The sequence below is a fragment of the Pristis pectinata genome, chromosome 11 (assembly GCF_009764475.1).
Source record: "Pristis pectinata isolate sPriPec2 chromosome 11, sPriPec2.1.pri, whole genome shotgun sequence".
NCBI lineage: Eukaryota > Metazoa > Chordata > Chondrichthyes > Rhinopristiformes > Pristidae > Pristis > Pristis pectinata.
The window spans coordinates 12,603,678-12,747,856 of NC_067415.1; the positions used below are offsets into that span (position 1 = coordinate 12,603,678).

At 42.0% G+C, this 144,179-nt stretch overlaps 1 protein-coding gene across 2 annotated transcripts; it reads right to left on the bottom strand.

Annotated features, from left to right (window-relative positions):
* Window positions 1–39,470: 39,470 nt before the first annotated feature.
* On the bottom strand, window positions 39,471–93,910 carry LOC127576153 (SH2 domain-containing protein 1A-like). 2 transcript variants are annotated; one of them, XM_052026542.1, is made up of 4 exons: window positions 93,679–93,910; window positions 84,119–84,179; window positions 65,352–65,487; window positions 39,471–39,911 (listed from the first exon to the last, which is right to left on the bottom strand). In XM_052026542.1, exons 1-4 carry the CDS (start codon window positions 93,810–93,812, stop codon window positions 39,868–39,870), a joined length of 375 nt encoding a protein of 124 aa, XP_051882502.1. In that variant the 5' UTR covers window positions 93,813–93,910; the 3' UTR covers window positions 39,471–39,867. The 2 variants fall into 2 exon arrangements, with proteins under 2 accessions (XP_051882502.1, XP_051882501.1); XM_052026541.1 differs by having other exon boundaries at window positions 65,343–65,487.
* Between the last annotated feature and the right edge of the window lie 50,269 nt (window positions 93,911–144,179).

Genomic DNA, 144,179 nt, shown 5'->3' on the forward strand with positions numbered 1-144,179 from the left:
TGACGCTAATGGTGGAGAGAGAGAAACAGGGGATGCACAAGAGGCCTAAACTGGAATAACAAGCTTATTAGTACATAATGACCCAGAGAAGGCTCCTGCTTCGATGCCTGAGGTCATTATTGCATCTGGCCACTATAAAATTCAACCTATAGTCCAGTATCTTGTCATCTTGTCATTGGGCTGGCTGTTCTATTGTGGTACCACTTTAATCAGAGATACTTCACACCTTATTATTCATAGGTGAAGGTGTGCCCTTCCAAAATGTATAAGAATCACTTCAAAATGTTTCTGAGACCCTGTTAAAAAGCCTTTTCATTCTTATCTTTCTTTGTTCTTCAAAATAAAATGGCTCAGATAGTTACAGCATTCAGATCTTGAGTATCATCCTTGTAAAAGTCATAAAGTGGTACAGCACAAGAGTTTTGTGTTTAATGCTACCAATATTTGGTTTTATAATAAATATAAGATTAAAATTTATTCATCCCGGTGACTGGGAGAAGTACCTTGGCACTAGGAATGATCCTTGGATTGGATGTTGGTCAGGTGAATGGATTAGTAAACTCAAGTGATGGAGTCAAAACCTTTTCAGTCTGAGGCTTGAGCCAGCTGATCGAATTAAAACCTACTTCGTCCCTCATTTTTACTATTCACTGGTCTTAAATGAAGCCTCTAAAAAATAATCTAATTAAATTAGATGAGAGTATTGGGCCCTCTTGATTGGTAAGGGGGTTAAGTGTTAAGATAAGACAAGACAAGACAAGACAAGATTTCTTTCCTAGTCACATGTACATTACAGGGAGAAGGCAGGAGAATGGGTTTGAAATAAAAAATCAGTCATGACTGAATGCCAGAGCAGACTTGATGGGCCAAATGGCCTAATTCTGCTCCTATATCTTATGTTCTTATGGTCCTTCGGCCCACCATGCACTGCTGTCCTTTTTGCCCATCCACATCATTTGTCCACACCAGGACTATATCCCTCCACCCCTTACCTATTTAAGTATCTGTCCATATGCCTCTTCAACAGAGTAATTGCATCTGATTCCACAACCTCCTCTGGAACCGTGTTCCTGATATCAACCACTTTCCATGTAAAAAACCTTATGTAGTTTGGCAATAAGAATGAGAAGCCCTATCAAGATCATAAGGCAGCTTGCCTGACAAAATCAACATTTTATATTAATTTATGAGATGTGTGCTTTATAAACGAGGCCAGCATTTATTGACCCCACTCCCACCTCTATTCCTCTATTTTGAACTGAGGCTGGCAAGTCCACTGCAGGTAAAATTCATCTTATTTATTTATTTATCTGCCTTCACACATCCGAAGCTAAGCAATAGCATTTCTAGCGATCAGATTCAACAGAGCACTGTGTTCAATCTATTTAAGTATTTAAGTGTCTGTTCCAGTGCAGGTAATATGAGTCACTAGCGACATTTAAACTGTAATTTCCAAGTCCCAGATCTAGACCACCTTGTAATCACTTCCTATATTCTTTGTGCAGTGAGTTCCTGTGATAGTGCTTTCAGATGCCCCACAAAATGGATCTTGTTGTCAATGAGGCTCTTGTGTTGATGGAAGGTCACCGCTGCAGAGGGCACCTGCCTTATTATAAAGGTACCTGAAAAGTATCTTCACAATCTTATTATCTTATCAATGTAATGACCAATTATTCCTACCTGTGTTTACTCAATGGTTTTAGTGACCTCATTTTCAGTAGCTACTTTTATCATCTTCAATGTGATTATCCTAATGGGAGTTCCTTTCTTTTTTGGCTGCATCTCTTGTAGCTTTAAAGCCACTTACACATATCCTGTACTTGATGCTGCTCCATGTCATGGGGCATTTAACACAATATAGATCTGATAGTTGGACAAAGGCTCAACGCACCTGAAACTCTTGACCTTGATGGCAGTGTCCTTGACTCCATCCCACCTGCTGCCTGGTTCAGTCTCGCTGCCAGTTCAGGTCGACAAAAAGCCATATGTCAAATTAAAAGCATCAGGGCCTCGGAAACAGATGGAATCCCTGACAAAGTTCTAAAGGTTGGGAGAGGAAATTCAGACTTAATTCACAGCCTCACACCCCACCCTTTGGGAAAAGGAGGTTGTGCTGGGGACAGAGACGCCATGAATCATGAAGGAAGATTAATCTGACAGTGGCAACTACAAAGTCACATCAAGTGTTTTCCTCATCCATTCCCTCCCAATGGTTGAAGAGTTGCTTGCTGATTCGTCTATCCAGTGGTACAATGAACATTCCCTGGAGAAATGCAGGGAATGGAACTAAACACTGTCCTATTGAAGTATTTTGTTTTCACCTTACAAAAGCCTTTGGCTGTGTCTACCAAGAACGATGGAGTATCCTTCTCAATTGTTATTGCCCTCAGAAATTCATCTCTGCCACATGAGTCATAAAACCATAGTGTCATAGAGCACAGAAAAGGTCCATTTGGCCCAATGAGTCTGAGCTGACCATGAAGTGCTCATTTATTCATCATTCCCTATTACACTCAAGTCCTATCCATTCACAAACACACGAGGGGCAATTTACAAAGGACAACTAAACTACCAACGCTTACATCTTTGTGATTGGGAGTAAACCAAAGAACCCAGAGGAAACCGACATGGTCACAAGGAGAACATGCAATCTCTGTGCAGACCGCATCAGAGGTCAGGATTGAACCTGGGTTACTGGAGTTGTGAGGCAACATCTCTACCACCTCACTGTGCTGCCCTGTATATGATGTCATAAAAGATATGATTCTTACCAATCGGTTCATGACAGTGCAGGCTGGGGTCAACAAGGCTGCATCATCGCCCCAACACTTTTCTCAGTCTTTCCCACCACAAATTGTACCTCACCGACAACAAAAGCTTTCCATGGGAGTAGCGTTAACTTACAGGACAAGTGAGAAATTGTTCAACCTATGTCACCTCCACTCTCTGACCAAGGTCACCGCAACCCCACTCATCAAACTGCTGAATGCAGATAGTGCTTGTGAATGCACATATTCAGAGCAATAGAGTCATAGAGGCATACAGCACGGAAACAGGCCCTTCGGCCCAACTTGTCCAAGCCGATCAAGGTGCCCACCTAAGCTCGTCCTATTTGCCCGTGTTTGGCCCATATCCCTCTAAACCTTTCCTATCCATATGTCTTTTAAACATCATTATTGTACCTACCTCAACTACTTTCCCTGGCAGCTCGTTCCATGTACGCACCATCCTCTGTGTGAAGTAGCTGTCCCTTTTAAATCTTTCACCTCTCACCTTCAACCTATGCCCTCGAGTTTTTGGTTCCCTGTCCCTGGGAAAAAGATAATGTGCATTCTCTCTATCTATGTCCCTCATGATTTTATACACCTCTATTAAGTCACCCCTCAGTCTCTCACGTTCCAAGGTAACAAGTCCAAGCCTGTCCAACCTCTCCTTATAACTCAGGCCCTCAAGTCCTGGCAATGTTCTTGTAAATCTTCTTTGCTGAGAAGCTGAGAGGCTGACCTCCAAGTCATTATTGACTTATTCCGGGAAGCGTACAATATCCGGTTTCCTCCCACATTGCAAAGACGTACGGGTAGGTTAATTTGGGTTTAAAATGGGCGGCGTGGACTCGTTGGGCCGGAAGGGCCTGTTACCACGTTGTAAATAAAATTTATCTCATTTATCTAATAATACATGAAACAAAGGCTTTCTACCAGCCTGACCCAACCCCCTGCACAACAGAACCCACCAATAATAGATGTTCACACAAATCTTTGGTGAAGTAAGTTCTCTCTGGGGCTGAATGCCCATATCCAGCACTGACTAGCAGTAAGTTAAGATAAGATAAGATAAAATATTTATTTGTTAGTCATATGTACATCGAAACACGCAGTGAAATGCATCTTTTTTTTGCGTTACTGAAAATGTGCTGGGGGCAGCCCACAAGTGTCGCCACGCTTCCGGTGCCAACATAGCATGCCCACAACTTCCTAACCTGCACATCTTTGGAATGTGGGAGGAAACCGGATCACCTGGAGGAAACCCACACAGACACGGGGAGAACGTACAAACTCCTTACAGACAGTGGCAGGAATTGAACCCGGGTCACTGGTGCTGTAATAGTGCTACGCTAACCGCTACACTACTGTGTCTGCCCTGGAAACCATAGCCCTAACTAACTTTGGGAAAGTGAAGAGCTGCACTGATGGTGCAAGTACTGTCTTTCTGAGGTAGGATCTGAGACATGTCACTGAGTCACTATAGAAGGGACTATTTCCTGAATCTCAACCTGATTACAAAAGATAGAAACCAAGTTTATTCCTCTGCTCTGACATTTCTCACCTTAATGAGTGCAAAATGCCTCCCAGCAAAACAGAAAGAATCAATTGCATCTGGCTTATGACTTACGATGGATAAAGTTCATGCCATGCTCATCAATCACATAAAGTTGAAAGGGAAAAACTGCAGATGCTGGAAATCTGAAATAAAAACAGAAAATGCTGGAAATATGCAGCAGGTCGGGCAGCATCTGTGGATGGAGTTAACCTTTTAGCTCATTAGCTTTCATCAAAAGAAAACAGCAAAAATAGAGCAGGACACGGATTTGTGTCACAGTCTCTGTTGTTCCCGATTCTCTGTTATTAAACTGTAACTCAGACTCCAATGTCCTTGGGCAGACAGACAATATTAAGCATGGATATCGACAAGTATCCGGAAGTATCTCACTGAAGATCTTGCATTGAAACACCTGGAACCTACATGTTGGATATCAACTAAATTTTAAAAAATACTTGTCTACTGGTATTGGTATTGGTATAAAGACCCCACCCACCCGGGACATTCTCTCTTCTCTCCTCTTCCATCGGGTAGAAGATACAGGAGCCTGAGGGCACGTACCACCAGACTTAAGGGCAGCTTCTACCCCACTGTGATAAGACTATTGAACAGTTCCCTTATACAATGAGATGGACTATGACCTATGACCTCATGATCTACCTTGTTGTGACCTCGCACCTTATTGCACTGCACTTTCTCTGTAGCTGTGACACTTTACTCTGTACTGTTATTGTTTTTTTTTGCCTGTACTACATCAATGAACTCTGTACTAACTTGATGTAACTGCACTGTGTAATGAATTGACCTGTAAGATCGGTTTGTAAGACAAGTTTTTCACTGTACCTCGGTACAAGTGACAATAATAAACCAATACCAATATTGGTATCGGTATTCCACGGTAAGTAATAATTTTAATCACTTTATAAATGCCAAGCAACTTCACTGGCGCTGAAACTTTACTGCTGCGTGTGGAGACTTGGCCCTTCCTTTTTTAAAATATTGTCAGGGATTTTAAAACATCAAGACATTTTCAAACTTTTCTTTCGGTCCCTTTCGTTTCTTGCTTGTTATGTCATCTATCTTTCACTCTCTTTATTTCATTTTCTGTTCGCAGCTTGGCTTCGAATTAAATACCATAACTTGGACTTCCTGGTTCTAACCTTGCACCTGCATTAATAATTCTTCGTTGAGTGGTTAAGGAGATGTTCGGACTGTTCATGCAGATCCAAGATCCTGTTTCCCTCCTCTACCCAACTCCCCCCCATAGAGGACACTGCACAGCAAGTCCCATTGCAAAACCTAACCAAAAGTGTGTGTAAACCTAAAGACCAGACTGCACCATCACTCACCACTGATGGTACAATTCAGTCCACTGCACAAATATGGACGAAGTGTGCCTTATCAGCTCTTGAAGTTGCATAGGTGCTTGCAATCCTAATGCATGTTATATTCAGTCTCCTTCATAGGCAGGTGCTGAGGATCTAGGAAGACTTGCTTCCACTCCAGTTCTGTGAGTTCTGAGGTGATTGATGAGGCCAGTGTGGGAACCATTTCACAGATGGTGCCTGATAGAGTGCGTGCATGGGCAGTTTGTGTGGTATTGCGTTCCTTCCACCATTTACGCTGGGATTCTGTGTACCCCTGAAGCATGGACTTGAGGTTCTCAATGTCATCCTGAGAACTGCTTCTGAAAATGGTTTTATTATTGTCACATGTACCAATTGCGTTGCATGTCATCTATACAGATTATTTCATCACATCACATTATTTCATCACATCAGTGCATTGAGGTAGTACAGGGGAAAAGCAATAGCAGAATGCAGAATATAGTGTTATAATTACAGAGAAAATCCAGTGCAAGGAGACAATAAGCTGCAAGGCCATGATGAGGTAAACTGTGAGGCCAAGAGTCCACCTTTTTGTACGAGAGGTCCATTCAATAGTCTTATAACAGTGGATAGAAGCTGTCCCTTAGCCTGGTGGTATGCGCTTTCAGGCTTTTGTATCTTCTGCCTGACGGGAGAGGAGAAAAGAGAGAATGTCCAGGATGACTGGGGTCTTTGATTATACTGGCTGCTTTACTGAGGCAACAAGAAATGTAGACAAAGTCCATGGAGGGGAGTCTGGTTTCCATGATGTGCTGAGTTCTGTCCACAACTCTCTGCAGTTTCTTGCAGTCTTGGGCAGAGGATAGGATGTTTTCTATGGTGCATCTATTAAAATTGGTGAGGGTCAAGGAGAACATGCTGAATTTTCTTAGCTTCCTGAGGAAGTAGAAATGCTACTGTGTCTTCTTAGCCATGGCATCTACGTGCTTGGACAAGCTATTGGTGATGTTCACTCCTAGGAACCTGAAGCTTCCCCACTTTGAGTAGTCATGGATCAGCTATTCTCAAGAATCAGTGGGGATGTTGCATCTTTTCAAGCACATCTTTTTAAGGACAGTCTTGAATCTTTTCCTCTTCCAGCCATCTTCCCGGAACAAATATATTGCCTGTTTTGGGAGTCTGGAGTTGGATGTGCAAAATGCCTTCACCTCAGCAATGTCGTCAACCTGAAGGTATCTGCTGAGAACATTAGCCTGAGAGACGATTGCAGTGGTGGTTCTCTTATCCTTCCAGTGAATTGGAGGATTTTGCGGAGACAGCATTGGTGGTATCTTTTCAACGCATTGAAGTGTCTGCTTGTTGTGAGAAATCCACATGGCTGTCACATGACAGTAACGACACTGACCCCCGCTGACCGGAGGACAGCATTGCTCCTCTGATCGGAAGTGATACTACTGTCAATCAAGGTGCGGCTCCACCTACCCCTCAGGTGTGGGAGTACCTTTTGCCTCTGAACTTGCCTGACCATTGGCTGTGGCAGGAACCTTTGTCTTTGACCCGCCCCCACACCATTGGCTCGTTTAAATCACAACAGTGAGGCTCCACCCAGCCTCCTAGTGCCATAAAAAGGGCTGCATCCCCTAGCCCTTCCTCTTTTGACTACCCCAGGAGTAGTGAGACAATGCTGCAGAGATCATTGGTAAGAGTACATCACCACATGGTCAGGGAGCTTTTCACTCAGGGTCAGGGAGTGTTAAGAGCCAATGCTAGTGTGGGATGGGCATTGAAGTGTTATATCCTGAAGTTGTACATTGTTACTGTGTGCTTGTGTGTATTAGTGTGTGTGTGTGTGTGTGTGTGAGTGTATCCTAAACTAGTTGCGATCCCCTCTTATGTTCATGGTATCCTGTGCGTGAGTGAACGTGTGTCTGTTCCCATCCATTCTGTTCTGCATTTGTCTTTGTGATTAAACTAGTTTTGGTCTATAAAGCTCGTGTCCAGAGTACTTGATCCTTAAGGCAAAAAAGAACAATTTCACACAACACTGCTGTGGATAGTTCAGCTCACAGAAGTACATAGAAGGGAAGGGATCACTGGTGCCACGTAGACCACAACTTTTGTGCCAGTTCTGATGTCTTGATAACCATGTTTCTTGAATCAACCAAAGGTAGTTTTAGAGCAGTAAAGGTGATGGCAAGATTCATGCAAAAAGTGAGCTGCTGGAGGAACTCAGGGGTCAGGCAGTATCTGTGGAGGGAAATGGACAAGACCCTTCAACTGGACTGAATGAGTAAAGGGATATAGACAGTATAAGGAGGTGAGGGGGACCGATGGAGCAAGATCTGGCAAGCGATAGGTGGATCCAGGTGAGGAGGGCTGATAGGCAGATGGAGTCAGGTGGGGGGACGGAAAGGTGAAAATAGCGATAGAGGCCAGGAGGTGAGAGGTGGAGGCAACAAAGGGCTGCAGATGGCGGAATCTGATGGGAAAGGAAAGGAACCAAATAAGGGAGGTGGGGTGAGCCAATGGGAACAGTAGGGGGAGGGGACCCAGTGGGAGGAGTGTGTGGGGTGATGGGAAGATGGTGCAGGTGGGGAAGGGGAAAGAAAATGGGTGATGGGGGCTGGGGATGGGGGTTTGGAAAGGAAGCTGTATGAAGGGCCTGGTGAATTTGATCATTGATGTCTGCCTTCCATCAGAAATGGCTCTTGTGAGAAGTAGTCCAGACTTTCCAAGATCTTGCCATGAACCTTATTGTCAGAGGACAGTGTTGTACAGCAGAAGCAGGTTGGTAGAGGAATTTTGTCCTGCGGATGTTGAATCAAAGGTCCATCCTCTCATGCTCGTGAGTGGAAGAGTCAACTGTGGCATGGAGATTGGCCTCCAAACATCTGCATACTGCATTCTCAGTCCTGCATACTGCAGCTCGATTTCTGAGGTCCGGGAGTGTAGTCTCCAGAGCTTGAACAGTTACCCACAGCTCTGAAGATTAGATCAACTCCCATCGGAAATTTGTTGGAGAAGTGGTGCAGAATTGCGACAAGAAAGATTGAAAGAAGTGTTGGGCCAATGATGTAGCCTCGTTTGAAACTGATCTTCACCGAGGTTGGCTCTGTTGTAGATTCATGGTCTATTGAGAACAAGGCTTGCATGCCAAGATGCCAAGATGAAGGAAAAATGAGATGGGGATGTATTTCTATGAACAGCCAAATTTAAGAAGCATTCTCCACAGTTCTTCCTAGCTGATTGTGTCAAAGACTTTAGTTAGGTCATGAAAAGTCATTTTTGGTAGTTGGTTCTGATCCCTGCATTTCTATTGGTTAAGTTAAGATCACATTCACTGTGCCTCTAAGATGGACAGACTTCTCACTGCAATTCCAGGAGCTGATTGGTTAAGGAAGTGCTAGCCCTGTTCCCATGGATACAAGGCCCTGTTTCCCTGTGCCTCTCCACAGCAAGAACCATAGCAAAACCTCACCAAAAATCAGTGTGTGTGTAAACCTAATGACCAGCTGGCACCATTGCTTGCCGCTGGTGATAAAACTTAATCCTCTATATGTGCTTAATCAATACTTAAAGTTTCATATGTGTTTAGCAATCTTAGCTCATGTTTTATTCAGCATTCAATATACCAGAATGAAATGCATACGGTTGGGGAGAACACAAAGGAATTGAATTAGCCTCAAAGGGCAAGAGAAATTGGATTGTGGCTGTTTTGTGGCATGATCCAGGTTTAGTGTTCAGCTAACGAGGTATGATCACGGAAACAGTGATTCATTTGCATCATACCATTGAGCTACAGGCACCAGTCACAACCCCATACACGGCCCAATGGCCATTTAGAGTGGAACTTCACTTAAGAACACATTCAGACCAATCATTTCCCCAATCAACCTTGAAGTCACCCTTAATAGAAGACTTTTCCTGCATCTCTCAACTTTACAAGCCAGCGAAAGGCTTCATTCTGTTTGTTAAACGGTCTCTCCCAGCTGCTGAATTCTCTGTTTTACATCTCTGTGCATTTCTCTATTTAAGTTCCTGGTAACTGACATTTCGTGAATTTTCTTTTCATTTCTCCTGAGTGTCAACTGCGCTGAGACGCAAAGAACTATCACTCCTCATCTCTGAGGAGTGCCCAGGTTAAGGAGAAGACTTAACAATGCACTAGAACTACCACAATATCCAATAGCCGTTCTTCTCATGGAAATATATATATTATTCATACACTTGAGTATTTTATGCAAATGCACCGTAATTGCTTTCATGAACTAAAGACAACCAACCTGATGCCACAACAGGGGGTGGGGGACGGTTATCTCAAAGGCCTGAATTATAGTTAGAATGGACCAATTATTCCAAGAAAATTCCTTTTATGTTACCCTCAATTAAGTTTGCTCTGAAATTCTTCCTCTCTGCTACTTTAAATTGTGTAGATGTCAGTAATGCAGATCAAAGGAAAGATGCTGCATTCGGCAAATGATAGATAACAGGATTTTAAATAATAAATTGTCACACTGATGATAATCTGAGAGTCTGCAATCAAGACTTATCACTGGGCTTCAGTAACACTATAAAGTTATGTGTCAATGGGGAGAGGAAGACGAAATCCTATAATGTATATTTTAAGGAGTTTACTGAAACTTTAAAGCATGCAAAATAAATATGCAAATTAAAATGTTACACTAGGTAGTATATAGGGTTTACTATCTCCTCCTAAAGTACTGATCCTCTCAAATGTTCTGCTCAGATATTGAGTACATTACCCCCACTGATCTATGCAAGGTTGAAATTGTGATATTAGCAGGTAATTTGTTTTAAATGTGGTTGGACCTTTGTCAGGATAACAGAGTGAGGAATCTCACAAAAGACACAAGGCACATTGGTTTCCAATACCACACAGGGCAAACTAAAACAGGTTTAAGGCAATGGGTCTGAATGCATCTTGTATTGTTGGTCAACTTCCAACTCCATTCAATGATCCAAATGTCCATAACTCAGCTTGAACCCTGTCATTTACGACAGGTGCCTCTGTGAAACCAATCCCAATATAGGTTGGCAATGAGATTCCAGGCAAACCAGTCTTGGAAACAAAAATTCTATCTTGCAACAAGAAAATTGAAAGCTTAATGACAAAATGAAAGTGTAATGAAAGGTAACAGTGCTAGAAACAAAGCAACTTTGACTGAAAATTTGTAACTGCAAGTTTGTGGGAAATCCCAAAAAGAAAACAATTGCAGATGCTGGAAATCTGAAATAAAAAACAAAGGCCTGGTGGAAATATTCAGCAGGTCAGGCAGCATTTCTGGGAAAGGAAACGGCAATAACATTTCAGGTTGATGCCTTTCCATTCAAATTTGAAAAGCTAGAAATGGAACATGTTTTAAATCGCAGGCAGAGGGTGGATGCTTGGAGAGAGCAGAGGGAACATCAGAATCAGAATCAGATTTATTATCACGGACTTATATGATGTGAAATTTGTTGTTTTGTGGCAGCAGTACAGTGAAATGATATAAAATTACTATAAATTACAAAATAAATAAATAGTGCAAAAAAGGGAATAACAAAGTAGTGTTCATGGGTTCATGGACCGTTCAGAAATCTAATGGCGGAGGGGAAGAAGCTGTTCCTGAATCGCTGAGTGTGGGTCTTCAGGCTCCTGTACTTCCTCCCCGATGGTAGTATCGAGAAGAGGCCACATCCCTGGTGGTGAGGGAACATTTGTGATAGGGTGGGCGAAAAGAGAAACAGAATGATATAAGTGTTGGCTGAAAGAGGCTGGTGAAGGCTTGTTAATCACAGGTGATCTATCTGGAGGAGGTCTAACTAGAAGATGAGTGAGGGCAAGGGAAAGGACAGAAGTCAGGGAGAAGAGCACAGTCAGAACTGTCCCCATTCACGAATGATGCAAGGTCATCAATATGAAATATTAATCCTGTTTCTCTTTAACTCATTAAGTTACCTGATCTGCTGAGTATTTCCAACACTTTCTGCTTCTACTTGCTGAAATTCTGTTCCATTCAGAAGCTCAAAAATAATGTAATATAGAAAAAAAACACAACACATTGTCCTTCTTAATTGTACTGCTGGCTATCCTGTTAGAATCCAATCCACTTCCTCTTGCCTCTGAAACCTTTTGCCAATTTTTTGACATTTTGCTTCTCTGAGAAGAACTATCAAGGCAGATGCTAAGCAGCTGGTCCCTCTTGTTAGAAAGTCTAGAACTCACTAGGATAAGCGATAAGCTACTTAGTACTGAGATGAGGAGATATTTCATTACACAGTTGATATCACTGGGCCTGTACTCGATGGAGTTCAGAAGGATGAAGGGGGATCTCATTGAAACCTACAGAATACTGAAAGGTCTGCATGGAGTGGACGTGGAGAGGATGTTTTTATTAGTAGCAGAGTCTAGGAATCTAAGGGCACAGCCTCAGAATAAAGGGACATCCCTTTAGAACTGAGATGAGGAGGAATTTCTTCCTCCTTGATTGATATATTCTTGATTGGTAATGGGGTTAAGGGTTGAAAAGTTATGGGGAGAAGGCAGGAGAATGGAGTCGAGAAAAAAAATCAGCCTTGATTGAATGACAGAGCAGACACAATGGGCCAAATGATCTAATTCTGCTCCTATATCTTATGTCCTTGTTTTTGTCCATTACTCAGGCATTCTACAAGTCACACACTCTCCTAGCTTGGAAATATGCTGCCATTTCTTCATTGATGTTGGGTTAAAATCCTGGGATTCCCTAGCCAACAGTTCTGTCACCTCAGCAGTTCAAGAATTCACCTCACACACTGTCTCAAGAGTGAGTGGGGTTGAGCATTAAATGCCGGTCTTATCAACCGTGCTTGCACCCAATGTTTGAATCAAAGGGTTCCCCTGGCAATGAAGTGAATAGAATTTGTTTTCTTTATCCAAGATTATGTAGCCCTTCTCTCAAAGTTGTAGGATTTCATCCCCATGGACCAGCAACCTGGACTGGGCAGGTTAAAAGAAAATCCAGAGAGGAGATTCTTGGGTGGGAATTTGGATCACAATTATTCCTCTAAACCTTTGATTATTATGGAAGATAAAGGCAAGATGAAGAAAAGACAGACCAACTAGAAATACAAAAGATCTCAATAAGCCAGCTTTCACCTGCTGCTTCTATGATAGAAGCGTACGGAGGAGTACACCATTTGGCCCACTGAATCAATGCTAGCTCCTTTAAAGAGCAATTCAATTGGTTCCACTCCCTTGTTCTCCTTGTATCCCCATGTTTTTTTCTCCATGTAGCTTTTGATTTCTAGTGCTGAATCCAAGCCACCATCCCAATAAAAATTCTTAATCCTAACTATGATATTATGTTGTGTTATGCAATTGCATTAGTAAGTTTTTTACACAGAGAGTGGTGGGTGCATGGAACGCACTGCCAGCAGAGGTTGTGGGGGCAGATACATCAGGGACATTTAAGAGACTCTTAGATAGACACATGAATGATAGAGAAATGGAGGGCTATGTGGGAGGGAAGGGTTAGATAGATCTTAGAGCAGGATAAAATGTTGTCACAACATTGTGGGCCAAAGGGCCTGTACTGTGCTGTAATGTTCTATGTTCTATGTTCTAAAATCAATAAAGAAGCATTTACTTTTATTTCAAATGGCAAGTTACCAAGGCAGTAATGGAAAAGGAGCATGCAGCTCTCCTTCACTGCCCCTCTTACCTTCCACCCCACCTCCCTCATTCATTCCAATAACCTTTACCGGAGGATCACCTGATAAATCGGGATTAGTCTAACACCAAAATCAGGCAGGGACCCTGATATCCAAACTATTCATACCCCTCAGCCACTCTGCTGAAAGGCTGAAGTAAGAGGTGACTGACAGATGCAGGATGTAAAAGGCTTTCTTATTCTGTTTCCAGAAGCTATTTTAAACATGAGGTCAATTGTCTTGGAGCGATGTAATTCTCATCCCAAAATACTGAGGCAGAAAACCCAAAATGCAGTCACATTTGTTAGAAGTAAATCAGCCTGGAAACTTGGCAGGATAAACAGGAGCTGCTTCAGAGAAGATTCTTGGGAAATAGTCATCCATTTTCCATCCCTTACTCTTTGCCCTTGAGAAGACAGTTGAGAATGTCTCTGTAATCACTTAGGTGACTTGCTCAGGAGGAGAGTTTGGAGTCAACCATGCTGGTACCATTCTGGAGTCACATGTAGGACAAACCAGTGGATGGTTTTCCATCCTCAGAGGGCCTTGGTGAACCAGGTAGGTTTTTAGGGCAATTAAGTAGTTTTATGGTCACCCTCATCAATACTATCTTTTACTAAGTTTAAGTTACTTAATTAACTGAATTTAAATTCACTCACTTCTGAGATAGGATTTGAACATGTCTCCAAATTACTATGGAGACACAGGAGACTGCAGAATCAAACAACATGCTGAAGGAACTTAGCGGGTCGGGCGGCATCTGTGGGAGGAAAGGAATTGTTGACGTTTCAAGGCGAATCCCTGCATCAGGACTTCAGAGGCTGCTCAGCCAGATTGTCTCCAGGTTTACTAGTCCAGTGATGTTAACACTATATTTATTGTTCGTGTATGGTCGGTGTGCAGTCATACTCTGGAGGTTTGGAGGATGGATTATTGGAGGTATTGAAGTGGAGGTAGATACATTTTTGAATGATCAGGGAATTGAGGGCTATGGGGAACTGGCACAGAAGAGGTGTTGAGGCCTGGGACAGATCAGCCATGATCATATTGAATGATGAGATGGGCTTAAGGGGCCAGGTGGCCTACTTCTGCTCCTATCTCATTGTGTTCTTGCACATATTATTGATAATATTAGTGAGTGATAATTTTGCCTGCTGTTTATTTCCAAAAACAAAGCTTGTTTTAAAGTCCCTGGAAGCACTAGACAATATTTTAAGCAAAGTACTTGCAACCTCAAGGTAATGGATAAAAATCTTGCCTCACACCCTATAAAGCAAGCATGAAGAAGAGCATGGCTGGTGCCTCAAGGGTTAATTTCCACCAGCTCTGCTTACACTGCCTAAAGTGCCTTGTCCTTCCCCTGTGTCACATGTGGCCTAATGGTATAAATAAGTCTACAGGGAGCATCCTGGGCCACTAATGAAACGTTACCTTCCAAATTATGTCTAAAATGGATATCACAATTAAGAGAAGAAGGAATTTTCACCCCATCAATCTGCTCACACAATATTTTACTTTTGGGCTGTGAGTCCTGTAGCGACGGCTGTTATTAATAAAACTATGTGCGGAGCAAAAAAAACAATTAATATTTTTATATGGTGCACTTACAGAGTGATAGGGATTTGCTGGTGAAGTGTTTTAGAGTGCTGTCCCTTTACCTCTGGGAACCAAGTTCAAACTCGCTCTCCTTTTGCTCTGGCAGCTGTTAGTGGACCTAAGTGAAATAAATTTAGACATTCATAAATCGGTTCCCAGTGGACATGAGTTCACAGCGCAGAACTGCCCTCAAATTTGTAGCAGTTGGCATCTCTTCAGCATTCTCAGAATGCGAAAATAAACAGGAATGGTGTGGAAATATGATGGAAGCTACAGGTGAAGCGGAGGCTGCTCATCTGAGGCCAGAGTCTAGCCCAAGACTCAGGGCAGCCAAGTACAGCAGCTGTGACCTTCGTTTAAAGGAAGTAGTTCTACTGCTGTACATTGCTGCATTTCAATGTGTTAAGCACAAAGGAAGCCAAGCGCAGCTGTAAGTGGAAGCCGAAAACGATTAGGCTCCTGACCTTCAGACTCAGTTGCCCATATGGCAATTTGAAGTTCATCATCTGTTTGCCATGAATTGGGGTCTGAATGATGGAGGGGACCACAGGAGGGAGTTGAGATCAGGGCCTGCCTTGTCAGGCTGGTAGCTTTACTACACCACAGTCTGGCATCTCAAGCTCCAGGAATGAATTAGGATGAGCCAGAAATTGGGCTCCACTTGGGAGTAAAAACCAAGCTTATTTTCTTTACCGTTATTTTATTTCCTGAATCTTATGAGGATAGGTTGAGTGAGCTAGGGCTTTTCTCTTTGGAGAGAAGGAGGATGAGAGGTGACTTGATAGAGGTGTACAAGATGATAAGAGGCATAGATCGAGTGGACAGTCAGAGACTTCTACCCAGGGTGACAATGGCTAACACGAGGGGACATAATTTTAAAGTGATTGGAGGAAGGTATAAGGGGGATGTCAGGGGTAAGTTTTTTACACAGAGAGTGGTGGGTGGGTGGAACACACTGCCTGCAGAGGTTCTGGGGGCAGATGCATTAGGGACATTCAAGAGACTCTTAGATAGCCACATGAATGATAGAAAAATAGGGGGCTATGTGGGAGGGGAGTGTTAGAGGGGAGGGATCTTAGAGCAGGATAAAATGTCAGCACAACATTGTGGGCTGAAGGGCCTGTACTGTGCTGTAATGTTCTATGTTCTATCTATGTTCCATGAATCATGAGAAAATAGATCGAGAAAACATTGAGGTGGAGAGGGTGGTGCATCAGCAATCTGTGAACAACTTTGAATCACCCACCTTCTGGCTTCCCCTGGATGAGTGGGGAGTTATGATGGCAATGTGAAGATCTGCTGTTGAAACACCAGGTCCAGTCAGCTAAGTAGACGTGTTTTCCTGCTGCCTCATCAAAATGCTTATGCTGGAACTGCAAATTTCTAATTCTTCAATCAACAAAAATGGGCATAAAGCAGTTTTCTGAATACTTAATTTCAATTTTGGATTTACGTTGGATTGGAATTACAATATGCAACATTTTAGGAACAAATTAATCCCCTATGTAAGCAAAAGTCCAGGACTGGGATTTGTTTTAATCGAGTCAGAGGTACTTGACGTGAATGTATTTGATCCATGTTCATTACTAAGGCATCACCATGCAATCCAAACCCACGCAGTACCAAGCTTCCATTTCTCCTTTAAGCCATTAAAATGTTTGCAAAGGCAATAAATAGCTGGTCCACACACTGCCACACATTTACACCTTTCAAGTACTTCACTGAGGTTTCAAGGTTGTAGAATAAGCAGCTCCCTGTCACAAGCAGTACGTTTTTATTGGCAAAGTACCAGTAAAAATACTTGATATTTCAGTGCTATCATTTAAATAAAGCAGGTTGATGCCTCCATTAAATAGTCAGGAATTTAGATGATCGTAATCAATTGAAGAACTGAAACCTACAAAACTATGGATGAAGAATTTGGAAATGGGATCAACAGGGAATTGTCCTATACTTACTTGCAGAGCCTGTGCAAGGATTTTTCCTGCTACCTAGATCCATCCACTCCTTCTCCTGCCACATGCCAATATCAAATCTTCCTTGTCCTTTTCGTAGCAGTAGCGTGTTTACCTTACCTGAGTCCTTCAGTCTCTCCCTCTTTGGATTATACTAAGCCCTCATTATTCATGAGACAGAGAGAGAGAGACGTGGACTTCCTGTGGATAACAAAAAAATGCGCTAAGACCACTGGCAATGAACCCTCCAGAGATACAACAACCCCTGTGTGAGTAAATTTCAATAAGCTGAAAAATACAAGCACTCAGGTCACTGGCTCTGGCTACACATACAGCCCACATTCCAGACCCTGGATCTGGTCACACACTTGGCTCATATTCCAAATACTGACTCCAGACACATATTCCAGACCCATCTCATGAGTCTCATTCCTGCTCTTGGTGCCCCTGGAAAAATTTGGAAGCGACTCCTGGGGCCAACTTGGCAAGTGCACAGATCTATGAATAGTAAGTCAATGAGGACACAATGTACTACTCAACTTCTACCAATTGTTCGCCAACAAGTCTCCAGTTCTTTAGGACCCTGTCCCATTACAACTACAACTATTCCTTCCTGCAACACATCAGTCTACTGTCTATCTTCCCTCCCCTCTGTATTCACCATTTCTTCCTCTCCCTCACCCCTGTACAAAGCATCTGAGGGTTGCATCATTAACACCAAATGCTTTTCAGACCATTTTCTCTGAAAAACTTCTTCACTGGAATATTTTCAGTATTACATTGGTCACAAATGTTGTCACCCAGTAATTACACTGTAGAAACAGTCCAATAAATCATAGAATCTACAACCTTAGTAACTTCATCTCTACAAGTCGGTGAAGATATTATTGGTTTATTGGTTTATTTATTGGTTTATTATTGTCACTTGTATCGAGGTACAGTGAAAAACTTGTCTTACAAACCGATCTTACAGGTCAATTCATTACACAGTGAAATTACATTAAGTTTGTACAGAGTTCATTTGACGTAGTACAGGTTAAAAAAGAAATAACAGTACAGAGTAAAGTGTCACAGCTACAGAGAAAGTGCAGTGCAATAAGGTGCAAGGTCACAACAAGGTAGATCATGAGGTCAGAGTCCATCTCATTGTATAAGGGGACTGTTCAATAGTCTTATCACTGTGGGGTAGAAGCTGTCCTTAAGTCTGGTGGTACGTGCCCTCAGGCTCCTGTATCTTCTACCCGATGGAAGAGGAGAGAAGAGAGAATGTCCCGGGTGGGTGGGGTCTTTGATTATGCTGGCTGCTTCACCAAGACAATGAGAGGCAAAGACAGAGTCCAACGAGGGGAGACTGGTGTCCATAATGCGCTGGGCTGTGTCCACAACTCTCTGCAGCTTCTTGCGGTCTTGGGCAGAGCAGTTGCCATACCAAGCCGTGATACATCCTGATAGGATGCTTTCTATGGTGCATCGGTAAAAGTTGGTGAGAGTCAAAGGGGACAAACCAAATTTCTTTAGCCTCCTGAGGAAGTAGAGGTGCTGGTGAGCTTTCTTGGCCATGACATCCACGTGGTTCGTCCAGGACAGGTTGTTGGTGATGTTCACTCCCAGGAACCTGAAGTTGTCAACCCTCTTCAACCACTGCAGAAATTCGCTGAATGATTGAAATTTAAAACACTGTCAGAGGCCATTCAGCCCATGCTGGCCATGAATGAACTTTTGATTGATCCCATTTCCGAGTTCTTCATCCATAATTTTGTAGGTTTCAACTCTTCAAATGTACATCCAGGTGCTCAGGGTTTCTGCCTCCAACCTTGCATGTTTGGAGTCCTAGACTACCGCCACTTGTCAAGTGACAAAATCTCCTCTGCTTCTTCTCCCTTCTAGTTATCTACCAATCAACTTAACTTGATTCCCTTCTCTGCCAAGGGAAACAGATCATTCTTATTCAATATCTCCAGGCTTCTCTTGATCTTATACACTGCAACCAAATCTCCTCTCAGTACTCTCTCTTCCACAGAAAACAACCCCAGCCAAGTCAGTCTGACTTCACTTATTTCAGGAGCTCAGTGACTCTCCCGTTACTGGTGAGCAAACTGGGTCAACCATGACAATTACACTTGATTGACAGGCATAGAAATTGTTGCAACATTCACAGTTTCATACAAACTCTTGCCATGTTTGTCAGCAGTAGATAGCTCAATCAGAGGGACAGAAAGAGAGTCTTGTTGCAAAGCTGCTATTTTTATTCTTTTTTTTTATTATTTTATTTTTATTCTGTAGACCCAGAGGATAAAGTCTCAGTATCTCCCATATTCACTCTCTGATCTACTGGAAATAGTCACTCACGTGTTATCAAAAACACAATTATTAATGAAATTGCTTACAATGTACAAAATGGACAGAAATTTCCTTCACTAAACACTGCCACAGGAGAGCAGTTACTCACATTTCACAATCCATAAAGAGGTGAAAGTACTTAAGGAACAATTATTGTCCAAGGAGCAACATTACATACATTACAGTGGTGCATACAGCCACATCAGTAACACCAGTACGTGAGGTACTGGGCAGGTGAGGATGGTTAAAAACTTCAGATTTTTAGTTGCACTCCTAACATGAACAACTTTCAAATCTTTGTTGCAAGTAATGGTCTTTTAAGCACTGATTCACAAGCAGACAAGGGTTAGTACAACCATTAACTGCAGATTTTCAGGTCTTTAGTACAGTGCAAGTACAACAAAAGAATGGTGTTAATACGTAGATAGCATCTCCATCTAGTGGTCATTGGTGTCCAGCCAATATAATGAACACCATACAGCACTGACTGCTTTGTAACAAGGAACTGAAAGCAAAAGGACCGATCTTATTTTGTGAAATCAGATTGTACTTTTCATTTACCTGCATGATTTTATGTCAGAGTCAAAGGCAGCACGGTTTCATGCAACAGAAATCCCATCTCACAAATCTGATTGAGCTTTTTGAGGAAGTAATTTAAAAAATTGATAAAAGCATGGTGGTAGACATGGTATACATCGACTTTAGCAAGGCTTTTGATTAGGTTCCACATGCTAGGCTAGTTCGGAAGGTTAAAACACATGGGATCTGAGGTGTGTTGGCAAACTGGATCCAAAATTGGCTTGGTGATAGGAGACAAGAGGGCAGTGGTGGAGGGTTGTGGAAGTGTGTAACCAGTGGTGCACTGCAGGGATCAGTGCTGGGACCCTGGTTGTTTGTTTATATAGAAATGACTTGAATGAGAATGTAGGTGATCCGATTAGTAAGTTTGTTAATGATATGGAAATTGGTGGAGTCTTAGCAAAGAAGGCTGTCTAAGGATACAGAAGGACATAGATCATCAGGAAAGTTGAGCTGACTGCTGACTGATGGAATTAATCCAGAGAAGTGTGAGGTAATGCATTTTGAGACTTCAAACTTTGGCAGGGCATATACAGCAAATGGCAGAGACCTTTGGAGTATTAATGTATAGAGAGATCTTAGGCTGAAAGTTTATAGCTCCCTGGAAATGGCAACACAGATGGATGGGGTAGTGAAGAAGGTATTTGGCATCCTTGCCTTCAAAGGCCAAGGCATTGAGTATAAGAGTTGGGACATTATGTTGCAACTGTGCAAATTATTGATTAAACCGCATGAGAGTATTGTGTACGGTTCTGTTTGCCTCACTACAGGAAGGATGTGGTAGCATTAGAAAGTGTGCAGAGTAGATTCAGCAAGATGTTGCTGGAATGGAGGTCTTTAGCTACAAGGAGAGACTGGATAGGCTGGGTTTGTTCTCACTGGAATCTAGGAGGCTGAATGATGACCTTATAGAGGTTTATAAGATTATAAGGGGCAAGGATAAAATAGATAGATTCTTTTTCCCAGATTAGCGGAATCTAAAACTAGAAGCCATAGATTTAAGGTGACAGGGGAGACATTTAGGGTACAAATTTTTCCTACAGAGGGTGGTTGCTATCTGGAACGAGCTGCTGGAGGAGGTGATAGAGGCAAATAAGATTACAATTTAAAAGGCATTCAGATAGGTACTTGGATAAGAAAGCAGTATCAGGATACTGGCCTAATGCAGGAAAATGGTACATACGTGGAAGGGATCGCAGTCGACATGGACAATTTGGGCTGAAGAATCTGTTTCCATGCTGTAGACTCTTTGATACTATGACTCAATGACTCAAAACTGTGTTAGTGGGTTACATTTAATATCTGAAATGTGGTTGTCATTTAGATCACCAGACTGTTGCAGAAAAATCTCTGACAATGAGATGGTTACACTTCTTATCACATAGTCAGTCCTAGCTGACCTGTGTGCATTAATTCACTTCGTGGTTAAAAATGTGTTCACGAGAAGATGACTGAGAAGTTCTAGCTTTGAAGGTCCCCGGCCCAGCTGGAAGTGTGGTGGAATGGAACTCTCTCCCCACACTGGAGGCTGTAGTAGATTAAATTCAATGGAGAAAGTGCTAAACAACTCACACAATGCTCAGAACTCCAGAAGCCATGCCTGTTTATTGTGTTGTCCACTCTCAACTGAATTACAGCTGCAGGAACAGACCATGTGACTACTCTGTCATAACATCCACATTGTGCTGGTGCCACAGGGAGGACATCAACTGCATCCTTCCTTACAAGGCAGACATTCTAACTTAGGGTTAGAAAATAAATGTTTTGGAGGCTGGCTGCTCCTTCACAACCTGACAACCATGTCCTTTTGGGATCCGTTAGGATTAAGGCTTTGAGACCTTCCAAAATTGAGACACTTTTGGAAGGTCTCAAAATTGCACAGGCCAGCTCTCAGACTTTCAAGGACTGAGTGCAGGAACTTCCCCAACACAACTTCTTTGTGTGCTGTCCAACTGACTAACATGTAAAGGGTCCAAAAGATGCAGAGTATCTGGGTATGAATGATTTGAACTCACATTCTGGCTCACAGAAATTTCACTTTGCACCTTCCCCAGCCTCTGGAATCTCGAGGCCTTTAGGTGACTGACCTTGAGGAGAACTTATTGAATTATTCTGCTGTCACAGTTTGGAGATTTTGGTACAAAATTGTTTTTTCAAACTTTCTTAACATCTCCTCTGAAATTCCAAGTGGAATTTACAAGCTATCTGCCTGGTAACTAGTGCTCCTGATGAAGTTTTCCTGAAGAAACAATGGGAAGATTTTGCAAAAGTACTGAATCTCTTGTTGCTGAAGCATTATGCTCATTTTGGGGACTGACTCCTTGTTGCCTTTTGGAGGGAGCTGGATCAGAGTAGAGATTCCATCATATAGGAGCTAAGTAGTTTCACAGGTAACGTCTGGACAGCATGATTTCCTGGCCTGGTTTCAATGGCCTGAGGTGGATAAGGAGGAGTTATCCAGAATATTCTTATCTTCACCACATATATGTTTTTCTCCAGAAGGGAGGGGGTGCAGGAGGGTGCAAAATGTCTGGTCATGATACTTGGGCATGAGGCAGGTTTGAAGGACCATTTGGTCTGTTTTTGTTATTCATACATGGAATATGGGTGTCAAGACCAGTATTCATCACCTCATTGCTAATTCCCTTGAGGGGATGGTGGTGAGCCACCTTCTTGAACTGCTACAGTCCTTGTGGTGAAGGTCCCCCACATTGTTTGGGGTAGGGAGTTCCTGGATGTTCACCCAGCTACACTGAGGGAATGGCCAAAATCAGGACTGCGGTATATTTATATGAGTGTGACCTGATCAAAGAATTAAGCGTATGCCTGCAATCTAAGAGCCTCAAATAAACCAGGTACATCTTTATAGCTTTCCACGTTTTCTGCATATTATTCTGCACATTCTTCACTTTGTGGATGCTCTGTAACTCCTGTTGGTGGTACTTGTCTGTGAACCACTGTCTCGGAGGTACTGTTTTTATAGGGTCCTCAAGAGCTTGATCTTCTTGTGGCCACTGCCTCTGTGGCAACAGTGATTTGTGGAGATAACAGAGCAGATCAGGTGGTGATCGGTACAACACTCAAAGGGTGCCTGTCATAACACAGGTGATATGCACAACCTTGTTGTCTCCCTCAGACAATGGCATAATCTAACAGGAGCCACTTCTTGGATCAGGAGTGTCCTCATGAGATCTCTTGTGAAACAGGGTGTTTCATTCTGACAAGACCTACTCCAAGCATTTGTCAAGGAGGAGGACCTCCTTGGAGTTAGCTTTCCCTACTCATCTTGCACATTACTGCACCAGCAAGCTACAAAATGTACAGACACTACACTGACGATGAGGAGGGATCAGAAAACAACGTCATTGAGCCATTGTACACTTATGGTGGTGAGATGAGTTATAGTATCTTCAACCTGCAGACTGGAGTTGATGGGACTTCACAAGATATCTTTATATGTCACATGTACATCGAAACACCCAGTGAAATGCACCTTTTGCGTAGAGTGTTCTGGGGGAAGCCCGCAAGTGTCGCCACGCTTCCGGCACCAACATAGCATGCCCGCAATTTCAGCTTAGACTCGAGCACGGGAGAATTAATGTGTTTGAAATTTTCAAATAAAGTCTTAAAGCAGGAATGGTTCAAGATACTAATGCTACCCTATTCAGCTACATTAGCTGCTATGATCAGTCATTCAGCACAGAAACAGGCCCTTCAGCCTACTGAGTCCACTGCAACCCTTAAGTACCCACCTACACTCATCCTGCAACAATCCCATCTTTTATATCTCCCGACATTCCCCAGATCCAGCCACTCATCCACAGGCGAGGGGTTGTTTTCAGTGGCCAATTAACCTACCAATCCGCATGTCTTTGGAATGTGGGAGGAAGCAGGGGCGTCCGGATAGCTAATGTTGTTTTTTTATTTAAGAAAGGCAGCAAGGATAATCCAGATAACTACAGGCCAAGGAACCTTATGTCAGTAATAGGGAAATTATTGGAGAAAATCCTAAGGGATAGGATGTATGTACATTTGGAAAGGCGAGGCTGATTAGGGGTACTCAGCATGGTTTTATGTGGGGGAAATCCTGTCTTGCTAATTTCATTGAGTTTTTTGAGGAGGTAAATAAGAACATTGATGAAGGCAGGGTTGTAGATGTTGCCTCCATGGACTTTAGTAAGGCGTTTGACAAGGTTCCACATGGTAGGCTGGCCCAGAAGGTCAAGGCACATGAGATCTAAGGTGAAGTGGCTAATAGGATCTAAAATTGGTTTGATGATAGGAGGCAGAGTGTAGTGGTAGAAGAATGCTTTTCTGATTGGAAGTATGTGACAAGTGATGCACCACAGAAACTGGTGCTAGGACGTTTATTGCTTGTGACATATATTAACAACTTGGATGTGAATGTTGTAGATACGATTGGTAAGTTTGAAGATGACATGAAATTTGATGGTCTCTTGGAGGGTGGGAAATACGGCTGGCACTGCAGCAGGATATAGATCAGATGGAAAGTTGGATAGAACGTTGGCAGATGGAATTTAATCCCAACAAAGGCAAGGTGAAGTCAAATAGGGGTTGGACAAATACAATAAATGTTAGGGCAGTAAGGAATGTTGCTGAACAGAGGGATCTTGTGGTTCAAATCCATAGTTCCCTGAAAGTCACAACATAGGTAGATAGGGAGGTTAAGAAGGCATATGTCATGTTTGCCTTCATAGGTTGGGGCATAGAATATAAAATTCCTGCCACTGTCTGTAAGGAGTTTGTATGTTCTCCCCGTGTGTCTGTATGGGTTTCCTCCAGGTGATCCGGTTTCCTCCCACATTCCAAAAAGACGTACAGGTTAGGAGCTGTGGGCATGCTATGTTGGTGCCGGAAGAGTGGCGACACTTGCGGGCTGCCCCCAGAACATTCTCAGTAATGCAAAAAGACACACTTCGCTGTGTGTTTTGATGTACATTTGACTAATAAATAAATCTCTTAATGTTGCAGCTGCTACCGCGATGCGAGAATAAAGACACAAGTCTGAAAGCTGTGGAACAAGACTGATTTATTTACCCACCTTGCGCAGGCCTTTTAAGTGGCGCGGTTCCCACTCTCCAAAAACAGAAATGACGTACGCACTACGTCATCAAAACTTTGCACAGGCGCGGGTTCTCCCCCGTCACTCGGGGAAGGCGAAGGCCCAGCGCCATCTTGGGCCTCGCCGCTCCGACGACGAGCGCCCTGACCACCGAGCCGGTTCACTTGCGCGGACAGTGAGTCGCCACATCAATATCTTAAAAGTTGGGATGTATGTGGCAACTTTACCAAACGCAGAGTATTGTATACAGTTCTGGTCACCACACTACAGGAAGGATGTGGTAGCATTAGAAAGACTACAGAAGAGATTCACCAGGATGTTGCCAGGAATGGATGATTTTAGTTACAAGTAGAGATTGGATTGACTATGTTTGTTCTCTCTGGAGCGTAGGAGGCTGAAGAGTCACCTTCCAGAGGTTTATAAGATTATAAGGGACATAGATAGGGTAACTAACTCAATGGTCTACAACACCCAGGGGAAACCCAGGTGGTCATAGGGAGAACACGCAAACAGACAGTGCTGGAAGTCGGGACTGAACCCAGATCACTGGATCTGTGAAGCAGCAGTTCTACTAGCTGTGCTATTGTGCCACCCAAAAACACAGGAGACCCTAATGAAGAATGAATGAGAATGGTTTTCAGAGCAAACATTATCATTGAAATTGATGGCAAGGGCAAAATGATGGCCACTCAAAATGAAGCCATAGGAGAATGTGAAAAATCAAGCATATTCCCAGTGAATGGATAAATATACACACCATTTTAGTGAACCTGTTGGTGCTGAGCAAGACATAAGATGTTTTATTTACCGACGGTTCCTTGAGAAGAAAGGAGGTGAAAGATTACCATGGACAGATAGGAATACATGTTTGGGCTTACTATCAGATATGTCATGATCCTATTGAATGGAGTTGCAGGTCTGAGAGGTATCCTACTCTAGTTCCTAACTTGCATGTTTTTTTTATGTTCATATAATGAAGTATTAAGAGAGTTTGCAGGATCACTTTAATCCAGCACGCTCAAAGGTTGCAGAATTTTACAAATTCAGGACCAGGGACCACAACCAGACACGACCATTAGCGACGTAGAGCGGTGATAAAGGATTTGTTTTGTGACGTTGTAGTTTCGGAATCTTCCTGAAGTCTGTGCTGTGTGACAATTTAATGTGCAGGTGACTAAATTCGATCCAATTTATTGAAAACGCAAGGGTTTAACCTTTGAGCATGCATGTAAGGTAGTCTCATCAATTGAGGCTGGTTCTAAAATTGCCAAAGAATTTTGGCCAGTGCATAACATCAGTATCAATGCAGTGCATGATCACATGGTAGTAGTCAGGCAAGATCTCTGACTGAATCACTTGGCACGAAAAACGATTCAGACGGGAAATACGGCAAACAGTACAAGGATCACCGACTTAGATGTGCAGTCTGGAAGAGTAAAATCCTTTAATTCTAAAACAATTGAGCACACAGCCTAAGAGTGCAAGGCTAGGCCCAAGGTAGCAAGCTAGAACAATCTTAGAAGTATACACTAACCAGAGAAAACCACGGAAAAGAGGCTTGTGTAACAAGAACATGATTGCGCTGGAGAGTGTACAGAGGTGATTCACTCGGATGTTGGCTCGGTCTGAGGATTTTAGTTATGGGGTGCGATTGAATAGACTGGGCACATTTTCCCTGGTGTGAAGGAAAATGGGGGTGGGGTGGGGGTGACCTTATAAAAGTAATTAAGATTATGAGAGGCATAGATAGGATAGATAGTCAAAATCTTTTTCCCATGGTAGGGGTATCAAAAACAAGAGGGCATAGGTTTAAAGTGAGAGGAAGTAGTTTAAAGGGGATCTGAGGTACAAGCTTTCTACAAAGATTGGCAGAATTTCTGGACTATTGGATGTTACTCCCATTAATACACCAACACACTTTTAATTGACTCTACTTTGAAGTTAGACGGTAGTACAATAAATTTTCCAGTGAACCAGATGAGTTGAAAGGCAGGGTGGGAAACAAAACTCATGGAGTGCAGGAACCAGGGCCCCAGTGAGTTCAAAAGGAGCACAAGAAATAGAACCATGTGAGCCAGATGCTGATCCATCGAGATTTCCAAACATTAGGGGAGTGGATGATTGGAATTTTGCTTTATTTTGGATCCAGTTTGCCAAAATAATCTTGGACACCACATGCCCTAACCTCCTGGACCAGTCTAAGGAAAGACCTTGTCAAAAGCCTTACTAAAGTCCAAGACCTGGGACTCAACACCTCCCTCTGAAATTGGATCCTTGACTTTCTGACCAACAGACCACAATCAGTGAGGATAGGCACCAATACCTCCAGCATGATTATTCTCAACACTGGTGCCCCACAAGGCTGCATCCTCAGCTCTCTTCTTGACTCCCTATACACTCATGACTGTGTGGCCAGATTCTGCTCTCACTCCATCTACAAGTTTGCAGATGATACCACCGTAGTGGGCCGTATCTCAAATAACAATGAGTCAGAGTACGGGAAGGTGAAATGGTGTCATGACAACAACCTTTCCCTCAAGGTCAGCAAGCAAAAGAGCTGGTGATTGACTTCAGGAAAGGGGGCAGTGTACATGCACCTGTCTACATCAGTGTTGCTGAGGTTGAGGGGGTTGAGACCTTTAAGTTCCTTGGAGTGAACATCACCAATAGCCTGTCCTGGTCCAACCACGTAGATGCCATGGCCAAGAAAGCACGCCAGCGCCTCTACTTCCTCAGGAGGCTAAAGAAATTTGGCATGTCCCCTTTGACACTCGCCAACTTTTATCGATGCACCATAGAAAGCATCTTATCTGATGCATCATGGCTTGGTATGGCAACTGCACTGCCCGGGACCGCAAGAAACTGCAGAGAGTTGTGGATACAGTCCAGCACATCACGGAAACCAGCATCCCCTCCATGGACTCTGTCTTTACCTCTCACTGCCTTGGTGAAGAAGCCAGCATAATCAAAGACCCCACCCACCCGGGTCATTCTCTCTTCTCCCCTCTCCCATCAGGCAGAAGATACAGGAGCCTGAGGGCACATGCCACCAGGCTTAAGGACAGCTTCTACCCCACTGTGTTAAGACTATTGAATGGTTCCCTTATACGATGAGATGGACTCTGACCTGATGATCCACCTTGTTGTGACCTTGCACCTTATTGTCTACCTGCACTGCACTTCCTCTGTGGCTGTGACACTTTATTCTGTATTCTGTTATCATTTTTACTATCTCAGTGCACTGTGTAATGAATTGCTCTGTACGAACGGTCTGCAAGACAAGTTTTTCACTGTACCTCGGTACAAGTGACAATATAAACCAATACCAATACCAATAAAGTCCATGTATCTCACATCTACCACCTTGTCTTCATCGATTTTCTTAGCAATCTCCTCAAAAAACACAATCAGATTTGTGAGACAGGACTTCCCATGCATAAAACTATGCTGACTCCCCCTAATCAGTCCCTGCCTTGGATCCTTTACGATCCAAGTGATCGTAAATCCTATCTCTGAGAATTTTTTTCCAGTAGTTTCCCTACCACTCATGTAGGGCCCACTAGTCTGTAGTTTCCTGGCTTATTTCTACTGCCATTCTTGAATATGGGAAAAACGTTAGCTACCCTCCAGTCTTCAGGTATCTCACCCATGGCTAGAGTGATGCCAAAATCTCTGTTAGAGCCTCAGCAATCCCTTCCCTTGCTTCCCACAACACCCCAGGATGGATTTCATCAGGCCCTGGGGATTTGTCCACCTTAATGCGCATCAATACCTCTAAACTTCACCTTCCTGATAAACACATGTTCCAAACTATTAGCGTACACCTTCTCTAACTCCCCACCTTCTCCACACTTCTCCCTGGTGAATACTGACGCCAAGTATTCATTCACAACACCACACAGGTTCCCCAGCTCCACACAAAGACTTCTCTTTTGGTCCCTACTCTTTCCCTATCTATCCTCTTGATCCTATTATATTTACAGAAGGTTTTCGAATTCTCTTTAATTCTGTTGGCCAAGGCCTTTTCATGTCCCCCTTTTGCCCTCCTAACCACTTTCTTAAGATCGCTCCTATATCCACTATAAACTTCAAAGGTCTCATATGACAACAAGTTCCAATACCTGACATACACTTACTTCTTTTTCCTGGTCAAACCCCCAATTTCCCTCAATTTTCAAGATTGCTGAACAAAAATGCTGAAACAAATGTCACGAACCAGCAACAAAAGAAACACACTGAGCATGATTTAGTGTTAAAAACTATTTTATTAATCACTACTTATGATAATATGAAAAATGAAAGTAAAAATGTTAGTATGTTAGAATTCAAAAATGTTAAACCTTGAACGTTAACCCCAAACCTAAACTCTTCGTGTGTGTGTGACAAAGTCCAAAACTCCCAGTTCTGGAATGGTTCTTAAAGTTCAGTTCCGCAAGCCATAAGGTGAAACATGAGCAAGGGCTTCTTCAACAACCACCATTGTCTGAAGATAAGACGTAGATGTAGAAAAACAGAGAGAGAGTAAATACGAAATCCAAATGTTCCACGATGGAACCCAAGCGACACTTCAGTGTTTACTCGGTAGTGACTTCCTCACCCCGAAAAGCATCCGAATCGTGGTCGTCCACACACAAATACCTGTTTCCTTCTACAGGTCAGCAACAAAGTGAACTCCACCGGATTACTTCCAACTTCCATACATGGATTTCAGTGGCAGACACAGTTATTGTTTCTCATCCATCGATAGAGAAAACTAGCAGGCTGGTGTCTCTCTCCCTTCTCTCTCTCTCTTCTTCTTCTTCTTCTTCAACAACGTCATTACGTCCTTAATCTTCTATTGACGTAAGCACGCCCCACACACACATACACACACACTCTCTACCTTAAAGGGACTTTCACTGAGTCCGTAACACAAATATATGAAGTACAATATAGACCTTACAAGTCCTTTAACAGTGGTAGGGGTATGAAGGTTGACAAAGTAGGATCCAGGATTGAAGCAAATGTATGAGGATACTCTGAGTGCCTGCACTGATTCAGATGCATGTTTGGATGACAATATAAAGCATTTCCATCAGAAATGTAAAAAATTATCCAAAAAGCAGATTTGAATATTCCAAAACATTCCAACGGGAAATGAAGACATCATCACATGGGGAATATAAGTTTCAGAGTGGCACTGCAGGTAATTCAGCTGTCTCACAGCTCCAATGACCCTGGTCTGATTATGACCTGTGGTGCTATCTGCATGAAGTTTACAGGTTCTCCCCGTGACTGTATGGGTTTCCTCTCGGTGCTCCAGTTTCTTCCCACGTCCCATAGACATGCTGATAGCAGGCGAATTGGCCCCTGTAAGTTGGCCCAAGTGCAGATAACTCATAGGAGAATCATTGAAGATAATGTTAACATGTGTGAGAGAATAGGTTACAGGGAAATAAGTAAGGGGAGCTTCTGAGAGCCAACGTATACTCAGTGGGGAAACTGGCCTCATTCTATGTCATAAAAGAATATGAGATAAACCTTTGCTTCAAAGTACTGAAATTACAGCTTAAATGACTCACTGGCTGCTTGTACCATATCAAGAGATCATTGTTTCAGATATATTATAGTGGTGTAGTTTTTATTGCTTGTAACAAGATCACATTATCAGCAATTGCATGCTTTCAAACTCTTCCAATTTTGTTAGAGGATGAAAAACTACAATAATAAATGAATATTTTCCTGTATTTTTGTCCAGTGGAGGAATATTGTGCTCATTCAATGAATCACAAAGAAATAATCGCTGCACTTCACAATCATTCATTGTCCAAGACACATTTGCAGAATTTTTTGAAAGATAAACTACTGCATAAATCCAAGTCTTAAACATAAGGAAGTCTTAAAGCTAAGTACAAAGTCTTAAAGCTAAGTACAAAGTCTAAATGGATCATCATCCCTACTTAATCCATTAGGCTACTAAAAACCATGCACACAGTCAAATCAACCCTGTGATTAAATCAACATGTGAAAACAAGTGGACATGTGTAAGCATTTTGGTTGTAAGTTTATTGCCTTTTCTAATCTGATAAACCATATGAGGTTTGGCCAGACAATTGCAGAGGATCACATTGACCTTAATTGACCCATTTACTACTGGTTCAGATTCTCTCTTCCTTCTGAGTAAAATTAGCATCTTCTCAAACTACTCAAACCCCATCTCCTCTAATGATGTGCGGTGAGCTAAAGGACTTCATTGTCACAAAAGTTAAGAGCATAGGTCTGCTGCCTCTTCACTTCCCACCCCAGGCCATGAGGCCAAACTTTTACCAGTGCTTCCCCCCACCTCTCCAGCACATGCCCTGAACTCATTCTGCTCCCATTTTCCATTAAGCGGTCCCAAGCTCACCAGGCAGCATAAAGGAAACTACAGACCTATTAGTCTGACGTCAGTGGTGGGAAAGTTATTGGAATCTATCCTCAAGGATGGGGTTACGGAATACCTAGAGGCGCAAGGCAAGATAGGTCCTAGCCAATGTGGTTTTGTGAAGGGAAGATCCTGCCTGACCAATCTATTGGAGTTTTTTGAAGAAATCACAGGTAGGGTGGATAAGGGAGAGGTGGTAGATGTTGTGTATTTAGACTTTCAAAAGGCCTTTGATAAGGTGCCTCACAAGAGACTGATTAATAAGATGAGAGGTCATGGAATTACGGGTAGGATAACAGAATGGGTGGAGCATTGGCTGGTTGGCAGGAAGCAAAGGGTGGAAATAAAAGGATCTAGTTCTGGTTGGCTACCAGTTACTAGTGGTGTGCCACAGGGGTCGATGTTGGGGCCGCTCCTTTTTACCTTGTACATTAACGATTTGGATGATGGAATAAATGGTTTCGTGGCTAAGTTTGTGGATGACACCAAGGTAGGTGGAGGAGTAGGGAGTATTGAGGAGATAGGAAGGTTGCAGAGAGACCTAGACAGTTTAGGAGAATGGGCAAGGAAATGGCAGATGAGATTCAATGTTGAGAAATGTGCAGTTGTACACTTTGGAAGCAGAAATAAGCGGGCAGATTATTATCTAGAAGGAGAGAAAATTCAAAGTACGGAAGTACAAAGGGACTTGGGGGTACTCGTGCAGGAAACCTTAAAGGTTAACCACCAGGTCGGATCGGTGGTAAAGAAAGCGAATGCTATGTTGGCATTCATTTCGAGAGGTATAGTGTATAAAAGTAAGAAAGTGTTGATGAGGCTCTACGGGGCACTAGTGAGGCCTCATTTGGAATACTGTGTGCAGTTTTGGGCCCCACATCTTGGGAAGGAAGTGCTGACATTGGAGAGCGTTCAGAGGAGATTTACGAGGATGATTCCAGGAATGAAAGGGCTTACGTATGATGAGCGTTTGTCGGCTCTTGGACTGTACTCACTGGAGTACAGAAGAATGAGAGGGGACCTCATAGCGACATTTAAAATGTTGATAGGAAAGGACAGAGTAGATGTGGCTAGGCTGTTTCCCTTGGTGGGTGAGGCAAGGACCAGAGGGCACAATCTTAGAATTTGAGGGAACAGTTTCAAAACAGAGATGAGGAGAAATTTCTTTAGCCAGAGATGGTGAATTTGTAAAACTCCTTGCCACGTACAGCAGTGGAGGCCAGATCAGTGGGGGCGTTCAAGGAGGAGATAGATAGATATCTAAATAGTCAGGGTATCAAGGGATATGGGGTTAAGGCCAGATATTGGGATTAGAATAGGTTTTTTTTCTCTCCCCGCCCCCCCCCCCATTCCCCATATCTCATTTCTTTTTTTCCCTTTTCCTTGGAGCAGACTCGATGGGCCGAATGGCCTGCTTCTGCTCCCTTGTCTTGTGATCTTGTGATCTTGCCCAGAAGACACACCCATTCACTCAACATTATTCCCATTACATTCCTTACCACCTGACTTCCCTTCTTGTCTCTTGTGTTAACTGATATTATTAATGACATATTGTTGTGTTACATCATTGTTAAATGTTATTGTAGAACGTTGCATTGTGTATTGTATTGTAACATGTAGAACATGTTATTGTATTGTGTTCAGTTCTGGTCGCCTCATTATAGGAAGGAAGTGGAAGCTTTAGAGAGGGTGCAGAGGAGATTTACCAGGATGCTGTCTGGATTGGAGAGCATGTCTAATGAGGATAGGTTGAGTGAGCTAGGGAGAGAAGGAGGATGAGAGGTGATTTGATAGAGGTCTACTTGATAGAAAAATATGGGGTTATGTGGGAGGGAAGGGTTGGATAGAGCTTAGAGCAGGATAAAATATCGGCACAACATTGTGGGCCGAAGGGCCTGTACCATGCTGTAGTGTTCTATGTACAAGATGATAAGAGGCATAAATTGAGTGGATAGTCAGAGACTTTTTCCCAAGGTGAAAATGGCTAATACAAGGGGGCATAATTTTATGGTGATTGGAGGAAGGTATAAGGGGGATGTCAGAGGCTTGTTTTTTTTTACATAGAAAGTGGTGGGTGTGTGGAACACACTGCCAGCAGAGGTTGTGGGGGCAGATACATTAGGGACATTTAAGAGACTCTTAGACACATGAATGATAGAGAAATGGAGGGCTATGTGGGAGGAAAGGGTTAGATAGATCTTAGAGAAGGATAAAATTTCCATAGAACCATAGAACCATAGAACAATACAGCACAATACAGGCCCTTCGGCCCACCATGTTGTGCCGACCTTCAAACCACTCCTAAGACTATCTAACCCCTTCCTCCCACATATCCCTCTAACTTAAATTCCTCCATATGCTTATCTAACAATCTCTTGAACTTGACCAATGTATCAGCCTCCACCACCACCCCAGGCAGTGCATTCCATGCACCAACCACTCTCTGGGTGAAAAACCTCCCTCTGACATCTCCCTTGAACTTCCCACCCATTACCTTAAAGCCATGCCCTCTTGTATTGAGCATTGGTGCCCTGGGAAAGAGACGCTGGCTGTCCACTCTATCCATTCCTCTTAATATTTTTGTATACCTCTATCATGTCTCCCCTCATCCTCCTTCTCTCCAAAGAGTAAAGTCCTAGCTCCTTTAGTCTCTCCTCATAATCCATATTCTCTAATCCAGGCAGCATCCTGGTAAATCTCCTCTGCACCCTTTCCAATGCTTCCACATCCTTCCTATAATGAGGCGACCAGAACTGGATACAGTACTCCAAGTGTGGTCTAACCAGAGTTTTGTAGAGCTGCATCATTACTTCGCGGCTCTTAAACTCGATCCCACGACTTATGAAAGCTAACATCCCATAAGCTTTCTTAACTACCCTATCCACCTTTGTGGCAACTTTCAGTGACCTGTGGATATGAATACAGGGTAAATAGCAGAATCCTGCTATTTACCCTGTATTCCACCTTGGAGTTTGTCCTTCCAAAGTGTACCACCTCACACTTCTCCAGATTGAACTCCATCTGCCACTTGTCAGCCCAGCTCTGCATCCTATCAATATCCCTCTGTAAGCTTCGATAGCCCTCCACATTATCCACAACACCACCGATCTTTGTGTCATCTGCAAACTTGCTAACCCACCCTTCCACCCCCTCATCTAAGTCATTAATAAATATCACAAAAAGTAGAGGTCCCAGAACCGATCCTTGTGGGATACCACTAGTCACAGCCCTCCAATCTGAATGCACTGCCTCCACCACAACCCCCTGCTTTCTACAGGCAAGCCAATTCTGAATCCACACAGCCAAGCCTCCCTGGATCCCATGCCCTCTGACCTTCTGAAGAAGCCTACCATGCAGAACCTTGTCAAACGCCTTACTAAAATCCATGTAGACCACATCCACTGCACTACCCTCATCAATCTTCCTGGTCACCTCCTCAAAGAACCCTATCAGGCTAGTGAGGCAAGATTTTCCCTTCACAAAGCCATGCTGGCTGTCCCTAATCAGTCCATGATTCTCTAAATGATCATAGGTCCTATCTCTTGGAATCATTTCTAGCAGCTTACCCACCACAGACGTAAGGCTCACCGGTCTGTAATTGCCTGGACTATCCCTACTACCTTTTTTGAATAAGGGGACAACATTCACCACCTTCCAATCGTCTGGTACCATCCCTGTGGACAACGAGGACTCAAAGATCCTAGCCAACGGTTCGGCAATCTCCTCCCTCACCTCACGAAGCAGCCTGGGGAATATTCCGTCAGGCCCTGGGGACTTATCTGTCCTAATATTTTCTAACAGCTCCAACACATCCTCTCTCTTGATATCTACATACTCCAGAACATTACCCTTACCAACACTGTCCTCAGTGTCATCAAGACCCCTCTCCTTGGTGAATACTGAAGAGAACTATTCATTGAGAACCTCACCCACTTCCACAGCTTCCAGGCACAGCTTCCCACCTTTGTCTTTAATCGGACCTACCTTTACTCTAGCCATCCTTCTGCTCTTCACGTACGAGTAAAAAGCCTTGGGATTCTCCTTAACCCTACTCGCCAAAGCCTTTTGATATCCCCTTCTCACTCTCCTCAGCCCCTTCTTAAGTTCCCTCCTTGCTACTCTATGTTCCTCACGAGCCCTGTCTGATCCTTGCTGCTTACACCTTATGTATGCTGCCTTCTTCTTCCTAACTAATTTTTCTACCTCTCTTGTCACCCACGGTTCCTTCACCCTGCCATTCCTTCTCTGCGTCACCAGGACAAATTTATCCCTAACATCCTGCAAGAGGTCCCTGAACATCGACCACATCTCTATAGTACATTTCCCTTCAAAAATGTTGCCACAACATCGTGGTCCAAAGGGCCTGTACTGTGCTGAAATGTTCTATGTTCTAGAATACTGTCTATTTCCCCTTTAAAAACACTGTGATGTTTGGAACATGTGCAGTACTTGTGTGCATGTGTCATAGCTGAGGTGAGACAATAAAGACGCAGCCTTGTCTCCATTTCACTGAGTGGCATTGTGAGTGTTTGATCACTAAATCACGTCTGTTTACAGTGCCTTCCTCAGGTGGTGTCCCACTCTCCTTCAAATTTATCATCATCATTGTTTGATTTGAAAATCCTTCAGTCCTTGCAAATGATTCCCCAATCTGCAATCTCTCTTTTCTCTCCAAAGTCCTTGAATGCTCCGCTACTTTGTAAATTCCGTAGTCAAATCTTTTGTGGAACTCTGCGTCCTATCCGACCAGGATTACCAAAGTATCCCACATTACCAAAGTGACCCTTACCAAAAATCACAAATGACATTGTGTCCACAGCTAAGGTAATCCATCCATTGCACTGGAGTGTGTGTCAGTGAAGGTGTTTCTGCTTTGTTTTCTGGAGTGGGATGTGAATCCAGAACCTCCTGATTGCTGCCAACAGATCCACTGCTGACACCAAAAGACTCTCACCTCAGCTACGACACATGCACACAAGGTACTTCACATGGTCCAAACTAGTCACAGTGTTTTTAAAGGGGAAATAGACAGTGTTCTACAATAACATTTAACAATGATGTAACACAACAATATGTCATTAATAATATCAGTTAACACAGGGGACATCTTCCTCCTGTTCTTCCAACTCTCACCCCAGCCCCCATCACCCTGTTTCTTTCCCCCCCTCCACCCACTCCATCTGCCCATCGCCCACACACTCCTCCCACTGGGTCCCCTCCTCCCCACGGTTCCCATCTGCCCTCCCCAACTCCCTCACTTGATTCCATGCTCCACCTTCCTCCCTAATCAGATTCCATCATCCTCAGCCCTTTGTTGCCTCGCGGCTTTTGTCACTACTTCTCCTCCATCTGCCTATCACCCCTCCTCACCTAGATCCACCTATCACTAGACAGCTCTTGCTCCATCCCTTCCCTCTATCTTTTTATACTGGCTATCTCCCCTCCCTCTTTAGTCCTGATGAAGGGTCTCGACCCGAAACGTCGTCCATTTCCATCCATAGGTGCTGCCTGACCCGCTGAGTTCCCCCAGCATCTTGTGTGTTTCTTCAGATTCCAGCATCTGCAGTCTCTTGTGTCTCTTAAAACATCTTCCCGGCTTCCACCTCCTCTGCTGGCAGAGTTCCAGTCAGAATCAGACTCCACATACAAAGTTTTCTCCTCACATTTCCCCTGTATCGGGTGTAGCGGTTAGCGTAAAGCTATTACAACGCCAGTGACCCGGGTTCAATTCTGGCCGCTGTCTGTAAGGAGTTTGTACATTCTCCCTGTGCCTGTGTGGGTTTCCTCCGGGTGCTCCGGTTTCCTCCCACATTCCAAAGACGTACGGGTTAGGAAGTTGTGGGCATGCTATGTTGGCGTTGGAAGCGTGGCGACACTTGCGGGCTGCCCCCAGAATATTCTACGCAAAAGATGCATTTCACTGTGTGTTTCGATGTACATGTGACTAATAAAGATATCTTATCTTTTACCTTATCTTTAGCCCTTTACTTGAACCTGTGCCTGCTGATCCATGTACCATTTGCTAATGGGAATACCTTCACTTTACTTACCCATCATGATCTTAAACGCCACTACCAAATCTCCCCTTAAACCTCATTTCTTCAAAAAGAACCATCCCAGCTTCTCCAGATAAACTTTGTAGTTGAAATCCCTCATACCCAGAAACATTCTGGTAAACATTTGCTGCACATTTTCTTGGACCTTCATATCCTTCCTAAAGTACGGTGACCAGAAATGGATGCAATGATCAATGTTTCATACAGGTTCAACATAACCACCTTGATGGGGGACAAAAGTTTTCCTCTTGTTCATACGAGTTTAATTCATTGGGCTCTGATAGACTCAGAAACATCTGAGTGATTTGCACGGTTTAGTAACAGTTCCTGGGTCCAGTGATATCTTAAGCAAAGTCACGGGATTCCTGCCACCGTCATTTGAAAGTGAATCGGGCTGTTTGAAAGTGAAGCTGATGCTGATTTTTCTTTTAATTAAACATAGTATACCCTCCCAACCGCGGAGGAAGAACAAGGGATGGGCAGGTAATCTCGGGATAATCATTGTAATTAGGGCTTTATTTTTACCTAGTTTGCAGCTTTCGCACTAGGGCAACTGGGTTTGGAAATCCAGCAGTGAAGTGGAGCAAGTACAGTATTTAGAGAAAGGTAAGTGACTTTTCAGGAATGCTTATGGGCCAAGAGGTAGAAGACTAAATCCCATATAGTCCCCACATCACAAATCCCAACAGCTCCTCACCATACAAAGCTGCTTGGAATGAGGATTGGACTAATCCCAGCATAATAAACCTCTGAATTCTGGGGCTGAACTGTCTCTCAGATCAAGCAATCACACCTAAATTTAAGATAAGATTGAGATAAGATTTCTTCACTAGTCAAATATACATTGAAACACACAGTGAAATGCATCTTTTTGCATGGAGTGTTCTGGGGGCAGCCCGCAAATGTTGCCACACTTCCAGCACCAACAAAGCATGCCCACAACTTCCTAACCCGTACGTCTTTGGAATGTGGGAGGAAACTGGAGCACCCAGAGGAAACCCACGCACTCACAAGGAGAATGTACAAACTCCTTACAGACAGCAGCCGGAATTGAACCCGGGTCGCTGGCGCTGTAATAATGTTATGCCAACCGCTACACTACTGTGCCTGCCCTGTACTTGCTCACAGACTTGCTATTGAACAGTTCCCTAGTACAATAAGATGGATTCTTGACCTCACAATCTACCTCATTATGACCTTGCACCTTATTGTCTACCTGCGCTGCACTTTCTCTGTAGTTGTGACACTTTAATCTGCATTCTGTGCTGTTTTACTTTGTACTACCTCAATGCACTGTATAATGAATTGATCTGCAATGGTATGGATACACAAGATAAATTTTTCACTGTACCTCGATACAAGTGCCAATTATAAACCAATTCCAATTCCACAGAATATGGAACATAGAACAGTCTAGCACAGGTAGAAGCACTTCAGCCTAAATTGCCTCTGCTGAACAAAATGTCAAATTAAACTAATCCTTTCTGCCTGCACGTGATCCATAACCCTCTATTCCCTGAATATTCATGTGTTCATCTAAATGCCGCTTAAATACCATTGTCATATCTGCTTCTACCACCAACTTTTGGCAACGCGTTCCAGGCACCTACCCATTCTCTGTGTAAAAAACTTGCTACACATGTCCCCCTTAAACTTTCCCCCCTCAACTTAAAGCTGTGCCCTCTAGTATTTGACACTTCTACCCCGGGGAAAGGATTCTGACTGTCTAGGGATGTTTCTGGACTACTTCTCATCCAATTGGACACCAGCTCTTTCAGTCAGACAGGAAACATCAGAGCCAAAACACTTTAGACACATTCCAAAAACCTAGACTGACGGGTTGAGAAACTGACCCTTTATCGTCCCTACCCACCTAAATGAACTGGCCCTGTTAATAGCCAGGCTGTTATCGTCATTATCTTGCCTTACGGAAACATTGTTTTTGCCTTGACCACTGATGATGATGATTAATAACACATTTCAAAAATTTAGTTACACATCAGTCTTGTTAAACTTAGGAATTCCCTCCCTCCCACCCCCAAAAAGAGTGCAAGGTCATAAAATTTCAATATTTTATTTAAATCTTACTCAAAGACGACTTTTCATCCCAGAGACCAAATATCTGGAAGATAGAATGTAGAATATAGTTTCTACGTACAAGTTATCTCCATTCAGTGTAGCTAGAACCAGCCTGCCCCCCTGAACCAATTGGACAGCTTTTCCAAACAGCCAACACAGTACAATGGGCCAAATGGTCTCCTTCTGTGTTGCATCTTTCTTGGAATAAAATAGGCAAGAAGAGACTACAATAGGTTATTTTCCATTAGTAAATTCTACAGCTTGTAAAGATCAAGGTATCATATTATTTACAGCAAATGGATTTTCACATTTTCATGGATGCAGAACATTTAAAGGAATAAGTAATTTGGAAATACAACATTTGAACAGAATAATATATTTCTTTCCAAGATAATCCTTCATAATACTCTGGAGACTCTTCTGCTATACTCTGGCTGTGTCATATGCCAAGCATTTCCATGTACTCTCGTTCTTCCTGCAAATCTACAAGAAAAGGAAAGTATTAGAATTACATAAGGCAATGGTTTAAAGATTTAAACATGACTAGCTTTGACTGATGGGGAAAAAGTGTTTGCACTCACTTGTAGGAATCGGTAACCTGAGAACTTAGATTTAAGTTAATTGCCAAAAAATCTGAGCTGAGATGAGGAGATTTTTGTTTGTTATGTAGCAGTTGTTTGGAATTCTCCAAGGAATTAGACATATAGTTGAAGAGGGAAAAGATGCAGAGCTCTGGGGAAAGAGCAGGGGCATGGGGCTAATTGTACTGCACTCTCAAAGTGCTGCACAGATCTGATGGGCCAAATGGTCTCCTTCTGTCCTAGAAAATATCACAAACCATTGAGCATAAGCAGGGGTTACTATTCACACTTCTAAATTCTAAAGCCATTCATTTAAATGTTTTAACTTTTTCTACAAATTGCAAATGCATTTTCAGAGCTGTCTATACAGGAAGCAAGATGTGAAGACCTTGAAAGTTCAGTTAATGATCAAATGAGCAAACTCTTTAAGTTTTATTTCTTCCTTTGCTGGATTTTATTTCCTACAATGAAAATAAAAAAGTAGGACAGAGTATTGTTCAGGTAAGTTTAACACCCATGCATTGAAGGTGAAAATCACATCCATTGCCTTTGCTTGGGAATCTATCCATGTGTCCAGTGAAGTTAATTTGCTGCTTTGTGAATAGTTGTTGTTGAACACTGACTACAGAACAGGAAATTTCATTAGTGGTCTATTTGCATCTCACCACATCCACTTGGATGCTTACTGAGCACAAGATTCATTACTGTAAAATGTTCTTTTTTCTTTATGACTTTTTCCAGCAACGTCTTGTTCTGCTACCATTAAATTATCTGCTTTTGCTTGCTGTCATTTATCGACCGAGTCAGTAAAAGCATAAATGTCATTGTGGAAAGAAAGATTCCACTAATATTTCCCAAACTTGCCATTCAGAAGGACCAGAAAGGGAATCCCATCACTTTCCCACTCCTCTCCAAGGCACACTCTATCATCTCCCACAATGTGGTAGCCTATGTATTGAAGAAGGCACTTGGTATGCTGGCCTTCATCAGTCGGGGCATTGAATAAAGGAGTTGGGACATTACATTGCAGTTGTACAAGATGTTGGTGAGAATGCACTTGGAGTATTGTGTACAGTTTTGGTCACCCTGTTATTGAAAAGAGTCATTAAACTGGAAAGAGTACAAAGAAGATTTAGGAGATTTAGGAACTCAAAGGTCTAAGTTATAGGGAGAGGTTGGATAGACTAGGACTTTATTCCTTGGAATATAGGATACTGAGAGGTGTATAAAATCATGAGGGGGATAGATAGGGTGAATGCACACAGTCTTTTTCCTAGGGAACGGAAACCAAAAACTAGAGGGCATAGATTTAAGGTGAGAGGAGAAAGATTTAAAAGGGTCCTGAGGAGCAACTTCTTCACATGGAGGGTGGTGAGTATATGGAACAAGCTGCCAGAGAAAGTAGTTGAGGAGGTACAATAAGAATATTTAAAAGACATTTAGATGAGTACATGCTTTGGAAAGGTTTAGAGGGATATGGGCCAAATGTGAGCAAAATGAATTAGCTTTGGTGGGCACCTTGGTCAACGTGGACAAGTTGGTCCAAAGGGCCTGTTTCCGTACCGTACTGCTGTATTACTCTCTGACTCTATGACAATATTCTGCCATTCCTTCACCTTGGCTGCTGGTGTCTTGCAACAAAATACCTAACTGCACTGAGAAAGTACCAATAGTTGCAATTAAGGATAACCAATCAATGCTGTACTCGCTACAGATACGTATAACCGGTGAAGGAACTTCCAGACAAAATGTTAGCCACTTTTGTCCATTTGCCTTTTGTTTGACCTGCTGTGCATTTTCAGATTTTTTTTTCCGCGAGGAATATTATCCTTCCTTTTCCTGTTAGAGGTAATATTGGAAAAATATTATATGTAGAAAGGGGGTTGGAAGATGGAAATAACCCTCAGATCACAGTTCTCCACTGTTGGGAGTTCTCACACTGATACAATTCATAATAAAAAATGAAAATCGATATGATAGAAAAATATCAACAAATTAAATTCATCTGATGGACACTGACTGAAGCACAGTGTAGGCATCCTAACAAATACAAATTAAATATAATTTAATTGATTCTCTGTTCAAAAACATGAAATTTATAAGTTATCTGGCAATTATTAAAAACAAAACAAGGCAAGCAAACAACACAACTGCAAGGTGTCTTGATATGTGAACTTAAATTGAGGACCAATTGAATTTATTTTATTTATTCTTAAGGGCCAGAGCTTGAATCTTGGAGTAATAAAGAGAACAGCTTTTGAGCTAAATCTATCAGATAGATTAGTACGAGTTGATAAGGTTTGTGGAATAAACTGAAGGACATTTTTCTGAAACAGCCCAATCAATCAGAGAACCAGTCTGCACCTGTTTGACAAGGGCTCCAATGCATACCAATTTATGAATGATCTTATAGAGCACTTGCACATTATATACTGGAAAGTACTTGCAGGTAAAATCACCTCAGTCAAACAGTATGCACTTGTGATCTGAAAGTGTGCAGCTTTACTTGCTTTGTACTATTCATTCACAGAACGTGGGGTTTGCTGGTAAGCCTGGGATTTATCGCCCATCCTTTATCACCTTTGAAAATGCATATTCTTCCAACTTAATAATCTAACAACTTTGCCTCAGTTGTACACTTACATCACTTATTTAGAAAGCTGTAGTGTTGAATCTCTTGCCAGGGGTTTGAGCTCATTGGCACATGTAGTATCAGAAACTTTCCAATAGAGTCTGTTAAAAAAATAATGGCACAGAATTTCCTAGTATTCTGGCCCACATTCCTTCCATCCAGCATAGATAAACTTCCCACACCTCATTTCTAGATGTGTGTAATCCCCATAAAGAACCTCACTGTCACAGAGAGATAGTACCTGAGATCAGGGTCAAATCCGGGTCCCTGGAGCTGTGAGGCATCAGCACTAACTGCTGCACTACAGTGCTCCTGATACTGGAGGGACAGGGAGTTCCTCCTGATACTGGAGTCCCTTACTCCTTTGTTTGAGGAACACCTCTGTACTTAAGGAAGAAAGGAATGGGACTGAATGAAGTACCAGTGGTGAAGATGTTGCTGGGTCTTGAGGACCTGAGTTATAGGGAAAGGTTGAATAGGTTCGGACTTTATTCCCTGGAGCACAGGAGAATGAGGGGAGATCTTATAGAGGTATACAAAATTATGAGGGGTATCGATAGGGTAAATCCATGCAGGCTTTTTCCCTTCAGGTTGGGTGAGACTAGAACTAGAGGACATAGGTTTAGGGTGAAAGGTGAAATATTTAAGGGGAATCTGAGGGAAACTTCTTCACTCAGAGGGTGGTGCAAGTGTGGAATGAGTTGCCAGTGGAAGTGATAGACGTGGGTTCAATTATAACATTTAAGAGAAGTTTGGATAGGTACATGGATGGGAGGGGCTTGGAGGGATATGGTCTGGATGCAAGTAGATGGGACTAGGCAGAAGATCAGGTGGCACGGACTAGATGGGCCGAAGGGTCTGTTTCTGTGCTGTGGTACTCCATGATTCTATGTGTGAGAAGTATAGGCCAGTGAGCAGAATGCCTGCTTCTGTGTTAGACATTCTGTGTGACCCCCTACCACAAAGTTCCTTCAGGGAAAACTGTCCTGTTATGAGAGTTAACTGTTTGTGGTATGCAGGTGAGAGAAAGCAACAAGAGAAAAAGATGTTTCTACGTTTTGCATATTTAAAGTACAACCTGCTGCAAGATCTTTTACATCTACGTGAGACAGCATTTCAGACCTCAGTTAGACAGCTCCTCCAAAAGACAGCACCTCCATCAGTGAGTGTGTGTAGATTTATGTACTCAAGTTTTTGGAGTGGGTCACAGTGAAACCTACTGGTATTGAAAGACAAGGCAATATGATGTAGGACTGCGGGAAAGAAAACAAGCTTTTTACTGGCAGTTAAGCAGCCAGCATAATCAAAGACCCCCCCCCACCCGGGACATTCTCTCTTCTCTCCTCTTCCATCGGGTAGAAGATACAGGAGACTGAAGGCACGTACCACCAGACTTAAGGACAGCTTCTACCCCACTCTGATAAGACTATTGAAAGGTTCCCTTACACAATGAGATGGACTATGACCTCACGATCTACCTTGTTGTGACCTCGCACCTTATTGCACTGCACTTTCTCTGTAGCTGCAACACTTTGTACTGTTATTGTTTTTACCTGTACTACCTCAATGCACTCTGTACTGACTCAGTGTAACTGTACTGTGCAATGAATTGACCTGTATGATCGGTTTGTAAGACAAGCTTTTCACTGTACCTCGGTACAAGTGACAATAATAATCCAATACCAATACCAATACCAAATTAGAGAGGGCTTTTTTTAAATTTCAGATCATGAGATAAGATGACAGGGCACAGATTATCTTGGAGGTGATGCAACGTAGATTCACCAGTGTTATTCCAGGGATGTGGGAGCTAAACTGTGAAGGGAGATTGATTAGGATGGGCCTACACTTACTGGAGTTTTATAAGAATGAGAGGTTGTCTCATTGAAACATGGACATTGTTAGAAAGGTGAACAGGATAGACAGAGAGATTGTGTTTCCTCAGGGTGGAGAATCTTCAGATCACCTTGTAATCTCCAATAGTCATCTTCACTGCCCACTACACCACCAATTTTGGTGCTGTCTGCAAACTTACTGACCATGTAACAACATTGTAATCCAAGCGATCCCCTAGTATGATAAGGATGGACTCTTGACCTCATGATCTACCTTGTTGTGACCTTGCACCTTATTGTCTGCCTGCACTGTACTTTCTCTGTAACTGTAACACTTTATTCTGTTATTGTTTTCCCTTGTACTACCTCAATGCATTGATGTGATGAAATTATCTGTATGGATGGTATGCAAAAAAGTTTTTCACTGTACCTCAGTACATGTGACAATAATAAACCAATTTACCAAATCGTTAATATAGATGACAAACAACAGTGGACCCAGTGCCGATCCCTGTGACACACCGCTGGTTACAGGTCTCCAATCTGAGTAACAACCCTCAACTAACACCCTCTGCCTCTTCTACCAAGCCAATTTTGTACCTAATTGCCCAGCTCACCCTATATTCCATGTAATCTAACATTCCAGACCAGCCTATCATATGGGACCTTGTCAAAAGCCTTACTAAAGTCCCAGTATACCACATTTACCTCCCTGCCCTTGTCAATCCTCGGGGTAATGAGTTTTTGGCATTCTCTACTTCCAGGTGTTAAGCATGCTCAGTCTTTATACTCAAGGCTGAGAGTGATAAATCTTTGGACACAAGGGAATGTGGGAATCACGCCATTACATGGGTATTGAATGGTAGAGGAGCACCAAGGTGCCAGATGGCTTAATCCCGGTACTATTTCTTATGTCCTTGCATGTGTAAGGAATAAGAATGGTGTTCTGACAAAAATAATTGGCGATAGCTGTTGGCAAATGGATTGCAAAAAAAATGTATCTTCTAAAATTGAATGAAAACTGATTTCTTTTAAACCTGTCAAACTATTGCAGTGAGCACTGAGGAATGAGTTTTAAAATAAGTTTATAAATTAAGAGTAATTCCATCTGCAAAAGCATGGGTTAGCCTGGAAGGTTCATATGAGCAAGGAATTTTATTGCACCCTGGTGTATATGACAATAAACTAATCTGATCTAAACTAATCTAAGGAAACCTATTGAAACTACAAAAGTGATTAATATTTAACAGGTTGCTGATGGATAGATTCAGTCCTCAAGGGCATTGCAAACATACAAGGATGCTAAGAATTGAACCAATAAAGTGACCAAGAACAGCAATACACAAAACAAGCAACACTACCATGAGCTGAATGGCCATGCTGTAAACAACATTGAAGCAGTGACCTCAGGTAACAATATTATAACAATCTCAACAGGGAAAGTACCAGTCTCAGGTAGTATAGAGGCAACCTAGGAGGCATAATGGCAACCAATCAATTCCAGAGAGGATACCATATGTCTCATGGAGGATACCTCCTGTCTCAGAAAGGGTATTTTATCTCTTGGACCCCATCTTTTCTGCTTTGGTTGAGTACTGATGCATTTAATCTCTGTGGCCTCAATCCGCAGTTTGCCAATTCTCAATTCCATCAGCTGAGGAGAGAACATCTATTTTTTAATGAAATTTATTGAAGGCTCTGAAATAAATCTGTTTCTGTGCAATGTCTGAGTATGAGTGGGGCTTCAATGTCCTTTGAACAAGCAGCAGATAAAGATTGCTATTCAGATGGTACAACCAGTGTAGTTTCATTTCAGATCATAAGAGAACAGGATGCTTTGGGGTTATTGTGTGCACCAATTTCAGGCAAGTTTGCTCTGGTGAGGCATAAATGGTCGGCTTGCTGCTGTTCTGATCTCCACTTCTGCATGTATTTGATCAACGAAGGAAAAAACAGCCCTCCCTTTAATTCTTTGTTAATATTAAAAGCCACTCCCTGCAGATGGTATTTGAAGGCAAGTAGACCATGCATGACTGACATAAGGGTGCACTCATAATCTCTGCAATAAACCATCTCCTCATGAAACTTATCGCCATCACTACATCACTGTTGTATCGACAACACTGTGAGTGCACCTTTAAAGCACAGACTGTGGAGGATAGGAACAATTCTGGCTATGATCTTTCCAGGGACATGTTGACTTTGATCAATGCCCAAAGCCTTAGAACTTGCTACCAAGAGGTTCACATGTGAAAATGGGCTCCTTAGCATTCCTGTGTTCTACGACAAGCCAACACCAGGTATGGAAGAAATTGGAAAAACTAAACAGCATAGCAATAATAAGCAGCAGTTGTGTCAACCAAGGCTGAATTCATAGCGTTAAGTCAGAAGGTTGTGAGTTCGCATCCTACACCTGGGACTTTAGCTCTAATATCAAGGCTGACAATACAGTGCTTAACCAAAGATGCACAGTTAGAGGTGCCATCTTTTGGTTTAAACTGAGGCCTTGTCTGCTTCCTCAGCTGGGTGTAAAAAATCCCACAGCACCATTTCAAGGAAGAAAAGGGGGATTTGTCCATGGTGCTCTGGTCAGGATTTCTCCATAAATTCATGATAGAAATCAGACGATCTGATCTTTATCCTGTTTGTGGGAGGTTGCTACGTGCATATTTTCTGCCACACCTCCTCAAGTGCAACCGTGACTACATCTAATTAAAAGTACTTTAATTGCTCCCGGTTTTTTCCATGGTGCTATGCAAATAGAACATATAAAAGATAGAACAGTACAGCTCAGGAACAGGCTCTTCAGCCCACGATGTTGTGCTGAACTAATGGAACTAGTAACTAAATGCCTAACTAAATTCATCCCTTCTGCCAACACAATGTCCATATCCCTCCATTCTCTGCATGTTCACGTGCCTATTAAAGAGCCTCTTAAACACCTCTATTGTATTTGCCTCCACTACTACCCTTGGCAGCGCATGTGTAAAAAACTTGCCCTGTACATCTCCTTTGAATTTACCCCCTCACCCTAAATGCATGCCCTCTGGTATTAGACATTTCGACCCTGGGAAAAAGATACTGGCTGTCTACTCCAGCTATGCCTCTAATAATGTTATAAACTTCCATCAGGTCTCCCCTCAGCCTCTGTCACTCCAGAGAACACAACTCAAATTTGTCCAACCTCTCCTTATAGCACATGCCCTCTAATCCAGGCAGCATCCTTGTAAATCTCTTCTGCACCCTCTTCAGTCTCTACATCCTTCCTATAATGGGGTGACCAGAATTGAATGCAATACTCCAGATGCAGCCTAACCTGTTAAGGGTCCTGCCATTAACTGTGTACTGTCCCTTTACATTTGATCCAAAGTGCAACACTTCACACTTGGTTGGATCAAACTCCATCTGCCATTTCTCTGCCCATATCTGCAACTGATCTATATCCCACTGTATCCTTTGGCAATATTCTACACTATCCACAATGCCACCAATCTTTGTATTGTCTGCAAACTTACTAACCCACCCATCCACGTTTTCATCCAGGTCATTTATAAATATCACAAACAACAGAGGTCCCAGTATAGATCCCTGTGAAACACCAATAGTCACGGACCTCCAGCCAGAATAAGTCCCATTGACCACTACCCTCTTTGGGCAAGCCACTTCTGAATCTAAACAGCCAAGTCACCATGGATCCCATGCATCTTAATCTTCTGGATGAGCCTACCATGAGGGACCTTGTCAAACGTGCAACCTTTTTTTTCATTTCAAGGAAAACTGAGTGAGAATTTACAAAGCAAGAATAAATCATGGCCATTCAAGTTATTAGACAATTAAGTCAACACACATTTTGTTACCATGTTGAACCTGAGGTAGACTGGCTGATGGAACCTGAAGTAGAGGGGCTAGAAGTGTTTAAAATTATGACAAGCATAGATAAGGTGGACGGTAACAATCTTTTCCCCAGGGTAGAGGGGTCCATAACTAGGCAGCATAGGTTTAGGATGAGGGGGGAAACCGTGTCTGTGTGGGTTTCCTCCCTGATGCTCCGGTTTCCTCCCACATTCCAAAGACATACAGGTTAGGAAGTTATGGGCATGCTATGTTGGTGCCGGAAGTATGGCAACACTTGCAGGCTACCCCCAGAACACTCTACGCAAAAGATGCATTTCACTGTGTGTTTTGATGTACATGTGACTAATAAAGATATCTTATCTTAACAAAAGGGGCCTGAGGGGCAACTTTTTGATGCAGAGGGTGGTGAGTATATGGAACAAGCTGGCAGAGGAAGTGGTTGAGGCAGGTACAATAGTATCAGCTAACACTTGGATAGGTACATGGAGGGGTGGGGCTTGGAGGGATATGGGCCAAATGCAGGAAATTGGGACTAATTGGGAGGGCACTGTGGTCGGTATGGACTGGTTGGGCTGAAGGGCCTGTATCCGTGCTGTATTGCTCTATGTCTCTATGACTCTCCCTACATTAACAAGGCTGGCAGGCTGTACTGACACCATGCAATTTGTGACATTTGTGTAGTTCCCCTTCTCATCGTAGAACCTGAGGTCTGTGGACATGCAAGCAGTCAGAACAGAACAGCTGTATGACCATGTGTGTGTGAGCGAGAGAGAGAGAGAGAGAGAGAGAGAGAGAGAGAGATGGATGCAGAGACTCGGGTGCCTGACCTCCAATGGCTTTTGATTATCTACAGAACCTGCTGTCATCCTAATGAGTTTTGTTTGAGAAATATTGACATATAGGAGGTGTTTGTCTACATATGGAATATGTTTAATTTGGTTCAATGGTAGAAAGCATATGCTGAGAAGATTGTAAAGTTCTTATTTCCTCAGCTAAAATATGAACCTTCTCCCTCTTCTTAAGCAGTTCCTCGGGATGGAGGATGACTTGCTTCCACTGATTTTGAGGGATTCTGGGGTAGCTGATGAGGACGATGTGGGAAGTGCAGACTATCCCAGAGATGAGGCAGGAGATGACTAACAGGACAATTGGGTAGATTCTGAGGTAATCCGGTCCTTCCACTATTTATACAGGGCTTCCATGTGCTCCCGATGCATGGTCCCGAGGTTCTCAACACCATCCTGAATGTTCCTTCATCACTTTGAGCACATCAGGAAGAAGGCATGCCAGTGCTTCTACTTTCTTAGAAGCTTAAGGAGATTTGGCATCTCACCAAATGCTCTAATAAACTTCTACTGATACACTGTTGAAAGTATCCTGCAGTTGTCTCACAACCTGGTACGACAATTCCAATGCACAGGAACACAAGAGGCTGCAGAGAGTAGTGGACATAGCCCGGTCCATCATGGGCACAGCCTCCCCCACCATTGACATCGTCTACAGGAAGTGCTGCCTCAGGAGGGTAGCATCTATCATCAAGGATCCGTACCATCTGGGTCATGCCCTCTTCTCACATGCAGGAGGTACAGAAGCCTGAAGTCCCACACTCACCAGGTTCTTGCACCACCATAGACCTGTCTCTGATTGTGTTTCTTTTTGCTTTAATGTCTTGATTTGCCCAGGTTTTTTTTACACTGTATGGTATAAGTTATGAATAATTTATGAATATTTATGTTCTGTGTGTTGTCTGAATCTACGTGTCTGTGATGGTGCTACAAGCAAGATTTTCATTGTACATGTAAAACACCATACTCGTGCACATGACAATAAACTCGACTTGACTTGACTCCTTGAATCTTTTCCTCTGTCTGCCTTGTAATTTCTTCCCCTGAGAGAGCACAGAATGGTTTGTGTGTTTGGGAGTGTAGTGTCAGGCATTTGAACAACATTAGCCTGCATAATGGAGCTGACTGAAACAAAGTCCTCAACACTGGTAAAGCTGGCCTGGGAGAGGAACTGACCATTGGTTCATTTATTCTTGGTGTGAATTTGGGAATATTGCACCATTTTCACACCTAAAATATTATTGAAGTAACCTGAAGACCCACACTCAATGATTCAGAAACAGCTCCTTCCCCTCTGCCATCAGATTTCTGAACAGTCCCTGAACTCATGAACACTACCTCATTATTCCTTTTTCTGCACTATTTATTTATTTCTGTAATTTATAGTAATTTTATGCATTTGCACTGTACTGGTGCCTCAAAACAACAAATTCCACATCATATAAGTCGGTGATAATAAACCTGATTCTGATTCAATATAATTGAGGAAAGCCAGAGCTTGGGTGGCACAATGACAGAGCTAGTGGAGATGCTGCCTCACAGCTCCAATGACCCAGGTTCGATCTTGACCATGGGTGCTGTCTGTGTGGAATTTGAATGTTCTCTCTGTGAACATGTGGATTTTCCTTGGTGGCTCCAGTTTCCTCTCATGTGCAAAGGAAGAGCTGGGTGATAGGTTAATTGACTACTGTAAATTGCTCCTAGAGTGTAGGCAAGTGGTAGAATCTGGAGAGAGCTGAAGGGATGTGGAGGAAAATATAATGAGATTATTGCAGGATTAGTGTAAGTGACAAACTTCATGGGCGGAAGTTCCTGTTTCCGTGCTATATGACTAGAACTACTGAAACTTGATCATCCGGAATATAATAGTGCAACTGTGAGTTTGTAACATTAAAAAACTACACCGTACAGCTGATACCAATAAAGGGGAAGGGGGAAGAGAGCTGAAGTATTGTTTTCTCAAGCCAAGAGAGGAAGGGAGTGTGAAACCTGTGTTAGATCAAAGGGTTGTTTGTGGCAGTGGGAATTTACTGTAAAATTAGGACCTGTCGGTCACAGAGATACCGGATCCGGAGAAAGGGTGACCTGGTCTTTCACTGGCAGGTGTTGGAGGTGGACCACTGAAACAGGGTCTGAGGTGAGCACAGTGAACTGATCATTAATGAATGGGAGTCAGGTGTCATTGGCTGATTGATTTCTGAAATGGGTGTGAATATATATACAGGGTTCAGCTCTTGGAAAAGGAAGCAAAGAGAGAGTGAAGGATATCCTAGTGTCAGATATTACATTAAGATTACTGTAATTTCTCAACCTCAAGCACAGGTATTTCACTTGAGAATAAGAAATTCTAGTTTGTTGTCATGTATAATAAAAATTCCTCATCAGGCAGTGGCCATCACAATACTGGCCCGCCATAATGGTAGAGAGTAGGAGAAAACTCCAGTTCTACAATAAATAAACACATGTACAAGACCTGAGCTGAAATCCTTGTGTTGACATAAATTGCACTGAACTGTGGGCAGGCACGGTAGTGTAGTGGTTAGCATGACGCTATTACAGCACCAGCGACTCAGTTTCAATTCCTACCACTGTCTGTAAGGAGTTCGTACGTTCTCCCCGCGTCTGTGTGGGTTTCCTCCTGGTGCTCCGGTTTCCTCCCACATTCCAAAGACGTACGGGTTAGGAAGTTGTAGGCATGCTATGTTGGCACCAGAAGCATGGCGACACTTGTGGGCTGCCCCCAGAACACTCTACTCAAAAGATGCATTTCACTGTGTGTTTCGATGTACATGTAACTAATAAAGATACCTTATTATCTTAGCTGCACAGAAAGAGGTGTTAATCTTTTGGATTAAGTGGAGGGCCTTTCTGTTCCCTCAAGAGAATGTAAAAAAAAAATCCTATGGTACTATTTCAAGGAAGAGCCTCTGATTCAGAAGACTGTGGGGAGTTCAAGTCCCAGTCCAGAGACTTGAAAACAGAAATCCATGTTGGCATGCCTGAGGGAGTGTTGCCTTCCGGATAAGATGTTGAACTGTGGCCCAGTGTGTTCTCCCAGGTAAAAGATCCCACGCCAATAATTCAAATAAGAGATGGAGAGTTATTCCCAGAATTCCTGCCCAGTTTTAATCCCTTGCTCACCATCATCAAAATAGATCATCTGATCATTACTATTGTGTTATTTGAGAGAGCTTGCTATGTTCAAAGTACCTACTGTGTTTCCTACCTTAGAACACTGATGTCAGAATCAGAATCAGATTCATTATCACTGACTTATATGACGTGAAATTTGTTGTTTTGCGGCAGCAGTAAAGTACAAAGACATGAAATTACAATAAATTACAAAGTAAATAAAGAAGAATAGCGAGGTAGTGTTCATGGGTTTATGGACCGTTCAGAAATCTGATGGTGGAGGGGAAGAAGCTGTTCCTAAATCGTTGAGTGTGGGTCTTCAGGCTCCCATTGGCTATAAAGCTCTGGAATATTTTGAAAGGTGGTATATAAATCCAATAGGAACTGTTAAAGGGCAGAAGGATAATTAAGTCGTGGCCAGCTCCTAGAAGAACGATCTCATCAATCCACTTTCCTGCTGTTTCCCTATAAACCCTGCAAATTATTTTCCCTCAAGTGGCCATCCAATTGCCTTTTGAAGGCACCACCCTAACAGACCGTGAGTTTCAGATTATAACCATATTCTGCATAGAAATAAAAATCTGATTTTTAACCAGTTAGTTGCCAGCATCCACTGCATCATGATCCAAACACTTGAGCCTTGATTTAAGCAGATTATTTTTTATTTCATTTTCTGAACAGTCTTTAGGCAACATACAACACATAGTGCAGCCCTATTCTAACTAAAGCCTTCTTTTTCCCCTCGTCTATTTCTGAGTTTAACCCTGTGGAGCAGGCACACTATCTCATAGTAATGGATATGTGAGAAAGACTCATGATGGCTTTGAGAGTCCCAATAAATAAACCTACTTGACAGTGCAAGAGATATACATTCATGTACAAGCAAAGTGCAAAACAAAGAAAAGCAATAATAACACCAGATAACAAGGATAAAAGGCTTACTGAGCACAAACATCCTGTTATCTGGTGCTACTATTACCAGACATTGACAGACAATCTGATAACTACAGCAAGTTTTATTAGACAAACAGGCTGGAGCACAAATCACTTCCAGTAACCCTGCCACCCCATCACGTGCACTTTTAGTCCCTACAAAAACTACCAAGTCAGTAAACTGATTTTTACAACAGGTGAACCATATAAAATGAGTGTGAACAAGCAATTCAGCTGAGAATGGGATATGAGTCCCACCACACAGCCTCAACTTTACTGTGACTTCATTTGCGAGAACAATCACTTGCAGTTCTTCCAACTCTTTTATTTCTCCACCCAAATAAAGATTTATCATAAATCTATATGCATGGTTCCCTTGAACCCTTTACCAACCAAGAAGCTATCAATCTCTGCCTTAAATACACCCAAGGACTTGGCCTTTAATTAAGGGAATATCCCTAAATATCAGAAAACAGGAAACAGCTACCCCAGGGAGGGTATATTGCAAAGAGTTACATTTAATTTACACCACAGGAATGAGCCTGTCAGCCCATGTACTCTCTGCTCCACAAGTGCCCCTATCTCTCATCCCATCAGCATTTCCCTTAAATTCTTACTTGCTCATCTACATATCCAATTCCTCCTTAAATGCATCACTAATCCAGTTTAGCAAATCCTAGCAGCAGAAAACTATATTTAAAAAAGTCCAGTAAGGCACGTCTTTTTTTTTCAGCAACAAACAAACTGCTGGAGGAACTCAGCAGGTCGAGCAGCATCTGTGGGAGGAAAAGAATTGTCAACGTTTCAGATCGAAGCCCTGCATCAGGACATCTTTTTTTCACTCTTGCAATGAGGTTATGTACAGGTGAGAATCCAGGGCCAATTACATCACAAACATAAGACTATAAAATAAGATATAGGAGCGAAATTAGGCCATTCAACCCATCGAGTCTGCTCCACCATTCAATCATGGCTGATATTTTTCTCAACCCCATTCTCCTGCCTTCTCCCCATAACCCTTGAACCCTTTACCAATCAAGAACCTATCAATCTCTGCCTTAAATACACCCAAGGACTTGGCCTCCACAGCCATCCGTGGCAATGAATTCCACAGATTCACCACCCTCTGGCTGCAGAAATTCCTCCTCATCTCAGTTTTAAAGGGATATCCCTTTATTCTGAGGCTGTGACCTTGGATCCCAGACTCCCCAACTAGTGGAAACATCCTCTCCATGTCCACTCTATCCAGGCCTTTCAGTATTCAGTAGGTTTCAATGAGATCGTCCTTATCCTTTTGAACTCCATCGAGTACAGGCCCAGAGATATCAAATGTTCCTCATAGGTTAAGTCTTTCATTCCTGGGATCATTCTTGTGAGCAGATCTCAATCTGATGCGATGCCTGAGACCTTCAAGGAGTACTCCCCAGTACTGAAATTAAGCAAGTAAAATGCTCTCTGATAACAGTAAAGGAATTCCATGCCATGATTTGAATACTCTCAGGAGATATGAAGAACTATTAAGATGAGGCTTCACATAAGACCAAATCCCCCCCTGCAGAATTTGGGAGGAAAGTTTCTCACACTGACAGTGGTTGATATCTGGAACTCACTACCAGAGGGAGTGGAAGAATCAAATAATCATTGAAGGGACCTCTCATATGCTAAAGGATAAACTCTTGAACTCCTTATCTCCCAGTCTATGTCACTGTGGCCGTTGCACTTTGTTTGTCTACCTGTACTCCACTTCCTCTGTAACTGCAACACTATGTTCTGCACTCTTTTTTACTACCTTGATGTTATTATTATGCAATGATTTGTCTGGATGGCATGCACATGTGACAATAATAAAACCAATACCAATATGTTTCAGAGACATTTAGACAGGCACACAAATAGGCAAGGCATAGACAGATATGGACCTAATGCAGGCAAATGGAATTAGTGTAAATGGGAGAAAAAAGGTCAGCATGGACATGATGGGCTGAAGGGCCCATTTCTGTGCTATACAACTCTATTAAGTCATATATTGGTATTGTAAGTTGGTGGCAATCTCACACCAACATGCTGGAGTGTTACGGACTCAGTGAAAGTCCCTTTAAGATAGAGAGTGTGTGTGTATGTGTGTGTGGGGCGTGCTTACGTCAATAGAAGATAAAGGACGTAATGACGTTGTTGAAGAAGTAAGAAGAAGAAGGAGAGAGAGAGAGAGAAGGGAGAGAGACACCAGCCTGCTTGTTTTCTCTATCGATGGATGAGAAACAATAACTGTGTTTGCCACTGAAATCCATGTATGGAAGTTGGAAGTAATCCGGTGGAGTTCACTTTGTTGCTGACCTGTAGAAGGAAACAGGTATTTGTGTGTGGACGACCACGGTTCGGATGCTTTTCGGGGTGAGGAAGTCACTACCGAGTAAACACTGGAGTGTCGTTTGGGTTCCATCGTGGAACATTTGGATTTCATATGTACTCTCTCTATGTTTTTCTACATCTACATCTTATCTTCAGACAACGGTGGTTGTTGAAGAAGCCCTTGCTCATGTTTCACCTTATGGCTTGCGGAACTGAACTTTAAGAACCATTCAGGAACTGGGAGTTTTGGACTTTGTCACACACACACACGAAAAGTTTAGTTTTGGGGTTAACATACTAACATTTTTTTTTTAACTTTTATTTTACGTATTATCATAAGTAGTGATTAATAAAATAGTTTTTAACACTGAATCATGCTCAGTGTGTTTCTTTTGTTGCTGGTTTGTGACAGGAGTGTCTGTGTAGGTATGTGACATCGGAATGCACTATTGAGCTGCCACTAATATGCACTATGAGCTGCTTCATATCAATGTAAAACCATGATATTACTGCAAACAAAGATGACATAAGAGACTGCAGATGCTGGAATCTAGAACATAAACTGAACACTAGAAGAACTCAGTGGGTCAAGCAGCATCTGTGAAGGTAAAAGGTATAAGTCAATGTTTCAGGTCGAGACTCTGCTTCAGGACTGAGAGGGAAGAGGAAAGATTGCCAGTTTATAACAGTACATGGGGGGGTGGGATAGAGGCTGATAGGTGATAGGTGGAACCAGATGAGGAGGGGGTGATGGACAGGTGGAACCTGTTGGGATGGGCCATGATATTACTGCATCCTTAGATGCAAAGAGAACAGCATGGGTTTGTGCCAGAGACTTAAACTGCCCACTCTTTCAGTTTCCACTGTGTGAGGAGGGATACAAAGATCGCTCAAGTTTGCCACAAGATGACAATGCTTCCCCAACCACTCTACTCACTAACTTGAAACCTGTCTGTAAACTGTACTAATAATACCATACCACTTGTAGCCAACGTAGGTGCCTGCAGTGTTGGTCAATGAGTTGGAGGTGGGCTGCGGTTTATAACTTAAACTTAACTGCAGTGACTGAAGGATAATTACACCACATACAGAGAGCTTTCAGCACAGGGGAAAGTTTGATTAAACTGAGCTCTTTTCTCTGGGCTGAAGAGCAACACAAAAGATTACTTTAAGATTATTGATGGATTTAATAAGCTTCATGCAAGGAAGGTGCTTCCACTTGAAGGGAAGAATGAAACCAAGACTCCATAACTGTGCCCACTATCACTAATAAAGGAAGTTATAAATTCATTAAAAGATTTTTTACCCAGAGATTGGTAAGATTATAAAAAATAAATAGAAGTAGGCCATTTGGCCCCAGGGTCAATGTAGATTGCTCTTTTACTGTAATGTCACTTCCTGCAATAACCACATATCCCTTGATTCCCTTGATGTGTATAAGTCTATCAATTTCTATCTCAAACAACTAATGTAGATTGTAAACAGCTAGTACTGATGCCTGTGCACCCCACTAGTCACAGCTTCCCAACTGAGAGTCATAGAATCACAGAACTGTACAGCATGGAAACAGGCCCTTCAGCCCAACTTGTCCGTGCCGACCAATTTGCCTAACTGAGCTAGTCCCATTTTCCCGAGTTTGGCCTAAATCCCTCTGAACCTTTCCTATCCAATTTACCTGTCTAAATGTGTTTTAAATGTCATTGTTATATCCGCCTCTACCACTTCCTCTGGCATATACATCTTCCATATACATACCAACCTCTGTGTGAAAAAGTTACCCCTCAGGTCCCTTTGAAATCTTTCCCCTCTTACTTAAACCTATGCCCTCTAGTTTTGGACTCATCTACCAAGGGAAAAAGATTGTGGCTATTCACCTTATCTATGCCCCTCATGATTTTATAAACCTCTATAACATCACCCCTCAGCCTCCTATGCTCCACGGGAAAATGTTCCAGTCTATCCAGCCCCTCCTTATACCCCAACCCTCCAATCCCGTTAACATCCTCATAAATCTTTTTTGCACCCTTTCCAGTTTAATGACATCCTTGAAAATTATCTGTTTTCTGCCCATTAACCAATGGTCAGTCCATGTTTGTATATCACCCCAATACGCGTGCTCTAATTTTGTTTAATAACCTCTTGTGTGGCATCTAATCAAAGGTCTTCTGAAAGTCTAAATGCACCATGCCAACTGATTTGCCCTTTTCTATTCTGCTGGTAACAACCTCAAAAAATTCCCAAGGATTTCTCAAACCTGATTTTCCTTTTATAAATTCACGTTAACTCTGCTCAATCCTACTTTCAAAATGCCCGGTTAATAATAGATTCCAGCATTTTGCTACCCCTGACGTCAGGCTAACTGGTCTATAGTTCCCTGTTTTCTCTCTCCCTTCAGCACCAGTGTTACATTTATAATGTAGATTGAGAAAGCAGAACTTGCTAACACAAGAAAAAGTAGAGGTGAATAACATTGATATGTTTAAGAGGAAGTTAAATACATGAAGGAGAAGAAACAAAAGGATGAGGAGATACAGTCAGAGAATTAGGACAGGAGGGGGCTTCACACTGAACTGTAGAACTGATAACCTGGGTCGTTTGGATATAGCTGTAGGAAATGGATCACAGTTACTTACAGTACAGCAGTCTCCAGGCACACTTGATTGGTGGAATTACCCAATCATCCTTTTTCTGACCTAGAATAAAGCCTCACTAAAGTCTTAAACAAATTCATTAGCAACTGCAGTAAATAATGCTAACCCAACACTCCTTCACTTGCACCACCATGTCTTACACTAGTTACCGCAGACACATGCTATTGTCACCAAACTGACAGCTGTCAGAACATTTGTCTTTCTTCTTTTTCATGTGGGCGCCACTGCAGACACACCCCGCAGAGCCTAGCAAGACTTCAAACTCAAGGCTTCACCATGCACCTTACTGCCTGATGCTAAGCAGTCAACAGCCACTGCATGTCTTCCTTCCAGTTCAAAATAAGTGGGTCAAATTTGGAAAATATAAACACAGGAACTCACGTAAACTATATACAGCAGCCTTTCAAGCCTGTTCTGCCATTCAAGGTGAGCTATGACCCTTCTCCCTTTATTCATTACACCTTTTAACAGCAGGAGTGTACAAGAGATGGCCCACTAAAAAGAGAAACAGTCAACAGGCTGCCAAATATTTTCTTCACTCCAAGCAATAAACAGATTTAAGGAGTAATTTCAAAAGAGTTTTTCGATTTGAGTTGTCCTTTTCAAATTCAGCAAGGACTCAATGGAAATGGGTTGCAACAATACTACACTTATCAAAAATTTCCACAAAGTGATGTGGACTTTAGCAATAACTAACAGTCAACAGACAAAGAAATGTGACAGCAATAATGTTATCTTAACATATCACCATCAATTCAAGAAATCTCCAGGACAGCTCCTCACAGATTCAAAACAAAACTTGAGCAATATTAGAAATGCTCAAATGAAATTTCTATTGCAAGCTTACTGATCATTTTAAACTCCTCTGCAGCACATAGGTCAGTTCATCCCTAATGTCCATGTTAGTGCATTGCAACATGCCTGCTTATCTGGAACTGGAAGGAAAGTGTGCAGTGGCTGTTGACTCTAAGCATCAGGCACTGAGGCTGACTTCACTGTTGAACACAAATATCATGAGCTGAGGGTGTTCTTTGCATCCAGCCTCTCAGCTTTATATCAGGGATTAAATGCAAATATCTAGTGCAGCTCCATCCTTTTGAATGGATCCCCAAACCTGGCTCAAATGTGTTATTTTTCAAATTTTTCTTTATTTACTTAATCTTACTGTTTTTAATTAATTTCCAACACTTAAATATGTTCTTAAGGACATTCGTTATACTTTTTTTATTTTTTGTTAATGCTTTGTTGATTATTTAAGTCCTCTTGAATAGAGTTTAATAGTCATTGATTAAAGGCATTTGACAGCAGTGAGTTGTCAGAAGGCTATCAGGGCAGTCTGGGGGGGGGGTGGGGAGAAGCCTCAGTATCCTCCACCTGAAGCATAGTCACTGCTCCACTGCAGCAGCCAAGCCTTAGACTCACAGGTCTGCAAGCAGCAACTGCAGCCACTGGAATAGGGGAGACAAACACAGGTGGCCAAATATTCCAGGTGAGAAAGTACATATCACCAGCCTCAAGGACAGCTTCTATCTCACTACTGAATGGTCCCCTAGTACGATAAGATGGACTCTTGACCTCACAATCTACCTCATGGCCTTGCACCTTATTATCTGCCTGCACTGCCCTTTCTCTGTAACTGTAACACTTTATTCTGCATTCTGTTACTGTGTTTACCTTGTACTACCTCAATGCACTGATGTAATGAAACAATCTGTATGGATGGCATGCAAAACAAAGTTTTTCATTGTACCTTGGTACATGTGACAATAATAAACCAACTTACCAATTTATCAATGGTCTTTCAATGGTTATTATAACTTCCTTCATTTTTGTACTCAACCATTTTATTTATTAATCTTAGGATTTATTTATTGAACTCAAGGAGGAGACTTGGTTGCCTGATGCTTGAATGAAGCAGGGCCTCAAGACATTGCTGTTGATTGCAAACCAATATCATTCGTTAATGGGATAAGTCAGTTTAAGCAAGTAAGTGGGGAGAGGTACACCTAAGATTGGGATGCTTCTTTGACACAATAATCCTGCAAGCCAATATCATAACATACAGATCTTTTTAAACAGCTTGTTCTACATGTCAGTTGTATTCAGTGACTTGTACATGTGAATATTGAGGTTTTTCTGCATCCCTTTGTGATTTTACTATGGTCAAAAGTCACAGAAAGAAACTGTACAATTATATTAATGAGCATGCGGCAAAGAGAGTGAGCGACTTCCAACTACCCTATCACAACATTACAGACTCACTTTATGTCCTAAAGGCTCATATCAAATGAAAGGAAAATACAATGTGTCATTACACAGTCTGACATTTGATTTCTTCTGTGGCCATTATTTTGCTTTTGCTTCCTTTTGAACGTTTTATTCTTGTGTTCATCAAAGTGTAAAATATCAATGATCAGAGTAAACTTCTTATCTCCTTTCAATATACAGCCTCAGAATCAAGAGCAATTAGACCAAACACCACTAGGATATAAAAAAAGTGGAGAAGAGGCAAAGAGATAAATCAAGGATGATTTCAAACAAGCTTGGCTTTTCGCTATCTATAAATTTTGGAAAAGGAAGTCCTATAAGTTATGTGATACACCAATCCCTCATCTGACCAATATACCTTATGTGCATCCAAAACATTTTTCCTTGCCCTAGGATTCCTGGGATTGTAAGAGTGGTTTTTATTGTCCATGGAGGAGATCAGGACCAAATTACGTGTGGATTTGTGGTTAGAAGTGGAAGGTAGTTTCACTATGCTTGTGAGATCAGTCTTACCATGGGCACAACTTCTAGTAGCTTTATACCTGGATTAACCAGCTGACAATACAAAGCCTGAGGTGACTCACTGAATTCAGGCAACTAGTAAGTTAGGGTGGCATTTTGCCAACTGTCTTGACAGGTCCAAGTATCAAGCTGGAGGCTGATATCCATTATATAACTGATGAGTGAACTAAGGTCAAGGAATTGAGAACTTGTACTCAAACATCCAGAGGAGCAATGGTGCTGCTGAAACCAAGCACCCCTCAGTGATGGGCCAATTGTTGGATGCAAATTGGGGGGCAGAGGCAATGCACCAACATAATTTGAGTTTTATGGCCTTTGCTAGGTGTGTAGGAGTTCCTGCCATTTCCTGAAACTTTGAGGCCTGTGTTTACCATCTATGATGCTTGTGAAGGTGTTGATAGCCACCTTTCTAAAGTGGCTCAGTACTCACAATGAAGGGGTGCCGCACAATGCTATTGGGTAGGAAATTCAGAATTCAGGCAATATATTTCCAAGTGAGGGTGGTGTGTTATTTGGTGGAAAATCTGCACGTCGTAGTGTTCCCATGCATCCGCTGCCTTTTACCTTCTTGGTAGAAGAATTCGCAGGTTCAAGAGGTGCTGTCAATGTACTTTGCTGCAGTGCACCCTGTAGATGGTGAACACTGCAACACAGCACAACAGCAATGGCAAGAGTGAATATTCAGGATAGTGGATGAGGTGGCAATCAATTGGGCTGCTTTGTCCTGGATGGTGTTGAGCTTGTTGAGTATTATTAGGGCACTACTCATCCAGGGAAGTGAGGAGAAATCATCACCCTTCTGACATGTCTTATAAATTGGTAAATTGGTTTATTATTGTCACATGTACCACGGAACAGTGAAGAACTTTGTTTTGCATGCCATCCATACAGATCATTCATTACGTCGGTACATCAAGGTAGTACAAGGGAAAATAGAGAAAGTGCAGAGCAGGCAGACAATAAGGTGCAAGGCCATAATGAGGGAGATCGTGAGGTCAAGAGTCCATCTTATCATACTAGGGGACTGTTCAATAGTCTTATAACAGCAGATCGAAGCTGTCCTTGAGCCTGGTGGCATGTGCTTACAGGCTTTGGTATCTTCTGCCTGATGGGCAGGGGGAGAAGAGAGAATGCCGGGGTGGGTGAAGTTTTTGATTATGTTGGCTGCTTTACTAAGGCAGTGAGAAGTGTAGACATAGTCCATGGAAGATAGGCTGGTTTCTGTGATGTGCTGAGCTGTGTCCACAACTCTCTGCAGTTTCTTGCTGTCTCAAGCAGACCAGTTGCCATACCAAGCTGTGATGCATCGGGATAGGATGCTTTCTATGGTGCATCGATAAAAATTGGTGAGGGTCAAAGAGGACATGCCAAATTTCTTTAGCCTCCTGAGGAAGTAGAGGCGCTGGTGAGCTTTCTTGGCCATGGCTTTCCATATTCCATACCTGCATGCATGGAATTCATCTGATATTCAATCAAGTACAGAGGAGATGGTACCTTGTCTAAGATGCTACCTTTCATTTTTTTTTAGTAACAACTATTTATAGACGTTCAGAGGTCTTGGCCAAAGCTTTCACTGGAACCAACACCACTAAAAATTGATCATTTTATCAATTATCTCATAGCACTTATGGGACTTTACAGTGTACAAGACTGTTGTCTGGATAACGACAATAACTGCACCACAAAAGGGATGGATTAAATGTGAACTTTGCAAGATGTGATGAGCTACCTGTTACAAAGCCATAGATAGAGGAATAGTTTGATGACATCAATTGTTTGCAGTAGAGATATGAGTATCTTACTTTGATAATAGTTGACAGACATTGTTACCTTTCCCACTTGTACAGCCACTTCCTTTGCAACCTACACTGCATACTTAGAACTGTTCCATGTGTTTGCCTTCAAATTATATATGTAATGCATCATTGTTGAGAAAACAACAGATGATATAGAGTTTGTTTTGAATCATACTTCCATTGAATACTATACTGGCCATCCGTGAGTAATGAATGGGTTCTGTTTTTACAGACGTCCATATGTCCATTTTCTCCGTAAGTTAGAAAATACACAGTACAGTAACCATACCTCCACAGTATTGCAATGATTGGCATCAAAAGTACACAAGGTTGATCAAAAAGAACAATTACTTGAATGGAGAGAGAGAGAGAGGAAACTAGCTCTGCCGATCGTAGGAAGGAATGTGTGTACATACATCGGACTTTTGAATTTAATATTATGGGAGCTGGTTCATATGTAGGGGTGTCCATAAGTTGGGTGTTCATAACCATAAGACCATAAGGTATAGGAGCAGAATTGTCGAAGTTCCAGGTGGAAGCCCTACATCAGGACATCTTTTTTTCACTCTTGCAATGAGGTTATGTACAGGTGAGAATCCAGGGCCAATTACATCACAAACATAAGACTATAAGATAAGATATAGGAGCAGAATTAGGCCATTCAGCCTATCGAGTCTGCTCCACCATTCAATCATGGCTGATTTTTTTTCAACCCCATTCTCCTGCCTTCTCCCCGTAACCCTTAACCCCCCTTCCAATCAAAAACCCATCAATCTCTGCCTTAAATACACCCAAGGACTTGGCCTCCACAACTCTCTGTGGCAAGGAATTCTACAGATTCACCACTCTCTGGCTGAAGAAATTCCTCCTCACCTCAGTTTTAAAGGGACATTGCTTTACCCAAAGACGATGTGTATGTATTCCCATAATGCCATAAATAAAGAGCACAGAAAGCAACGCAATTTCAGTGAGGTTTTTATATAAACTATTTCAAGAAGGCAATTAAGAGTCAGTTATGCTGGTGAGCCTGGAGTTGGATATGGGCCAGATCAGGTAAGGATGGATCAGGATGTCTCCTTATCCTGAACAATAATGGGAACCCATGGGAATTTTACAATGCCCATGTCATTTTGTGACTACGGATAGTAGATTTTCAATTCAAGACTTATTTAATTAACAGAATTTAAATTCCCCATCTACCAGGGTGAGATTTAAACTCTTCTCTCTGCATCGGCACAGTGGTGTGGAAAGTGATGCTGCAGCTCCAGCGACTGAGATTCGATCCTGATCTTGGGTGCTGCCTGTGTAAAGTTTGCACACTGATCTAGTGGGCTTCCCCCAGCTGCGTCGGTTTGCTCCCACATCCCAAAGGCAAGCTGGTAGGTTAATTGGCAAATGTAAATTTCCCCTAGTATAGGTGAGTGGCAGGAGAACTGTGGTTGATGGACACGTGAAAGATAATGGGTAACAGGGATGATGGAATCTGATAGGAGAGGAAGGTGGAGCATGGAACCAAATTATGAAGGTGGGGAGGGCAGATGGGAACAGTGGGGGGGAAGGGGACCCTGAGGGAGGAGTGTGTGGGTGACGGGCAGATGGAGGGGGCGGAGGAGGGGAAAGAACCAGGGTGATGGGGGCTGGGGTGGGTGTAGGAGGAACTGGGTAGATCAGAAGGAGAGAGAAAATGGACAGAGGGGAAGCAGGTTACCTGAAATTCAATATTCATGCCATTAGGTTGTGCACTATCAAGGCAGAATATGAGGTGCTGTTCCTCTAGTTTATGGTTGGCCTTACGCTGGCTGTGCAGGAGGCTGAGGACAGACAGGTCGGAATGGGAATGGGGAGGGGAATTAAAATGGCTTGTAACCAGGAGCTCCAGACGGCCTTGGCGGACCGAGCACAGGTGCTCGGCAAAGCGGTCACCTACTCTGCACTTGGTCTCTCTGATGTAGAAGAGGCCACAGCAAGAGCACCAAATGCAATAGACAAGGATGAATTTCTGAATCACCTGAAAGGGCTGTTTAGGACCTTGGATGGCGGTGAGGGAGGAAGAGCAGGGGAAGGTGTTATACCTCTTACGGTTGCAGGGAGAAGTGCCCGGGAAGGATGGGTGGGGAAGGATGAGTGAACCAGGGAGCCACAGAGAGAGTGGTTCCTGCGGAAAGAAGGAAGAGATGGGGAGGGGAAGATGTGGCTGGTGGTGGGATCACAGTGTAACTGAAATGTCAAAGAATCTACATTGCCCAATCTCACTGTTTAAATTAAATTGAAGCATTCTACCTCTATTTGCTATGGTACTCAAACTCATTTCAAGGAAGGTTTATCTTAAAGGCATATTTTAGGGTAATTACTAATTGATGTCCTCCATGGAAATATGGTCAAAAATTTCAGAAGTACATCAGCACCACATAAATATTTTCAATGATGTTCTCAAAGGTGGTCAGAGTCACTAGCTCACCAAAACAAAGCACTGCTTTATATAAAAAGGCTCATATTATCTTAGACAGACACTTACAGATCTCACCTTCATTTTGGTTTTGGATTTTATTTGTTTTAACTGGATGTAGCAAAGGCACAACCAATCCTTGGCCTGGTTTCTCATACGTTACAAGGAGTTTTTCTATGCTGCTGAAATAACGAGGAACAACGCCCTTCAGTGTCTGTTGCATGAAAGAACAAAATGAAAAGAAGTTAGCTTCTGACATCTGATCATTCAGGTTGAGACAGTCAGTGTGATTATGTTTATCATGTTAGCTGTTAATCACACAAAGCCTGATACATCCTAAATCAATGACCAATGCCGCCCCCTCCCTCTGCCACTTACTCTATTCTCCCCACTATCCTTTTTCTTTTATGATGCAAATTAAAACCTACCTTTATGAGTCACAGAGAGGCGCTTTAGCCCACAGAGTCCAAACTGACCATCGAGCAGCTATTTACATCGGCCCTATTTTTATTGTCCCCTGATTCCCATCAGCTCCCCCAGATTCTACGTCTCACCCACACACTAAGGGCAATTTACAGTAGCCAGTACCCTCACGTCTTTGGATGTAGGAAGAAACTGGAGCACACAAAGGAAACCCACGTGGTCACAAGAAGAAAGTGTGCACTCCGCACAGACAGCACCCGATGTCAGGATTGAACCCAGGACACTGGAGTTGTGAGGCAGCAGCTCTACTAGGTGCTTCACTGTGCTGCCCTTTGACCAGGATACCAATACTAGAATCTTCGTTTGTGGCTTGGCCAGACCTTATTCATTACAACTCTTGAGAAGCACTTCAGCTTATTCTACTATATCAAAGTTACAGAAATGTTTGAGACACAACAGACTGCAGATGCTGGAAATCTGGAGCAATACACAAGATGTTGGAGGAACTTTTTAGTAGGTCAGGCAGCATCAATGGAGGGAAATGGACAGCCAACGTTTTGGGTCAAAACCCTTCTTCAATGTTATATAAATGTTTGTTGCTTTGTTCAAAACTCCCAATATTAATCAGTGTGTATGAAAATGTAGCAGGAACATGCAACATTCCCAAACAGGAAAATCATCTGGATTACTCTGATCTTCAGAAATCCTACTCGTAACTCAATTCAGAACCTGAATTTCACCATTTCAAGTTAGGCTTAGACATGTAATATCTGTTTGATCAACATTATTGCAAGCTATTTGAAATTCAAGGAATTTTTTTTCCCTGTACATTTTGATCCCTTTCCATACAAGACAAATTCTGTTCCTTTCACCTATTCTTTGGCTCATTCTCCTCCTGCAGTGATTTTGGCCATGCACTCTCTTGGCAGAAGATCTGCTTCTTGGGAATAGCCATGAAGAGATTTAAGGATCAGTGGGGAACAACCCTGAATCCCTTTCTTCGAGACAAGGTTATGAATTAGTTAGGTTACAGAGCTTGGCTAAATTGCATATAAAAATAGTAAATGCTGGAAACACTCAGCAGGTCAGGCAACATCTGTGGAAAGACAAGCAGTTAATGTTTCAGGTCTGGCACCTGAGTTGCTAATTCACAATTCATATTTGGGACTGTGATGAGAAGGAAGTGGTTCTAGCAGTGTCATTAAAGTTATTGAAGTAAGGCCAAGCAGTGCAGTTTTGAGTCGGATCGAAAAGTATCTTTGCCCACCTCACTGCTACAGTGCTACACCTCAATGCCTCAACCAGAATTAAAGGTCACATTGATACCAGATACCCTATTTAGTCTACCTTATGGTAAATAGAGACTGCATTTATTGCACACCTCTAGTTGCCCTTCAACAGAGGTATCAGTCAAGAGTCATCCCGATTGGTGAGTCTGTGTCACAAGAATTCAGTAAAGGGGGAAAAAATGCTAGAATCTGTTATAAAAGGTGCAATGCCAGAACAGATGGAAAGCTTTAACAGGACAGAACAAGGTCAGCAGGGGGCTATGAAGGGAAATGATGCTCAACAAAGCTTCTGGAGCTTTTGAGTGTGTAACTGGTTGAATAGATAAGGTAGAGCCAGTGGATGTGGTATATTTGGACTTCCAGAGGCTTTTTATAGTTCCACATAAGAGGTTAGTGTGCAAAATTAAAACACCTGGAATTAGAGATAATAAAACAGCATGGACTGAGAATTGATTGACAAACAGGAAGCAGGGAGTAGGAATAAACAGGTCTTTATTCTGGGTGCTACAAGGATTAATGCCTGGGCCCCAGCTATTCACATTGTACGTATATAAGTGATTTAAATGAAGAAACTAAATGCAATTTCTCTACATATACAGATGACACAAAGCTGGGGGGGGGGGGGAAGTATGTGAACTGTGAGGAGAATGCAGAATGCAATTGATTTAAACCATTTGGGTGAGAGGGCAAATGCATGACAAATGCAATTTAACGAAGTTATTCAATTTGGTGGCAAAAAACAGAAAGATAGATTATTATCTGAATGCTGAAAGATTGGGAAAAGGGAAGATGTAACGAGATCTGGGGTGTTCTTGTACATAGAGAACATAGAACATAGAACATTACAGCACAGTACAGGACCTTCAGCCCACGATGTTGTGTCGACATTTTATCCTGCATTAATATCTATCTAACCCCTCCCTCCCACATAGCTCTCCATTTTTCTATCATTCGTGTGGCTCTCTAAGAGTCTCTTAAATGTCCCTAATGTATCTGCCCCCACAACCTCTGCTGGCAGTGCATTCCACACACCCACCACTCTCTGTGTAAAAAAACTTACCTCTGACATCCCCCCATACCTTCCTCCAATCACCTTAAAATTATGCCCCCTCATGTTAGCCATCAGTCCCTGAAAGCAAGCATTCAGGTGCAGCAAGTATTTAGGAAGGCAAATGGTATGTTGGCCTTCATTGAACATATATTTGAGTACAGGAGTAATAATGCCTTGCTGCAGGGTCTTGGTGAGATCCCAACTAGAATTTTAAGTTTTGATCTCCTTATCTGAGGAAGTAAAAGCAAAGACAGTGTACTAAAATAATTCCTGGAATGGCAGGACTGAAATATGAGGAGAACTTGGGTAGGTTAGGCCTATGTTCATTGGAGCGTAGAAGAATGAGTGAGATAAGATAAGATACCTTTATTAATCACATGTACATCGAAACACACAGTGAAATGCATCTTTTGCGTAAAGTGTTCTAGGGGCAGATTCCATTGAAACCTGTAAAATTCCAACAGAACTAGCCAGAGTAGGATATGGGGTTTGCCATCCAAGATCAGGAGAAATTTCTTCATGTAGAGGTTGGTAAACCTGTGGAATACTCTACCACAGAAGAAAATGGAGATCAGCTCATTAAATATAATCAAGAAGGAGGTAGATATATTCCATAATGAAAAAGAGATTGAGGGGCTGGGGGCAAGTGGGTATGGAGTACTGAAGTGAATGACCAGCCAGGATCATGTTGAATGGTAAAGCAGGCATGAAAAGCTATTTCCTATGTTTCTATGTTTCTAGGTAATCCAGCGGATTTCCTTGCATTAGTGAAGCAGATGTTTCTTTTCCAACAATCCAATAGTTTCATGGATTGTCATTACCAGGAATAGATTTTTTCTTTAGATTGTGGATTTATTTACTATGGTCACTCTTCTTTTTCTTCTCCTTAGGCAGTCCCTTGGGAATGAAGAGGACTTGCTTTGTCTCTAGTTCTGTGAGGTTCTGAGGTGGCTGATGAGGCCAACGTGGAAACAAGGAGTGCCAGATATGGTGGAAGCTACCATGGTGTGATTTGAACTCATGGTTCTCAAGTGGTGGCCCAAAATTCTTGCTGCTATTCCAGTAACTCAACCATTACACCACTGCTTGTTATAAGAATGGATATATGGAGATCAGGTTTGCTACACTAACAGCTGTTACTCAAATCAATCACTGCAGTTTCCTTAGCATATTTATGGTATCATGCTTTATGATTGTCAGCTTGTCCAAAAACTCAGCATGCTTGTGGATTTCACCCAATCATTTGACTGACACCCCATCCAATCAGATTACATTCTTGACACATAACCTGAGCAACTTTATTCAGGCGATCCAAATGGCAGCAGGAATTCACATTTCACCAGACCGATCACAACTACCTCCTTCCAGTTACATCAAGTTTCTTTTCTGAGCCAACAAAATGTTCGAAGGAGACTCAAAGACAGATCAGTGTGTCTGGTGTGGGCTGAGTGTTTAGACCAGCTATTTTTCTTATCCTCAATGAGAAAGACCACTCCTGTGTTTAAAAGGAAACCCTTGTCTCATTGTATTTTCATGACAATGAAATTGAAGTATCTGGCATTAAATACATTAGCTGTTTATGGATATGTGCATAGAGGGCATATATATTATATGGATGTTTATGTATATAGAGAATATATTTATTCAACTGCAGGATACAGGCTTTGCTGGCTGGGCCAGACTTTATTGTCCATCACTAAATGCCTCTGAAGAGCTTGCTAGTTCATTTTAGAGGCAGCTAATTAATAATTAGCTTATTATTGTCACATGTACCAAGGTACAGTGAAGAGCTTTGTTTTGCATGCCATCCATACAGATCATTTCATCATATCAGTACATTGAGGTAATACAAAGGAAAAGCAATCACAGAAAGCAGAATAAAGTGTTACAGTTGCAGGGAAAGTACAGTGCAGGCAGACAATTAGGTACAAGGTCATGATGAGGTAGATTGTGAGGTAAAGAGTCCATCTTATCATACAAGAGGTCCTTTCAATAGTCTTATAACAGCAGGATAGAAGCTGTCCTTGAGCCTGGTGGTATGTGCTTTCAGCTTTTGTATCCTCTGCCTGATGGAAGAGGGGAGAAGAGAGAATGTCTGGGGTGGGAGGGGTCTTTGATTATGATGGCTACCTTACCAAGGCAGTGAGAAGTGTAGACAGAGTCCATGGAGGGGAGGCTGGTTTCCATGATGTACTGAGCCGTGTCCACAACTCTCTGCAGTTTTTTGCGGTCTCAGGCAGAGCAGTTGCCGTACCAAGCCGTGATTTATCCAGATAGGATGCTTTCTATGGTACATCAATAAAAATTGGTGAGGGTCAAAAGGGATTTGCCGAATTTCCTTAGCCTCCTGAGGAAGTAGAGGCGCTGATGCGCTTTCTTGGCCATAGTGCCTACGTGGTTGGACCAGAACTAAGAGCCAACCACACTGTTGTGGGTCTGATGTATAGGTCAGATTAGAGAATCCTGGTTGATCTCCTGGTACTAATGAACCAGGTTGGTTTTTACAACAGTAGTCACTATGCTAAAACTAGCTTTTCTTTTAGGCTCCAGTTTAATTAAATAACTGAATTTAAATGTCCTCCTTGTCAATGGTGGGATTAATACTCACGTCTCTCTATCAATAGTCCAGGTCTCCATTATTTACCCAGTCACATAAACTACCAAAACTTGGAATTTGGTTTAATCGTGTGTTTAAAGCTTTCATTTCCTTTTTACTTGTAGGTAGCTTGTGGTTTTGTACTGAATATAGAAACAATGAAGCAATTAAAATCAGTTCATTCCTGGATTGCTTCTGCCTTTGATTCATTAGGGTACCACTTAGCTGACACTGTGTAACTGTTTGCTGAAACTACAAGATGTTTAAGATTAGCTTCTCTTGACTTATTTTCAAGACTACATTGTGTGAAACAAGCCAAGACAGTCTTGTGGAAAGAGCAGAGGCAATAGAGCTAAAATAAAAAATAATTGGCATTTGTGGTCTTGAACGAATTAAATCCCTCATGGCCTCATGTTCACAAAACACTTGTGCTAGAGTGAATTAACTCTGACAGTGTTCGTGAGAAGTGGCCAATAAAGATCTTTGCCTGGAAATTCATCCTTGTACAGAATGTAAAATATTGTTCCATCAGCTTGTTGTATTCTGTTTTTCACAGAGTGCTTTCCCATCAATTCAGCGGCTGCAAGACACTTTGATAGTTATTAAGATTTTGTAAAGTTTTTGAGTATCTTTCAGGTCCTTAGGTTTTAAAGATGTTTTAAAACTGCTTAGAGGTCTTCAATAGTTTTTAATTTTGAATGGGCTCAATCATATTTCGAATTTCATACTTTCACAGAACATAAAAGGAGGACATTCAGCCCATCAAGTCTATGCTGGCTCTCAGAGCAATCCCATCAATCCCTCTGCCCCACTTATTTCCCTGTAATCTATTGCCTCTCACATGCCCATTAATTTGCCCCTGCTTCTTCTCCCACTCAGCTACACTAGGAGTAATTTACAGTGGCCAATGAACTACAGATTCTCAGCTCATGTTCACTGTGGTCCAACTTTTTGTGGCCACAGGGCTCCCAATGTGCTCGAGGTCTTGCTGCCATGGCCATCCACGAGTGGCAACTCATTCTTAGGCTGTGGAACCTGATGACCTTCTGAAAGCTAGTACTGATAAAGGCCTTTTGCACTTTATACAGCCTATTTAAACCATAGACAATAGCTGCCTAGTCATTAGCACAGTCTGGCCCATTGCTTTTGAATATCTGATGCATTCATAATGATACAGGAGCTTGAAAGCCTGGACGACCAGACAGCTTCTTCCCCACTACTATCAGACTTCTGAACCAGTCACCTCTTTCACATCCCTTTCCTGGTGGTGCTGCCACATTCTCGGACTCTTAATTCTACCTCTTCCATTATTGTCACTTTAGCATTTCTTTTTGTACTACTTCAGATTGCATTACTATACTTTGCACCATTCTGTTGTTTTGCACTTGTCATTGTATTTATTGAATTTATTATTACCATGTTTCCTGTTTACCCTGTGAACTTCATGTGAACACAGAATTTCATTGCACCCTGGTGTATATAACAATAAACTAATCTGAATATGAATAATAACTTGCCGCGTACAAATGCTCTTCCTGGTGTTGCCTTCGGTTCTTTTGCCAATTAGCTTAAAGCTGCTCTATATTAGGAACTGTAGTGAAGGGATGGAGGGAGTTGCTGATGACGATGGAAATGTATCACTGTTGAGAGGATTCATTTTTTAAGCTAATGCAAGAAACAGATGCCTGGCTCATGCACTGCTTTGTGCGAGGCATTCATCACTCGCATTGCGTGCCTTAGAAGTAAACACAACTGGCAAAAAAAGAAATACAAACCCATTGAGTACTGACAAAGAAAAAAAACAAAATGCCCTCAACACCTGGTTTTCCTGACCTCAAATGGCAGAAAGGGTTAAGGAAGGATATCTGAGGTGGTATAAATAGAGACGACACATTATGGTTGGGGCACTGGGGGCGGAACTGTATCATATGCACCAAAGTAGCCCCGTGATATTAATAAATCTTTGCAAATAAACCATTACTCACCGTGTCACACCTGGGGTATAAACTTGTGTTACGATTCGAGAAAGCATCAGTTCTTTCTCATGCATGGTAATGAATGTTGTCATCTATGTAATATTGCAAGTGCATAGTTGATGAAAAACAGGTGCAATCCAGTTATTATGTGCCTCAAAGAGTGATAGCTCAGTCATCTGGGTCAAAGATGCTTGATTCTCTGAAGCAGCTGCTTAGAATATGCGCTCTATGTGGAAGAACAGTAATCCCCCCCTCTCCTGCCCTCCCCTTCATTGATGTACAGATGCTTTAGTGCCATCCCATGCTCCCAAAGGCAAGGCCACTGGACAGTCGCCAACTCAACAACCCTTGGAAAGAAGTTGGGAGAAATGGCTGGTAAGATTTCAGCCTGGATTCCTGATGCAGCAACAACCACTTCTAGATTCTGTAAAGACTGGTTGAAAGTCTGTTTTGAAGCCTTCTATGGCATCAAGTCCCAACCTCTATTTTTTTTTAAATTTGGCCCCTCAAACCTGGCCTACCACTCAATAGGATCACAGCTGATCTGTCCTAGATCTCATCTCTTCTGTGTCAGTTCCCTACAGCCCTCAATCCCTTGATCTTTCAAAAATGTATCTACCTCCACCTTGTACTTCTAATGATCTAGCTTTAATCCTCTGGGGTAAAGAATTGCAGAGATTAACGACCCTCTGCAAAAAGAAATTTCTAAGCACCTTAGTTTTAAATAACCGCCCCTTTTTTTGTAACTTGAAGTACTTTTGGGAACTAATAACTGTTTTAATGTAGGAGACACAGCAGCCAGATCACACTGCAAAAGCCCCTGGCCACATTTAGGCGGGTGTATTTGTCAGCTGCTCAGCTGATGCAAACCTTTTCCAGTGGTGGTTAGACTTGAAGAGAACTGCATACTCAGCACAATGAAGTGGAACCATTACCGCAAAGAGCCTATATGCAATATGTTAACAATCATGCCATGTAAAAGCAGCAGCATGGGATTTAGCTTTGGGTGTTCAAAACAATGAACCTGATTCTGTGGTAATAAATGTGAAACTGTCCGCACGTGTGGGATTTTTGCAGCTGCTGAGCTTAACACAAAAATCTGGAAGTTGTCTGAACTTCTCCAATGTAATCAGTTTAATTGATCGAAACCTAGAAACTTGTCTCACTAGAAAGTGTAGCCCGTCTAACAAAGGGTCTTCAACCAAAAACATTGCCTCTGTTTCTCTTTCCATAGATGCTGTCTGACCTGTTGAGCTTGCCAGCAGTTTTTGTTTTTGTTTCAGATTTCCTGCATCTGCAGTTTTTTTTGAGTTTAAAGCTTAAAACTACCCTGAAAGATTTTATTGCATGATTTTAGTAACTTAGCTAGTTCTAATTACTTTGAAGCAAACTTTCTAGCCTAATAAAAACAATTTTGTACATATGGACTGTGATTGGTCAAGATAAATATTTTAAGATATAGTTTTTTATCGTATGTATATGGTTTACTTATGATATTTTAGGCTCTACCCTAAACATATTTGTATATTGCAATCTTTATTTAGCACTTCGGCTAATTTTTTTTAATAATTAGAAATTGTGTTTTATTGTTTCTCATTTGCTATGGAGTTTAAGAAGCTTTTAGACACATGAATATGCAGGGAATGGAGGGATATGGATCATGTACAGGCAGAAGAGACTAAGTTTAATTTGGCATAGTGTTCTGCACAGGCATCGTGGGCTGAAAGGCCTGTTCCTGTGCTGTACTGCCCTATATCCTATATTCTTTGTACTATGTTCTATCTGTGGGACATCTTTAGCCAGCTGATAACATCACAGTTGCTGGATGATACATACAGGCGCCTGAGAGAAACCAGCATCAGCAAAGAGGGTGCCCGCTCATAGAGTTTGCCTGATCTGTTGGGGCAGTTTTCTTCAGCGTCAGTTCCAATACTGTTGCCTCAGCACTCATCCGGTGTATGTTCATTGGCCAAACATTGGCAAAGTAAAAACCATCACAATTCTCTTTCAAAACCTCACAAAGAGTGCAGATGCTGCTCCAAGCATACAAAATGTGCTCATTGCTGTTTCAACAGAGGCACGGATCAGAGAGGTCGAGATTTTCTTCTCCAACTGAGATCCCTCAACTGAGTTGCTTTCTGGGCCTTTCACCTGGTGGTCAGCATGTAAATCCTGTAGCTACAGCAGCAGCTCAAGGGCAGGTAACCTGCCACAAATGGCTCACCTACTTTCACCCCAAAGCCTCTCCACCATCTACAAGGCCCAAGGCAGACAGGCAATGGAATACTTTTGATGAATGCAGTTCCAAAAATCACAAGAAACTCAATGCCATCCAGGACAAAGTGGCCCACTTGATTGGCACCCCTTCCACCACTCTTAAGCATTAATTCCTGCCACTATCAGCGGGCACTGGCTATAATATGTACCACCTGGACCACTCTGAATGCACCTCCCAGACCCAAATCCTCTGGCACCAAAAGGATAAAGGCTTCACACATTTTGGAGTACCACCATCTGTAGGTCCCCTGCCAAGTTTTACACCATCCTGACTTGGATTTATAGCACCATTCCTTCACCATCACTTGGTCTAAATCCTGGAACTCCCTTCCCCAGCAGCACTATGGTATCCCATTCAGCAGACGGACTGTGACAATCCAAGAAGGTGCAAAGCCCAAACTGCTGGAGGAACTCAGTGGGTCAGGCAGAGGGATGGTCATCGTTTCGGGTCAAGACCCTGCATCAGGACAAGAAGGTGGCTCACAACCAACCTCTCAAGGGCAAATAGGACTAGGCAATAAATGTTGGCCTTCCCAGGGATGCCCAGATCCTGAAAATGCATAAACAAAAATTCTGAAAGGCGGTTTTCAGAGTCGTGAACATTGGTCTGTATCCAGAGTTACCCAAAGGCTGGGTATCCTGCAGCAAATGGCTTGCCTGGATACGATGGCAAATTTCCTTTCCTGAAGGATAATGGTGAACCAGATGTTTCTCTTTAAAAGCAGTCCAATAGTTTCTTGGTCATTATTACTGATACTACCTTTACACTCCAGATTAATCTAATTATTTGAATTTAAATTCTTCGGCTGTTGTGGTGGGATTTGAGTCAATTGTCCATAACTCTGAATACTTGTCTATTAATTCAAACAGTGAGCTATCCATGTCTCAACAATATACAAAATGCTCAAATTGCACTCTACTAGTTCCCTCTCCCGCATCCCCTGCCACCATGAAAGTTAAATGTAGCCATTCCATCAACACCAATTATTGATGCCATCTCAACTTGGGCATAACGCACTCTCTTTGTTTCTTGCAGGGTCACATCCTGGATTCTCCAGGCAAGCACTGTAGTGCAACCATCATATCAGTCATACAGTGGTTCATGGATAAGGAAGAGGTCAACAACTCTGGTATGCACCAGTTTGAGGGACATGCAGAGAGAATGTGAAAGGGGACATGGCCCCCAATAATCAATAATCATGAAGACACAAGAGACTGCTCGACCAGCTAAGTTCCTTCAGCAGATTGTTTGTTGATTAATAATCATGTTTGGAGTGCATGCACTAATATAATAAACATATATTTAATTTTCCCTTCGTTATTACAGCATTAAAGAGGATGTTGCCAGGATTGGAGGATTACAGTTAATGGGAGAGACTGCCTAGGCTGGGATTGTTATCTATGGAACAAAGGAAACTGAAGGTATATTTAAATAAGGTGCATAAAATTATGTGACACCTACACAGAGAAGAGCTCTTGAACGTCCATAACCTGCAGGAGTATGAACCAAGTGCAGGGAAGTGGGGTGAATGAAGTCTACTTCTGATTAGTTTGCATGAGGTGAGTTAAATGCTTTCATTCTGTAAACTTCATACAAAAGTTCTATAAACTTCTATGATTCTAATTCCAATTTATTTTTCTGCATATTTAGCTTTCATGTCTCAAGACAATTAAAAAGGGGCAATAAATCTGACCTTGCCCAAATTAAATAAGAACTTTAAATTGACTGGAATAAAACAAGGGACATCATTTATCTTAATTATCATCAAAAATATAGCAGTATAAAAACATCTCAGAAGTGCTTGAATATTATAATTGAGCTGCAATGGTGAAATAGAAGTCAAGAAAAGGTCTTGTGTTCCACTAAGTTCTTCCACAGACATAACTGAATCTACATTCTACTTTGAACTTTACTGCATTCTTTAAATCTTCTGAGGGGAGAACCGTGCACAAGTAATTCCTGGCCCCACTGGGATAATCAAGTAAAACTCCAAATCCTTCAAGGATTGGTATTGGTATTGGTATTGGTTTATTATTCTTACATATACCAAATTACAGCAAAAAGCTTTTGTTTGCATGCCATCCAGACAGAACATTCCATACATAAGTACGTCAAGGTAGTAAATAGGAAAACAGAATGAAGAATATAATATTACAAGGTTATAGTGTTTAGTGACCATCATATCTTCACTATTTTTCTTTAATGTAATAGCTTCCATGAGAAAATTCCCAGTCTCCACAGCACAGGAACCATGGTTTACCTTTTAATATGTGATCACCTCTGCATACAGCCACTCCTACAACTATGACTTGAGTTGTCTCATTTTTGGCTGTGTTTTTTGGGGTTCTCATCAGAAATGGAGGGGACCTTATATCAAATACTTTTTATTCAAAGAATTTAGCTTGAGCAATCCAGTAAGCTTGCCAGTGAGCAATGCAATAAAAATAAATTAACAGGGCGTCATTGAAATTAAGACATTGATGTAATAATACATAAAACATTAACAGCTTTGTTCATCTCTCTTCACCATGTAAGCAAAGCCTTAGCCTAATATTTTAAAGGCCCTTTAGCTTTAATAGGATTGGTTTCTCCTTATTAGAAGATGTACGCATTGAAAAGGAGTTGTGTCTGTGCAGATATAAATTGAAACAATATGTATTATTGAAGTGCATCCTCAATCTATAAAATGCAAAGTTATTACTAAAACATCTGAAGACTTATTTTTCAAAACAAATCAAGAAAAATGCAAATCTGAACAAGAAATGAATGAGTGATTTTATCAGTTTCCCACCAGAAGCGATGGCTATGAACTGAGAGAGTTTACATTTCTGATGTTTAGTGATTTATGATATGAATCACTGCGACTTTATGAGGTTACAGTGTACCAGGCTTTCTGTACATATAATCTGTAGTAATTAACTATTTAATCCCTTACACCAATTTACTGTGAACCAATGATTAAATATTACATTGAGACAGTCAATCATTGTATTAATTCAATTGAATGTAGTCATGGTAATTTTTATTTATGTTTATTTCCAGAATTAGATAAGAGTGTGAATGTAATGTGTCCCTGTATTGAATAGAGTGGAATAAAAGAGGTCACCGTGTGCTGTGTTTGATGTTTATTCAGTTTTTCTTTGAAAAGATTTAAAGAGTTCGCAATTCTGACTAAGTATTTTTCAAATGAGTGTCAGAACAAGAGTAGACAAGTTCAAGTATATTGTCATGGGTATACATACACAGGATATAAATGCCATGAAAATTAGCTTTTTGCAACAGCATCCCAGTATATTACAAATATGACAAACATAAATTAATATAAACTTAAATTAACATAAAATTATACATAATTTACTTGACAAAATAAACAAAATAAACATAGCAACATTAGTGCAAGTTGAGAGAGAGAAAAAGAAATATAGCCCGAAGTAGTGTTAGGGTTTTTCAGGTCAGTTCAAGAACCTGATAGCAGTGGGGAAGAAGCTGTTGTCAATGAGAGATTTTCTTAGCCTGGGTATTGATGATATAAATAGACAGGGATTAGTAGGCAGACAGACAAGGATGTGCTGAAAGCCACCTTGAAGAATCCCCATTGACTCCTAAGTACCTCTGACCCAAGACCACTGGAGAAGGAGCATTCAGGATGGTATTGAGAACCTCGAGTCTATGCATCAGCAGCACACAGAAGACCTACTAAGCAATGGAAGGTGCACACCAGTTCACAAACTACTCACCACCCACTGCACCACCTGCCCATCTGTGGAAGAGTCCACAGTTCCCATATCGGCCTCATTATCTATTTCAGGACCATCAAAACCAGAGAAAGGAAGCAATTCATTCTCCATTCTGGGGGATGGCCTAAGAAAAAGATGGAGAAGGACATCCTCCAAAGCATTTGGTAGGGAAGTCTAGAATAACCTGGCCAATCCCTCATTGCTACTAGGTCCAAATCCCGGAACTTCCAACCCAATAGGGTATGGGAGTAGCATCACCAGAAGGACTGCAGCAGTTCAAAAAGGTAGCTCGCCACCACCTTCTCAAGCAATAAGTGTGCATAAGCAATAAATGCTGGCATTGTATGAGCAGCAAGGTAACAATTAGATAATTAGGGAGCAATAATGGTGATCAGCAGGATAATCAGCTTAGGAGTTTCCTCTCTCCTCCTTTGAGCAGCTCTTTAAAACCTATATCTTTGACCACGTTTTTGGTCTCCTGTCCTAAACGGTGAATGTCATCATTTTTTTTGATTTGGTAACATTCCTGTAAAGTATCTTGGAGTGTTTTTCATATTTTCACATGACATCGGCTATTCAGTCCATCAACTCTATGTAGGTTTTCAGAGCAATCCTATCGATCCCATGGAGATACAAGAGAACGCAGAGGTTGGAATCTGGAGCAACAAACAAACTGCTGGAGGAACTCAGCAGGTCAGGCAGCATCTGAGGTGGAAAATGGACGGTCGACTTTTTGGGTTGAGACCCTTCACACTTCAGCCCAAATCACTGACTGTCCATTTCCCTCCACAGATGCTGCCTGATCTGTTGAGTTCCTCCAGCATTTTGTTTGTTGTCCCATCAATCCCATGGTCATCAACTACGTCATGATCCGCCAACTACGCACCTACACTAGGGGCAATTTACTGCGTCTGATGAACCTACCATCTGAAATTCCTTGGTATGGAGGAGGAAACCAGAGGACCAGGGGAAACCTACAGAGTCACAGGGAGAATGTGCAAGCTCCACACAGACAGCACCAGAAGTCGGAATTGAACTCAGGATACTGGGGCTGTGAGGCAGCAGCTCTGCCTTCTCTACCACTGTTCCCCTTTGAAAGGGAAGAGCAGTAAATGCAATGCCAGGACAAAGTCAATACATAAACTGAAGTTGTTGCCATGAGCAAGTGTTAATGCGGAGAGAAGACAGCACAGGTACAGCTAGGCATTGCTTTCACCTTTCATTGCCTGGGATGTCTGCTTTAACTGCACAGCAGGTTTTTTTTTGATAAGCCTGGCTGAAGCTTCCCTTCTCTGCAATTCTTTTTGCTATTTTTCAGAAAGGTAGGCAGTTTAACCCTTTAAGGTGATGTCATTCTGCTCAACTTGAATAGAGTATATCTTGACTGTAGAGAATTGAAAGAAGTATCTCATAAAGGTATTGCAAATGTTAAAAGTATACAATAGTCCATGCTTTCTGCAGACAAACTATATAATTGAATTTAAGGAACATGCTTCCAAATTTGAGGGTGATAGGAGAGGAATTATATAATATATTACACAAATGTTTTCAAATCATTGATAACGAAATCAGAAAATGTTGGAAACACTCAACAGGTCATGCTGTATCTCTATAAAGGGAAACAAAACTAACACTTCTGGTCTGAGGCCCTTCATCAGGAACCTGACCTGCTGAGTGTTTCCGGCATCTTCTGTTTTTATTTTAGATTTTCAGCACCTGCAGTTTTGTTTTTAATTTTATTTACTGCTGTATGATCATTGAATGCCTTCCTACAGATCTGGTTGAAGGAAATACTATTTATTTATTTAAAGAAAATTGGAGGTGTTTGGAGAATAGAAAACTGCACTGTCATGGAGAGAGAACAAAGCAGGGGAATAAGTTTTTGTTATAAAGGGTCAGCAAGACAAGAGAAGCTAAATTGCCTCTGTCAGCACTAAATTTTGATGGTTTTCTGGTTCAAAATGCAATAACTGTTTCTTCTGAGACCAAGTTTTACAAGGCTGCTGATCATTTATCACAGAATGCAAACATTGTTGATCAATCCTATTGCGTCTGTGCAGTTCACACCTCAGCTGAGAACACTGAACTTTTTTCCATTCACACAATGACGTTTGGACAATTTGAATGTTTTGACAGTTCATGCAACAACAGCCCTCAAAACATTAAAGAAAAGCTCTGCAGTATCTTTATGCACTAACATGTTGTCCTGAATATTTCAAACCACTTAGATGCATAGCTTTTCCAGTGATGGATATGGTACAGATTTTTACAAACGTCACAAAACAATTGAAAAGGACTGGAGTTTATACTAGATTGGTGTTCCTATATGATTCTAGCTCCCACTTATCATATTGGTATGGGATCTTACTGTGCCATCATCTGTCCAACCTTGGCTTGCATAACAAGGATTGAATTTCAAAAGTACACAAGACACTGAAGCCTATTGAATAGTTTAGTGGATGCCAAAGGCTCCATGGAAGTGCAAGGACTTTCACCTTCTCACTAGTCAAACCACTAGTCAAATCTCAGAGACCAATACAAACATCCCGCAGCAGAATCCAGACTCTCCTAGGTTTACCTGTGATCAGACAGTAGAGAAAAACTGCAAATACTAGAAATCTAAAATAAGAACCAAAAATGCTGTAAACACTCAGGACAGAGAAACAGAGTTAACGTTTCAGGCTACTGACCACCAGTTGTGTCATGGAACCAAGAGAAGGGAGAAGGGTGGAGAGAGCAAAGGGAATGGCTGGAGATGTGTTTCTTCTTCTTAGACAGTCCCTTGGGTTTGAGGATGCTTTGGTTCCACTCCATTTCTATGCATTGGAGTGACTGATGAGGCCAATGTGGAAACCACATTCAGGCCAGGAGGTGTGTGATTAGAAGAATGGGTGGGTGGGTTGTTTGTGAGGCAGTACTCTCCTGCTGTTTTGTGTCATTCACCTTGTTCACCCACAATCATTTCTGTTTCCTTTCTTGTTTTTGATAAGGCATTGACTGAAATTTACTTCATCTAGTCACTTCTGGTTTCCATCTTATCACACATATTTCCTTTGTTCTCTTCACTCTTTCCCCTTCTCTACAACTTAAAACACATTTGATCTCTAACTTTTCCTAGTTCTGATAAGACGTCATCAAACTGAAGCATTAACCTTTGCTTCTCTCAAAAGTGCGGTCTGACCTGCTGAGTATTTCTAGCATTTTCTGTTTTTATTACTTGTGATCAACTTGTTTTATCTATATTAAAGTTGCTTGTGAATTCAGTCTGAGTACGTAACAACTCCCAAGAACAATACACCCACAGCTAATATGGAGACAGAAAATTCTTTCCAGAAGTTCTTTGATCTGGACAAACTCACAAGAGAAATTTGTCATCCATAATTAGGCAGAAAGGAAACATACGGTCACATTGGTGTTGAATACATTTTCCAAGTGTTGATAAGCACGTTTTCCCTTATATTTTTATATAGACCACGTGCTGTGAAACACTTACAGCTTTTATGAAATACTGTATTACAAGAAGTCAGTAATACAAGTAGTAACTGAACATAAGAAGCATATGCTTTGTGCCTTTGCTCATTTATTTTAACATTGCACCAAATGTGAGCAACATATTCACTCTGAACTGACTGCCAGACTCAATTTATCATTCTTGTAAATCAATGGACCAAAAGTAGTTAGCTGTGTCCAGCAGTTCTGCAGAGAACCATTGGCAATACCTTCCCCTTGGGCCACTTGTCTCAAATAAGTATGACTGCACATTGCAATGTGGAAGTCGGAGACAAGCTGGGTATCAGATGCCAATGGTGGCATCTGTGCCATCTGCTTTACCAGCCGTGACTGGTGTGAGTAGCTCAACCTCATTCATCTGAATGTGGTCACCTACCTCAAGGAAAATGTGATTATTTGTTCAGTTTTCTTTATTTATCTTTATGTCTTTAATTAATTTCTAATTTAAGGTATTTTTAAGTAAATTTATTATTTTTCTTTTTTTTAATTATTAAATCAACCTTAACAGTTTTTTACTTGTCTCAGAGACGTTGCCAGGAGTTAAAAAGTGTCACAAGACCTTTGGGGCTTTCCAAGGGCAGTTCCCCAAGATGTACCACCTGAGGCCTAGTCGCTGTTCACCAGCCTGCTCCACTTCAAGAGCGAGCTTGGAGTCCAGACCTCCAGGACCACTGGTCTCACTGAACCATGAAAGATGAGTTTACCATCAATAAAATCTTTGGAGGAGTTGAAGACAGGAATGCAAGGGAGGGGAAGTGGAGGGATGGGGTTGTTGTACAAGCAGGCAACATGCCAGATTGAGCACAATCCAATCCATCTTTTAATGGAATTGGAAGTGGTTTATTATTGTCACGTAACAAGGTACAGTGAAAAACTTGTCTTGCAAACTGTCATACAGATCACACAGTGCATTGAGGTAGTACAATGTAAAACAACACAGAATGCAGAGTAGAGTGCCACGGCTACAGAGAAAGTGCAGTACAGGTAGACAATAAGGTGCAAGGTCATAATGAGGTAGATTGTGAGGTCAAGAGTCCATCTTATCGTACAAGGGAACCGTTCAATAGTCTTATAACAATGGGATAGAAGCTGTCCTTGAGCGTGCTGGTATGTGCTTTCAGGCTTTTGTATCTTCTGCCCGATGGGAGAGGGGAGAAGAGAGAATGTCCTGTATGGGGTGGGTGGGGTCTTTGATTATGTTGGCTCCTTTACTGAGGCAGTGAGAGGTATAGATAGAGTCCATGGAGGGGAGGCTGGTTTCCATGATGTGCTGAGCTGTGTCCACAACTCTCAGCAGTTTCTTGCGGTCCCAGGCAGAGCAGTTGCCATACCAAACCGTGATGCATCCAGATAGGATGGTGATTGATAAAAGTTGGTGAGTGTCAAAGGGGACGTGCCAAATTTCTTTAGCCTCCTGAGGAATTAGAGGCACTAGTGAGCTTTCTTGGCCGTGGTGTCTACGTTGTTGGACCAGAACAAGCTATTCGTGATGTTCACTCCTAAAAACTTGAAGCTCTCAACCCTCTCAACCTCAGCACCATTAATGTAGAGAGGAGCATGGTTATGCAGTCATGAGTGTATAGGGAGTGAGTAGGGGGCTGATGACAATGGCTTGTTTTTCTTCAGGTTTTCCTCAAGAAGCTTTACTCCCTTTTACTGAAAGGCATTTCCACGTTCCTTTCAAAAATTTAATTTGGTAATGTTCTTTTTTTTTGAAATATTGAGTGTTGGTACTTCCTGTTGTTATAAGACTAAAACCCTCGGTTGTGGTTTTCAGGAGTTAGCATTTATAATCACACATCTTGACATTTCTACATCAGGAGCTCACAAGTTATCTTCTTTCCCTGTCCACTATTAACGTTCCAGGTACCTACATTTCTGTGTAAGCATCACCCTATTTTACTATAAGTTTGGGCAGTGGAATTAACTACTCCCCTAGAGTTAGGATTCAATATGATACAAATGGATTAAGCAAGTTTCCTTACCTGAACCAACCATTTCCCAGACGTTTCAGAAACCCGGTAAGTATGAACAAATGTTTGATTCCTAGAGAGTAAAAAAAATGACACATTTTTAAAGAACTATCCAGTTAGAATTTAAAACTGAGGTAAAAATTGGACATTGTACATTGTGCTGGAACTGTTATTTAAGGGTATGTTGGGATCTTGGGGTTCCACAAACGAAATGCATATGTCTAACTCATTGCATGTTAATGAGATAACTGGTAACTGAGAACCATTGAGATAATAAAGCCAAAACAAACAAAAGTTTTTCTTTGTGCATTTGTGCAAAGTTAAATGTTTTTACATGCTGTCAGTCCTCTAAGGAGTGAAAGTGAAACCTGTAAAGTTACTCCGTATCCTTCCCTTTCAGCTATTCATAAATAAGGGGAAAGACTTGCATTTCTATGTCACCGTTCTTAGAATGTCCCATAGGGCTTTTCAGCCTTTCAAGTACATTTGAATGTAGTTACTGTTGTCATCTCCACACTGACTCCTGGGAATCTCTGGCCCATGAGCTCTCAATGTGAAAAGGAGCCTTCAGGATAGGACTGAGAACTTTGAGGCCATGCATCAGGAGCACACAGAGTGTCTTCATAAGAACTGGAAAGAGCACATCATCTCACAAACTACTCATTCAGATAAATGCGAGTTGTTGCATTTTGGTAAGATAAACCAGGGCAGGACTGTAAATGTTAGGGCCCTGGGGAGTCTTATAGAACAGAGAGACCTGGGGGTGCAGGTACAGAGTCCCTTGAAGGTGGCAACACAGGTAGACAGGGTGATGTAGAAGGCATTTGGCATGCTTGCCTTCATTGGTCAGGATACTGAGTACAGGAGTTGTACAAGATGTTTGTAAGGCCACACTTGGAGAACTCAAACAGTTTTGGTCACCCTGCTGTAGAAGCAATGTCATTAAACTGGAAAGGGTGCAAAAAGATTTATGAGGATGTTATTGGGACTGGAGGGTTTGAGTTATAAGGAAACGTTGGATATGCTAGGACTTTATTTCCCTGGAGCATAGGAGGCTGAGGCATAACTTTATAGAGGTTTATAAAATAATGAGAGGCATAGATAAGGTGAATAGCCACTTTCTTTTCCCCAAGGTGGGGGGGTAAAAATGAGATGGCATAGGTTTAAAGTGAGAGGGGAAAGATTTAAAGGGACCTGAGGGGTAACTTTTTCACACAGAGAGTGGCCCATATATGGAAAGAGCTGCCAGAGGAAGTGGTAGAGGCAGGTATAATTGCAATGCTTAGAGGACATTTGGACAGGTATGTGGACTGGAAAAGTTTAGTGAGATATGGACCAAACGCAAGCAAATATGACCAGCTCAGTTAGACAACTTGGTCAGCATGGACGAGTTGGGCCAAAAGGCCTGTTTTCCGTGCTCTTTTGGTCTATGACTCTACGACATCCACCCACACAGTCAGCCACGTCTTGATGCATATGTGGTGAAATCTGCAGTTCCCATATTGGCCCCTTAATCCATCTCACAACCCATAAAGCCTAGATGTAAGTAAGCCATCCTTGATCCCGAGGGACTGCCTAAGAAGGAGAAGAAGGAAGGCAGGAAAAGAGGCAAACAATCTGTGCACTGCAAGCTCCTGCAAGCACAGTGTGAAAATAATCCAACAACCTGTTTTTGAAATCATATTATGGCCAGGTCACTGCAGACATTCCTTTCCCCACCCCTCCCACCTGCCTATTTTCAAAATGGCACCATTGGCGCCATTTACATCCACCAGATGGGGTAGACAGGACCTCACTTTAACATTGACAAACAACAGCTCCAACACTGCAGCACATCCTCTCACAGTACTGGAGTGTCAGCTTGGATTTGTGTGCTTAAGTCTCTGGAGTGGAATTTACCCCAATAAACGTTTGATTCTGGGTGAGAGTGCTCCTGACTGAGCCAGCTGACACTGGTAAATGGAAATTTTAAAAAAACTGATGCTAGAAGTCTGAAATCAAAACAGAAAATATTGGAAACGCTCAGCAGGTTAGGCAGCATCAGAGTTATGGTTTCAGGTTGCACTGGGAAAATTTAAGTTGCAGAAAAGGTGGCGGGTGTAATGGATTGGACAAGGGGAGTATCTGCGATTGAGTGAGACCAGGGCTGCCATGAGATTTGGTTGTAGGGGTCATCTGGTCAAATGTGTTAATTGGGAAAGTTAGAGGGTAATAACATAAACAAGGAACCATAACATGTTGCTAGTGCCAGGGATGTGGGATATGCCCAGCAATGCCCCACGGAGCTGTTACAACAACACATTACATTCCTTTATCTGTGTTATCATCTCTAGCTGCCCCATTAACCCATGTGACCAACTGACACCACTTAGGTCATGGATCTGAGGAATTTAGTTCCCTCCATTATCTCTATTTTGCATCTATAGACGTTCTTGAAGCTCATCTCACCTTGGATGAAATTGTTAAGTCTTCTCTCTCCTTGCCAAATCTTTCCTTCTCCTTTCCATTGTCACCATCAATGCCTATCTCCTCAAATAATGCAACCCCAACATCCTTGCAAACTCCCACCCCGCTTCCAATGTCTCTTTCATAGAACATATGACATAGACATATAATATAGAACAGTACAACACAGGAACAGGTCCTACAGCCCACGACGTCTGCACCAAACACAATGCTGAATTAATCTAAATCTCTTCTGCCTGTACATGATCCATATCCCTCCATTCCCTGAATATTCATGTGTCTATCTAGCAGCCTCTTAAACACCACTATAGCATCTGCTTCCACCACCACTCCTGGCAGCCTGTTCCAGGCACCTACCATTCTCTGTGTAAAATAACTTGCCTCGCATATCTCCTTTAAACTTTCCCTCCCTCACCTTAAATTCATGTCCTCTAGTACTTGACATTTCTACCCTGGGAAAAAGATTCTGATTGTATATCCTATATATATCTCAGCCTCCAATGCTCCAGAGAAAACAACCCAAGTTTGTCCAACCTCTCCTTATAGCTCATACCATCTAATCCAGGCAGCATCCTGGTAAATCTCGTAGAACATAGAACATAGAACATTACAGCACAGAACAGGCCCTTCGGCCCACAATGTTGTGCCAACATTTTATCCTGCTCTAAGATCTATCTAACCCCTCCCACATAGCCCTCCATTTCTCCATCATTCATATGGCTATCTAAGAAAGAGTCTCTTAAATGTCCCTAATGTATCTGCCCCCACAACCTTGCCAGCAGTGCCTTCCATGCACCCACCACTCTGTGTAAAAAACTTACCTCTGACATCCCCCCAAATCTTCCACCAATCACCTTAAAATTATGCTCCCTCATGTTAACCATTTTCGCCCTGGGAAAAAAGTCTCTGAGTGTCCACTCAATCTATGCCTCTTATCATCTTGTACACCTCTATCAAGTCACCTCTCATCTTCCTTCTCTCCAAGGAAGAAAAGCCTAAACTCACTCCACCTATCCTCATAAGACATGCTCCCCAATCCTGGAAACATCCTGGCAAATCTCCTCTGCAACCTTTCTAAAGCTTCCACATCCTTCCTATAATTACTCTACTGTTATTGTTTTTACCTGCACTACATCAATGCACTCTGTACTAACTCAATGTTACTGCACTGTGTAATGAATTGACCTGTACCATGGGTTTGTAAGACAAGCTTTTCACTGTATCTCGGTACAAGTGACAATAATAAACCAATACCAGAGCTGAACACAATACTCCAAGTGTGGTCTAACCAGAGTTCTATAGAGCTGCAACATTACCTCAAGGCTCTTGAACTCAATACCCCGGCTAACGAAGGCCAACACACCATACACCTTCTTAACAACCCCATCGACCTTCTGCCCCCTTTCCAAAGCCCCCACATCCTTCCTTCCATCCTTTCCTCTCCAGCACTGCACTCTCACTTTTTTTTTTGCGCGCTAACAGTTGCCACCTTTGGCTGCTTTCCTTTGAGCGGCGTTTTAAATGGAAAATTCCTCTTTTGTTTTGGGGATGCGGGAGACTGCAGCTGCAGGAATCTGGAGCCAAAACAAGCTGCCGGCGGAACTCAGCGGGTCAGGCAGCAATTGGTGAGGGAAATGGACAGTCAACGTTTTCGGGTCGAGACTCTTCATCTCGACTGGAGCTTCTGCTCTCGACCCGAAGCGTCGACTGTCCATTTCCCTCCACAAGTGCTGCCTGACCTGCTGAGTTCCTCCAGCAGTTTGGGTTTTTTTTTGCTCCACGTTTGTTTTCGCGGGGCCTCTGCGGTCGCTCAGATAAGGTGCATCGACTTGTTGAAACTCGTTGCAACAGATTCTGTTTACAAGCTGCAAAACGCCAGCCCTTTGCTGAAGGCGTTACAAATGGATGCGGTTCACACCTTTCTGTGTCCTCGCCCTCGCCTGGTTTGCAGTTTAACCCGCCCGAAAGGGTCGACTTTAATTAAATCCACTCCAGGTTCAGATTAACATCCAGTGCAAAACAGCAGTCATTTGCACATTCCCTCAGTAAAAGGCCGACTTCAGATCATTGAGCGGAATCCATGGGAAACTGTGGAAGATTATCAACTGCATAAACTATACCCTGAAACAGTGGCGATTTCTTCTATCCCCGGTCCTTACTCGCGAGGATCCCCAATCGACTAACTGGGAAAGTGTTCGGTTGTTGCAAGACTTGCATTTCCTTAGCGTCTTAGGACGTCTGAGATGGTGAAAGGTGCTAAAGAAATGCAAGTGTTTTTAATCTCTTGAATTGTCTGTTACTTGTATGGAATATACCGTTTTACAAATAATTGTTTAAATGATAACTGCTTAGTCTTACGAATTTAATTCCCGGTACAAAAACCTGCAACCCTGCTTAGAATGACGCGGGGTGTCGGTCGATTCGATAGGGGAGGTGTTCACTGAATCTGCGTGCATCGGCCCTGGGATTGTGCCCAGGGGGTGTGACAGGAGAAGCGATGCCAAGGGAATGTGTCCAGGGAATGTATCCAGGGAGTATGTCCGGGAAGTGTGTCCAGCGAGTGTATCCAGCGAGTGTATCCAGCGGGTGTGTCCAGGGAGTGTGGCCAGGGAGTGTATGCAGGGAGTATGCTGGCAGAGAGTGCACGCAGGGACTATGTCCAGGGACTATGTCTGGGGAGTGTGTCCAGGGACTGTGGCCAGGGAGTGTGTCCAGAGAGTGTGTCTGGGGAGTGGGTCCAAGGAGTGTGCCCACAGAGTGTATCCAGAGAGTGTGCCCAAGGAGTGCGTCCAGGGAGTGTGCCCACAGAGTGTACTCAGAGTGTTTCCAGGGAGTGTGCCCAAGGAGTGTATCCAGGAAGTGTACCTACAGAGTGTGCCCAGGGAGTGTGACTGGAGGAGTGGTGCCCAGACAGTTAGCAGAGAGCGACACCCATGGGGCATGGCCAGGGAGTGTGTCCACGGAGTGTGCTCGTGGGGTGTGTCCACGGAGTGTGCAGCAGAGTGGTGTCCATGGAGTGTGTACAGTGCGCGCGCAGGGAGTGCACTGATGTGGCTGGTGCCCGAGGAATGTGTTGGGGAGTGTGTTGCCAGGGAATTGTGTCCATGAAAAATGTTGCCCAGGGGAGTGTAATCGAGAGTAGCAACTATGAATGTAAACTCCAGTGGCAGTGGTGCCCAGAGTGTATAACCATAGAGTGACAGAGGGAGATACAGCACACACACAGGTCCTTCAACCCACCATCAGTGCCAACCATCAACCTTTTACAATAATCCTACACTGATCCCATTTTTGTTCTCCACCCCGCCCCCACCACAGATTCTCTGATTCATCTACACCCTAGGGGCAATTTACAGTGGCCAGTTAACTTACCAACCCGCAAATATTTGGGATATAGGAGGAAGCCGGATCATCCAGAGGGAACCAACAGGGAGAAGTTGCAAACTTCATTTAGCACCTGAGGTCAGGATTGAACTGGGGTCTCCAATGCCAAGAGGCAGCAGCCCTACCAGCTGTGCCACTGTGCTTCCAATGGACCTTAATGCACAATCAGTGGTGCCCATGGGCAGTAACATCCAAGCAGAAAGGGTCTCAGGCAGAATGATGCCCAGAAGGGGTGCCCATGGAGACTGGTGGTCATAGAACGTGATATCCAGGGAATATGGTGTCCAAGGGGAGTGAAGTCCGTTTGGGGGGGGGGGGGTGATGCCCAGAGGGGGTAGTGCAAAGGGAGAGTGGTGCACAGGGAGAGTGGTGCACAACGAGTAGTGCACAGAGAGTGGTGCCCATAGAAGGTGGTATGTAGAGAGAGTGGTGCCCAGGGAGAGATGGAGAGTGAGAGAGAGGTGCCCAAGGAGAGTGGTGCTCATGGAGAGTGATGCACAGGGAAGGTGGTGCCCAGGGAGGGTGGTGCCCAGCGAGGGTGGTGTCCAGGGAGGGTGGTGTCCAGGAAAGTTGGTGCCCAGGGAGTGTGGTGCCCAGGAAGGGTGGTGCCCAGGAAGGGTGGTACCCAGGGAGAGTGATGCACAGGGAGAGTGGTGCCCAGAGAGGGTGGTGCCCAGGAAGGGTGGTAACTGCCCTGAGAACTGCTCTCCGTCACCACACTTGGGCCCACTGAAAGCAATAGGCTGCAAGAGTGATTCTGTAAATGCTTCTTATTCACGAACTTGCCTCCAGTCCGTCGCCAACCTGAATACCTCAAATAAAGGTAACACGATTTTCTAAAGCTAAAACCGATCGTCTGTTGAAAATTGCTGCCTGTTCTACCGCCTGTGAATTATTGTTCCGACTGGTTCTGTGGTCTGGATCTCAACTCCCGCAAAGATGCAAAAGCGCGAAAACCGCTTCCTGATCTAGAGCTTTTTTTAAAAAAAAGGATCCATATTCTCACAAACATCTTCAGTACATCAAAGGGTAAAACGTTCAACTATAAGAAATCGCCGTTGCATTCTTGCTCTTGTTCTACCTCTCCGACGGAGAAAGCAGTTTCAGAACATCCCTCAACATCCAACCTTTTTTCCACCTCTGGAAGTGGAGCATTAGATGAAGCAGAGGCTGTTTTACGAGGTCGCCCAATTGCAAATCTGATGGTGGAGGGTGTGGTGGGGATAGGTCGGGGAAGATCTCGCCCGCGATACACTTGTCTTAGCCTGAGCATGGAGAATTAAATCGCCGTGTTTAACATGGAAGTGGAAGACGGTGGGCTGGTCAATTCACTTGGTCAACTTGTGTCTTTGTGGGCACCTGATGCTGCCATTAACTTCTTAAAGGGGCTCTAGTGTCTTTTTTATATTTAAGGTTTTCTAGTTAAACGTACAGACTTGCGTTTAAGGAGTGTCTAGACGAGCGCTTGAATCGCCACGGTGCTGGAAAACAGATTAGCACGAATGGGTGCACATTCATGACACAGGATGCCATTCATCCTATCGTTTCTGTGCCAGTTCAAAGTAAAAGTTACCCCGCCGAATCCTACCCACCAGCACTACTGCGGGTCACGGCTTTTCAAGCACTATTTAACGTGATGACCGTTTCTGCCTCCGCCACCATTTCGGGCCGTTAAGTCTAGGCACAGCCCGCCCCCTCCCACACACATAAAAACTCTTTCTCATCTCCCCTCTAATCCTTCGATCTGAAACATTAGCAACGTTTGTCCTTCCACAGAAACAATCGAACCTGCTGCGTGCGTCCAGCATCTTCTGAAATTTTAAGTTCAGATTTCTAGCATCTGCAGTTCATATTTTGTTTCGCTAATAGGACCTGTTTATTTGTTCTATCCAACTCCTTAATGATTTTATACATTGAGAAAATTGGAATCTACTCTAAACCTCCCCTAAACACACACACACACAAACACACACACACACGGATGTAACTTTAAATGTATGTATGTGTTTCCCAAGATTTCAGATCAAAACCTTTCAGCAGATCCCAAAGGATGGGGACCAAACTATGAAGGAGGGTAAACAGATGAGAATTTCATTGCCAGGCGATAATATGACTCATGAAATTTTTCAGCGGAATCCCCACAACTTTCCTTGTACTTTTATCAACAAGGGAAATAAAAACTGGAAATACTTAGTAAACTGTATTAAGATTTTTGGACGCCCTCTGTAGTTTCTGTTTTTATTAATTTTCATTCTGTTTTCATTAACTTCAGACAGCGGAATTATTTTTAAACTGCAACATCGCCCCTGTCCCCGTTTGTTAAACTAGAAGGCGACTTGTGAAATATAGTTCTCTTATTTTCATTTTGTGTCATATTTTCTTTGGACTCTATTCTCTCTGGTTGCCCCGAAGGCGAGGAGTTAAATATTGATATTCTTGGTCACTCCTTCCTTCCAACTGCCGTAGATTATAACACATTATATGCTACAGAAAACTAGCACATTTCACAGATGCTCTACAGCGGGACAGGCAACGCCGTTTGTGCGTGGGGAAAAAACCCCCGCGGTGAACGCCAGGTTAAGCTTCTGACTCGATTACGCCAAAAATTAAACGTGCTGAACATTTGTTGGAGAGATTTTGCAGCCCGCGCCACCTTGTACACGATTTTATATCAAAACATTCGTAGTACCTTTGTTTTGTCATTTTCGTTAATGTTTCCAAAACTTAAGTTTCGACTTTGCCATTATTATGGTATTTGCATTTTGATTTAACTAACTTTCAAGTTTTTTGTAAATGTGTGAAATTATAGTGAAGAAATACACACTTGAGGCGTTTTATTTCTGGGTTAGGTGCCTTGGCATTCTCCCAGGTACAGACTTGCAGAGTAGTAGTCGGTAGGTATTAGGTATTGCAAAATCTTCATCCCCAAATCCAAAGAATTGAGCAGCTTTGAGCAATTATGCATAATTTACGTGAATTTAAGTTTATGTTAACTTATGTTTGTCATGTCTGTGATGTGTTGTGCTGCTGCTGTGAAAAGCTAATTTTCATGGCATTTATACCCTGAATATGTATGACTATGACAAACTTGAACTTGAGCTCTCTCGAGTGGCTAAAGATGCTGCTAAAATTTTGGTTTATTGAGTATAATCGGCGCATTCTTAACACTCTTGGACAAAACAATTCCCACGTGAGACTCCCTCTTTAATCACCTGAGTTGTACTAAAAATTCGACTGAACTTCGACTTTCGAACATCTCGAGTTGGACCCTGCAACAATATTGTAGAACATTGCGCCTTAGATGGTAAAAAAAATGTTAAATTGATATCCACACAGGTTGATTGGAGGGAATTAATGCCTAGCATGTGGCGGGGTCCCTTGCTCCTCTTGTGAGCTGAGTACCTCGGGGTGTCCGACAACGTGGAGCCCGTCAGAATCGCAATCGGTTACTAATATATAGCGTTCACGATTCACCCGTTTTATTGTTGCTGGAGTTCTCTGCTCAAGGAAGACCCATGCATTCCCCACGGCCATGGAATAAATAACCTCTCTCACCAGGGTTAAGAAATCTCCCCTCCCTCCCCCATCCCTTCCTTGTTAAAACTCAATACAACAAATTAACAGCGTTTCTATTCATATGATCCGCGCTACTTTCTGGTTTTCACTGCTTCAGTTAACAATCTTTATTCAACCCCTCTGTAACCCCATGTTTCCGTACTTACAACACACACAGACAATAGGCTCCGGGCACGGTCTCACTATCTCGGATCAGGTAACTGCCGTCTTTCCCTATCGATGCCAACAGATCTTCGGTCTCTTCGCGGCTGATCCGCCCGTGATAGACGGGCAATTTCATGGTTCCCAGAAGGCGACTGAATGGCAAGGGGGTGTCTCTCCCTCTCTCGGCCGCGGCTCTGGTTTACAGCGAGTTTAGAGGGGTCTGGGTTCGGTGCGTTCAATGCGACTCGCCTGACTTCCTGAGTGATAAAATTGCTAGGTTCAGAGCAGGTTTGAGTCACTTTCCCACCACTGTGTGTGGGTCAAGGACACATGTTTATCTTCTCACAATCAAATTCAAACGCTAGTCTGTTTTACAATGCTACAGGAAACACACCAATTGCTGATAGCTTATCCTGTGTTCACTGAGCAGCACCTATTGAAACATATTGTTGGGTGTTTGAAATACATGTCTATACCAGAGGTTATCGGAGACGGACAGATACAAGATGCTGATGGTGCAGGAGGAGAGATGTCGAGATGTTTCCACTGGTGTGGGAGAACCTGGAAGAAGGGAACACAGTTACAAAGAAAAGGGGGGAACTTCTTGCAGAGGGTGTTGCTGAACCTCTCTACCTCCGAAGGTCATGGGGGCTGGATCATTAGGTGATGCAAAGAGGATTTAGATACATTTTCGACGGATCGGGGAATTGAGGGCTATGGGGAACTGGCACAGAAGAGGAATTGGGGTCTCGGGCAGATCAGCCATGATGGTTTTGAATGGCGGGCAGGCTTCAGGGGCTGCGAGGCCTACCCCTCCTCCTGGTTTCTTACGTTCTAATGAGGTAGGATAATGGCAGACGCAGAGCCCATTCGGCCCACGGTGCTTGTGTTGGCTCTTTGAAAGAGCTTTGATTGGTCCCACTCTTGCCCCATCCCAACCTCGCAATCCCCCTCTCCCTTCAATATTAAAATAAATTGACCAGATTATTGCTGTGGGTTAATCCACAGAGAAACGGCTCGGTGTATACGGCAGATCAGGTTGTATCTGTGGAGGTAAAACAAAAAGGGTAAAGAACTATTCAGATCAATGTCCTTTCACCAGAATTGGGAAAATTTTAGAGGGAAGGTATATGGTGGGATGGACAAAATTAATGAATCAAGAAATGGCAATGCAAAACCCAAAGGGGTGGGTCATGGGATGAGTAAAGAAACGAAGGATGGTCTAATGTAGGTTAAATGGGAAAACAGAACCATCATCCAAGATCAAGGAGCTCAGCATTGAGTCCCAAGGACAACAATGCATCTAAGTCAAAAAGTCAAAGTTGAGTTTACGCAATGAAAAACTTACTTGCAGCAGCATCACAGACACATAGCATCATATGAGCAGCATTTATAAGAAATTCACATCTGGTCAAAAGGGACTCAGAATTATAGAAAAAAATCTGACACAAGCGGAGGACATTCTGCCCATCATGCCCTTGCTCGCCAAGAACAGTCTCCCCAACCTAATCCCATCTTCCAGCATTTGTTAGGCAGTTCTACAGGAATTGGCTCTTCAGCACATCCATGCATTGTTTTAAGTTTTCCTCAACTCCCCTCCAACATTTCTACCAATTACTTTAAAGCTATGCTCCCTGGTTTTTGAGCCCTCAGCTACAAATAAGTGCTGGGTTGCAGTGGGCTTTTATGTGAGAAATCTCCCACTGACTTCAGAGGGCCTCCATACCTGGCAGTAACTTGAACCGCCTAGTGTCTGTAGCATAGAAATAGCTCTCTGCTAAAAGTGTCAACAACCTGCTTGATGAATGATTGGCTGAAAGTGAGTATGGTTTGGCCAAGTCTGATTTGGCATCAAATAGAGTGTGAGGACCTCTAGTGGTGCAGCTGAGGTTAAAATGAAGCACATTAACCAAGCTCATTACCAAGTACTTGAAGTAAACTGCAATAATGCTTTGAATGTCAGTCAGATTGAGCGCACATTTAAATCATTTGAGGGAACACACACATTCAGGGGAATTACCTCATTTTCAGTAATTCCTCTAGCAAATAACACTTCCATTACAGTCCTGTGGCTTCTGTACATCCTATGAAGGACTGGCAGTTTCCACTAATGGGAAGGGGAGGTAGATCTTTACTAAGCAGGTGGGTGGGTTGATTGGATCCTACAGCTATTTGTGCTTAGCCTCCAAACACTGTCTTTGCAGAAGCATCTCTGCCACTTTGAACGGTCTTTGGCCAGTGACTCCCAGGAGTCAAGGAGGATGCTACACTTTCTCAAGGAGAGTTTCAGAAGGTCCTTGAAACATTTTCTCTCTTCTCCTGGAAATTAATTGTCATGAAGGAGTTTAGAGTAAATTGCCTGCATTGGGAGTCTGGTGTTAGACATTGTGGCAGTGCAACCCATCCTTCAAAGTTGGTCAAGTAGGACCAGAGCCTCAAGAAGACTCTTAAGTTCAAGTTTAAGTTTATTGTTGTCATAGGCATGGGTGTAAATGCCATGAAAATTAGCATTTTGCTGCAGCAGCAGCAGCAGAACAGTACATTACAAGACAAGGACAGACATAAATGAACATAAATTACACATAACTCACACGTGTGCAAAATAAGCAACAAAATAAACACAAAAACACAACGTCAAGATTGACAGAGAGAGAAAAACCTCTGCTGTTGGTTCACCAATCTCAGTGAACTTGCAGGACTTTGTGGAAGCACATTGATGGTGTTTCTCCAGTACTTAGAAGGGAGCCTGCTATGTTATATTATTCAGGATCTGGGCATCACTGGCATGGCCAGCATTTATTGCCCCTCCATAAATGCCCCTTGCAAACATGTTGGCCAACTACCTTTTGAATCACCGCAGTTCTTCTGATCAAAGTACTCCTATGATGCTGTTAGGGAAAGAGGATTTGGACCCAATGAGTTGAAGGACCATTGATATATTTTCAGGTCAAGATGGCAAGTGACTTGGATGTTCCCACGTGCCTCTTTTCCAATCTACCTCATCGTGGCCCTTGCACTTTGCTTGGCTACCTGCACTGCACTTTCTCTGTAACTGCAACACTATATTCTGCGTTCTTTTTTTCTCTTTACTACCTCAATGTACTTATGTATGGAATGATCTGTCTGGATGGCATGCAAACAAAAAGTTTTCACTGTATCTTCATACATGTGACAATAATAAACCCATAATAATATTAACAATCTTTGACCTTCTCTGTGGTGGAGGTCATAGGTTTGGGAGGTGCTCTAGGAGTAGACAAAGTCAGTACGTACCATTGTTGGTACACCCTCCAAACACCATATGCCAGTGATAGATAAAATTAATGCTTGGCACAATGGATATGGTATCAATCAAGCTGGCTGCTTTGTCCTGGATGCTGTCAAGCTTCTTGATGGTTGTTGGAGCTGCATTCATCTACGCGTGAAGAATATTCCATTAGTTTGCCAATTTTATAGAGGGTGGAAAGGCTTTGGGATGTTAGGAAGTGAGTCACTCCCCACAGGGTAAAACCTCTGACTAGTTCTAGTAGCCATATTACACAAGTGGCTGGTACTGATGAGTTTCTGGTCAATAGTGACTCCCAAAGTGTTAATGGTGGGAGATTTGAAGATGGTAATACCATTAAATGTATGTGTATAGGTTCTCTTTTCTTGTAGGTGGTCGTTACGTGCCACTTCTGTGGCACAAATGTTACTTGCCACTTCTCAGCTCATGCTTGAACATTTGTCTAGGTCTTGCTGCAGGTGGTATGGTCTGTTTTATTTGCTGAGGAGCTGTAAGTAGAATTAAAGATTGTGCAATCATCAGCAAATATCCGCACTTCTGACCTTGAGATGGAAGGAAGGTCACTGATGAAACAAAGTCAAAGTCAAGTTTATTGTCATATGCACAAGTATATGTACGCACAGGTGCAATGAAAAACTTACTTGCAGCAGCATCACAGGCACATGGTATTAGAGACACATCATTCACAAGAAAAACATAAATTAAACACAAAGTATACAAAATTATACAATAAACAAAGAACACAATTAGAACAAAAATAAAACAAAGTCCATTGTAATGCAAAGTGTTGCTAAACTGAGGTGGTGATTATGATTGTGCATGTTGGTTCAAGAACCGAATGGTTGAAGGGAAGTAGCTGTTCTTGAACCTGGTGGTGTGGGACTTCAGGCTTCTGTACCTCCTGCCTGATGGCAGCTGTGAGAAGATGGCATGGCCAGGATGGTGGGGATTTTTGATGATAGATGCTGCCTTCTTGAGGCAGCGCCTCATGTAAGTGTTTTCAGTGGTGTGGGGTAATGTGCCCATGATGTATTGGGATGAGTCCACTACTCTCTGAACCTTCTTATATTCCTGTGCATTCAAATTACCATACCAGACCATGATGCAACCAGCCAGGATACTTTCAACAGTACATCTGCAGCTGAAGATGATTGGAACCAGGACAATGCCAAGGAACTCTTGCATTATTAACCTCAGTTTGCAATGATTGTCTTCCAACAACCACAACCATCTTCCTTTGTGCAAGGTATGACTCCAACTGTTGGAATGTATCCCACTAGTTGCCTATTGACTTCATTGTAACCAGGGTCTTTGATGCCATACTTAATCAACTGCTACCTTGATGTCAAGGGCTCTCACTTTCAGAATCCTATCAGAGTCCTTGATCACCTTTTATTTATTTCCCACACCTCTGCCCACACCAGCGTTCCCTGATCCACTCCACCAACCTCCATATTCAACAGATCATCCTTCACACATTCAACTGCCTTCAATGAGATTCCCAATGCCAGAGTTATCCTACCTTCCCCTCCCCTGTCAGCATTCTAAAGGGACCATTCCCTTCATCACTCCCTGGTCTGATCTTCCATCTCTACCAAACACTCCCCTTATAATGGCTTTTTCCCATGCAACCCCAGGAGATGCAGCACCATCCCTTTTACATCGCCTTGTTTTCTAATAACAGGGCCGTGGAGAATTCCCTGTTGGCTATATATTCAATGCCAAATTCTCCAACTTTGCGTAACCCACTCCTTCTATCTATATCAGAACTGCCATTTCTGCTGATCATTCATCTATGATTTTGACTCAGTTTTTCTTTTTCCACTAGTATTATCTGGACTGTTGGGCATGTCCCACAGCCTTGCTGTTAGCAACAATAACACAGACTAAAAAGAGTAATCTGATTCTAACTACCACATTAGTTCATTTGGTCTCACCCTATGACAGATATTTCCTTTGTTCGGCACATCCCACTTCAGTACATTTTCTCTGTTACCGAAAACTATCTGGTCTCCCAGTTCTAAAGAAGGGTCTCAGATTTGAAACTTAACTCTATTTCTCTCTCCACAGATGCTGCCTGACACGCTAAGTATTTCCAGCATTTCCTGTTTTTATTTCAAACTACTCCACTTGCTCATTATTAATTTGTGAGAGTAGCAAATTCAATGCCAAAAGGGTCTCCTGCTGGGAAAAGAGAGGCAATTTATGAAGAGATAAGAAGAGAATGTGGAAGTGGACATCTTATATTAATGGTATCCTTAAACAAAAATGTATTGACATGCAGAATGCCTAAGTAGTTTGTAGTCCAGGTTAGTGAAGATAATGAATGCGAAGGAACATTAAAAGCTAAATCCCAACACATTCCCAAATTATGTACGAATCACTGAATTAAAAACTCTGGAGTGTTATGCACTCACCATGTATGAAATCTAATATGTGTGAAAGCCCCTATTTAATTAAAAGTCAAATGTAGGGAAAAATAATTTATAATTTGAGTACATAACTCATATTAGCTGAAGTGCACCAGACAAATCCAGCTTGCTGTCAGCAATACATATTAGGCAATTAGCTCAAAATTTGCCATTAATGTTTACAATAATGATGCCAAAATCAACCTGCTTCTCACAGTCCTATCTGTTAAAAGATTGTTACAGAGATATGCAGAGAGTTGGCAGATGGAGTTTAGCCCGGATAAATGTGAGATGTTGCACATTGGTGGGACTAATGTCAAGAGGCAGTACACTCTTAAGGACAAGATCCTTAACAGTGTTGAAGAGCAGAGAGACCTTGGGGTGCAAGTCCATGGCCCATTGAAAGTGGCTACACAGGTAGACAGGGTGGTTAAGAAGGCTTATGGAATGCTTGCTTTCATTAATCGAGGTATTGAGTATAGGAGTCAAAAAGTTATGATGCATCTCTATAGAACTCTGGTTTGGCCGCATTTAGAGTATTGCATGCAATTCTGGTCACTTCACTATAGGAAGGATGTTGAGGCTTTAGAGAGGGTGCAGAGGAGGTTTACTAGGATGCTGCCTGGATTAGAGGGCATGTGCTATCGGCAGAGGCTGGACAAACTTGGGCTCTTTTCTCTGGAGCGGCAGAGGCTGCAGGGTGATCTGTTGGAAGTGTATAAAATTATGAGAGGCATAGATACGGTGGACAACCAATATCTTTTTCCCATTATTGAGCGATCCAATACCAGAGGGCATGCATTTAAGGTGAGAGGGGGTAGGTTCAGAACAGACGTGAGGGGTAAGTTTTTCACTCAGAGAGTGGTGGATGCCTGGAATGCGTTGCCTGTTAAGGTGGTGGAGGCAAATTCACTGGGGGCTTTTAAGAGGGGCTTGGATGGGCACATGAATGAGAGAAAAATGGAGGGATATGGGCAATCTGTAGGTAGGAGGGATTAGCTATGTCGGCACAACATTGTGGGCCGAAGGGCCTGTTCTGTGCTGTACTGTTCTATGTTGTATTGACTATAGCCTTGTCAACAATAATACTATGGTGACTGAAATATAAATTAGCCAGGAGGATCAACATATAAGATGAATACTCCACCATGACTAAACTGAAAAGATGAGATTTTATAAAATTAGGGAATAAGAAACAAGAAATAGAAGCAGGACTAAGCCATTTGACCACTTGTGCCTGTCCGCCATTCAACAAGATAATGGCTGATCACACCACTTTCCTGTACTAAAGCTATTTCCCTTAATTCCTTCATATCCAAAAATCTATTGATTTCTGTCCTGAAAACACTTGGTGATGACCCTCTGGGTGAACAATTTTCTTTTCATCTCAATCCTGAATTCCATTACCAAACCTAGTAATTTTGCAACTACACTGAAATAAACTTCAAATGCTCTTGGTAAATTTGTTACTTAAAGCTGTTAAACTGTCAGCTTCATAACTGATGACCTTGTTGACTGTGTGATCTGGTCTGATTTACATAACATTACATTGAATGACAACTGATACAGTCAGAATTAAAGGTACACAGACAACATTTGCATCTGTGCACATTGGGAGGCTAAGCTCCAACCCATGGTTGCTTCCTTCACAGAAGCATTCATAACTTATAGTCATAGTCATACAGTACAGAAACAGGGCCTTCAGCCCACCATATCCATAACAATCATCAAGTACCCATCTATACTAATTCCATCATCAGCATTTAGTCCATAGCCTTCTATGCCTTGGTGATTCAAGATCTGGTCTAGATATTCTTAAATGTAAGAGCCTTTGCCTCCATCACCCCCTCAGCCAGTGCATCTAGATTCCACCCACCCTCTGGGTGAAAATATTCTTCCTCATTTCCTCTCTAAACCCCACCTAATAAAGGCAAGTATTGCATATGCCTTCCTCACCATCTTATCTACCTGTGCTGCTACCTTTATGGATCTTTGGACTTGTACACTAAAGTTCCTCTGTTGCTCAATACTTCCTGGAACCCTGCCATTCATTGTGTATGTCGTATCTTGTTACTGATCCCAAAATGCATCATCTCGCAATTATCAGGTTTAAATTCCCTCTGCCATTGCTCTGCCCTTCTTACCAACTAATCAATATCATCCTGTGGTGTAAGATAACCCTCCTCACTATCCAGAAAACCATCAATTCATCAATTATACCTCCAACACTCACATCCAAATCAATAATGTATACAACATATGGAAAAGGTTCCAGCACCTGGTCTGTGGTACACCACTGGTCACAGGTTTCCAATCACAAAAACAATTCTCTGCCACCATTCTCTGCCTCCTACTACCAAGCCAGGTTTGGATCCACTTTGCCAATTTTCCTGGATCCCATCGGTTCTAACCCTTTGGACCAGTCTTCCACAGAGATCTTGTCAAAAGCCTTACTGAAGTCCATATAGACTACATCAGAGGTAATCTTTGTTACCTCTTCGAAAAAATTCAACTAAGGTAGTCACATAGGATCTTCCCCTAACAAAGCCATGCTGAGTATCTGATTAATCTTTGTCTTTCCAAGTGGAAATTAACCCTGATCCACAATTTTATTTCCATTAGTTCCTTTACCACTCATCTTAGACTCACAGGCCAATAACTGCCTAGTTCACCACTGCTGCCCTGCTTGCATAAGGGTACTGCATTTGCTGTCATCTAGTCATCTGACACCTCAGCTGTGCCCAGTGAAGATTTAAAAATCTCTTTCAACACCCAGCAGTCTCCTCCCTTGCCTCTCATAGTAACCTGGCTTACATCTCACCAGGCTCTGGGGAATTACCCATCTTTAAGACCACTAAAACTTCTAAGACTTCCTCCTTTTTAAGGATTCTAGAGATTCTAAAGATTTTAATATAACATGTTCTAGAATTTCACTCTCCCCCCTCCTTGAATTTTCCACTTACAATGTCTTCTTTTTCTGAGTGAATATTGATGAGAAATATGTATTTAAGACCTCACTTGTACCTTCTTGTTCCAGGCTCAGATTGCCTTTCCATATTATCTATGCAAAGTCCAGTTTAATGTATATTTCTGGGTTATTACTTTGTTTTTGATGGTTAGTTAATAGAAGCCAGCTACTGAGCCAGAATGTTTATAACTTTGTGCCTTATTTATGCGGTAGTTCAATTCTGAACTTGATTTCCATGCCATCACTAAGACTACCTTTGTCTACCTCTGAACCATCAATTGACAGTCCCACCCTCAGCTCACTTGCTGTTCATACACTAATCTGTAATACCTCTAGACTTGACTATTCCAAAGCATACCTGGCTGAATTCATTCCTTCTAATTCATGTAAACTTAATGTCATCCAAAATTTTGACTCCCTTATGCTAATTTACAGTCCAATCTATCCTTCTACCCTGTGCTTGCTAATCTACACAGAATCAGAATCAGAATCAGGTTTATTAACACTGGCATACGCCATGAAATTTGTTGTTTTGCGGCAGCAGTACAGTGCAAGACAGTGCAAGACAGTGCAAGACGTAAAAAATTACTATAAATTATAAAATAAATAAATAGTGCAAAATATTCCTGGCTAATCAATATCTTAAATTTGAAGTTCTATTCCCTGTTTTCAAATCTCTCCTTGATCTCACCCCTTTTTAACTGCATTGTCCCCTCCAGCTCTCCATAACCCCCAGATACTTGTGGTCTTCTAATCCTGGCCGCTTGCTCATCGTAAATTAATCCCTCCATCACTGACGAACAAGTTATCATCTGCCAAGCCCCCAAGTTGTTCAAACTCTTTGCCTCTTTTCCTCCCTTTTACTGACCTTCATTAAAAAGATAAGTTTCTTCACATTGTGCAAATACAGTAAAACTGATACTCCGGCATCTGGTTGTTTGCAAATCCTGATTGTCCAGCATTTGGTCCACTCAGTAATTAGGAATGTGAGCTAGGGGTCCAGAGTGCAACCAGAGCCGGGAGTGCAGACTGCAGCCAGGTCTGGGGTCCTGTCAGAGCCAGGGTTAGGGTCTGGAATGATTTGTAGCTGGAGTATATCTCCTACTTCCTTTAAACTCAATGAGTTCACTGGAAAATGTGTTATACTGCCGTGCAGCAGGTAAAGAAAATTAATTTAAAGGACGTTTGAGTATTAATAGAAGTAACATTTGATGATCCAGAGAATCTGCTAGTCCAGCACTACTGAAGTCCTAAAAATGCCGGATTATTGGATTTTACTGTATATCTTTTCCTCAAAGTAGATTTTAAGTATCACCATAAAGCCAGTCTTTAATGACAACAGATACAGCTTTAACATTTCAAGGAATTACATCTCCAATTGCAATGATTCATAATGACCATCATTGTAGACTATCTTTGAACACTGGATTGAGGACAATACCTAAATTTAACTGAAATCTGTGGATATTCTCTTTAAATTCAATAATGTATTGAATATCCTTGAAGGTTTTGTTTTTTTGGTGATATGTGGTATTTCCAGTTCTGTCTTCTTCCTCATGGGCAGTTCAGCAAGAATGCTTTTAACCTTTAACTTTTAATAAATAGTTTCCTGACATTTTCAAAGCCTCAGCACAATGGAGTGCTGCAATTTATTCTGAAAATGTCCCCCTTAGTCTTAGAAGGCATGGCAAGATTTCTGACTGAAATTCATTCAGTTGGACATAGTTGGCAAGTGAATTCTTTTGCTGTATTTTCTGCCTCTCTCCTACACATTAGGTTGGAAGATTTCAGAAGAACATAAGATTCACATAAGATAAGAAACAGTAGGACATTCAGCCCTTGTATCTGCTCCACTATTTAATAAGATTATGGCTGATTGTTTACCACTTTCCAACACTAAACCCATATCCATTGATTTCCTTAATATCTAAAAATTTATCAATCTCTGTCTTAAATATATTTAGTTACTAAGCCTCCACAGCCCTTTTGGGTAGAAAATTCCAAAGATTCATTAACTTCTGGGTGGAAAAAAAAATCATCTCACCTCTGCCCTGAATGGCCAACCTGTTATTTTGAGACTGTGTCCCCTGCTTCTCGATATTCCTGCCAGAGGAAACGTCATTCTCATTTCTACACTGTTATGTCTACTAGGAATTTTGAATCTTTCAATGTGGTCAGAGGAGTACAGGCCCAGACTGCTTAATCTCTCCCCATTGGAAAACATCTCCCCAACCAGGGGAACGTGGCAGGAAAATGGAGTACTCTGGGGAAACCAACATGGACAGCATCAGAGGTCATGATCCAACCCAGGTCACTGGAGCTGTGAGGCATTGGCACCATCTGCTGAGCCATTGCAATATCCAGTGACCTAATGTCATATCTAATCTGTTGTTACACATAACTAGGTCACTTTTTCAGTTGGGTTTTCATGCCTTAAAGGAATTTATATTTGTTGTAAACTGTGTATTAATTCTTTAAACTATGTTGGGATCCAGCAACCTATGTGTTGCTCCAGATTTCAGTATCTGCAGATGTCTTCATAACTTAGTAAATTGCTTTAGTTAAATTCGAGACCCTGGTTTGAGATTGAATTAAATCATTTTTAATATTTATATAAAATTCTATTATATTCTGATCACTCTTCCCTTAACTACCAGGTTACTATTTAACTCCTTCCCATTGCCAATACTGGATTTAAAGTAGCCTGTTCCCTCATTGGTTCTTCAACCTATCTTACACTCCATGAATTTGACCTTCCTACTATTACTGCTACTTTGGTTTGCTCAATCAATATGTTACTCCTCTAATTTCCAGGTTTATACTATGCCCTACATACCCATTACTATGTGAGGACCTATAGACAATTCCCATTAATGTTTTCTATACTTGCTTATCTCCACCCAAACTAATTCTACTTCTTGATTTTTCTGGATAAGATACTTACTCTCCACTGGCGGCACGTTAGTGTAGCAGTTAGCTTAACACTATTACAGCACCAGCGACCTGGGTTCAATTCCCGCCGCTGTCTGTATGGAGTTTATACATTCTCCCCATGTGTCTGCGTGGATTTCTTCTGGGTGCTCTGGTTTCCTCCCACATTCCAAAGACATACAGGTTAGGAGCTGTGGGCATGCTATGTTGGTACTGGAAGAGTGGCCACACTTGCAGGCTGCCCCCCAGCACATTCTCAGTAATGCAAAAAGACGCATTTCACTGTGCGTTTTGATGTACATGTGACTAATGACTTATCTTGTCCCATATTTTATTGTCATCTTTTTTCTATTTTGCCCAAAACCTCTAAAAATTAAATATCCATTGGTTACCTTGCAACCACAGTTCCATAACGGCTATTAGATTGTACCCATTTATTTCTATACGTGCCATTATTTCATCTATCTTTTCAGGAATATATTCAGATTAAGAGCCTTCAGCAAAAAATACAAACAGGTAGATAAGATAGTGAAGAAGGTGGATGGGATACTTTCCTTCATTAGTTGGGGCACAGAATATAAGAGCTGGAAGGTTATGGTGCAGTCTTATAAAACCTTGATTAGGCTACAGATAGAGTATTGTGTACAATTCTGGTCACTGCATTGTAGCAAGGATATGATTGCACTGCACTGGGTAAAATGGAGATTCACCAAGATGTTGCCTTGGCTGGAATATTTCACTTATGAGGAGAGACTGGATAGACTGGGTTTGTTTTCCTTGGACTGGTGGAGGTTAAGGGGGGATTTGATTGAGGTATACAAAATTATGAAGGGCATAGACAGGGCAGATAGTAGGAAACATTTCCCCATAACAGAGGGGTTAAAAACAGGACAACATTGATTTTAGGGGAAGGGGTAAGAGATTTGAAGGGGATATATGGAAAGAATTTTTCTTTCTTTTTCAATCTTTTTATTAGTTTTCAAATTAATACAGATTAATATATAACATCAATGTTTATACATGTAATACAAAGAGATCGGAAAAACAATCATAGCATGGATAATCATAAAAAACAATAAAGTATATAAAAAAATCTGTAGATCCAACGATCTCTTAGTGAATGAATATAATATAAAAGAAAGGAAAGAAAAAGATTTATTATAAAATATAAAAGAAAGAAAAAAAATCCCCAAAACAATAAGAAAAATTATAAACAATATATCAAACCAAACTAAGCTAAAGAAAAAAAAATTCAAAGAGAAAACAAATAGAAAAAAAAACTGGACTAAAATTTCTCAGTAGAAACAGAGCAATATTATGTCGTCAACTCCATTCCTCTAAGTTAAGAGGTTATTACAAGGGGATCTATATCATGCGAAAATATTGAATAAATGGATTCCAAACTTCCTCAAATTTAAGCAAAGGATCAACAGTACCACTCCTAATTTTTTCCAAGTTTAAACATGATATAGTTTGAGAGAACCATTGAAAAGTAGTAGGGGGTATTGGATCCTTCCACTTAAGCAAAATGGATCGTTTGGCCATTAAGGTAACAAAGGCAATCATATGGTTAGCGGAGGCAGATAGATGGCCAGACTCTATCCTTGGTAATCCAAAACTTGCAGTGATAGGATGAGGTTGTAAATCAATCTTCAATACATTTGAAATAATGTTAAAAATATCTTTCCAATATTTTTCCAAAAGAGGACAGGACCAAAAACATATGTGTCAGAGAAGCCACATTCGATTTACATCTGTCACATATAGGATTTATATGTTGATAAAAACGAGCTAGCTTATCTTTTGACATATGGGTCCTGTGAACTACCTTAAACTGTATCAAAGAATGTCTGGCACACATTGAAGATGTATTAACTAATTGAAGAATTTTCTTCCAAGTCTCTGTAGGTATAGATGTCTGGAGTTCACTTTCCCATTCATTCTTAATTTTGTCCAGTGGTTCTGAACAAATTTTCATAATTAGATCATGGATTATTATTATCAAGCCCTTCTGACAAGGATTAAAACCGAAATTTTTTTCCATAATTTCAGTTTTGTAAGGTGTCGGAAAAGAGGGTGTAGTAGCTTTTAAAAAATTCCTAATCTGCAAATATCGAGAAAAGTGTGATCTAGGCAAATTGTATTTGTTAGACAATTGTTCGAAGGATGAAAAACAGTTACCAATGAAAAAATCAGGACAACATACTATTCCCTTCCTTTTCCGTATGGAAAACACTGAATCAACTCTGGATGGATGAAAGAAATAATTAGATTGAATGGGACTTGATAGATTAAATTTATTCAATCCAAAAAATTTATGAAATTGAAACCATATTCGTATTGTATGTTTAACAATTGGGTTAATTATATGTTTACTTAATTTGGTAAGTGCAAAAGGGAGTGGAGCTCCTAAAATAGAAACTAATGAAAATTCAAGTACTGATTGGGTCTCAATGTGTACCCAGTTGGGGCATTGAATTGCATCTGAATCTTGTATCCAAAAAATTAAATATCTAATATTGACTGCCCAATAATATAATCTAAAGTTAGGCAAGGCCATACCACCATCTTTTTTCAGTTTTTGTAAATATTTCTTACTTAACCTTGGGTTTTTATTCTGCCAAATATACGAAAGAATTTTAGAATCAATAGTGTCAAAAAAAGATTTCGGAACAAAAGTTGGAATCGCTTGAAATAAATATAAAAATTTTGGTAAAATATTCATCTTAACCGCATTAATTTGGCCTACCAATGATAGAGACAGTGGGGACCATTTAGTAAATAATTGTTTAACATGGTCAATTAAAGGTAGTAGATTAGCTTTAAGTAAGTCCTTATGTCTCTTGGTAATTTTAACACCTAAATACATAAAATAGTCAGTTACCAATCTAAAAGGTAATTGGCTATAAATTGGGGTTTGCATATTTAATGGAAAAAGTTCGCTCTTATTAAGATTTAATCTATCGCCAGAAAAAACACTAAACTGATCTAATAGTGATAGTACTGCGGGGATAGATTCCTCCAGATTAGAAATATAAAGTAACAGGTCATCTGCGTAAAGAGATATCTTGTGAATCTTCTGTCCACGAGTAATACCACATATATTTGAAGAATCCCGAAATGCAGTAGCCAAAGGTTCTAAAGCAATATCAAATAATAAAGGGCTTAATGGGCAGCCTTGTCTAGTATCTCGAAAAAGCCTAAACAAAGGAGAACTTTGATTATTAGTAAGTATTGAAGCCATAGGTGCATAATAAATCATCTTAATCGCAGATATAAATTTAGGACTAAAATTAAATTTTTGAAGTGTACTGAATAGATATTCCCATTTGACTATGTCAAACGCCTTTTCAGCATCTAGTGAAACAACACATTCTGGAATTTGGGATGAAGGGGTATATATAATATTCATTAATCTCCTAATATTAAAATATAGATAACAATTCTGAATAAATCCTGTCTGGCCTTCAGAGATAATTTGTGGAAGAACCTTTTCCAATCTAAAGGCCAATATTTCGGAAGATATTTTGGAATCTACATTTAATAAAGAAATAGGTCTATAAGATGCACAATCAGTGGGATCTTTATGCTTTTTAAGAATTAAAGAAATAGTTACTTCATAAAAAGATTGTGGTAGTTTACCCACTGATAGGGCACCTTTAAAAATTTTGGCTAACCAGGGAACAAGAATATCAGAAAAGGATTTTTAAAAAGCAGCTGTATATCCATCAGGGCCGGGTGCTTTACCCGAATTCATTGAAAATATTACTTTCTTTATTTCTTCCTCTGAAATGGGAGCATCTAATGTAGAATGTTCATTTAAAGATAAATGAGGAGTCTTCAAATCTCTTAAAAATTCATGTATTAAAGTAGGATCCTCAGGGGATTCTGATTGGTATAAAGAAGAATAAAATTCTTGGAAGGATTTGTTAATTTGAATTTGATCTATCGTGTAGGTACCATCTGGTTTACAAATTTTATTAATCTGACATTTAGATATAGTAGCTTTCAATTGGTTGGCCAATAATTTACCAAATTTGTCACCATGTATATAAAATTGACTTTTGTTTTTAAGTAGTAGATTTTCAATTGAAGATGTTAATAATAAACTATGTTGTAGTTGGAGTTCTGTTCTCTTTTTAAAAAGCTCCAGATTAGGAGTAACAGAATATGTTTTATCGATTTCTTTAATCTTGTCAGCCAATATACGTATTTCGTTATTAGTTTGTTTTTTCAATCCAGCAGAATATGAAATAATTTGACCACGGATGTATGCTTTAAATGTATTCCATATTATCCCACTGGAGATTTCTTCAGTAAAATTAGTTAAAAAGAAAAATGAAATCTGTTCTTTAATAAATTGGACGAAATCCGTCTTGTAATAGCTAAGGGTTAAATCGCCATTGTCTGACATCAAAGGATAGATCAGGTAATTTAATTGATAATCTCAATGGTGCATGATCAGAAATGGCAATTGCATCATATTTGCAGTCCATAGTAAGTGGAGCTAGTCTAGCATCAATAAAAAAATAATCAATCCTCAAGTAATTATGGTAGACATGAGAAAAGAATGAAAATTCTTTATCAAATGGGTGTAGAAATCTCCAAGCATCTAAAATTCCGGATTCAACTAAAAAGGAATTAATAAAGACAGCGGATTTGTTTGGAAGTGTAGGATTTAACACAGATCTATCCATCGAAGGGTTTAGACAGCAGTTAAAATCTCCACCCATAATCTCAGTGTATTCATTTAAATTACGGAATAATGCAAACAAATGTTTAGAAAAGAATTTTTCACCCAAAGCAGGAACACACTGCCTGAGTGAGTGTTGGAAACAGATACTCTGACAATATTTAATAATTTTTCACATGAACACTTGAATTTTCAAGGCACAGAAGGCTACGGATAAAGTGCAGGTAAATGAGGTGAGGGCAGATGGATGTACAGCATGGACATGGTGGGTCGAAAGGCCTGTTTCTGTGCTGTATGACCTTAAGACTCTATAACTCTGTGGATTGGATGTGTGGAGCCCAGATGACCACATAGGTTTCATAAGAGATTCAGAAGACTCTGGAGAAGCATAGAAGCTGGTAAAATATCTGTGCACTCTCCAGTTGGTGTCTCCCTTCACCAGAAAAAAAGATGCTGTTTCCTTGGCAAATATAGCATTAGCCTTTGCACAACAGACTGACTTGGTTGGCAAAAATTCTCCAGTGTAGCCTAAGGGAATAAGTTTAAGCTTCAATATGCATTTGAAGTTGTAAATTGTGCTTTAAATAGTCTAAGAGACACATGAAAACAATTTAGGTGCTATGTAATATTAGGAATGAGATTTACTAGATGTGTGAGATGAGGCTCCCACTTTTCTAACTGGACGTCACTGTTTATATTCAATGCCACTCCTGCAAGAAAGTGACTGTACAATATTATCCTGGATAGACACCTTATCACCACAACTGTATTTAAAGGGACATAATAAAATGAACTATTCAAAGATACAGAAGCTTAGTCGTTTTTTTTCATCTGTTTCAATGAAAACATCTTAAACTTGAGTTGCAAAATAGAAAATTTGTTTCCTTCTCTAACCTTGACTATTTTGAAAACATTCACCTACCTGATGACACTAGCCAGCAGAAGTTGCCGGACAAAAGAAAATATTACATATAGCTTATAATCAAATAACTTTTAAAAAAGAGGAAAGCAAAGTAATGCAAGGTTTTTCATTTTGTAAACTGAAATTGGGATTCCAATTGACGGTCCATGTTATCAGCCTCAGTTATAAATATTAGGGAATCGAAGGATCTGGGATAAGTGCAGGAAAGTGGTGCTGAGGTAAATAGATCAGCCATGAGCAGGCATGAGGGGCCAAATGGCCTATGCCTGATTCTCTTTCCTGTGTCTTTAAGTTCTTGTTCAGATGAACTGCAAGGTGTAGCAACTGAGAATAGCAAAACATTCTACCTTATGGTATAAACGTAAAGATCCCTGTAATACCCCACTGAAAATTAACACATTTTTTCTAAATATGAGATTAGATTTTGTAGTCAAAGAGAAACCTTGGCCTATCACATTATTCCTATCAAAGGCTAACCAGAACAGAGGTAATTCAGTTTCTCTCTCCTCATCATTAAGCTGGAAAGAGTGCCAAGAAGATTTACAAGGATACTGCCAGAATTCAAGGGCCTGAGTTATAGGGAGAGGTTGGGCAGGCTAGAACTTTATTCCTTGGAGCATAGGAGACTGAGGGGTGACCTTACAGAGGTGTATAAAGTCATGAGGGGCATAGATAGGGTGAATTCACACTTTTTCCCCCAGGAAAAGAAAATCGAATACTAGAGGGCACAGGTTTAAGGTGACAGGGAAAAGATTTAAAAGGGACCTGAGAGACAACTTCTTCATGCAAAGGGTGGTGTGTATATGGAACAAGCTGCCAGATGAAGTGGTTAAGGCAGGTACAAATAATAAGATTTTAAAAACATTTGGATAGGAAAGATTTAGAGGGATATGGGCTTAGTTTAGGTGGCCACCTTGGTCGGCATGTACGAGTTGGGCTGAAGGGCCTGTGTCCATGCTGTATTAGTCTATGACTCATGCTGACTGATATAGGATTTTCAGGTTTTTTTTTACACATTGCCAATGTCCACTGGAATTTGCTTCTGTAAAATAAATCTAACAGTAACAAACATTATAACTGACATGGACTTATTAGTGTTTGGCGTCCTTCTCTACTGATAATTTCTATGATTCCTCAAGCTGTGTTAATTGGCTGTGAAGGGCACTTGGATATCCGAAGGGTGCAAATGATCTATATAAATGCAGATTATTCCTAATTCCTATTTTCTGAGAATGCCAATGAATAAGAATAAGGGAAAAAGATAAGTGGTATTGCAGTGGTCAAGTTTCTGGAGTAGTAATCCTGAAGCCTAGGCTAAAAGTCTGGACAAATAAATTCAAATCCCATCATGGCAGCTGCTGAATTTAAATTCAGTTAATGAACAACAACTAGTCTTAGTAATGATGACCACAATGATACGAGATTGTTGCTTAATAAACCCATCTGATTCCCTAATGCCTTTCTAGGGAGGAAACCTGCTGTTTATCCAGTCCTTTTGTATATGACTCCAGCTCCACATTCTATGGTTTATTCTGAAATAGGACAGAAAGCAATTCAGTTCAAGGGCCATAAGTGCTGTTGTTGACGGAGAGTCAATTTTTCCTGAAGATTGACTATAAAGAAAAGAATTTCTCTGTGTGCATGACCAATTTTCATTACTGCTGGGTCTATGATTTTGTTACTTTTAGCACAAAGGGGAGATCTGTCTTCCATCCACACAGTCTTATTACTCCCTGGTAGGAACTTGGTGATGTTAAATAAAGTGCTGTCAATAATTAAAGAAGCAAAATGTCAAACACTGGAGGACATGCATTTAAAGTGAGAGGGGGAAAAGTTAAAGGAGTTGTGCCGGGCAAATTTTTTACACAGAGAGAGGTGGGCGCCTGAAGCAGACTGCCGGGGTTAGCAATGGAAGCAGATATGATAATGGCGTTTAGCAAGCTTTTAGATAGATGCATGAATATGCAGGGAATGGAACATGTGCTGGCAGAAGAGATTTAGTTTAATTTGGTGTATATTCACCGCAGAAGGGCCTGTTCCTGTGCTGTACTGTTCCATGTTCTATGTGACAAAATATTATTAAGTCATTCAACCCATACAGAAATGTCACCTGACTTATTCCTTGAATGTTATCTAAGATCTATACTCAGCTCTTCCACTGTTTCCTTTTGGAATCTCTCCACTCAGATTTCTTCTATTCTTCCCATAGGGCTGAAATAGGGCTATTCATTGTCACGGATGACTTCCTTAACCTTTTCACAGCATTGGATACAATTAACTACTCCATCCATCCCCATCCCTCTTCAAAGGGGCTGGCGGTACTTGGTTCCATTCCTACATATCCAAATATAACCAGAGTATTTCTAGCAGTGGCTTATTCCCTCTCCCCACAACTCCCTTGGAATTCTTCTAAACCTGGTCCAGTTGCTTTGATAACCGCACTTTAGGTTTTGGCAACTTTAGCCACAGCTTCCGTGTGTCTGTTGTTGACACCAGTTCTGCCTCCCCATTGCCTCTCTTGACACTTCTACTGCTTCAGTTAGCTTGTTGCACATCAAGTGCATAATTTCCTCCAACTAACAAATAAAACCTCCAAATATGGGACTAACACAGTACTCAAGACTTGGTACTCAAGTGCCAAGCAGAAATAAAGAACTGCATTTATAAGACATTATTCATGGCCTTGAGATATTGTAAACCACTTTACAGCCAAAGAACTCCTTCTAAGTGTAGTCACTGTTATAACGTAGGAGAATGGCAGCTAGTTGGTATACACTATCACTGGCTCCCTTGAAAAATTACATCCTTTCACCAATGAATTCATTGGCCATTGGGGACTTTATGGCCCCATATTCCCTCCAACCTTTACAAGCATCATTCCAACTTTAACTTCTGCCTGTAGCCACATCTAGCATTGCAAACACGTTCAACCCAAACCAAAAGTTCTGTCCGCTTTACATTGATTTCTTCTGGATTACGCTCTCTTTTCGCCCCACTCTCTGCCCTGTCTTTACTCACCCAATACATATGCCCTGGAATTATTCTGCTAACCTTGATTGTTTTTCCACATTTTCTAATGCACCCATAAAATCCAAACCTCCAAATATGGGCCTAAAGCAGTACTCAAGGCTTGGTACTCATGTGCCAAGCAGAAATAAATAAAGAGTTACATTTATAGCACTTCATTCATGGCCTTGGGATATTGTACCTTGCATCCTAAGTATATCTATATTTTTTCAAGATGAAAAATGCTGATAAGGGGCAAAGTAATTATTTGACTTCTTTCCCTGGCTAGTTGCTTTCATTAGTTACTGATTGCCAATTTACTGATTTATAGTTTTTGTGCCTATATTTAAATTAGAGGCAGAAGTCATACCCATTGAGAAGTATTTCAGGCAATAAGGCTCAAAAGTTGTCAGTTAATAATACTTTGTGATATTTTCTGAATACCCTCTCCATTATAAAGACTGCATCTTCTTCCATCTCCTAAATACATCCTCCCTTTGTTTCAATCCATCTGTGCTGCAGATCTCATCTCAACCTCTAGTAAATTCACCTCAGCAGAGATCAGCAAATACCGGGAATTAAGTCTGGAATTTTTAAAATCTCAACAGTTCAATACCTTACCAGGTGATGCTTTTACCAATAGTCTCAAGGATTAAGTACCAATTCAATAAAAATGACATTAACTTTTTGAAATACTTTGATCAGTTTTTTTTGGTTAAAAAAGATTGTACTAATTGATTTCAATCCTTTCCATTTCCACCGTAATTGCAAATTTTATTTCAACTATTCCATAGATCCCTAAAAGATTCTAACATGCTTTCCCAAAGCCCACGGCAGAACCTTGCAAGTACAAGATTCCTATTTAATCTGTGGTACTTTTGGAAAAGCCTCCAAGCACATTTCTGGAACGTGTTGCATGGACCATATGTTGGAGTCCTTGCATTCTCATCAGGTTCTTGCTTTGAAGTGAGAAATTCCTTTTGATTCACATTTACAGTGCGTCATCCTTGCTGTTTAATAACCATGTTTTATTTCTGTCACAGCAAAAGTGGCAGCAAATAAGTCAAATCTGCAAATTGTTACATTGAACAGCATTATATATGGGCATGATTAGTGGACTCCAAAAGTATTTCTACAACGCAGCTCTATCAAGACCCTTCTAATAAAACGTTTATTATACACGCATGCACGCGTGGAAGATTTAATCTTAGTAATTAGTTAAAAAGCATCATATAATCCACAGGGATCCAAAAATATCAGTGTGGTATGTAACTCTGACGATACATCAGCTGTTCAGTCAGAATGCAGAGTCCTCTAATAATTTAGAAATGTTAAATATCAGTGGCAATTTAATCCTTTTAAACAGCTGGTATCTACTTTGATCTAAATATGCAGTTCAACTCCAGAGATTTTAAATGACCTTACACACAGTTTATAAAACACAGACAAAATAACTTTACACAAGAACTTAAGAACTTTTTTGCTCCAGATTTCTCAAGTTAAGTTTATTGTTCCTGTTCTTAAAACAGGAACAATAAATTTAACCTCAGAAATATGGAGCAACAAATAACTTGCTGGAGGAACTCAACGGCTCAAGCAGCATCTATGGGGGTAAAGGAATTGTTGACGTTTTGGGTTGAAACCCTGCATCAGGACAGAGGGTGGAGAGGGAAGATAGCCAGTATAAAGAGGACAGGGGGGAGTGATTTCTTGGTAAGAATATTGTCGAAGAGCAAGGGAGCAGTGGAAACTACTGAGACAGAGCATTGAGTGAGGGTCTCACAGGTCAGGACACTTCTTCAGGACTGAAGATAGGAAAAGGGGGGAAAACAGAACAGTGTTAGGTAGACAAAAGAGGGGAGGCAAGGTGGGCACAAGGTGGTGATAGGTAGATGCAAGTAAGAGATAGTGATAGGCAGATGCAGGGGAGGAGGGGAGAGAAGATCCACCATGGGATGGGTCAAAGATATGAATAAGATAAGATATCTTTATTAGTCACATGTACGTCGAAACACACAGTGAAATGCATCTTTTGTGTAGTGTGTTCCGGGGGCAGCCCGCAAGTGTCGCCACGCTTCCAGCGCAACATACCATGCCCACAACTTCCTAACCCGTATGTCTTTGGAATGTGGGAGGAAACTGGGAGGCAGGCAGCATGGGGGGAGGGGAGAAGAGGAAAAGGAGAGAGAAGAAAAAAAATGGCGAGGAGGAAGAAGAGAGATCGGCTCGGAAAGGGAAGAAGGGACGAAAAGAAGAGGCAAGGTGGGGGTGGAAGGTTGGTTTACTTAAAATGGGAGAATTCGATGTTCATGCCGTTAGGCTGTAAGTTCCAAGACGAAAAATGAGGTGTTGTTCCTCCAGTTTGCATTTGGACTTCTCCCGGCAGTGGACAAGGCCGAGGACTGACATAAGCTGATATGTTTATGTCTAGGGGATCAGCCAACATCCCAGCTGTTTTGTCTGAAGACCTGAGCAGAGGAAATAGCTGTGCCTTTAGCCAACACTGGCAACTACTATAATGTGGAAAATTGCCCAGGCACACCCTGTTCACAAAAAGCAGAGCAAATTTAATCCAGCCACTTACCTGCCCAATTACTTTATTTGTGATCATTAACAAAGTGATGATGATCACCAGTAATCTGTTCATTTAGGCTCTGTCTGAGTTTCACCTAGAAAACATATACAAACATACAGTAAAACAAATTAGGAACTAGAGAGGGCCATTTGGCCCCTCAAGCCTCCTCTGTCAATTAATATCATGGTAGATTAACCCACTTGCTTATCTTCCTCTGTTTTAAAAGTATATTAAGGGCAAGGGGGTAATCAGGAAATGGTAGGACTCCTTAGGGATCAAAGTGGCAATCTGAGAATGGAGACAGAGGACATATGTGAGGTCTAAAATGTTTACTTCTCACCTATATTCACTGTAGAGAAGGACATTGTAGTATTCAAGGACAAGCTTGGTGGGATTCTAGAACAAATTACCATCGAAAAGGATGAGGTGTTAGATGTCCTAGTGCTCTTAAAGTGGTTAACTTGGCATGACCTGATGAGAGGTATCCCAGGCTGTTATGGGAAATAAGGGAGAAAGTTACTGGGGTTCTGAAAGAAGTTTTCAAATCAGATGACTAGAGGACAGAAGACAGTGAATTTGGTACCTTTATTTAAGAAGGGCGGCAGGGATAAATTGGGTAATCACAGGCCAGTGTATCAGTGAAGGTAGTATGGTTGATGGAGACTATATGGACTTCAGTAAAGCTTTCAGCTAAGGTCCAAAAGGAAAGAGCCCATGAGATCCAAGGCAATTGATGATAGGAGGTAGAGAGTGATGGTCAAGGGTTGTTTTTTTGCATTTGGAAGCCTGTAATCAGTTGTGTACCACGAGGATCAATGTTGGGGCCCTTGGTGTGTGTTTGTATATATGACCAATCTGGATATAGGTATAGAAAGTATGATTAGTTAGTTAGCAGATGACAACAAAAATTGGTGATATTGTTGGTAATGAAGAGGGTAGACTTTAGCTAAAGAACAACATTGATGATTTAATAAGATTGGCAGAGAAACGGTAGATGGAATTTAATCCTGAAAAATGTGAGTTGATGCATTTTGGGAGGACTAATAAGGCTAGGATGTGCACAGTGAATGGTGGGATCCAAGGAAGTACTGAGAAATAGGGGGAACCAGGCACATATCTCCAAGGATCCCTGAAGGCACCATCACATCTAGATAAGATGGTTAAAAAGGCACATGGTATACTTGCCTTCATAAACCAGGGAAGGGAAATTATATTGTCAATACATAAAATGTTAGTTAGGCTAAAGCTGGAGTAAGATAAGATATCTTTATTAGTCCCACGTACATCAAAACACACAGTGAAATGCATCTTTGCATAGAGTGTTCTGGGGGCAGCCCGCAAGTGTTGCCATGCTTCCAGCTCCAACATAGCATGCCCACAACTTTCTAACCTGTACGTCTTTGGTATGTGGAAGGAAACTGGAGCACCCGGAGGAAACCCACGCAGACACAGGGAGAACGTACAAGCTCCTTACAGAGAGTGGCCGTATTTGAACCTGGGTCGCTGGCACTGTAAAGTGTTATGCTAACCACTAGACTACAACTGAGTGCAGTCTGATCACCACACTATAGGAAGGATGTGTTTGCACTGGAAAGGATACAGAGAAGATTCATCAGGATTCTGTCTGGGATAGAGCACTTTAATTATGGGGAGAGTCTAAATAGGCTGGATTTATTTTCCTTGGAGCAGAGAAGACTGAGAGGGGAGCCGAAAATCGTTTAAAAATTATCAGGGGCATACAAAAGGGAGATAGTGAGAAACATTTCCTATCAGCAAAAGTGCTTATAACCTTTCAGGTAAGTGTTAAGAGATTTAGAGGGGCATTGAGGAAGAAATTTTTCACCCAGAGGATACTTGTAATCTGGAAGCACTTGAATCACCAAGGCATAGAAGGCTACAGACCATTTTCTGGAAACTGGGATTAATGTAACTGGGTGTAACTGGAATTAGTGTAAAGCTTGCATTATCATGATAGCCCAAAGGGCCTGCTTCTGTGCTCTATGACTCCATGACTATGATTCTTAAAATATTCATAGTATTTGCTTCCATCACACTTTGAGGAAGAGAGTTCCAAACACTTATGCCTCTCTGAGCAAAAAGTGCTGCATTAATGTCAAAACTATTAGAGGGGCTGCCCTTGACCTCAAAGCAGCATTGTACCAACTATGGCATTGAAGAGCTCAGATAAAATTGTAGTCCGTGAGGTTCACAGCAAAAACACTCCAGTTGTAGTTGTTGGAGATCAATCACTACAGGAGTTCCTTACTGTCCTAGATGTGGCCATCTTCTGCTGCCTCATCAATGGCCTTCCTTCTATCACAAGTTCAGGGTGAGAATAGTCATTGATGATTACGCAATGTTCAATTCCATTTGTATGCTATCCTTGCTTGGAAATATATCGCCATGTGCCTGCTCATCAGAGTCAACTGTATGTAACTATGGCTTCAATAGTCTAGTTGAATGGTTTTCACCCAAAACGTTGACTATGCATTTCCCTCCACAGATGCTGCCTGATCCAGTAGCTGCAGTCTCTTGTGTCTTCAATGATTAATATTTGGAGGATTGGGGGAGAGAACACAATTATCACCTCACCAGTACTTTAATGTGCCAGCTATAATAGTCCAATTACCTTATGTGTATTAGAGGGCAGGAATCACTGCTGCCAGGTAGAACTTTGTGCTGGGTTTGAGGTCTTGCTCTTCATACACTCTTTTCCTCATATGGCCAAAGACTGTGCTGCAAACTAGAGCTGATTGTGGGAATCATGCAGACATGTAGAACGCTGATAAAATGGCTATAAGCTATTTCTATTTGTAAAAGGGTTATTAATAAGACAGCAAAGAACCAAAGATGACACTGTCACAAACCAGCAACAAAAGAAACACACTGAGCATGATTCAGTGTTAAAAACTATTTTATTAATCACTACTTATGATAATACGTAAAATAAAAGTAAAAATGTTAGTATGTTAGAATTCAAAAATGTTAAACCTTGAACGTTAACCCCAAAACTAAACTCGTCGTGTGTGTGTGTGACAAAGTCCAAAACTCCCAGTTCCTGAATGGTTCTTAAAGTTCAGTTCCGCAAGCCATAAGGTGAAACATGAACAAGGGCTTCTTCAACAACCACCGTTGTCTGAAGATAAGACGTAGACGTAGAAAAACATAGAGTACATACGAAATCCAAATGTTCCACGATGGAACCCAAACGACACTTCAGTGTTTACTCGGCAGTGACTTCCTCACCCCGAAAGCATCCGAACCGTGGTCGTCCACACACAAATACCTGTTTCCTTCTACAGGTCAGCAACAAAGTGAACTCCACCGGATTACTTCCAACTTCCATACATGGATTTCAGTGGCAAACACAGTTATTGTTTCTCATCCATCGATAGAGAAAACAAGCAGGCTGGTGTCTCTCTCCCTTCTCTCTCTCTCTCCTTCTTCTTCTGACTTCTTCAACAACGTCATTATGTCCTTTATCTTCTATTGACGTAAGCACGCCCCACACACACATACACACACACTCTCTATCTTAAAGGGACTTTCACTGAGTCCGTAACAACACAAGGATTTTTTTTAACTAGGTTAACTTAAACTGTTGTGATTGGAGATGCGTGAAAGAATGATGGGATCAAATTCAATAGTAACTATCAGAAGGGAACACATGGATGGGATTGGGGGGAGTACATTGGGCTACAGGGAAAGAACAGGGGAGTGAAACTAATTCAAATAGTTCTTTCACAATAGGCTAAATTACTACCTTCTCTGTTACTACTGTCTTTTATTGTGAATTTTATTTGTTACCATATCAAGTGTTTATAAACCCACAATGAGAAACTCAAAAAGTGAGGAACAGAGGTGAAAAGGAATCCTATCTAAAATTTAAAAAGTTTGAGAGGCTAATCATCAAAAAATTATTTTCAAAATATAGTGAAAGGCAATGGGAAAGGAGCAGTTGGGAGAAATATCTGTGCAAAGTGTTCTCAACTATTAGTGGTTATTGAGGCTGATTTAATTATAAGATTTAACAGTAATTTTTTAAAGGCATGGAGCAGAGTAATTGCCCAACACAAGTACCAGCTAAAATTATAAACCAAAGGAACTAAAAGACTATGATACCTTTTGACGATGATACTCTTTACACCTTGCATGCACTGCCGAGGGCTGCACGGTGCCTGCTGCAGTTCCCGCGTGGCGCCGTTGCTGCAGCAACCAGCGCGCCGCCGCCGCCCTCGCGAGACGTGGCGGAGAGTTAAAGCGCGGGCGGGCGGGAGCGGGGGGGTGGGGGTGTCGTTGTCCGGTAGCGGCGGGGACACGGAGGGAGAACAGGACGGTGGCGGCGGTAGGAGCAGCAGGTGGTGCAGGTATGTCTCTGGGCCGCGTCATCCGGCCTGCTGCAGGTAGCTATCCCAGTACAGCCAACCCGGGCAGCTGTCAGTGGCGGATGGCATGGCAACCGGACGCCAGGCTTCTGTCTATGTTTAGGCCGGTTCACCTCAGCCCCAATTCATCCAACTTTATCCCAACCCCGTCTTTATCATCTCGCTTCTCCTTTTGAGAACTTAATGACCACAAGTTTCTATACGAGTTACAGCAGTGGCTGCATTTCATTATCTATTGCATTAGTTGTAAGGTACTTGGAAATGTCCTGGGGGGAAAAGTAGTCTTTCCCTAATATGTACTCGCTTTAATTTCTTACCTTCCTCCCCCTTACACGCATTGACTGTTTAAAAATTAGGTAGCGAAGCATAAAAATGTCGTTTGGGTTTTCGTGAAGTATTATTACCTCCCTGCTTGGAACCATAAGCAAGCAGGCTTCTCCTAACCTTCTATTCCCCATTGGCCATGTTTGTGTACAGGAGACTCATGGTGTTCGTACATAATGTCTAACCATTTATGTTTCTTAATTTACATGTGTAACATGGGGAAATTAAATTTGTTTGAAAGTTCCCGTTATTTGTTTGCAACTGGGAGCTGATTCTAGAAATGATGTGCTATTGGAATCTTAGTCCCTCCCTTTCTGATAAAACTCTGATTAAAATAGTGTTTTCTGGTAATAGAATTCCAGATGGATAATTGTGGCTTTTGTACACTTAAAAGCAAAAATGTTGAAAGCATTCAACAAGTTAGGAGTTGAAGGGAGAAACGGCCTGAACTAATGTGTACTTATGGTACATGGACAGACTTTGCACTGCTTGTAAATGAGAGTGTGTCTTGATTATTATCAAAGTATACAAATTATCAAATTTTTAACTATCAGATGATAATTCACCATATGTATTCAAGTACAGTATTTCTGTTATATTTTGTATAATTTTTGTCTCGTGTTCCTTCAAGGTCACTTAAAATTGGGATTATTGTTAATTTTGCCCATCCACATATTGTGGCTCACTTGGTCTGAACTTAATGGTGACCAATCTCAACTTGCTTTTTAACCCTCAAGTGAAATCCTGTTTACTATCTACAAGTCCATAATTCTATCTCCAAATCATTACCAGCTTTACTTTATATAACACAAATTTGGCCAGAACTGGAGTATTGTGTCCTGCTCTGGGTGCCATATTTTAGGAAAGATGTGAAGATCTTGGAGAGTGAGATTAACTAAAAATAACTCCAATGTGATGTATGTTTGTTATATGTATAGACTGGAGGAAAATGGGGTTGTTCTTGGAGCAAATGAGGCTGCAAGGGTTCTGATACAGGATATTTTAAATTGTTAAGGATATAGATAGCAGGTAGAGTGTAACTATTTCCATTAGTGGCAGGGTCATAAACCAGGGGACATAGAATGAATGTAGTTGGTAAGAGAATCAGAAGTGATATGAGAAACAACAAGTATTTCATAAGAACATAAGAAATAAGAGCAGGAGTAGACCATCTGGCCCGTCGAGCCTACTCCACCATTCAATAAGATCATGGCTGATCTGGCCGTGGACTCAGATCCACCTACCTGCCTTTTCCCCATAACCCTTAATTCTGCTACTATGCAAAAATCAATCTAACTGTGTCTTATATATGTAATGAGGTAGCCACCACTGATAAGACACAGGATATTTATTTATTAGTCATATGTACATCAAAACACAGTGAAATGCGTCTTTTTGTGTGACTGAGAATATGCTGGTGGCAACCCATAAGTGTCACCACTCTTCTGGCGCCAACATAGCATGCCTGCAGCTCCTAACCTGTATGTCTTTGGAATGTGGGAGGAAACCAGAGCACCTGGAGGAAACTCACGGGGAGAACATACAAACTCCTTACAGACAGCAGTGGAAATTGAACCTGGGTCACTGGCGCTGTAATATTGTTATGCTAACTACAGAGCTGCCACTGTTTCTCTGGGCAGAGAATCCCACAGATTCACTACTCTGTGGGGGAAAAGTGGTTTCTCCTCATCTCTGTTCTAAATTTATTCCCCCAAATCTTGGGGCCATGTCCCCTAGTTCTAGTTTCACCTACCAGTGGAAACAACCTTCCGTTCTCTATCTTATCTGTCCCTTTCATGATTTTATATATTTCAATAAGATCCCCTCTCATTCTTCTGAATTCCAATGAGTATAGTCCCAGGTGACTCAATCTCTCCTCATAGACTAACCTCCTCACAGGCTAACCCCCTCATCTCCAGAATCAACCTGGTGAACCTCCTCTGCACTGTCTCCAAAGCCAGTATATCTTTCCTCAAGTAAGGAGACCAGAACTGCATGCAGTCCTCCAGGTGTGGCCTCACCAGTACCCCGTACAGTTGCAGCATAACCTCCCTGCTCTTAAATTCAATCCCTCTAGCAATGAAGGCCAGCATTCCATTTGCCGCCTTGATAACCTGTTGCACCTGCAAACCAACCTGTTGCAATTCATGCACAAGCACTCCTAAGTCCCTCTGCACAATGGCATCTTGCAATCTTTCACCATTTAAATAATAATATGATCTTCAATTTGAACAAACTAAATTATTCCTATAAAGATCTGGTACAAAATGGTCAGGTCATGATCTCCATTCTGCAATCATTCAGATCTATATCTAGGTCTCAACATTTGCCTGCACCATCCCAAATATTCCACGTGCTCACAACATGCTTTGCACCTTCCTTTTGCTGAAGACTGAACTTTCTTGCATCTTCAAACATTGCAGCTTGAACTTCCTTGCAGGGCTCATTTGTCTAGATCTAACTTTCCTCCTTGTAGCAGTGTGAAAGATATCTCGTCAGGGGAGCAATGCTGGAGGATGCATACAAAAGTTCTGCTCTACCACCTTTTCCACCCAGGTTTGAAAAGGAGCCACACTTTCATCTACACTTCTCAAAGAAGCTATGTCTTGTAGAGGACATGCTTCTACAAGGTAGTCCTCAGTAACTCAAAACTTCAAGTGTACATTCATATATGTGACTGGACTGGCATCACAGTGGAAGTCAAGGTTGCCCTCATTGTCATCTGGCTTCAAGATCATTCCAGCCTGCTCCTGTTGACTTTTATGTCATGTGTTATTGTTTTCAGATCAGTGCTGTAATAGGGAAATCATTGGAGGTCGCTGCTGCACAGTTAGACTTCTGCTTCCTGATGGACCCATAGGAGCAGGTGGACCAACCACGGAAATTTGCTACCATTCCAGGCTTCTCCAAAGTGCAGGCATTTAGAAAATTCACTCGTCCTTGCACAGACCCAGCAACTTCCTGCTCTGCCCTGGAGAGTTACTGTGGCTTGCTTGAGCAGAAGATGCCCTCCCATGGGTTATGTGATCTACCAGCCTCTCAAGATTGCACTCAGTAAATCTGGTGGCATGTTCCTTGCCATTAGTGTAACCCTAGTCAAAGTTTCTGGAGGAGTGCAGGTTTCTGTGCTTGTTCCCTTTTAAGGGCTGACTGATGCAGTTTATCTAAGTGTTGACAGCTGTAAGAAATTTGACTAGAGCTTTATCGTAACAAGTTTTCTAAAGCAACATGGAGTTTTGGAATGTTTTAAATGGTACTGTTGAATTTTGCAGTATTCATAGAGCTTTTTAAGAAAACATGCAGGATGTTTTAACATCAAGGAAGTGTTGCATATGAATTTCTAGGCATGTGAGTCTTGTTACTGCTAGTTTTGACTTCTTTAGCTCCCCCTGCTCATCAGGCTCTAATCCATTCAAGCTCTACTTTTTCCTCCTACTCTTGCATTATCCCTGTTCCTTCTGACGTTGCTGTTTTCTATTTCAAATGTACAAGGTCATCCCTCATTTGTTGAGGGCAACTATTGACATTTTAATGTAGGAAAAAAGTTTCCAGCATTTTATGAAAGGTCTAAGAAGTTGACTGTTTAGGTAAAGAAAAATAAAAGGTCAGGAAAGCAGTTTTTCTAGGATGAAACAAAGTAATAAGATTATGGAAGGGAATTCCAGAGCTCGGAGCCTTTGTAACTGAATAGTGGAGCACTTTAAATTCGGCCATCCTCGAGACTAGACTTGAAGGGATTTGCATATCCCAATGGGTTAAGGGTTTGGAGGGAGTTAGAGATGAGAAGGTAGAAAAATTTGAAATGAGGCATTGCTCAACCAGGAGCTGGAGGAGGTTTGTTAGCAAGCATATGGGTTTGAAGGTGAACAGGACTTAATGTGGCCGAAAGCATAAGCATCCGAGTTTGAATGGACCTCAAACTTGGGGTAGAATGAGCAAGGCCATCCATGTTTTGTACTAATGGAATCTAGCATTTTAAAAAGGCAGGGATATGGAATTCAGTAACTGAAGGTTGGAAGAGATGGTATTATGAATGTGGAAACGGACAATTGGAATGGTAGCATAAGTATCAAAGTGTAACAATTTGGTCCAGTTTAAAAGTTATGGATGCTGGAGATTGTAAATGGGCTGATGTCAGTAGCGGAAACTACTGGAGCAGAAGTGAATGTTAATGGCCATGATAGAAACTGTAGACGTGAGATTGCGGATGTGGAATCTGGAACAAAAAAACAAACTGCTGGAGGAAGTCAGTAGGTCGAGAAGCATCTGTGGAGAGGATGGTCACTGTTTCGGGTCAAGACTCTGCATCAGGACTGAGTGTAGAGGAAAGATGGCCAGTATAAAGAGGTGAGAGGGAGGGGCAAGATGGGGCTGGTAGGTGATAAGTGGAACCAGCTGGGATGGGGGATGATGGCAGAGGAAGCCAGGTTGGGGAGAGAAGGGATGTGTTTTGAGATGGGCTGGTGTGTCTTAATGAAAAAAGGTAAGAAGAAAAACATTGGGCAGATGAAGCTGTAGTGGGGGGGGGGGGGGGGGGGGGGGGGGGGGGCTGTAAGAGGCTGAAAGATGTGTGGAACCAGGTAACAGGAGGGTGATGGGAAGGTGGTACCAGATGGAGGAGAGGATACAGGGTAAGCCAAGGGAGAAGAAACCCAGGTGGATAGGTGTGTGGGTGATGGGCAGATGGAGGCAAGTGGGGAATGGTAACAAATCAAGGTGGGGAGAAAATGGAAAAGATGAACAAAGGGAGAGACCACCTAGTTGGGCTAGTAAGAGTGGGAAAAGAATATTGGGTATGGGTGTGAGTTGAGAGAGATGAGGTATAGGGGGTTATTTTGTCACATGGTCACTTGAGAGGTTCGTATGCTTGTATGTATAACTTGCTGTTTTCATTTTTCTCCTATAGTCTTTATGGATGACTACTAAATTTTTGTTTAGATTCAAATATAATAGTTAAACTATAAAATGTCTTCATCTGATCAATCATTATAGTGTTGATTTAAAGAACTTGAATATTCTGTATGAAAGCTTTATTTAAAATAAAAATACAGGCAACAAAAGTGCAGTTGATTATGTTAATCTCATTGTTCACTATCTTCATAATGCTGGCTGTCTTTGATGCCTAATAGCAATTGGAATCTATTCAAGATTACGGAGGGAGTTCTTTATGGTCTCTGCTTAACGTCATCTTGAATGTGATTGAAATTATTCTCTTCTCCTTTGGTGCACAACTACCCCCTAGCCAAAATATTTCTCATGGCAACAAGCTCAGCTGCAACCATTACTGAGCTTGGTACCAAAGAGGCTTGGGAGAGCTGTGCAACCAAACACAGAATGTGGGAAGCTGAAGCTTCCATCACATCCAACAGATGGTGATGAGAGAAGGTAGGATCTGAGTGGTCTGTTCTCAGTGCTACAGCACCCAGCTAGAATGTCTGAACACTAGCCTTCGTAGATGGCCTCTGCACACCAAGCTGTGAGGCAATTCATTGCCAATTTTGGACCAAGTTCCTGACGTAACAGCACCGGGGAGGGCAGGCGTTCATACCACATTCTGGACACAGCAGCACTGTCGGTAAATGCTGTAGCTCTCTTGTTCCTGGGAGTGCCTCCTATGTTCTAAGCAAAGTACTGGTATAATTGTTTTCCTATTTGTTCTTTGGTTGTGAGCAATACTGGCAAGTCAGTTACCCATCCATCATGGACCTGCAAGCATCAAGTATTTTTCATGGAGTGTGAGATCAAGGTTGCATGTGGAGAGGGAAGTGGAGTTACTGTTTCAGGAGTTCTGAGGAAAGGACATTTCCTGAAAAGTTAACTCTGTTTTACTCTCTCCACAGATGAAACCTGGCCTGGTGAGAATCTCCAGCATTTCCTGTTTTTATTTAAGGCTTCCAGTTTCTGCAGTTTATTTTCGCTTATGGTTTTTGAGGGCTTGACCAGTAGTGTTTACTGAATATTAATGATCCAGTTGGTCTTCATGATTTTTTGATGCCAGTTACAAGACAAATTTCAGTTTCACATGTTGCCATGTTAGTATAAGCTCACAACTACTTAAGTGGTTGGTAAATCATTGTAGTTTAATATACTGCAGTAGAATGCCCTTGCACTTCCTTGCATTATTCCAGATTTAGGCTACCACTGGTAATATAGGCTGTAACCGGGGATGATTCTGCAGGAAGGAAGGAAATATCATGATGAATTGGCTACAATTAATGTCTATCTCTTGCTGGCTGGTATGAATGTACTATTTGATACTGATGAAAAGCAGATTGTCCATCTCAACAATTGCAGAAGTAGCAGGACGAAGAAATGAGCAGCAAGTTTGAAACTTTCATAATTAATAAAACTTTCTTTTCTTTCCTCTCCTTAGGAATTATGATTTGGGGGAAAAAAAAGTTGAAGTAACAGGACTTTTGCTTTTTACGGAAAGTTGGTTGAAGCAAACTTTTAACAATAATATTGGTTATTTGACATACCCGGAGTAAATTAACAATGCCTGCTGCCCCAATTCTGCAGCCTGTTCTTAAGATGAAAGTTGATGAACTCTTTCTGTGCTGGTTGAGTGAGACAACCACACAGTCCATGCTAAAAGATTACCTGAAACGAATAGAAAGTGGAGAAACAATTGAGATCGGCATTAGTGATGCAACAAATGAACAAACTCCAACTGGAAGCAATAATAAGAATCATTCTAACTCAGAACTGAATATATTGAGCTACTCAAAATCCCCTTTGGTGACTTCTAAGTACTGCTCAAGTACTCCATCACAACTTACTTCTGCTCTCCCATCTGGTACATGTACAAGTCCCAGAAATGGATTAAATACTCGAACAACACGGAGATCGTCAGGGACTAAAACAGTAAGTTTTGCAGACTTTTATTCACTTGAAGTGTGTTTTCTATCAGTTATTCAAAATATTTTGAAAGTTCATGGAGGGGTGGGGGGTAGAAATACAATAGTACAGTTACTGAACTGTATTGTTTTACCTGGAATTTTTTCCATGGCTTGGTAAATATGATGTGATGGATTATTGAGTGTACTGCAGAAAACTGTTTATCCTACTCTGCTAAACTAGCTTTATAGCAAGCTATGGCATCCAAAGGATGGATTAGGAGAAGAGAACAGGGATGCTAAAGAGGTCAGATGCCTCAGATAGAGTCCACAGCATTCTTAAGGGGAAGGGTGAGCAGCCAGAGGTTGTGGTCCACATTGGTACCAATGATTATAGGCAGGAAGGGTGATGAGGTCCTGCAAAGTGAGTTCAGGGAGTTAGGTTAAGTTAAAAGACAGGACCTCCAGGGTGGTGATCTCAGGGTTGCTACCCATGCCATGTGCTAGTGAGGCAAGAAATAGGTAGAAAGTCCAGTTTAACATGTGGCTAATGAGATGATGCAGGAGAGAGGGCTTCAGGTTTTTGGATCATTGGGCTCTTTTTCCAAGACAGGAGGAAGCTGTACAAACTGGACAATTTGCACCTGAACTGGAGGGGGACCAATATCCTTGTGGGAAGATTTATTAGTGCTGCTTGGGCGGTTGGGGGGGGGGGGTTGGTTTAAACTAGGCTTGCAGGGGGGTGGGAACCAGTGTGGCAGGGCAGCAAGTGGAGAGGCTGTGGGGAAAGTAGATGTTAAGCCTACAAGCAAAGACAGAAGTCAACAGGTTGATGAGCACGGTGGGACTAATGTTCTGACATGCGTCTATTTCAATGTGATGAGTATTGTAGGTAAGGCAGATGAACTTAGTACGTGGATTGGCACTTGAAATTATGATGTAGCCATTTAGTGAAACTTGGTTGCAGGAGGGGCAGGACTGGTAGCTCAATGTTCCAGGGTTCCAATGTTTTAGATGCGATAGAGAGGGAGGTATTAAAGGGGGAGGGGTGGCATTACTCATCAGGGAAAATGGGATGGCAGTGCTCACAGGGCTTGTCTACTGAGGCAATATGGGTGGAACTGAGGAATAAGAAAGGGATAACTATGTTAAGGGAACTATATTATAGACCTCCCAATATTCAATGGAATTTGAAGCAACAAATTTGTAGAGATAGCAGACAGTTGCAAGAAAAATAAGGTTGTAAAATAAGGTAGTTTTAACTTTCCACATATTGACTGGCACTCCCATACTATAAAGGGATGGGATAGAGTTTGTCAAATGTGTTCAGGAAAGTTTCCTCAATCAATATGTAGAAGTCCCAACTAGGGAGAGTGTGATACTGGATCTCCTCTTAGGGAATGAGACTGGGCAGGTGACAGAAGTGTATGTAGGGGAACACTTTGGATCTAGTGATCATATCTCCATTAGCTCCAAGATAATTATGGAGAAGGATAGGACTGGTCCTTGGGCTGACATTCTGAATTGGAGTAAGGCCAATTTAGATGGCATCAGAAGGAACCTGGCAGGTGTGGATTGGGATAGGCTCGTTTCTGGCAAAGAGATGTTTGGTAAGTGGGAGGCTTTCAAAAGTGAAATATTGAGAATACAGAATCTGTATGTTCCTGTTGGAATAAAAGGCAAGGCTAACAGGTTTAGGGAACCTTGGTTATCAAGGGATATTGAGGCCCTGGTAAAGAAATAGAAAGAGGTGCATATCAGGTATAAGCAGTTAGGATCAAATGAGGTGCTTGAGGAGTGTAAGAAATGTAAGAGAACAAATGAGAGAAATCAGGAGGGCCAAAAGAAGACATGAGGTTGCTCTGGCATACAGAGTGGAAAAAGAATCCCAAGGGTTTCTATAGCTATAATTAAGAGCAAAAGGGTAGTAAGGGACAAAATTGGTCCTCTTAAAGATCGGCATGGTCGTCTATGCATGGAGCCAAAAGAGATTGGGGAGATCTTAAATGTATTTTTTTGCATCCATATTTACTCTGGAGACAGACACAGAGACTATAGAACTGAGGCAAAAGAGTAGTGAGGTCATGATCCATATCCAGATCATGGAAGAGGAGGTGCTGGCTGTCTTGAGGCAAATGAAGGTGGCTAAATCCCCAGTGCCACACAAGGTATCCCCTCAGACGTTGTGGGAGGCTAGTGCAGAAACTGCAGGAGCCCTGGCAGAGAGATTTAAAATGTCTTTAGCCATGGGTGAGGTGCCAGAGGACTGGAGGATAGCTAATCTTGTTCAAGAAAGGCTCTAAGAATGAGCTGGGAAATTGTATGCCGGTGAGCCTGAAGTCAGTCGTTAAATTATTGGAGGGTATTCTAAGGGACAGGATGTATGAGTATTTGGATGGACAGGGCTTGATTAGGGATAGTCGACATGACTTTGTGCATGCTAGGTCATGTCTAACCAATCTTGTTAACCTCCTCAAAGAGTTCTACAAGAAGCTCAATGAGGGAAGGGTGGTGGACTTTAGCAAGGCCTTTGACAAAGTCCCGCATGGGATGCTAGTCCAGAAGGTTAAGTTGCTTGGCATTCACGATGAAGTGGCCAATTGGATTCAACATTGCCTTAGCGGGATAGCCAGAGAGTGGTAGTAGATGGTTGTATCTCTGACTGGAGGTCTGTGAATAGTGGTGTGCCGCAGGGATTGGTGCAGAGTCTTGTTGTTCATCAACTAAATCATTAATATAGGATGATAATGTGGTAATCTGGATCAGCTGATTTGTGTATGACACCAAGATTGGTGTAGTGGACAGCAAGGAAGGCTATCAAAGCTTGCAGTGTGATCTTGACCAGCTAGGTAAATGGGCTGAAATGTAGCTGATGAAATTTGATGCAGACAAGTGTGAGGTGTTGCACTTTGGGAGGACAAACCAGGGTAAAAATTGCACAGTGAATGGTAGGGCTCTGAGGTGTGTGGTAGAATGAAGGGACCTGGGAATACAAATCCATAGTTCCCTGAAAGTGGCATCACGGGTAGATAGGGTCGTAAAAAGAGCTTTTGGCACTTTGGCCTTCATATATAAGGGCATTGAGTACAGGAGTTGGGATGTTATGTTGAAGTTGTACAAGATGTTGGTGAGGCTGAATTTAGAGTATTGCATGCATGGACTAGATGTTTCTGTGCTGTAGTTCTATGACTCTGTCAGGACTGTAGATCCAAGAGCCCGGAGAGATTTGGAAAGAGAATTTCAGTATTCCTTAGTTAAGTGCACTGATTATGATGGTGGAAAGGAGTTCACAGAAAATCAGAATCCAAAATAAGAGGTGTGAGTTGGAATGTAGAACTCGAAGAAGCCATGTGGAATATATGGCCAAGAATGAAGAAGTTGATCCCATGTGGGGATGGGATCCAGGGGGAGGTTTTTCAATTAGTGATGAATCTTAGATAAATTAATTTATTTGGGCTGAAGCTTGAGAGGCCAGTGAGAATAATTGAAATATGGTATAAATTTTTAAATTCTCTGCTGTGGTTTACTAAAATTTAAATTAATTTTTTTTGATGTTATCAATTATTCCTTCCTAACATAAATTCCTTTACTGCTTTGCATTTGTGCTGCCTTTTTGTGCATGCAGGTATAGTTGAACTTGAAACGGTAGACTAAATTTACCACCTTTCCCTCGTAAATGTCAATGTTTTGTACTTTGGTTCTCTTACTCCAGATACTTTTTTGGCTTTTGTGTTGAAGGTATTCATGTGGTATGTCTTCTGCCCTTGTATTCTTGAGAGTATGCTTTATTGACTAAATTAAATATTGTAACATGTCCAGAGTAACAAAATGAAAGCTCTCCCAAAGATGTTGGCTATCCCATGTCTCACAGGTTCAGAAGAACATAAGAGCAAGAGTATGCCACTTGGCTCCTGAAGCCTGCTGTAGTTTACAAGAAGATTATGGTTGATTTTGTTTTTAATTCAACACCATTTACTTGCCCTATCCCTATATTTCTTGATTCCTTTAATATAGTGATTTTATCAAATTGTTTTAAAGTCAGTTATTGACGGAGCCTCCACCACTCTGAGGTAGAGAATTCCAAAGATTCTCTACCCTCTGAGTGAAGATATTTCTCATCTCAGTGTTGAATGGACTTATTTTGAGCCTGTGACCCCTAATTCTAAACATCATTTCCACTCCCCTCCCCCCCCCCCTCCCCCGGGGGAAACATCCTCCCCACATCTACCTTGTTGAGCCTCCAAGAAACTTTGTGTTTCAATGAGGTCACCTCTCGTTCTTGTAAATGCTAAAGAAGAGAGGCCTACCCTACTTGATCTCTCCTTGTATGAGAGACCTGCCGTAGTGGAACCAATCTGCTAATTCTTTACTGCACTCCCTCCGTAGCAAGTACATCTTTTGGGTAGGAAGAATAAAATTGTACACGCTACTCCCAGGTTTTGTCTCACTAACATTCTATTTAATTAGAAATAAAAACAGGAAATGCTGGAAACACCAGGTGAGTTAGGCAGCGTCTGTTGAAAGAGACGGTTAATGCTTCTGGTCAGTTTCTCTTTCCACGGATGCTGCCTGACCTGCTGAGTGTCTCTAGCTTTTTCCATTTTTATTACTGATTTCTGGAATCTGCAATTTGATTTTCTATCTGATTGCAGAAAGAAATTTGTACTCTGGTTATCAAATCCTGTTGTGTTTAAAGGTCATCATGCAATTTGAATCTTGCATTTAGTACCCCTTGTCCAAATCGCTGATAGTTGTAGCCCTTTTATCTCGTGGTATTTCTGTTCAGTTGTGACAGAAACATTGTCATATGTTCACAATGCATGTTAGTATATAAAAGGCTGCACTTGGTGTACTGTGTACGATTTTGCTCACCCTGTTATAGGAAAGACATGGTTAAACTGGAAAGCATGCAGAAAAGATTTACGAGGATGTTGCTGGGATTAGAGGGCCTGACGTGTAGGGAGAGGTTGCCCAGGCTAGGTCTTTGTTCCTTGAAACATAGGAGAATGAGGGTGACCTTCTGGAAGTGTTTAAAATTATGAGAGGCATGGACAAGGTGGACTGTAACAGTCAATTCTCCAGGGTTGGGGAGCCCAAAACTAGGGGGCATAAATTTGGGGTGAGAGGGGAAAGATTTAAAAGGGACCTGAGGGGCAACTTTTTCATGCAGAGGATGGTGAGTATATGGAATGCGCTGCCAGAGGAAGTGATTGAGGCAAGTACAATAACTACATTTTAAAAGACGTTTAGACTGGTACATGGATAGGAAAGGTTTCGAGGGATATAGAACTAGCTGGATAGGCAGCATGGACTGGTTGAACCGAAGGGCTGTATCCCTGCTGTATTACTCTATGTATTGGCTACTATTAGGAAATAATCCATGGTTCACAATTCTGTTGGTAAAATTCTGACTAAAAGTGCTTTCAAATGTGATAATTTAAAAACTCTTTGTGAACTTGATAGATCTTTGTTAGGTTAAAAGCATCAAGGGCTTTGGAGCAAAGGTGAGAAAATGTAGTTGATCAACCATGATCTAATTGAATGGTAGAGGAGGCCTGAGGGGCTTAATGGCCTTCTATACCCATGTTCTTACAAATTGAATTGTATGTTATTGGAGGCTTGGGACCACGATGACATAAAATTAATTGTTCATAAGCATTCCATGAAACCATTCCTACATATCAAGCCTTTAATTCATGAAAAACTGGCAGTGCTGTCCCTAGTGGCCAATGAACCTATGCATGGAAGCATCATTCTCCTTTAATCTTTAGTTTTAAAATAAGCTACTGTTATTTCCTGTGCATTCTGGAGCATTAGAATCCAGGCAGTATGATTGGACAGGCGGGGTAGAAAGTAATGGAAAATTCCAATAATTACTCTATTGAATTTAAATTAGTAGCCTTCCCCCACTAACGTTCGATGAATTTGCTTTTAAAGAAAACTGTTGAAGTTTAGCATTTTTGTTGTATCTTCAAAAGGCAGAAGTTTGCAGGGAGGAATAGCAGGGCAGTCAGCAATATTGTCAATTTCCCATGTAAATGCATTAAAAGTTCATTATAATCCCTTTCCACATTCTCTAGTGTGCACTGTTGAACAGGATTAAATGATGCATGCAGTAAACAAATAAATTACATTGGATGGGGGCAGGGGTTGTTAGATGGGGTAAAAAAGGATGGAAAGAATAATTCCAACTAAAGATGGAACTTTGGAAAGAATAATTCCAACTAAAGATGGAACTTTGGTGCATTCCATAAAAACCTAAGCAGCTCTTGCATGTGTTGTAGCAATTAACAACAACAAATGCTTAAGGGTGGCATCAATCATGTTAAACGCTAGCAAGAAGCCAATCTGACTAGGATCAACTGTCCCAAACTATTCTTATATTAGATAGCAATGTTCTTGCTGTACTATAATCAGTACAAATACAGATTCAATCCAAGGCATGTGCATTAAGAGGACAAATATGGTGGCGGTCTAGAATAACTGCAATACATGACAATTACAGGGTCAATCTAGGATCTGCATGTCCGACAGTGTTATTAATAAAAACACTGATCCAGGAATTGTGAGCCATTTCTGTTCTTTTTGTGCAGTTATTTTTTTCTTTCTTCCACCTTCTTGTTTTGAGTCTTACTTACTCATTTGCAGACTAAAATATTTTAAGTAGTTTGTATTCATTGTATAATTATTTACATTTTATGTTTTCAGCAAGATCTTGCCACAATGTCCACTTTTCAGATTTGTCCATGTATGCATCCTGATGATACTGAAAGTCTACCTCCTTTCATTTGGTAGCTGATAAACAAAATGGGTTGTAATCAAATTGTCAACAATACTTTAATTAGAGAGGAAGTTTCTTTATAATTACTGGTTGTCAATCAGGTGCCTAGTACTGTTGTATTTGGCCATGGCAGCTGGTGTCTCCTTTTCAGAAGCAGAAATTTAGTTTTTCAGGAAATGATGCTTAAGAGTGTTGGAAATGTGGAACTCTTTTGTACAAAAAGTAGTAGATGCTAGCTTAATCTTCTAACAAATTAAGGGATTTGCCAGCAAGAGACATTGAATGTAGAACCAAGACAGGCAAATCAAGTTAGAATGTGGATCAGCAATAACCTTTTCGAATGCTTGAACAAGCTTAAGGAAAATAGCCTACTCTTGACACCTATGATAGCATTATAATTCAGTTGCTAGACTATACACAAAGGCCTGGATTATTGGAACTGGAGCCACAAGTTTGAATCTTTCCACTGTAGCTATGGAACTTAAATTCAAGAAATCTGAAGAAAGAAGCTAGAATGTTAGTGGTGATATTGACATTATCAGATTGTTTCTTTAAAATAGAAATACTGTTTCGTTATGGTTCTTCATGGGCAGAAATCCTAATCCTGTCTCTTACCCACATGATCCCTGATCCACCAATATGGTTGGTACTTTACTGCTTTCTGAACTGGCTTGGCAAGCTGCTCAGTTTGGGGATTGGGGATAGACAATAAATGCCAAGTTTGCCAGTAGATTTCACAGGTGTAAGCAATAAGATTAAAAGCTTTTCCTAAATATTGGAGATGTGTTTGCATTTAGGAAGAATGTATTTAGATTTGACTTTTTTTTAGGGAGAGTTTTGAGTACAATCAAGCTGAAGATTCATGGTGTTGTCATTAGATGGGTTGGAGCTTCTTACAGGACCAAAGCTACTTCTGAGACCATTTTATTTTTTTTACTTTGTTACGTTTTGCTAATCTGGAAAAGATGAGGGGGGAAAAAATACTTCTAACTTGATGCTACTGTGGATGCTGCAATTCCAATTTTGGTCCTACTGGCTGGAAATGTCATTCTGTACATAGTGTTTCTTATTCCATACAATGTTTTCAAGATTGACTGCCCCGTTTGCTAACTTGTTCTATTTTTGCCCTAAAGACCTAAGGTTATACAATGTTGTAGCGACTCACCGTCTGAGCAAGCGAACCGACTCAGCGGTCGGGTCGAGCGTCGTCGAAGCGGCGAGGCCCAAGATGGCAGTGGGCCTTCATCTTCCCCGAGCGACAGGGAGAACCCACACGCGGGAAAGATTTGATGACGTAGCATATACGTCATTGCTGTTTTGAGTGGTGGGAACAGGCTCTCTTAAAAGGCCCGCGCAAGGCGGGAAAATAAACCAGTTCTTGTTCTGAAACCCTTCGATTAGCGTCTTGTTTTTTTTTCACATCACGGTAGCAGCCGCTACATTGGCGACCCCGATGGTCCAAATGGATCTTGGACCCGCACAGTGGACGACAACGCAGCAGCCAATGCCGTGGCACTCAAGCTGCCCACCTTTTGGACACTTTGTCCCAGTGTCTGGTTCGACCAGGCCAAAGCACAATTCCACCTTCGGCAGATCACCTCCGACTCCACAAAGTACTACCATGTGGTTAGCTCTCTGGACCAGGAGACAGCCGCCCAGGTCAGAGACTTCATCCAGTCTCCTCCGGAGGAAGATAAGTACCCAGCTTTCAAAGACCCTCTGATTTGGACTTTCGGCCTCTCCCGTCATGAGAGTGCCGCCCGCTTGCTTCATCTCGACAGCCTGGGGGACAGATCCCCATCCGCCGTAATGAATGAGATGCTGGCATTGGCTGAGGGACACAAGCCCTGCCTAATGTTCGAACAGGCCTTCCTCGAACAACTACCCGGTGACATTCACCTGCTGTTAGCCAACGCCAACTTCAGCAACCCACGTGAGGTAGCTGCCCGGGCAGATGTCCTGTGGAAGGCCAAACGCAAGAGCGGTTCGTCCGCCGGCCAAATTGCCAGGCCACGAGCCCAACGCCCGCCTCAACCAGTCCCAGCAACTGAGCGACCACACCCCAGAAACACAGACGACAACACTGGCGACTAGCGGTGTTTCTACCATCAGAGGTGGGGTGCGGAGGCCCATCGATGCCGCCCACCCTGCAAGTTTCAGGGAAACACCAGGGCCAGCTGCCACTGATGGCTACAGCGGCTGGCCACCGAGAGAGCCTCCTATTCGTTCAGGACAAGCAGTCTGGGCGGCGTTTCCTCGTCGATATTAGAGCGGAGGTCAGTATTTTGCCCCCGACCAGCCGCGACACTCGTAACAGGCAACAAGGTCCTGTACTCAATGCCGCAAACGGCACAACGATACAGACTTTCGGTACCCATACACTTCAATTACAATTCGGCGGCAGCCGTTTTACCTGGACCTTTACCCTTACCACCGTCACCCGACCACTCCTTGGAGCCGATTTCCTTTGGGCCCACAACCTGTTAGTCGACCTGAGAGGGAAGCAGTTAGTTCACTCCAGAACTTTCCAGAACTTTCCAGACCTACCCCCGGGAGAAACCAGCCTACCAGCCCCGCGCCTGGACTCCATTTCCCTGTCTGGCAATGAGTTCACCAAGCTCCTAGCCGAATTCCCATCAGTTTTGGCACCTCAGTTTACAAATTCTAGGCCCAAACACTGGGTGCGACACCACATCATTACCACAGGGCCACGTCTTCATGCCCGAGCACGACGACTACCTCCAGACAAGCTCCACCTGGCAGAGGAAGAGTTCCATCGCATGGAGGAGCTGGGGATTGTTCGCAGGTCAGACAGCCCCTGGGCCTCCCCCCTGCACATGGTCCCCAAAGCCACCGGTGGGTGGAGGCCCTGCAGCGACTACAGCAGGCTGAATGACGCCACCACCCCGGACCACTACCCCATCCCTCACATCCAGGATTTCGCAGCGAACCTACATGGGGCCCGCCACGATGCTTGTACACCCTAGGACAGACGTCCCAACTTCCCTCACGGTGGAAGCATCCAACACTGTGGTTGGTGAGGTACTGGAACAACTAATCAAAGGCCGTTGGCAACCCTTAGCATTTTTCAGCAAGCACCTTAGACCACCCGAACTGAAATACAGCGCTTTTGATCGGGAACTTCTAGTGCTGTACCTGGTGGTCCGGCATTTCCGGTACTTTCTAGAAGGCAGGCCTTTCACCGCTTTCACTGACCATAAGCCTTTGTCCTTCGCCTTCCCCAAAGTCTCCGATCCCTCGTCAGCTCGTCAACAGAGACATTTGTCCTACATTTCCGAATTCACAACGGATATCCAACGTGTCTTCAGAAAGGACAATGTCGTTGCTGACGCACTTTCCAGACCAACCATCCACAACCTGTCCCTGGGTGTCGACTACATGGCCCTGGTTGACGCACAGCAAGCCGACGACGAGCTGCCCAGCTACAGAACCGCAGTCTCGGGCCTGCAGCTCCAAGATTTCTTGGTTGGTCCAGGTCGGCAGACCCTCCTTTGTGACGTCACGACAGGTCAATCCCGCCCTATAGTTCCTGCTGCCTGGCGGAGATGCATTTTCGACTCGATACATGGGTTGACGCACCCGTCCATCAGATCAGCTGTCCGACTGGTCGCCAGCAAGTTTGTCTGGCATGGCCTGCGCAGACAGGTCAGTGAGTGGGCCAGGACTTGTCCGCACTGCCAGACATCGAAAATCCAACGACACACCAAAGTCCCACCACAGCGGTTCGACCACATCCACGTCGACCTCGTAGGCCCTCTGCCGGTTTCAAGAGGGGCCCGGTACCTCCTTACCATCGTGGACCAGTTCACAAGGTGGCCAGAGGCAACCCCTCTATCTGACATCACGACTGATTCCTGCGCCCGGGCACTGCTCACAACTTGGATCTCACGCTTTGGTGTTCCAGCCCACATCACTTCAGACAGAGGCACCCAATTCACCTCCAGCCTCTTATCTGCATTAGCGAACATGCTGGGGACACAGCTGCACACCACCAAGGCCTACCACCCTCAATCAAACTGATTAGTGGAACATTTCCGCCGCCATCTGAAATCAGCCTTGATGGCCCGCCTGAAGGGTCCTGACTGGGTCAGCGAACTGCCTTGGGTCCTGCTTGGCATACGCACTGCCCCCAAGGAAGACCTCCACGCTTCGTCAGCTGAACTTGTGTACGGGGCGCCCCTGGTCGTCCCAGGGGATTTCATACTTGCCTTTTGGGACCAAGGGGAACAACCCACGGCAGTCCTTCAAAGACTGCGCAAGAGGCTCGGCAACTTGGCCCCGATTCCCACCTCGCGGCATGGTCAAGCCCTATCCTGTAAGCCCAAAGAACTACGAGACTGTAAGTTTGTTTTCGTTCGCAGGGGCACACCTCGGGCACGGTTGCAACGACCATACGAGGGGCCGTTCTGGGTCATCAAGAATAATGGATCCACCTTTATTTTGGACATTGGGGGCAAGGAACAGCTCTTCACGATGGACCGCCTCAAACCAGCCCATTTAGATCTACAACAACCGTTCGAGGTTCCAGCACCGTGACATAGAGGCCGACCTCCTAAGCAACGGCTAACACAGCTTGGGGACCGTATCGCCGGTTCGGGGTGGGGGGGGGGGGGGGGGGGTGGAAGAGGTAGCGACTCACTGTCCGAGCAAGCGAACCGGCTCGGTGGTCAAGTCGTGCATCATCAAAGTGGCGAGGCCCAAGATGGTGGTGCGCCTTCATTCCCCCCCCCGAGCGACGGAAAACCCGTGCGTGGGAAAGATGTGATGACGTAGCATATACGTCATTGCCATTTTGAGTGGTGGGAACAGGCTCTCTTAAAAGGCCCGCGCAAGGCGGGAAAATAAACCAGTTCTTATTCTGAAACCCTTCGATTAGTGTCTTGTCTTTTTTTCACCTCGCAGTAGCAGCCGCTACAATGTTCACAATATTCGAAACTCAAATAATGATTTTTTTTTTCCCCCACTTCTAATTATAAACAAAAACATTGTTGTGAATAAAAACTAATGCCACCTCCTTGACCCAAGAAAACTGCACTGAATTCCAGGTTTTGTCCTTCAACTCTAAAGATCTCAATATCACAAGGGCACAAAATATAGACGTCATTGTTTAAAAATCCATTGATGCTAGTGGAAGATAAGTCGTGTGGGCCAAGACTGACACTAATATAGGTCATTTTGTGGAACCTATTAACAAGTAAAATAACAATACTCAAGTATCATAAGAGCTATCAGATCAAGAATTGATGCTACCTACTCATAGCATGCAGAGTCCTTTGCCATTTAGTAGTTAAGATATGCTTTCTTCCATTGCTTTGATTCAACACTTCAATGTTGTGACTTCTAGTATTGATGTAATGTTTGAATTACAAACTTGCTCCTACTTTTAAATCTAAGAAGCAAGAAAGCTGCAGAATGTTTTCTTGTGTCTTGGAAACTGGTAAGATCTGACTGAAATTGGAGTTAGTATAATAATTGATGCTTCACTCTCCAACAGACTAAAACTATCTTGGATCTTGTTTCAGGCCAGGCATGTGGCATTATATTCAATAACGACATGATTGATAATGTAATGATTTCAGCCTTGAGCTGTCCGTGGTAGAGAATTCCAAAGACTCCCAACTCTGTTAGAAAAGAAATTCTTCCTCCTCTGTCTTATTGACTGACCTTTGGGACGGAGTCTTGTCGAACTTTCTTTTGCTTTTAAAGGAGTTCAATTTTGACTTGCAGACGGTTGACAAGGATCCCTTAACCAAATAAGTTGGTTGTGCATTTTATCTTTTACTAATGCTATTGAAACTTTTACCATTGTTACATATCACTTACAATAATTTTACTTTCAAAGCCCTTGTATAATTCCATTCACAGATCCAAAGTGGCCAATAGTTCCTGTGTATGAGCATTGCCCAGATAGTTAGGATTGAATGTAATTTTTCATTTTCAAAGTGGAGAAGCCTTCCTACAATATGCATCTTCTTAGGCCATCCCTCCAGAATACTGCTTGGTCCCACTGGAGTTCTGAGGTGAATGATGAGGCCAATGTAGAACCCATGTGCTCTGCTGCTGGTGGGTAGATTGGGAAGCAGCTTGTTCCTTCTGGGCTTTTGCTCCTAACCCCTGGATACAAACTTAATGCCAACCAAATACTGCTTTACTTTAAAAGATCAAGGACTAGGAAGGGTTTAGAGGTATATGGACCAAATGTTGACAAATGGGACTAGCTCAGGAAGGCACCTTGGTCAGCATGGTTGAGTTGGGCTGAAGGGCCTGTTTCTATGCTGTAAAACTCTGGCTCTGAGTTTGAGGAATTGCTGCAACTCTTTCAGAATGATATTGAGAACCTAGAGTCCCTGCATTCGGAGCACACAGAAACCATGCATAAATGGTGAATGGAGTGTACCACCTCACAAGGTATCCAGCTGCCAGCTAATCTGCCATCTCCAGCCCATCTGTGGAAGTTCACACATTGGCCTCGTCAGTAATCTCAATCCACAAAACCAGTATGAAAGCAAGTTGGCCTTGTACCTGAGACTCTAACAAAGCTGGAAGATGTATAGCTTGTAAACTATGTATGAAGTATCAGCCACTGCTTGTTTACTCTTTTAAAGTAGTTTCCCCAATCTGCCATAGCCAACTGGTGCCTCATCCTGCACTGTTTGCTTTATTCACATTTAAGACCCTGGTTTCACATTGAATTAAATAGCATATAATTTTTATGCCCCTTAATGACCAGATCATCAATTGACCCTTTTGTATTACAAATTACTACTGAAATAACATGTTCCTTCTGGTTCCTTACCTACTGATCTTAAAAAAAAATTCTTAGATATTCCATCTATTCATCCTTCATATTATAGACCAGGGAACACAAGTAATATAGATTCAGCTCCTCTGTGGTTATTCTATTAGCTTTGTTACATGTATCACCAATCTCATTACTAAAATAGATGGGATTGTGAGTATGGAGGAGGATTTAAAAAGTCTTCAAAGGGATATGAACAATTGAGTGAGTGGGCAAGAACATGGCAGGTGGAATACATCGTGGTAAAATGTGAATCATTCATTTTGGTACACTTGACAAAAAACAGCAGAATATTTGTAAAATGGTGAGATTGGGTGGCATTGATGTGTACGAATGCACCCAAGTTCCTTTAAACGAGTCACTGAAGGTAATTGTGCAGGTACATTAGGCTAGCAAGCAATTGGGAGAACAAATGGTACGGCACCATTTGTTTGGGCGGCATGGCAGCATAGCGGTTAGCGCAACGCTATTACAGCGCCAGCGATCAGGGTTCGATTCCCGTTGCTGTCTGTAAGGAGTTTGTGCATTCTCCCGTGTCTGCGTGGGTTTCCTCTGGGTGCTCTGGTTTCCTCCTACATTCTAAAGACGTACGGGTAGGTTAATTTGGGGATTTAAAATGGGCGGCGTGGACTCGTTGGGCCGGAAGGGCCTGTTACCACGCTGTAAATAAAATTTTTTTTAAAATTAGTCTTTATTAAAAGAGGGTTTAATTACTGGAGTAAGGAAGTCCTATTGCAATTATTTAGGGCCTTGGTAAGATCACATAAGGAATATTGTGTACAGTTTTGATCCCCTGTAGGATGTACTTTGAAGAAGTACAGTGAAGATTCACTAGACTGATTTGAAGGAGGACAAATTTGTCTAGTGAGGAGGGATTAATAGCCTGGGAATCGTATTCTCTGGAGTTTGGAAGTATCTTATTGAAACATTAAAAAAAATTCTTAAAGAATTTGCCAGGCTGGATGCCAGGAGGATATTTCCTCTGATTAAGGCGTCTTGGCCCAGAGTGCACTGTTTGAGAGTAAGCGGTAAGCATTTTGGGACTGAGATGATAAGAAACCTTGTCACTCAGAGGGTGCTAAACGTTTGAAATTCTGCACTCCGAAGGCTCGGTCATTGTTTATCCAAAACTGAAACTGGTACATTTCTGGGCATTAAGGGAATCAACAAATACGGAGATAGTGTAGGGACAGGAAAATTTGTGAGTCAGAAGATAAGCCATAATATTGCTGAAATCTCTTTTGTAGATGTTGCCTCAACTACTGAATGTTTCTAGCATTTTCAGTTTTTAGTTCCAATATTAGCATATCCTACTTGAAACAATGACAGACAATGCCTTCTGACCACATCGGTAGATTCTGGATTTAAATTTCATATATACCAAGTGGAATAGTGAATGTTATTATGAAGAAATTTTCTTCTGGCTTTCCCCCACCCCTGCATATTTTAGTTTTTTTTTCCTCAACCTTGCATAATTGGTCTTGTTTCTAATCTAGACCATTCAATTCTAGAGAGGCTTGGGGATTGAACAGATGTTAAAAAAGTTGAGAGTAAAGACTAGGTGGAAGCAATAATTGCTGCATTTATGGCATGTAGAGTCGTGTTAATTGTATTAGTGTCTGATTCTGAAAGAGTTGTTAGCTCTGTGTTCTGGTTCCAAACAAATGCTGCTTTTATTATTGGATAGCAGTTAATGGTGTTGAAGGTTTATTGTTTGTTACTCTGATTGTATAGTGCAATGTCCTATATGGAAATGTTGAAATCAGTTTTGTGGATGAACCTATCTGGGAGATTGTTAGATATAGCCCTTGGCTTTTGGGAAACATTTCTTCCTTTCTATTAAAGTTTCCTCCAACTTCCCAGTTGTGAAATAGAGAGGGTTGTGGCTGATGATGATGAGTAGGATTTGTAATTTTCAAGGTTATTGCATTTTATTTTTTTTCTTTTGGTGTTTGTGTATTCTCTGCTTGAATTCAGAATACTGTTTTTGTAAAATTCATTGGTTTGATTTGGGCTTGTCTTGGCATTTTCATTGGCTCCAGTTGGTTAATTCTTCTCAGATCTCCTTGCTTGTGAATTCACAACTTGTGAATTGGTGTGTATTTGCTATATTTTGATGTCATCTCAGTAAGCTCTTAATGCTTCATTTATTCAGAACAGACTTGTGCCTTTTTCAATATATGTATGCATGCATGAGTGCATTATGCTATTTATAGAAGTAAAGGGAAGCCAAATGAATGCACAGCTGTTTGACACTATAAATTACATGGCTTGAGAACAAAATTGTTGGCATATACTCTTGGAACAGTGGTTACTGTTTCTGTCTCTTCCTCTCCCCACATAAAACCACCTAACAGCTCTCAATAGTTAACCTCCAAGGTCCTCCTACTGACATTAAAACAAAAAATAAAACATGAAAGATGGTTTGAAATTAAGGGGCGTTCTATAAGTTCCTTTTGATTCGTTCAAATTTGCAATGTTGGAGAGAACAAAAGTCTGCAACATGTGTTGAAAAGATTTGACATCTGCTAGATGATTACAAGGAGAAAACAACAGTTCATTCAT

Coding starts and splice junctions, on each gene's coding strand:
- LOC127576153 (XM_052026541.1), bottom strand. CDS start 93,812: ATGAAATTGCCCGTCTATCACGGGCGGATCAGCCGCGAAGAGACCGAA. Junction 65,488..84,118: donor CTGGGAAATGGTTGGTTCAG/GTAAGGAAACTT, acceptor TTCATGCAACAG/ACACTGAAGGGCGTTGTTCC. Junction 39,912..65,342: donor CCAAAATGAAGGTGAGATCT/GTAAGTGTCTGT, acceptor CTTTTCTTGTAG/ATTTGCAGGAAGAACGAGAG.